This window comes from Mesoplodon bidens (assembly GCF_964165515.1).
Source record: "Mesoplodon bidens genome assembly, chromosome: 8".
Lineage (NCBI taxonomy): Eukaryota > Metazoa > Chordata > Mammalia > Artiodactyla > Ziphiidae > Mesoplodon > Mesoplodon bidens.
Window position 1 is genome coordinate 33,435,272 of NC_138165.1, and position 124,534 is coordinate 33,559,805.

Genomic DNA, 124,534 nt, shown 5'->3' on the forward strand with positions numbered 1-124,534 from the left:
AAACCCTAAAAGATATAAATCACTCCCAGAAGGAGAAAGGTCTGCCTGGACTGCAGAAATACTTAGAACAGGGCTGAGACCTGGGGGATCAGAGCATTGACTCCTGAAGAATTGACAGGAAGGGACAGAAAAGTGCACAGGAGCAGAGACAGCAGTTTGGGAAAGTATGGGCTCTGGGGTGGAGGCAGGGAACCTGGTGGTGGGGTGGCGGAGGCATCCCTTGGAGGCTTGGTGGTAAAGGAGGAGCAAGGATTAGAAATTAAGGAAAACTAAGAAACCAAAGAGGATCAGAACCAGAATGTATACCAACTGGCCTCTCCAAAAAGTGCTACAACAGGATAAGGCATTCTCGAACTAAGAATCCCAGCAAACCACTCAAATCTCTCACCTCTACACACAGAGAATCAAGGTGATAGAAAATAATTTTAAACATGGAACAACCCAGAGAACACAGTACTCGTGAGTCCATCCTTAGGATCTACTAGAGGGGAAGTTTCAGCCCGCCAGATATGAATTGGGAAACTAGAAAAAGGACTTATGGTGAGCACTGAATATATATAATATATATATTTAATGGTAGATCTAAGACTACAATAAAGGTGGAGAAAAGGTGAAAGAATAGTATGTAACTGTTACATATTTTGGTAAAATTTTAAAGTATAACTAAAGAAATGGGAGAAAAAAAAAGAAACATATTCACTGAATATCATATAGTAATAAAAGGGTATCATTTTCAGGTGACAAACTAAATAGTAGAAGTGTAACCACTAGAAAAAATACAAACTTTCCTAAACACCAAACTGAACACTCTGCTCACTCCAGCCCCCTCAAAAAAAGCAAAGAAACAGACCACATGGAGAAACATAGAAATTATAACAATAAGTATATACAGTAAATATAAAAAACAATGGGTTGAAACCAAACGTCTTAGTCATACCAATATATGAAAATGAGATTAATTTAACTATTAAAGAGATTTTGAAATTGACTCACAAAGTAGAACCCAATTCTGTGCTACATGCGATAGACACACGTGAAACAGAGATTCAGGAATGCTAAAAATAAAGGGATGGACAAAAATTTTTTCAGGCTAACAGAAAAGCAAGGTTGACAATCTTGATATTAAACAAGGCTTAAATCAGCCCCAAAAGTATTAAACGAGGCAAGGAAGGGCATGCTAAAATGATAAAGGTCAAATTTATAATGATGATAATATTTTTAAATACTCATGAACACCACAACAACCTTCATAAAACAGAAACTCCAGGAAATGCCAAAAGAAATGGTCAAAAACTCAGTAATAATAATGAGAGCTTACTGTATTATTCCCAGGCCAAGAAAACCAAGTGGACAAAGAACAAGGAATGATACCATTTTTCATATTATGTATGAATAAGGTAGATCCTGTGAATCTAGATTTAATTTTACTACCAATAATAATTTACATATTTTCTTCTCAAGTGCATATAGAACATTCACATAAATTGACCATATATCACATAGAAACCCTCAGTAATTTCCATAAAAGTATAAATAATTCAAACAATATTCTCTAATCAGAATACAATATAAATAGAAATTAATGACAAAAATTTTTAATGTCTTTTCCAGCTGAAAATGTAAAAACTCTCTACTAAAAATCTCTTTGGTAAAAAGGGAAATGCTAGGTTAAACTGCAGAATTTCTTTTTTAAAAGGTGATAATAAAAGTATAATAAATGAGATATAATTTAAGCTATGATCAGAGGGAAATTCATAGCCTTTAACAGTTGTATCAATAAAAATAAAATAATAAAAATTAATGAATTTAAATCCCAACCTGAAATTCTAGGAAAAACATGCAAACAGACATTGTAAACCATAAGAAAGCACAAGAAAGTAATAAAAGCAGAAATTATTAGAATTGATAAATGATAATGCTGGGCTTTGTGGGGGAAACCACTTGCTAACTTATTTAGGAATAGGATAGGAGGCATAAATGTATACAATAAGATATAACCACTGATAGAGAGGGAATTTAAATATTTAAGAGCCTATTTTGTACAACTCAGTGCCAATAATACAGAGATGAAATACAAATTTCCTAGTAAGTTTAATTGATCAAAATTGATCCCATTAAATATAGGTAGCTCAAATAGACTAATTTCCATTGGAAAAAATAGAAAAATTATCAAAAAACTACCCTATTGAACAGGCAATAGACCCAGATGGCTTCACAAGAGAATTCTACCAAACGCTCAAAGACCAGATAATTCTGATTATGCTTAAATTATTCCAGAACATAGAAAAAGAAAGAATACCTCCAAACTCTTTTTTATAAAGCAGGTAGAACATTGCTAATTAAATCTAACGAAGATTATACCAGAAAACCAGTTAATTACTCCTCACCTCACAAATGTAAGAAATTGTACTCCCCCAATCACAAGGCTTAGGGAGGAATAAGTATGGAAAGCCCTGAGGTCAGCTTCCCACAGGCACTAGGTGTCTACACTGCCCTACTTGCCCTGCTGGGGATACCTAAGCCCAGGGTTGAATTTGCAGGTACAGAGCCGGGGTATTGCATCATCCCAAAGAAATGGAAGGAGAAGCTTTAGAGCCTCTTGCAGACAGGCTAGGCTGCCTCCTTCCCCTGGGCAAAGCTATCATCCTACATGAGTTCAAAACATCTCCCTTTTCCCCATCCCTCAAGTCAGGGGTTTCCCACAGTTCCCTCTGTTTTTCTCTCCCTGTTCTTCTGGGGTGGATTGGGAGGTGGGGGTCAAAGAGTCAGTATTCCTGCTAGATTCACCCCTTAGGTGAAACTGGAACCTCAGCAGAGAAAGAAAATTTGACTGGTTTGACTAAAACTCAACATTCTTGAAAGGGAATGGTGGCGGATAAAGTTAAAAAGTTGTGTCAGAATTATGAAGGTTGGCAAATGACTTAATTTTGGCTTTAAACTAGATTTGGTAGACCTGTGAATGTTTTCCAGCGAAGGAAGATTTCAAAAGTTCTATAGAAAGATCAATCTAGTGATCATCACATAGGAGGCTATTGTAGTATCCTGGAGAGCCCTGCTACTCAAAGTATGACCCACAGGCCAACAGCATAGGCATCACCTGGGAACTTGTTAAAATGCAAACTCCCAGGCCCCACCCCAGACCTATGGAGTCAGATCTGGATTTTAATAAAATCCTCAGAGAATGTATGTGTACGTTAAAATGTGAGAAGCAATGCCCTAGACATCATAAAATAGCCCCTGAAAAAAAGAAGGGATGGATGCAAGAGAAACTGTGCTTCAAAGAAATAATAAAAATCAGAGAAGACAATAAGGTTTCAAGATTAGGTTGCAGGAGTATGTGAAAACTGGCCCAAGAAGCAAATTCATAATGGGTTTGACTGTAGTTAATGGCTTACAGCTGCATTGCTGCTAACTTTCAAAATAATTTAAATTGTTAAATCATAGTAATATTTCAATTTGGAAAAAAAAATCAATGGAAATGCTGCTATTACTACCTTAACTCTCGAAGATTTTACATGGCTTATGTTTTAAATGAAGCTATCCATCAGATTTTCCATTTTCTGTCTTACAATGTGGTAGATTTAGTCTTCCTCCAAATTCCCTTTGTCACTAACCCGGGCATTTCTCCAAGCCCAAAGATAGTAATGAAAATTATAGGCTCTTCCTACATACTTTTCTTTTTTAAGCAACTAGATCTGGGTTCCATATTAGCAAGCCTCAATCTTTCCCGATTTGCAGAGGCTTTTTTTTTTTTTAAACACAAGCAACTCCACAGTCCTGTCCAGAACAAAAAGCCTTCAAAAGAAGCTAAGCTCATTAGTGTGCAATTAAGGATGCTAATTTATATAGTTTATATAATTTCTTACCAGACTGACTTGAAGTATTATAAATATGATAGAATTATAGAAATGTGAAAGTATCTTAAACAGTCAAGTGTTGAAAAAACCAATCATTAATATAGAGTGTTGTCAATTTTGTTAATATGATATAAACAATATAGAACTAATAATAGAGAAATAGAAAGGTGAGCCCCTCTGTGTAACACAATGTATCAACACCACTCTAAAAAATGTTTTACCTTCAAGCTAGAGTCAAAATTAAGAAAATTTAGCTGATCTCAGTAACATACTGGTTCCTTCTCAAAAACAACACAAAACTTATCTACAGACATGTTGAGCAATTAAATCTATGCTTACACTTAAAACTGAATAGTAATAGAAAAGCTAAATAGTAATAGAAAAAAACAATTTTTCGAAGTATCTCTGCATTTTAAAAAAATGCCCCTCAGAAGACAGAAAAAGATGTCTTACAACCTAATAATTTTTAAATTAATTTTCCGTAATTACATATTCTCTTCCTTTGATCTCTTAATCTTTTAAAATTTCTACTCTTTTTCTCTGAGACTTGCCTTTCACTTCCACACTCATCTTACGCCTCCCTTATCTGCATCTGTTTTTTCTCATTCTATGGTCATGATCTACAACAAACACACTTTCATATAATCTCTCTAATTAAAACTTTATTACCAGGACTTCCCTAGTGGTGCAGTGGTTAAGAATCTGCCTGCCAATGCAGGGGACACGGGTTCGAACTCTGGTCCAGGAAGATCCCACATGCCGCGGAGCAACTAAGCCCGTGCGACACAACTACTGAGCCCGTGCGCCACAACTACTGAGGCCGCATGCCACAACTACTGAACCCCATGCGCCTAGAGCCCATGCTCTGCAACAAGAGAAGCCACTGCCCTCGCACCGTAATGAAAAGTAGCCCTCACTCACCACTAGAGAAAATCCCTCGCACAGCAACGAAGACCCAACGCAGCCAAAAATTAATTAATTAATAAAAATTTAAAGGTTCACACTAAAAAAATAAACTTTATTGCCTACATTTCAGTATCAAAAACTCAAAAATTGGTGCACGGGGAGTGTTCAGGGATTCTGCTGGTCTCTGTAATTCTTCTACGTAATTAGTTTTATTACATATCTAAACAATATAGGATACACGATCTTTTCTCCCTGAGCACTTGACATGCAGACTCTTTATTCATCCCTTGCTCACAAATTTTTCTCAAAAGTGTATATGTGCACATTCCTTGGGCTTCCCTGGTGGCGCAGTGGTTGAGAGTCCGCCTACCGATGCAGGGGACACGGGTTCGTGCCCCGGTCCAGGAAGATCCCACATGCCGCAGAGTGGCTGGGCCCGTGAGCCATGGCCACTGAGCCTGCGCGTCCAGAGCCTGTGCTCCGCAACGGGAGAGGCCAGAACAGTGAGAGGCCCGCGTACTGCAAAAAAAAAAAAAAAAAAAAAAAAAAAGTGTATATGTGCATATTCCTTTAGGATATACTGCTTCAGAGAAATTATGAAGACTGTGTATGGAATGTCTCACTTTCCTTTATGCTGATTGTTCAGAAGTTAAATTGCTTGTTGGACTGTGTTAATATCTTTGCTTCACAAAATTTTTTGCTTCCTGATATTGAAGAGATGGACACTATCAATTCAAACATTTCTTATTAGAACAACATTATTCTTACAGAATGGCAGAGACTATTCAGGGAATAGCTTTGAAAAAACAATTGTTACCAGAATACACCTTGCCCCTAGATTATGCAAAATAATTATTCATCATATAAAAATTTCAGTGGAATCCAGAAGTTTTAATTGGTCAAGGCAAAGGAAAAAAATAAATGAGGCAGCATTTCCTAGATAAGAGTCCTTGGACTTGCTTGCAGGATAATTAACTTTTAATTAAACAAAAGGCAAAAGAGGTACTATTGAAATCAAACTGGGTGAATAGGGAAAGGGATCTAAAATATACATTTATGCTGACATATATATGGTCTTGGAAAATGGGCCAATTATGAATGGGTCGTTTTGTATAGTCAGTGATGTAGATATTTCATAAATAAATAACTTTTTATCAGTCTCAGTGGAATGGACCTAGCTAGAAGGTCCATTTTCACTCTCTCCTTGTATCCCAAATGAAGCATTAATGTCTACAACTCTGTGCTTATAATAAAATATGCATGGGTTTAGCCCCATATTTGAACAATCTAAAACTTTCCCTGTAGGTTTAATTTCCTTAGCTCCCCATTTTAAAGACTTTTTTCAGTAAAGAGAATTATGGTGGTATGAATTGTCTTCATTTGGGTTGTTATTATTCACTTTTCCCACAAAAGTGCCTTGTGAGAATTCTCTGGTGCTTAGAGCTTCCTTAGAATACATAAGCATGCTCCTTTTTCTTCTGCCCTATATGCTTTTTAAGACGGAAGTAAAATTTGAAAAAATTTTATTCTAGCAAATGTAATATCCCTCCACATTCTTTTTAGCATTATAAAACAATTTGATTTAAATAAGCCACATATTAAAATCTTAAAGATCAGATATCTGCCTTCTAGTTAAACTATTCCATACAACAGAAAAAATAAATTCCCCCAATTTATTTTATGAAGATATGATAAGCAAAATTTTTAAATCCTGATAACACAGTTTTTATTTTATTTTATTTTATTGGAGTAAAATTGCTTTACAATGTTGTATTAGTTTCTGCTGTACAATGAAGTTAATCAGCTATATGTATACCTGTATCCCCTCCCTCTTGGACCTCCCTCCCACTCCACTATCCCACCCATCTAGGTCATCGCAGAGCACCAAGCTGAGCTCCCTGTACTAATACAGCAGGTTCCCACTAAATATCCATTTTACACATGGTAGTGTATCTACGTCAAACTTAATCTCCCAATTCGTCCCACCCTCCCCATCCTCCCCATGTCCACATGTCTGTTCTCTACATCTATGTCTCTATTCCTGCCCTACAAATAGGTTCATCTGTACCATTTTTCTACATTCCACACATATGCATTAATATACGATATTTGTTTTTCCCTTTCTGGCTCACTTCACTCTGTATGGCAGACTCCAGGTACATCGACATCTCTACAACTGACCCAATTTCATTCCTTTTTATGGCTGAGTAATATTCCATTGTATATATATACCATATCTTCTTTACCCATTCATCTATCATTGGAAATTTAGGTAGTTTCCATGTCCTGGCTATTGTAAATAGTGTTGCAATGAACATTGGGGTACATGTGTCTTTTTGGATTATGGTTATTTCAGGGTATATGCCAAGTAGTGGGATTGCTGGGTCATATGGTAGTGCTATTTTTAGTTTTTTAAGGAACTTCCATACTGTACTCCATAGTGGCTGTATCAATTTACATTCCCACCAACAGTGCAAAAGGGTTCCCTTTTCTCCACACCCTCTCCAGCATTTATTGTTTGTAGATTTTTTGATGATGGTCATTCTGACTGGTGTGAGGTAATACTTCATTGTAGTTTTGATTTGCATTTCTTTAATAATTAGTGATGCTGAGCATCTTTTCATGTGCCTCTTGGCCATCTGTATGTCTTTGGTGAAATGTTTATTTAGGTCTTCCCCCATTTTTTAATTGGGTTGTTTGTCTTTTGATATTGAGCTTCATGAGCTGCTTGTATATCTTGGAAATTAATCCTTTGTCAGTTGCTTCATTTGCAATTATTTTCTCCCATTCTGAGGGTTGTCTTTTTATCTTGTTTAAGTTTTTCTTTGCTGTGCAAAAGCTTTTAAGTTTAATGGGTCCCATTTGTTTATTTTTGTTTTTATTTTCATTACTCTAGGAGTTGGGTCAAAAAATATCTTACTGTGGTTTATGTCAAAGAGTGTTTTTGCTATGTGTTTCTCTAAGAGTTTTACAGTGTCTGGTCTTACATTTAGGTCTTTAATCCATTTGGAGTTTATTTTTGTATATGGTGTTAGGGAGTGTTCTAATTTCATTCTTTTACATGTAGCTGTCCAGTTTTCCCAGCACCACTTATTGAAGAGGCTGTCTTTTCTCCATTGTATGTTCTCGCCTTCTTTGTCATAAATTAGGTGACCATATGTGCATGGGTTTGTCTCTGGGCTTTCTATCCTGTACCACGGAACTATATTTCTGTTTTTGTGCCAGTACCATACTGTCTTCATTACTGTAGCTTTGTGGTATAGTTTGAAATTGGGCAGCCTGATTCCTCCAACTCCGTTTTTCTTTCTCAAGATTGCTTTGGCTATTTGGGGTCTTTTGTGTTTCCATACGAATTGTAAGATTTTTTGCTCTAATTCTGTGAAGGATGTCATTGGTCGTTTGATAGGGATTGCACTGAATCTGTAGATTGCTTTGGGTAGTATAGTCATTTTAACAATGTTGATTCTTCCAATCCAAGACTGTGGTCTATTTCTCCATCTGTTTATGTCATCTTTGATTTCCTTCATCAGTGTTTCATAGTTTTCTGAGTACAGATATTTTGCCTCCTTAGGTAGGTTTATTTCTAGGTATTTTATTCTTTTTGTTGTGATGGTAAATAGGATTGTTTCCTTAATTTCTCTTTCTTATTTTTTGTTATTAGTGTATAGGAATGCAAGAGATTTCTGTGCATTAATTTTGTATCCTGCAACCTTACCAAATTCATTGATTAGTTCTAATAGTTTTCTATTTTCTATTTTCATCTTTAGGATTCTCTATGTATAGTATCATCATCTGCAAACAGTGACAGTTTTACTTCTTCTTTTCTAGTTTGGATTCCTTTTCTTTCTTTCTTTTTTTAAATTTTTGGCTGCACTGGGTCTTCGTTGCTGAGCATGGGCTTTCTCTAGTTGCGGTGAGCAGGGCCTACTCTTCATTGTGATGTGCGGGCTTCTCATTACAGTGGCTCATCTTGTTGCAGAGCATGGGCTCTAGGCTTGCGGGCTTCAGTAGTTGTGGCTCGTGGGCTCTAAAGGCAGGCTCAGTAGTTGTGGGGCACAGGCTTAGTTACTCTGCGGCATGTGGGATCTTCCCAGACCAGGGCTCGAACCCGTGTCCCCTGCATTGGCAGGCGGATTCTTAACCACTGCACCACCAGGGAAGCCCTGATTCCTTTTATTTCTTTTTCTTCTCTGATTGCCACGGCTAGGACTTCCAAAACTATGTTGAACAAGAGTGGCAAGAGTGGACATCCTTGTCTCGTTCCTGATCTTAGTGGAAATGCTTTCAGTTTTTCACCATTGAGAATGATGTTTGCTGTGGGTTTGCTGTTATTGTTTCCCATTTTCTGGAGAGTTTTTAACATAACTGGGTGTTGAATCTTGTCAAAAGTTTTTCTGCATCTATTGAGATGATCATATGGTTTTTATTCCTTAATTTGTTAATATGGTGTATCACATTGATTGATTTGTGCATACTGAAGAATCCTTGCATTCCTGGGATAAATCCCACTTGATCATGGTGTATGATCTTTTTAATGTGTTGCTGGATTCTACTAGTATTTTGTTCAGGATTTTTGCTTCTGTGTTCATCAGTGATATTGGTCTGTAATTTTCTTTTTTTGTGATATCTTTGTCTGGTTTTGATATCAGGGTGACGGTGACCTCATAGAACGAATTTGGGAGTGTTCCTCCCTCTGCAATTTTTTGGAAGAGTTTGAGAAGGATCCGTGCTAGCTCTTTTCTAAATGTTTGATAGAATTCGCCTGTGAAGCCGTCTGGTCCTAGACTTTTGTTTGTTGGAAGATTTTTAATTACAGTTTCAATATCATTATGTGTGATAGGTCTGTTTATATTTTCTAATTCTTCCTGGTTCAGTCTTGAAAATCGTAACTTTCTAAGAATTTGTCCATTTCTTTTTGATTGTCCATTTTATTGGCATATAGTTGTTTGTAGTAATCTCTTATAATCCTTTTTATTTCTACAGTGTCAGTTGTGATTTCTCCTTTTTCATTTCTAATTTTATTGATTTGTGTCTTCTCCCTTTTTTTTTTCTTGATGAGTCTGGCTAAAGGTTTATCAATTTTGTTTATCTTCTCAAAGAACCAACTTTTATTTTTATTGATCTTTACTATTGTTTTCTTCATTTCTATTTCATTTATTTCTGTTCTGACCATTATGATTTCTTTCCTTCTACTGATTTTGGGTTTTCTTTGTTCTTCTTTTTCTAGTTGCTTTAAGTGTAAGGTTATATTGCTTATTTGAGATTTTTCTTGTTTTTTGAGGTGAGATTGAATTGCTATAAACTTCCCTCTTAGAACTGCTTTTGCTGCATCCCATAGGTTTTGGGTCATTGTGTTTTCATTGTCATTTGTTTCTATGTATTTTTTCTTCTTCTCTGATTTCTTCAGTGATCTCTTGGTTATTTAGTAGCACACTGTTTAGGCTTCATGTATTTGTGGTTTTTACCATTTTTTTTTCCTGTAATTGATTTCCAATCTCATAGTGTTGTGGTCAGAAAAGATGCTTAATAAGATTTCAATTTCCTTAAATTTTCCATGGCTTGATTTGTGACCCAAGATGTGATCTATCCTGAAGAATGATCTATGTGAACTTGAAAAGATAGTGTATTCTGCCACTGCAGGTGGAATGTCCTATAAATATCAATTAAATCTACCTGGTCTATTGTGTCATTTAAAGCTTGTGTTTCCTTATTTATTTTCTGTTTGGATGATCTGTCCATTGGTGTAAGTGGGGTGTTAAAGTCCCCTACTATTATTGTGTTCTCAATTTCCCCTTTTATGGTTGTTAGCATTTGCCTTATGTATTGAGGTGCTCCTATGCTGGATGCATAAACATTTATAATTGTTATATCTTCTTCTTGGATTGACCATTTGATCATTATGTAGTGTTCTTCCTTATCTCTTGTAATAGTTTTTATTTCAAAGTCTATTTTATCTTATATGAGTATTGCTACTCCAACTTTCTTTTGATTTCCATTTGCATGGAATATCTTTTTCCATCCCTTCACTTTCAGTCTGTATGTGTCCCTAGGTCTGAAGTAGGTCTCTTGTATACAGCATATATATGGGTCTTGTTTTTGTATCCATTCAGCCAGTCTGTGTCTTCTGGTGGCGCATTTAATCCATTTACATTCAAGGTTATTATCTACATGTATGTTACTATTACCATTTTCTTAATTGTTTTGGGTTTGTTTTTGCGGGTCTTTTTCTTCTCTTGTGTTTCCTGCCTAGAGAAGTTCCTTTAGCATTTGTTGTAAAGCTGGTTTGGTGGTGCTGAATTCTCTTAGCTTTTGCTTGCCTGTAAAGCTTTTGATTTCTCTGTCAAATCTGAATGAGATCTTTACTGGTTAATCTTGGTTGTAGGTTTTTCTCTTTCATCACTTTAAGCATATCCTGCCACTCCCTTCTGGCCTGCAGAGTTTCTGCTGAAAAATCCGCTGATAACCTTATCGAGATTCCTTTGTATGTTATTTTTTGCTTTTCCCTTGCTGCTTTTAATATTTTTTCTTGAATTTAATTTTTGTTAGTTTGATTAATATGTATCTTAATCAAAGGTGTGTTTCTCCTAGGGTTTCTCCTATATGGGATACTCCGCACTTCCTGGACTTGAGTGACTATTTCCTTCCTCATATTAGGGAAATTTTCCACTATAATCTCTTTGAATATTTTCTCAGATCCTTTCTTTAACTTCTTCTGGGACCCCTATAATTCAAGTGTTGGTGCATTTAGTGCTGTCCCAGAGGTCTCTGAGATTGTCTCCATTTCTTTTCATTCTTTTTTCTTTATTCTGCTCCTCGGCCGTTATTTCCACCATTCTGTCTTCCAGCTCACTTATTCATTCTTCTGCCTCAGTTATTCTGTTATTGATTCCTTCTAGTGTATTTTTCATTTCAGTTATAGTGTTGTTCATCTCTGTTTGTTTGTTCTTTAGTTCTTCTAGATCTTTGTTAAACATTTCTTGTATTTTCTCAATCCGTGCCTCCATTCTATTTCTGAGATTCTCGATCATCTTTATTATCATTACTCTGAATTCTTTCCCAGGTAGGTTGCCTATTTCCTCTTCCTTTATTTGTTCTTGTAGGTTTTTACCTTACTCCTTCATCTGTGACATATTCTTTTTGTCATCTCATTTTTTTTTTTTTTGATGGGTGGGATTGTGTTCCTGTCTTACTGGTGGTTTGACCTGAGGCTTCTAGGACTGGAGTTTGTAGGCTGTTGGGTAGAGCTGGGTCTTGCTGCCGAGATGAGGACCTCTGGGAGACCTCATTCCAATGAATATTCCCTGAGGTCTCAGGTTCTCTGTTAGTCCAGTGGTTCGGACTCAGAGCTCCTACTGGAGGAGCTCAGGCCTGACCCCTGGCTCATGAACCAAGATCCCACAAGCTGCATGGGGCAGCAAAAAAAAAAAAAGAAAAAGAAAAAAAGGAGCAGAACAATAACAAAGATTAAAAAATAAAATAAGATTAGAAAACTAACAGATATGTTAGAAAGAATAAAAAAATAAAAATACAGATGAAACAACAACCGGAAGGTAAAACAGAACCACAATAGTAAAAAAAAAAAGAGAGAGAGAAAAAAAGAAAAAAAACAGAAAAGGCCTTGGCTGTGGAGGGCAGGGCTTAGGCAGGGACTGGGTTCAGGTGGTGGTTGGGGCCTATGCTTAGGACCCACAGGGTCAGAAAAGGCCCTGGGGGATTGGGGCTTAGGCTCAACGCAGCAGGAGGGGCCCAGGAGTACCTCTGGCCTTGGAGGGCTGAGGACCAGGTCCAGGACCACAGCAGGCTCACTGGGCCCAAGTGGGCAGGAGAAAAGCTAAGCATGTTCTTCCTTGATCCTCCATCCTGGAGGGCCCCACCCCACTGGCCTCTCTTCTTCTTCCCCCCCTCCACTCCCTCCTATGTCCCTAGGACCCACACAGCCGGACGGGGCCCTGGAAGGCAGGGGACCAGACCTGGAAGCCCAACAGGCTTCCTGGGGCCGAGTGGGTGGGGACTTCCCCTGATCCCTTGGTCCTGGAGGTCCCCCCCCACCGTCAGCCTCTCCTCCTCCCCCTTCCTTCCTTCCTCCTATGCCCCTAGGACCCCTGCAGCTGGTGGGGGGGGCTCAGAGGGCTAAGGACCAGGCCCAGTAGCTCAGCAGTCTTCCCAGGGCCTAAGTGGGTGGGGGAAACACCCACCGTGCCTCCCCTGATCCTCCAGTCCTGGAGGCTCCCCCCCCCACCGTTTGCCTCTTCTCCTTTCCCCCCCCTCCTCCCTCCCTCCCATGCCCCTAAGGCCCATGAGGCCAGAGAGGGTCCCGGAGAACAGAGGACCAGGCCTGGGAGCCCAGCAGGCTTCCCAGGGCCCAACTGGGCAGGGGAAATGCTAGGCATGCTCCCCCCGATCCTCCAAGTCCCCGAGGGTCCCTCCAGGCATGGGAACCCCTCCCCACTCCCAGCCACCCCTCAAGGGTGGGTGCCGGTCCTGTCCAGCCTCCACTTCTCCTCCCCCCTCACTCCCCCCCACGTCCTACCCAGTCGCTCAGGGATTCCTCCCATCTCCTTGGGCACCAAGGTACCCCACCAGCGTCTGGCAAGAGCCCTAGTTGTGAGGAGACACAAACTCCGTGTCCTCCCCTGCCATCATCTAAATCCTGATAATATATGGGTTGATCGATGTCTCTTAAAATTTGGAGGCTAAATTATAAATGAAGTAATAACAAGTCAATTCAACAGTATGTTAGAAGCCTGATATGATGATAAAGTAGAATTTCTATTAGCAATAAAACTATTGTTCATAATTGGAATATGTAACATCACATATACAAATACAAGCAAAAGGTATATGACCTATAAAAAGTCAACTGGAAATTCCTACAGTTATTCCTGTGTAAAGAACTCTAAGTAAAATATGATTAAGATGAAATTAAATATGCTAAAGACTAAAAGAAACAAACAGAAAAAAGAAAATCCTGAAACCATTTTTATTAAAGTCCAGAATAATGTTGGAATACTTACTAGGACTATGATTATTTAAAATTTGTTTGGACTTTCTAACAATTGCAATAGTATAAAAAAGTAAAATATTTGCTATGAATGTTGGAAGAAACAAAATCATCTATACTTGCAGATGAGACTATTATGTAGCTAGAAAACCCAAGAAAGTCTATTGAAAAACATTAGAATTAATAAGAAAATTTGATAAGGGGCATACAAAATAAATATGCTACAATCAATAGTTTTACTTTTTTATCATTAATACAGATAGAAATGAAAATTAAATCAAAACATTCTCATAACAACAGAAGTGTGAAGTTCCTAGAAAGGTACAAGGGCTATATAAAGAAAACAATAATATATTACATCATATTATATCCATATTATAAACATTCCAAATTAATAAATACATGTAGCATAATTCCACAAACATTAAAATTTACTATGAAGCTACTATAATTAGGAAAGTAGTACTGGAATAAATTTGTGGAATAGAACAGAGAATCTACATTATATCCAAATACACCTGAGAACTTTATGTATGAATAAATTACTTAATTCAGCACTACTCAATTAGAAACCCACATAAAAAAATACAAATTTAGACTCTTATATTTTTTAAATTCCAGGTTAATTAAATATTTTTAATATAATGCTAAAAATATCAGAAGAAAACCCTTGATAAAAATCTTCATAAGCGGGGGCTTCCCTGGTGGCGCAGTGGTTGAGAGTTCGCCTGCTGATGCAGGGGACACGGGTTCATGCCCCGGTACGGGAAGATCCCACATGCCGCGGAGCAGCTAGGCCCGTGAGCCATGGCCGCTGAGCTTGCGTATCCAGAGCCTTGCTCCGCAACGGGAGAGGCCACAATAATCAGAGGCCTGCGTACCACAAAAAAAAAAAAAAAAAAAAAAAAAAAAACTTCATAAGCAAGACAGAAAACCAACCATCCATTAAAGAAAAAAGCTAGTTATATCTGGCTATATTACCATAAGCAGAATCTATGGGTAACCTATAGACTGTGGAAAATATATACAGCCAAAAGAGTTGATAAGAACTCAAAAATTGGCAAAGACAAAAGCTTTAAATTCATAGAAAAGGATATATAGACCAATCATTTGAAAAGATGTCAATAGCAATATTCTTGATTGTGGTAAAAAACACATAACATGAAATCTACTTCCTTAAAAATTTTTAAGTGTACAGTACGGTATTGCTAATTATATGCACACTGTTATACAGTAGATCTCTAGAACTTTTCATCTTGAATTACCAAAACGCTATACCTACTGAACAGAAACTCTCCATTTCTCCTCAGTAGAATTCATTTTTGTCATTCCATGTCAGTAAAATTTTTAAAAATTCAAAATAACAAAAACAGCATCATTTTTCAGTCTTCACATTCTCAATTTTAAAAAAAAGAAAAGAAAAAGGTAACCCCGGTGCTGTCAAGGATGCAGGGAAAACAACATTCTTTTACATCAATGCTGGGAGTCTAAGTTATCGCAAACATTTTAGAAAGAAATCAAGAATTATCTATTAAAATTAAAACTTCATGGGACTTCCCTGGTGGTCCAGTAGTTAAGAAACCACCTTCCAATGCAGGGGACACGGGTTTGATCCCTGGTCGGGGAACTAATATCCCACACACGGTGGGGTAACTAAGCCCGTGCACCTCAACTAGAGAGAAGCCTGCATGCTGCAACAAAAGATCTTGCATGCAGCAACGAAGATCCCTCAAAGAGCAACTAAGACCCGACTCAACCAAAAATAAAATTAAATAAATTTTATTAAAGTTTAAAAAAAAGTTTTAAACTTCACATAATTTTGACCCCCAAATTCTATTTTTTAAAATGTATCTGACAGAAAGAAAAAAAAAAGGCATTATTATGTAGTGGTATTTCTATAATGATTTTACTGAAGTATTATTTATGGTGATAAAAATTAAAACTGAAGATATTTATATGTCTATAAGCTATGAAATACATCTTGGTGACGTGTTTTTCTACTATTATTTTTCAGGCAAAGAAACATATATTTATATATGTTTATGTGTGCCAAGAACAATGCTGGAAAGATATACAGCATATATTAAGTTGATTACCTCAGGAGGTTGCGGGGGTAAGACTGGAGACACTGGAGTAGGGAGATGCTACTGTTTTTCCTTTATTTATCCTGGAAATCTTCCACTTGTTAAAAGAAGATGATAGAACTTCCCTGGTGGTGCAGTGGTTAAGAATCTGCCTGCCAGTGCAAGGGACACGGGTTCAATCCCTGGTCCGGGAAGATTCCATATGCCCTGGAGCAACTAAGCCTGTGTACCACAACTACTGAGCCTGCACTCTAGAGTCCATGAGCCACAACTACTGAGCCCGTGTACCACAACTACTGAAGCCCACGCACCCTACAGCCCGTGCTCCACAAGAGAAGCCACCACTCACCTCAACTAGAGAAAGCCCGTGTGCAGCACAAAGACGCAACACAGACAAAAATAAAATTAAACTTAAAAAAAAGTTAAATTTTTTAAACTTTTGAATTCAAGAGGAGTTTTTTAAACTCTTCTTGAATCTATATTCTCCCTTGGCATCCATGACAACAGTCTGAGCCTGTTTGCTTTCCTGGCTCATATTCCTTTCCTTGCCCCATGGAATGCTGGTTTTCCCTGAAGTTTCATAATTAGTCCATTAATGTCGGCAATCTCTTACCCACTTGGAGCTTCTACCATCACACACACACTGATGGGTCCCAACTCTGCATCTGTGGCCCAGATCTCTCTCCATATTCTACATTCTGACCTCCTGTGCCCTCCTGACCTCTCCACTTAGATGTCTCACAGATAGTTCATGATAAACACAGACTCTTTTACTTTGCTCTGGATCTATGCTTCCTCCTCTAACCCCTATACTTATAATGGTTCCTTAGACCATTCAAGAATCTGGAAGTTATCCTAGTGTCTTCCCTCCTTCTTGCCTTCCATATTCAATTGATCACTTGATCCTGAGAGTTTTGCCCTCTTAAAATTCCTCTATGCTTTTCTTCTTTTCCTTGGTTAGGCTCTTAAATTGAATTTCCTTGGAGAAATTCAACAGTAATTTTTAAACTATTCTCTGCCTTCCTAATTACCTTCTCCAACTACAAATCATCCAGTGTATCTTCCATAAGACCACCAAAGGGACTGTATTAGAATATGAAAGTGCAGTATCAAGTTAAACTTGTGTTTAGTGGCAAAATTAAGAGTTAGAAAATTCAGGAAAGAGAAAACTACATCCACTTTCCTCATCATGGACTCCCTCCAAAAGGATTAGGTTTCTAAGAAACAATGTCACCTGAAATACCTCGCTTGTGAACTCCACAGGAACTCTGACCAATAAATTTCCATCATTAATATTGGCTATGGAGACTTCCCTAGTGTCACAGTGGTTAAGAATCCGCCAGCCAATGCAGGGGACACGGGTTCGATCCCTGGTCCCAGAAGATCCCACATGCTGTGGAGCAACTAAGCCCGTGCGCTACAACTACTGAGCCTGTGCACCTAGAGCCCATGTTCCGCAACAAAAGAAGCCACCACAGTGAGAAGCCTGAGCAACACAACGAAGAGTAGCCCCTGCTCGCCACAACTAGAGAAAGCCCGCGGGCAGCAACGAAGACCCAACACGGCCAAAAATAAATTAATTAATTTTAAAAAAGAAAAAAGATTGGCTATGTGTAAGGACAAAGGAAATGGAGTATAGGACATTGTCTTTAGTAATTTACAAGAAATCATGCAGTTATGTTTCAGGGACTAGTCTCCACATTAATGCTCGGATTTGTGTCCTGATGAAGTGAGACAAAAAACAGGAAAATTAGAAAGTGATATAGAGAGGCAAGAACAGGCTCTAGGAATGAAATTGAAGGTCTACTATATAATTATAGGGTCCCAAAGATGCCCTTCAGGTAATTCCCCATCTAACTTTTTGCTTGTCTTGCTGGTATCACCCTTCTTTTCACTTCATTCAGGAGATTTTCATTGAGCATGTCTTCTGTGCCTTATCCTGAACACTGTAGGGTATCAAAGAGAAATATAAAACATAGTTCCTATCCTCAAGGAGCTTACAATCTAATTGAGGAGATAACACATACAAGGCAAACACACATGAAAATATACTAGGGCTTCCCTGGTGGCACAGTGGTTGAGAGTCTGCCTGCCGATGAAGGGGACGCAAGTTCGTGCCCCGGTCCGGGAAGATCCCACGTGCCGTGGAGCGGCTGGGCCCGTGAGCCATGGCCGCTGAGCCTGCGCATACGGAGCCTGTGCTCCGCAACGGGAGAGGCCACAACAATGAGAGGCCCGCGTACCACACACACACAAAATATATATATATATATATATATATATATATATATGTATATATATATATATATATATGTATATACTAAACGAGGAGTTACAAAATGGTAACAGAAAGTAGACAAGTGTAGTAAGGATGACAGAAGAAGAAGCTCGTATGTGGGGTCCACCAGCAAGGCATGGTGAAAGGGAAGTGGAACCTGCACTGGTGTCACAGCCGAGAGATTTTGTGATATGTACACATTTTTGTATGTAGCATATTTGAAGGGCATTTAGAAGGTCCCCCACCCCAGAGTGTGATGATATAGACCAGAAAAAGTACATCAAAAATGTACTTTAAGAGCAAATCATCTTGATGCGGCTCTGTAATTATGAATTTCGATTTTAAATGTCATGATAACTTCTCAACCATGAAGACTAACAACTTGGTCTAATTATTTGGTTTTCTGCCTAAGTATTGGTAAAAGTCACATAGAATTATTTCTTCTGCTCTTTGAATATCAGTCAGGGAGTGGTGGGTTTCATCTGAAGACCTTCCACACCACAAAGCCCTCCAGATACAGCTCAGCATTTTGTAGAGCAAATCTTAAAAGAAGTAAAATGCTACCCTCTAGTGGTCAATGTACAAAACTGATGAAAACTTTCATTGTCCCTTACTCATTATTCAATAGCAGCTGAGGCCTAGGCACAGAGCAGTATTCAGGTTTTAAAAGGGTTTGCAATTTAAAGGACTAGAGCACTTTGATGTGATACAAGTAAACCCTTCAAGAAATGAAATTCTGAATCAGACCGGATTAAAGTGTTTCAAAATGGGGCCCAACACTCTAATTACCATGACAGCATATAAGCAGATTTTTCCTGCAAGGAGTCCAAATTTGACTTAAAGTCCAATTATCTTAAATTCTGGTCCAATCCTTACCACATAGAGAACTATTTAGACTAACTATTCAATAGAAAATGTATCAGAACCTATCTCTTGTTGTTCCCAGCCAGATGTGTTCTTTCCCTGATCCGAATTCCAGTCAGACTTGATTCAACATCTATACATGTCTTGTGTCCTGCTGGCAAAGAATATTTTTAGTCTTTTTGTGCCCTCTAGGATGGGCATGGCACTTGGGGAGTACTTAATAAATGTTTGAATGAATGAGGAATGAATGAGGAATGAATGAGGAATGGACAGATGGATATGTGATAGAGGGTAGAACAATCACCCTTATTTAAGGAGAGAAAAAAATACGATTCATTGCACAAATACAAATACTGGTTCAGAGGCCACAGTGCACAGCTATTTTTTAAAAATCAGAAAGGCAAGAACAACTCCAAATCAAGCCTAGGATCACTACTGTACTCCGTTGACAGCAGAAATGGACACTGGCTCTGCCTGCTACTTCTGTAGGCCCTACAAGGATTATGCAGGTGCTTGAGCACAAAAGCAGAGGAGTAGAAAACTTGAGAAGGTTGCAACAGGTTCCTCACCCTACTACCCTTAGCTCAGGCACTGTTTCTGGTTCAGGTGCTCTGTGAATGATCGGTGATGTTGGTGGTTGTGATGCAATAACATGTAACATTATTAAAAGCCTGCCTGGTTCAGACTGTTTAAATGACCCCTGCTTGCCCTTGAAGGAGACAGCTGGGAAAGTGTGGAGTCTACAGCAGGCATTTAGACTTGGCTCCAGGCTTCTCCACACAAGACCCCACTCGTTCCCTCCACTGCGGGTTGTTTGAAGCTTCCTGCTCTTTGGCCCCATTCCTCTAAGCTCAACTCCCATTTTCTGGAAAGCTATAGATAACTTGACTTGGTCATAATACAACAGACTCCAGGGTAGTTTTTTTTATCTACCTCTGCCTTTCAGCACTACGGTGTGAATAAAAAACTCAGTGTTGTGCTCTGCTTGGGCAGTGTGACAACTAGACAACAGGCTTGCCTTTCAGCCAGGATTCCAGTTCCCTAGAGATCAGGAGGTATTGTAAGAGATAGGGCATAAGAGGCAAAAATGAACAAACTAAGGGAAAGTGTCCCCCCTCACACAGAACATATACAGATCAACACACACACACACACGTGCAATTTTAACTGCCAATCTCTCTTCTAAAGGGTGTTTGAGACCAGCGCCATTTTCTTACCATCTACTAATTCCTTGACTTCCTTTTACCACAATACACGGACCTCTCTCTTAAGGAACTCCGGTGATCTTCTTGGTGAATACCATGATCTTTTCTCAGTTCTTATTCTCTCTGGTGTCTCTCTTCAACATTGGACACTTCTGATATCTTTGATCACCCATTCCCAGAACAGTCTCATGATTTTCCTCCCAAGATAATCATTGGTTAGCAGGAGTCCAAACCACTTCCATTTTTTAATAGTCCAAACAATTTGGTATGTTTTAAATGTGTGCTGTTATTAAATTCAAAGTTTTAATACATACTCACAAAATACCGTGGTGTGATCTCACTTGGAGATCACATCACAAATCTAAACCTGAAGTCATGGTGACTGTGAAGGCCCACCATGAAAGGGCAGTGACAAGCATGTCCTGCTTTTCTATCTGGCTTCTGCCTCTCCTTCAGTAACTCTTCTTCCTCTTTTTTGCTGCAAGATTCAGTCCTCAGTCCCAATATCAATTCACTTACATTCTGTTGGCCTACTGCTCCTGCCTTCTAATGCCAATGATCATTTCCTACTAATGACTACACAATTGATTTCCCAAACCTAACCTCTCACCTAAGCCTGAATTCCAATACCTCCACAGTTGCCTGCAGGACATCTAAACCTTTCTATCTGCAAACTGAACACATCACCCTCCCTCTGAGTAGCAAACTAGCTTTCCTATTTCTCCTGTCTTAAATCTCATCTCAGCAAAAGCCAAGGGTTCCATATATGGCTACTTACCTGTCCTATTTGATGAGCAAATAGGATGCTGAGATAGAGAAATACAACTGAAGGAGCTTGAAGCAGAGAAATCCATCTGAAGGAAATTGGTAGATAAAGCTATTTATAATGTGATGGAAGGAAGTTGTTATATCATTCCAGAACAAGAAAGCCCAAAAAATAAAAGACAGAACTCTCAACTTTTATAAGGACACTGGGGCATAGGTTATGGGTAGAGAGGGAACTGTTAAGGTTGTCCAAACAGTTTAGGTATCTCTTAACAAAGTAGGAAGCTATCTCCTTCATGCCATAGATCCAAGTCCTATTCCTTAATTACACGCATGTCATGGTAATAAGCTGAAAAATATAATTTTAAAATTATATTTAACTTCTGTTTATTCCTCCATAAATTATTCATTCTGTGGATTTTTGTAGGCAATTTTTAATCCCAGTATTAAAATAATCTCTCAGGAAATCTCATTATAGTCTAAGGTCATCCAGCAGCACCATGTACAATCTGTCCTCCTCAAAGATGCACCAGAGTCAATCTTAAGCAAGTTATTGCAGCCACCTGAGTGTCTTCACTGAAGACACACTATGCATATTACCACAAGAAAGGAGATCATGTGATGTTGGCAACTTCCCTGTGAAAAAGACTTCTAAGATGAGAGATTATGATTTCTTTCTTTCTTTTTTTTTTTTTTTAGATGTAAACACTTTTAATAATGTATGGGAACATGCCTCATAAAATGTGTTAGTAAATGAGGGTTTTTTAAATTTTTATTAACTTTCAAAGGCCACTCACTGACACAATAAACAAGATTATCAGAGAAACTTTAGTACCATTCCTGAGCAGGTGAAAAATGCCTGGTATCAGCGCTATTTTAACATAGTAGGGAAAGTCCTAGCCTATATTGTTAGATATGAAAAACAAACTCAGAAGTATGTATCTGAAGAGAAAACAATTTTTCAAATCTACAGAATATATCTGTACATTGAAATCGCAAAGGCATCCACTATTAGACTTTAGCATGGTGTCCATATAAATAAAAAGCAATCAGGGGAAACAAAGGCCTAAAAACAGAATTGACTGAATGGACCACCACTTCAAGGATGAGCAGGCTTTTCAATATTGGAGAATCCCTATAAAGGGTCTAGGAAGCTGGATAGGTGGTGGGAAAACATCCTATGGGGTAGACCCTCAACCCCAGTCTTGCCCTTCCAGCCTCTAAACCCCGCCCTGGGCCTGGTCCCGCAGCCCCGCCCCTGGGTGTGGGCAGAGTCTTCGGCCCGTGGCCCCGTGTACAACACTGTTTCTAGCCTCTACCTCGTCCCTTTGGCCTGATCCTGTCCCCAGTTGCCGTGCTTAGCCGAGCCAAAGGCCCATCCACATCCACTCTGGAGGTAACTACATACAACTTGTGTGAAGTGGTGTAACCTGGCTGATGCTCGAAGCCCCGCCCCTACTCTCCGAGGCAGGGAACGGAAGTGACGCAAGCGGTTCAGTCTGTCCTTCTGGCACCGAGTCTGTGTCTCCCAGAGCGATTCCACTTTCGTGGGGGTCAATCCCATCCCGGCTTGGTGAGGCCCGCACGAACGAGAGGGTCCTGGGCTGGATGAGGGCGTCCAAGGACAAGTTTGTCCCAGGAGGCTTCAGGGGCCTCCTGGGGGCGGCCTGGCCTGCTCTGCTCGCGTGTGCTGGGGCCACGGGTTCTCCAGGTCCAGCTGTGACCTAGAGATTGCTCCTCTGATCGGCTGAACCGAGTTGGGAGATGCATCCAGAGAGCGTCCACCAGGCCTTTCCACCCGTTCTCTACCTCTGTTCAGAAGTCTTCAGAGTCAGGTTTGTTCATTTTTTTACGAACACGGCAGGATCACTACCTTCATGATAACCAGAAGGCACAGGGGCCTGAGCAACCTGGCTGAAACAGCGGATATTCATGTCCTCATGGACTAAAGGCAGAGGCTTCCGAACAGGGAAGCACGTGCCTGACAGAACCCGTAGACGCCTCTTGCCGCACCTACGACCTCGCTGAAGGCGGGGGCTCAGGTCCAGGCGAACGTGAGAGGAGGGGCCAGGCCTGCCCAAGGAGACCCCTCTGAAAGCCCGAGCCCAACCTGTCTTTAAATGCGCTCCGTACATCCCAGAGCACTCCCTTAACGCGGGCCTCACCAAGGACACGCTGGAACGCACGACAACCAAAGCGACTCCCTCCTTCTTGCTTTCTGAAGTTTGCATCAAACAGAAAAATGTGCTTCTTAGAGTCACAACGAGTATTACCTTGACCTACCCTAAATGAGGTAAGATAATCGTGATTGGATATCATCACTGGACCACAATTTCTGTCCTGAGCAAAGTAATAAGGATTGAAACTTCCCCTTTAGAAGAGCCACCCATTCTTACTGTCAGAACCTGGCTGTAGGTAGTGGACCCTCTCTGCTTAAAAAGCTGGAGTGGCCTAGGCTACTCAACCAATTTTAAGGATCTAGATTATTCAGATAACTGGAGATTCCTAACTTCACAGAAAACGCAGGAGCAGTGCATGAAATACCTGAGTATGGCAGGGCGTTGCATTTTGTAGGAAAGAAGGGGAAACTGAAACCCTTTGTACAGTCTCTTCCTCAGTGCACTGTACTTTCTCTTTTGTTGTAATAAGAAGGTCTGGCCCAGAGAAAAAAAGCATCCCAAATTTTGCCATTTCCTAAGACACCTGGCCTGAAATTCCATAGCCATCCAGGGCTACATCATCAAAAAACACAAGAACTTTAAGTATGAGCAAGATATAATTATGAAGGAGAATTTCCTTTTATATATAACAAATCAGTATGTATATGTTTCAGAACTAAAGATATTTTTAAATTATCCATTTTTAAATGCCCTGTACAAGTATTCCTGTAGGACAGGATTTTTAAATATAAACTGTTAATTCTATTTACAAACTAAATATAATAGTGTATTGAACAAATATGTTTAATATGCAGGAATGTGGACTGAAGTTCAATTTTTACTTTGGGACAACAGCGATTTTTCCAAGAGATTTATCAAGATTATAGAGAAGGCTATGTGGCTGGATTCCTCCAGCAAATGGTGGCCTACCTCTATAAAATTTCTATCACAGAGTTTTTTTGTCCTTATTCTAACCTGAACAAATTAATAACTCAATTTCCATCACAAATAAATCAGAAAGAAGCTTTGGTGAATTTACCTTGTAAGAGGAAAACTTGAAAAAAAAATAGCACAATATTACATAATGTGTAACAACATTCACCAGGAAAATTTTACAATTAATATAAACCAAATATATTTAGTAAAATAAGAGTTTATTATTTATCATTCAGCTATCAGTTCTAATTTTCTTTACTCTTCTAATTTTTTTCTATTTTTAATACACCTGTTCCTACAAACATGCCCAAGTCTCCATAAGCCAACGTGAGATGGTTGCTTGATGCTATCTTAAATTATAGTTTCATCTTCATCAGTCTCATCACATGCAAATATTTGCAAAGATACTGACCCTTCACATCTTTCCTCAATTTCCATAATTCCCTTACTCCCTGGTTTCCATTCCTACAACTCTTTTGAAACTTGCTCATGAAGACTGTTACTAATAATCTAACTCTCGAGTCCAGTAACATTTTCTCCATCTTCATCTCAGTCAATTTTAATCAATATTTGACGCCACTAATGTCTTCCTTTTCCTTGAAACTTATTTTTCAGCAGTTCTAATCTGGCTGATCCCCTGCATTTCTTTATGGTAGTTCCCTTTCATTCCCTACCTCTCCCACTCACTGAGAGCTTTTCTCTGGTTCTCACTTCTCCTCTCATATACAACCCCTAGTTCATACAACCCCATTTTGTATCTCTGCTCTCTCATTTTCCTAGGCTTAAACACTTGCAGAAATTTTCTCTTACTGCTCCCCTAAAATATGAGTTTACCTAATGGAGATTTAATAGAGCAAATGCTTTCTCCACAAAGATATCTTTGGACCTCTAAAAATTCAACACTGTTCTCAAATAAATTCTCTCCCTTTGTATTATTAATGGAAGTTAAACACACAGTTCTCCAAAATGACAGTTCCCCTCCCAGAATTGCTTAAGAAAATCAGCCCATATAGTCAGCTGAGATCTAAGGGATGTTTAATAACAGAAATATCAATGCATCTCTGTGCTCCTTTTGGATATTGACAGCAACTTTCATTTGGGGTCAGGGTAGATGCTTAAAACATTTTAGCAAGATGATCCTTTTTTCATTGGCCAGGACTGATGCAGACTCTGCCCACTTCTTCCCTAAATTCACCCACATAATACTGAACTAACACTGTGATAAAGCAGGAATATACAAAAGCGTACATCTAATAATTAAGATCCCAGCAAAGCTTTGGTGGTGTAACTTGAAGGGAAACCCAGTCATTTAACAAGATTAGAGAGAAAAAAGCAAATCATTGTCAACCACAGATCTATTCTTAGTTTCAGTTCTATGCCATCAACAGTCCTGAAACCCAGAAGCAAAGGTTACATGCCTGGCCCTACCTGAAAACTTCAGTGTAGTCCAGTCTTAATGCAATCTTGAATTCATCCAAAATTAGCAACAATGGTCCCCCTCTTAGATAGGCTTTATTGTCATTGTCATTTCCCCCTAAAGTCATTGCATTCACCCATTGTGTGTTTCATTTGGGAAGTCCTTGCCTGGGCCATGAATCTCTTTCCTCACTCCCAGTAGTTTTTTTTGTTTTGTTTTGTTTTTCTTCAAACCTTCAAGTGTTCACTTGAGTAACTTGAGTAACTTCATGCTCAGGATATGTACAACATGAAGGTGACTGCTGGATGAAGGATGGGTTCCAGGAATCCCGAAAGTTTGTGGGAGACCTTACCAAAGTTTAGTCCTAAAAGTCATGATGACCAAACATTTTATAGCTAAACAATTGGTGTTCCTACACCATAAGATCATCTTCTTGGTAGGTGACACTTGGACCAATATAAGTTATTATTTAATTCCATGAGCTCCTACAACTCATGCTTTCAGACTAGAACTTCTGGTTCCAGCTCATTTGTAGAGATTCACAATTTATGCTCTTGTGATGGTTAATTTACCTTTAGCATATTTCCATCAGAAAAAAAATGCTCTAAATCCACATTTTAAAATGACTCTATCATTGCAGCATTATTCACAATGCATAAAAGGTGGAAGCAACCCAAATGTTCATCAATGGATGAATGAATTAAAAAATGTGGTCTATACATACAATAGAATATTACTCAGCCTTAACAAGTATGAGAATTCTGACACATGCTGCAACATGGATGAAACTTTAGGACACTGTGTACAGTGAAATAAGCCAATCATGAAAAGAAGTTACTGTATGATTTTACAATACTTATATGACTTACCTGGAGTAGTCAAATTTATAGAGATATTAAGAGTGGTGGTTGCCAGGGGCTGGGGGAGAGGAGAATGGGGAGTTATTGTTTAAAGGGTAAGAGTTTCAGTTTTGTAAAATGAAAAATGTTCCAAAGATGAATGTTGGTGATGTTTGCAGAACAATATGAATGTGCTTAATACCACTGAACTGTACACTTTAAAATGGTAAAGATGGTAAATTTTATGTTATGTGTATTTTAACACAATGAAAAAATTGGGGGGGGAAATGACTCTGGTGCCATATCACTATCTAGGACAAGTGTGTATTTTTTCTTCCCCATGCAATGTTTTCTCATAATATAAAATACTCATCCTCTCAAACACCCCTATTCACACTGCATACATCCAGGTTCTGATTTCAAATATAATCATTCCAGTCATGGATTACAGTTAATTCTGAGTGGTACAGGTTGAAGAGTGACTTACCAAACCTTCAGATAACAAAAGACAAGCAACAGAGTTTTAAATAACCTAGGTGGTGATCACTTGCCCACCTGGTGTTTATATTTACTCACCTCACTGAGTAGCCATCTCTCTTTTGTCTAGTGAACTTCAGTCTCATTAATCCACTTAGCAGCAAATACGATCACAGCTGGCTCTGATCAGAAGGTGTTCCAACTTTAACAAGGGACTTTGGATTTGTACAGAGAAGTCTGAGTCCAGAGCCATGCTTTTAAGCCACTCCACTATATTGCCTGGATGAAACATAAAAACACTTTAAAAATTATAATTTATATTATCAGCAATATAGTCATATTAATTATTACAAAGATTTGAGTCATTAAATCTATTTAAAGAGAAAAATCTGAGATCATTAAGAGTAGTTTCATAAGGGCAAAAATGTGCATATCAAATTTAGAAAGCCCATAGAAACAAAAAACAGTAAATTAACTCCTTTAAAATAGGGAGAAAGGGATAATTTATAAAATCAACTTTGGAAATTTTTCCAGAACTAAAAGGAAAAGAAAATTATTAATAGTTGAAGATAATAAAGAAATTAAGAGACTTGCTAAACACATTGTGGAACATCCGCACCCAGGAATACTACTCAGCAATGAAAAGGAATGAACTATTGATACATACAACAACTTAGATGGATCCCAAGGGCTTTATGATGAGTGAAGCCAATCTCAAAAAGTCACATACTATTTGATTTCACTTATTCTCAAATTACAAAGTTATAGCTATTGAGATCAGGCTAACAGTTTCCAGGGACTAGGGATAGTAAGGGGTAAGGAGTGTGACTATAAAGGGAAGGAGATCTTTGTGTAGGTGGAATAGTTCTATATCTTGATTGTGATTGTGCTTACACAAATCTATGTATGTGATAAAATGGCATTTAACTATACATTTGTGCTTACACAAATCTATGTATGTGATAAAATGGCATTTAACATGGTATTAGATTCCTGTTTTGATATTGTAATATAGTTATGTAAGGTGTAACCATTGAGGGAATATGGATGAAGCATACAGAAGATTTCTCTCTACCATTTTTGCAATATACTGTGAATCTGTAATTACCTCAAAATAAAAAGTTTTAAAAAATGATAGATGTGCTCACTAAATTGAAGAGATCCGATACACATACATGAAGGAAGAAGTTGAAGAAAGTAACAATCAAGAAGAAATAGAGGGAAATTATGCTAAACCAAAGAAATACCTGTTTCTATTTTAAAAGGGCCAATCAGGCAAAATCAATGTAATGTAACCCACAGCTACAAATATATTTGATATTTACAGCTTTCAAGGATAATGAAAATTCCTATAGGCAGAAACTACAAACAATACACAAAGGGGAAAATAATTCAAGTTGATATTACACTTTCTTTTTATAATACTAAATTTCAGTAGTGACTAGAGCAAACTCTATGCAAATAGCTTTTAAAATTTGAAATTACTTTGAAACCTTATTTAAAATACAGATTCCTGGACCGTATTTTTGTAGATTCTGAGGCAGATGGCCCAAGAATCATTATTTGAATAATACTGTTCTACTGAGTTTTGCAGAGAAATGATTTATAGTGAAAAAAAAAAAAACCTGAAGCTAGTTAAACTTTTATTAGAAACCAGAAAAGCAAGGATCCTTTGACACTTCTTGGAAAAAAAAGTACTTGATACTTGAAAAACTACTATAACTGACTAAAAGAACAAATAAAAATTATAAAATCTCGAGAGGTTATATGAAATTTAAAAATTGGTAACATGTAATGCACCCATTAAAATTAGCATTAATATGTAATACTTGAAAAACTACTATAGCTGACTAAAAGAATAAAAATTATAAAATCTCAAGAGGTTATATGATATTTAAAAATTGGTAACATGTAATGCACCCATTAAAATTAGCATTAATATGTAATCAATAGTTTTTAACACAACTGTGTTACATAATTATAAAAATATTTCTTGGGAAAGAGAATACATGATATTAAGAAAAGAAATTCTTAATGTCAAAGAATTTGATCTAAATAAAATAATACATGTTTTTGTGGCTTTTTTTGGTGTTTTTATTTTACTTTTTTATTTATTTTATTTATTTTTTAACATCTTTATTGGAGTATTTACATTGTTGTGTTAGTTGCTGCTGTATAACAGTGAATCAGCTATATGTATACATATATCCTCATATGCCCTCCCTCTTGTGGCTCCCTCCCACCCTCCCTATCCCAGCCCTCTAGGTGGTCACAAAGCACTGAGCTGATCTCCCTGTGCTATGCGGCTGCTTCCCACTAGCTAGCTATTTTACATTTAGTAGTGTAATACGTGTTTTGAGGGAGGAAAAAGGGGAAAGAAAGAACTTTATGAGTCTCGTGTTATACAGGACAATTAAGAGTAATCTTATATTCTTGTCATTGGTTTAAAATTACATATATATATATTAGGCTGTTTATATATAAAAATTACACATTTATGTAATATGTAGAAAATATGTGTAAATTATACAGCTAACACAGTAGAACAGAAATGGGACAAATGCACATTCTACAAATACTTGTAGGAAAAAATAAGTAATAGGAAAAAGATAATTTTCAATGACACATAATGTACAGGTGAGAAGAAACAATAAGTATAAACCATAAATTATAAAATAAAATGGCAACAGGAATTCCCTAGTGGTCCAGCGGTTAGGACTCAGCGCTGTCACTGCCATGGCCTGGGTTTAATCCGTGGTCGGGGAACTAAGATCCTGCAAGCCACGTGGCATGGCCAATAAATAAATAAATAAATAAAATGGCAAAATAAAACCATAAATCATTTGCCATGGTAAATGTAAATGGCTTAAGAGGAAAATCGTCAGATTGGATCAAAAGGTAAAATTGAAGTCATTGTTAATTACAGGAAGCATACATATAAACAAATTGAGAAAGAAATGTTGGAAATTTCCCTGGGTTTCAAAGAGGTTCAGAAAGTTTCTTCAGTCAAAATAAATATTTAAAAGTCAGAGAAGCAGAGAAGTAAAAATATTAGAATCAAAGTGTCATGTATCATGGCCAAAAATATGAAATAAGAAAAAATTATATATCTATAAAAGTTATAATGCACAATAAAAATATAGTAATTGTGAACAATACATATAGCATAGAAATACATAAAATATAAATTATAAAGAAAGAAAAATTTACTTAAAATTTAACATAACTTTTAACAAGTAGATCAAGGAAATGAAACAATTTCAAGAAGAATTATAAGAATTACAAGAAGGGCTTCCCTGGTGGTGCAGTGGTTGAGAATCTGCCTGCCAATGCAAGGGGCACGGGTTCGAGTCCTGGTCCAGGAAGATCCCACATGCCGCGGAGCAACTAAGCCTGTGCATCACAACTACTGAGCCTGCGCTCTAGAGCCCGCGTGCCACAACTACTGAAGCCCACACGCCTAGAGCCCATGCTCGGCAACAAGAGAAGCCACCGCAATGACAAGCCTGCGCACTGCAACGAAGACTAGCCCCCGCTCATCGCAACTAGAGAAAGCCCGCATGCAGCAATGAAGACCCAATGCAGCCAAAAATAAATAAATAAAATAAATAAATTTATTTAAAAAAAAGAATTACAAGAAGAATTACAAAATATCAGTGATAGGCATAATTAAACTTGATATTATAAAGAGGATGCACACTTTTCCACAACATCCACAGAACAAATATTAAAGTGCCTCTATCAGTTTTAATAAAGTAGCATTTTTACTCATCCACCCCAAAGGGTTTATTCTTTTCATATCCATCATGAAACTCAGGATGTTTAGAAGTAATCAGTATTCTCCAATCCTTAAAAGACCTTAGCCCTAAAGATAGGAGTTATCCCCGATTTGGTTGCTGTCTCATAAGACTCTTAGAGACCACATGTAAATAAAAGTCACACCAGCCTCTTTACACACTTTACCTGACTATACTAGACTGAATAAAGGTCTCCAAATATGTCCCAATCCTAATACCCTGAAACTGTGAGTGTTACCATACATGGCAAAAAGTTCTATGCAGATGTGATAAAGTGTCTTGAGATGTAAAGATTATCCTGGATTATTCAGGTGGACCCTAAATATGATCACAAGTCTTTTTATAAGAGGAAGGCAGAAGGAAATTTTACCGCACAAGAGGAGAAAGCAATGGGAGCCTAGGGCAGAGATTGAAGTGGTATGGCCACAAGCCAAGGAATGCCAGCAGCCACTAGAGCTAGAAAAGTTAAGGAATAAATTCTCCCCTTTGGCCTCCAAAGGGAATGTGGCCCCGCTGACAGCTTGGTTTAAGTCCAGTGATACTGATTTCAGACTTCTGGCCTCCAGAATTGTGAATTAATAAATCTGTGCTGCTTTTCTACAAATGTTAGGACATTCAGACAAGTTTGACCAGGGAGATTCAAGCATTAAATTCAACCCTCTCTCCACATATATGAAATAAGAGGAGCTTAGTGATTTATCATACTCCGTATTTTATTGTACTGTCATTTTTTTGTATATTTAAGTTTGGTTAATACAATCTTGACAGCAGGGTGGAATGTAATTTAAATTTTAATATTTTCAGCTACAAAAACAGCAATGTATTATTTCTGCATATGGAAAGATACCAGTTCTCTGATTGACTGATATAGCAGAGGGGACCAATATATACCCTCAGGTTACTTTTTAAAAATAGAAGTGAAAGATCATCTCTCCATGTCACCGATATCATGACATAATAGTTGCTTTGAATTATTCACTAAATTTCTTGGTGCCAAAGATCCCATCAAGTTTTAGAATATATATTTAGATATTTAAAATGGGGCTACAGCACAGGAAATATAGCCAATATTTTATAATAATTTTAAACGGAGTATAATCTATAAAAATATTGAATCACTATGTTATACACCTGAAACTAGTATAATATTGTAAATCAACTATACTTTAGTAAAAAATAGAATTATTTAATTTTCAAAAAATATAAAAAATAAAAAATAAATCTGTGCCGTTTTAAGCCATCAAGTGTGTGTTTTAAGTCACCTGCCACAGGAAACAAATACACTGACCTACTCACCGGGTATCTACCTAGTTCCTCTCTATGAGATTCTCAATGTATCAGCAATGATACCATTATTTTCCTTGTCATCCAATCACCATGAATGTCTCTTCTTCTTATCTCTATATCCAAAGTTGGGGCAGTGGGGGCGGGGGGAGAAATAGAGTGAATTTTTATCTCATCCCCTTCTTTTTTGGTGAATAAATTAAATTTTTAAAAATCTCCACAATAGACAACTACATATCATTTAAAAGTGAAATCACCTCAGATTGTATTTTTGTCCTCTCCTGGTGAAACTGCCAGAAATGAAGAAAGTATCTTAGCAACCTAAAGAGAGTGGAGATAAAATAGATGCAAGAAAAGTACAGTGCTTAGCCAAGTCTTTAAAACAGTTTCTTACATCTCTTTCTTTTACCAAAACATTAGGCTGCTAATACACTTAACACTATAATTTTATTTTTCATTAATACTCTTGGTGGAAAAGTGACATGTTTAAGCGATGTAGAAGCCATAATAAAGCCATTTGCCCTAAGAACCAAGAAGCACACAATCTAATGTAGTACTTTTTTTTTTAATTTATTTACTTATTTATTTTTGGCTGTGTTGGGTCTTCATTGTTTCACACAGACTTTCTGTAGTTGTGGTGAGGGGGGGCTACTCTTCATTGCGGTGCGCAGGCTTCTCATTGTGTTGGCTCCTCTTGTTGCAGAGCTTGGGCTCTAGGTGCGCGGGCTTCAGTAGTTGTGGCTCGCGGGCTCTAGAGCACAGGCTCAGTAGTTGTGGTGCATGGGCTTAGTTGCTCCGTGGCATGTGGAAACTTCCTGGACCAGGGCTCGAACCCGTGTCCCCTGCATTGGCAGGCAGATTCTTAACCACTGTGCCACCAGAGAAGTCCCCTAATGTAGTACTTCTTTAAAGATTTCCCGCACCTTGATTTACTTGGGACTTAACTTTCAAAAGATTCAAGTTGGCGGCTTCAATAAAAAAGTGGATCCTGTATTTCCTTCAATACTCAACCAAAAGGGACATAAAACGAACATATTTTTGATGCCAGCATCCACTGTAAGAACTAATTTGGGTCAGCTCAGTGAATGTATCCATGCTTATATTTTTCTTCCTCAATTGTTGAAAGCACTTTCACTGCTCTAAAGTAAATAGGAAGTAAACACTGCGGATTAGTCACAGTCTAACCAGAAAAACAGAAACCACTTCCAATGTTCACAGAAGAAGGAATGGAAAATATACAGGTTCATGGAGAATGGTGAGGCTGAGAGTTTAACAGGGAACTATAAAATAACCCTGGCGATGGGCAATAGCAGAAAGCTTTATCTTTCTTAAGCTAGAGGGATAATGGGAAAATAGGCAATTCCTGGAACCAAGAGGCCAGGATGACCCTATGGAAAGTAGAAACTATGGTGGGTCTGGATGCAGTGGAGGCTGGAGCACTGAAGGAGAAAAAAACCACGAGAGAAGCCATCTGAGGCTGAGAAGAGGAGGGGGTGTTCTTGATTTCTTTCTCCTCCAAACCCACTCTTTACCCTGCCTTCCAATCTTCCACCATTGACTTAAGCCAGCCTCTCCCTGACTTAATCCTGCCAGATGTCAGCTAACACTGGAGCCTGGAAAAGTCACCTGGAGGGGATCATCTGCACCCTCGGAGTACATAGGAGAGGACTGAAGGACTGAACGTAGGGCAGTTGGGCCCAGGACCAGCACACCTCTGGTAAAATGATTTTATAATGTTAGATAATGTAAAATACCATGTAATTCAACCCTTTCATTTCACAGAGAGGAAATGAGGTCCAGGGAGATTAAATCATTTACCCAAAGGCAAGCTTTTAAGTCCCAGCACACAGCGTGCTTTTGTTAGGATCTACTATTTACCATGAAACTTTTTCTGTTTAATTGAAGCCACATGGTGATGTGCTTGGTAGCTGGGCCCATTTCCTATTCATCCCTAGTATCTGATTCAGCACCTGATGCACAGAAAACACTCAACAAAATATTTATCAAACTAATACAAATTAAAAGAGAAGACATAGCCCATTGGCTGATTTAAGGTAGTTTTAAATATTTTCAAATTAATATGAAATCCTGCACAATTAAACAAAAGAGACTGCCAAAGCTATACCTCTTAAATGTTTTAAAGCAGTGGTCCCCAACCTTTTTGGTACCAGGGACCAGTTTCATGGAAGACAATTTTTTCACGGACCAGGGTGGGGCTGGTGATTTGAGAGGCCACTTCTCAATGTACACTAAAATTCAATGAAGAAAAAAAGCATACACAAAGCAAGTACTTCAGAATAAAAAAAAATCAGACTTAAAATGAGCTGTCAATGTAATGTGCCATGTTAGAGAGGAATAATAATTAAAATATGCCTCAAAGGGTAAGTAAGATTTTTTTCTGTTAAAGAATAATACAAAGGAGGAGGTTTGGGGTAAACAATTCCATCAAAATGGCCAAATCAACATGCTTAACAGGAGTTTCCTGTTCTTGACATCTGAGCCTTATTATAATGCTCTATTTCCTGTATTTCCTTGCCTAAATAGAATCTTACTTCAGGCAACTTTTTGTCTGAACTTGTGTGTGTAAAAACCAGGGACTTTTATCAAATCATTTCTCAATGGCTACTTAATGTTAACAAAGCACTGAAATGGACTGATGCCCTGGGTTGTGCAATGGAGTGTCCCAGCCTATCAGTTAGCTGCACATAGCACAAACACAGCTCATCTGAGGCAAGGCTAAATGCAATTACAGAACTCAGGGGTAATACACAGAGCACTGTCTTTTTAGGCAATTCATCTCTGAAATGCTTATGAAATAATTGCTTAAAAAATAATAATAAGGTAAGAAACAAAGATACTACCTAATATGTAGGTCTCCCCAAATAAACACACGTTTAAAGGTTCATTTTTTAATAAGTTATCTGAAAACTGAAATACATTTTCATGAAGGGCAATAAATTCTGAGTGATGGTTAAGTTTTTATCATAGAGCTAAAGTTTGCAATGATGAATGGAAGAAATAACTGTGGCAAAATAGTAATTGAATAAAATGGTATAAAAATCAATGTTTTTTAATTAATTTTCATTGGAGTATAGTTGCTTTACAAAAAAATCAATGTTTTAAATTTATCCTGATTTAAATATAAAGAGAATTAAATTGAGAATGAGAAAATGTGGCTTTTAACCTTCGTTCTGGCACTACCTATGTGACCTTGAGCAATTGCCTGGAGATCATATTTGATAGACAGAAGAGAACATAAAATTTCTTTTAAATTCTCTTTTTTTTTTTTTTTTTTTTTGCAGTACGTGGGCCTCTCACTGTTGTGGCCTCTCCCGTTGCGGGGCACAGGCTCCGGACGCGCAGGCTCAGCAGCCATGGCTCACGGGCATAGCCGCTCCGCGGCATGTGGGATCTTCCCAGACGGGGGCACGAACCTGTGTCCCCTGCATCGGCAGGCAGACTCTCAACCACTGTGCCACCAGGGAAGCCCTAAATTCTTGAGAATTAGTTTTAGCTCTCTCCTTTCATAACTTGCTCAATAACTCATAAATACCAGAGAATGCTTTAAACTTTACTCAATTCCTTAGGTGAGTGACATTTTCTATATCCAGTTATTACAAGCTCAACAAAAATTTATTGAGGGTCTTTTGAACTGTGGGTACTGTGTCTGAACAAACTATGTTAAAAGATACTTCATAAAAGTCATCAATAAAATGCAAATTAAAATCAAATGAGGTTTCACTAATATCTACTAGGTTGTCTAATAGTTTAAAGCTGCCAATATCAAATATTGGGAAGGATGTAGAGCAACTGGAACACTCATACACTGCTGATGGGAGAGCAAAATTGTGCATCACTTATGAAGCTAAACATACATTTACCGTGTTACTCAAAAATACCAGTAAGTGTTCACCAAGTGAAAACGACTGTCCATACAAAGACTTGTACACGAATGGTCACAATAGCTTTCTTTATTCATAATAGCTGAAAACGGGAAACAACTCAAATATACAAGTAAATTGATAAATTATGCTGTATCAATTAGTGGAATACTATTGAACAATAAAAAGGAATGAACTAATGATACACTCATTGACATGAATGAATCTCAAAATCATTATCCTAAGTTAGCGAAGCCAGACACAAATGAATACATACTATATGATTTCATTTGCATGAAATTTTACAGTGGAAAATCTCATCTATAATGACAGAAAGCAGATTAGAAGTTGCCTGAGCTCAGGGCTGGAGGAGGATTGACTATAAAAATGTACAAGGGGGTTTCCCTGGTGGCACAGTGGTTGAGAGTCCGCCTGCCGATGCAGGGGACGCGGGTTCGTGTCCCAGTCCGGGAAGATCCCACATGCCGCAGAGCAGCTGGGCCCATGCGCCATGTCTGCTGAGCCTGCGCGTCCGGAGCCTGTGCTCCACAACGGGAGAGGCCACAACAGTGAAAGGCCCGCATACCGCAAAAAAAAAAAAAAAAAAAAAAAAAAATGTACAAGGAAACTCACTGGGGTGATGGGGATATTGTATATCCTGATTGGCAAGATGGTTACAAGGATGTATGATTTTTTCAAAACTCAGAGCATACACTTAAAATGAGGACTGCCAGATTGCCAGGAGCTTCTGAGGGAGTAAACAACCTTTGTGGTAAAGTTCTGAGACCATAAGAGTCTATTACCTAATTGTCATAGGGGCTATTGGAAATACTATTTGGTAACGAGGGAACATTTTCCTACTGAATAAATTTGAAGCAGAGAAGCAAGAAACAAAAATGAGGTTGTGTTTTAATTACAGTGTTTGCTACGCCAATGCAACTTTGAAACAAGCAAAGTAACACCATGAACCATCCCCTGGCCTCCAGTCACCTCCTCACTGGTTCCAATCAGATTGCCTAGAAAATGAAGCTTCCATCAGTTACGACTGAGACCAGAGTTGTTTTGCTAAAATGTAGATGCTGCTGTTCCTTTCTTTAAAATGTGTGTGGCTATTAAAAACTAAAATGGTAAAGAGAGGATCTTAAAAAGAGCATATGGAAACTGTGCACATGATTTAGACTGTAAGTAGCAGCTGACAGTGTTAAGAAGAGTTAGCCTTTTCTTGTTCTACTGTGCACAATAAGAAGGACCTAAGTTCTTCTGCGTGGAGACAGTAAAGATTCTGCATCACTACACCCAGACTGGAACCTAGCCTCTGGGAAGAAAGAGGAAGGAAGAATGGATTGAGACAATTGGTAGAGGGAAGAAACTTTTAAAAATAAAAAAAAAGAGGAAAAAAAGGAGAATTCCAAGATTCCTGAGGTAGACTCTATTAGGGCTGGTTGGTGACATGATGAGAAAAGTTTTTAAATATTTGTACCATCCTCTGGACCCCAAATGTAACTCTCTAGAGATGCTGTGTAGCCAAACTGACTACATAGAAGTCTAGATGATCAGATGTCCCCACAATATTGATCCCAGGACCCGGGCTTCCTACTTCTTTAAGGACTAGATCACTGGATCTTGCAAAATGAATTATGAATCATTTAACCACCAAAGACCATGTTTCTCTGACTGTTAATATTTTTATTATCACTGGAATCAGTGAAGGGGTTGCCTCTCTTGAATCTTATCAGCAGACACATCATACATAAAAAGATGTCAGTGGGGCTTCCCTGGTGGCGCAGTGGTTGAGAGTCTGCCTGCTGATGCAGGGGATGCGGGTTCGTGCCCCAGTCCAGGAAGATCCCACATGCCGCGGAGCAACTAGGCCCGTGAGCCACAACTATTGAGCCTGCGCATCCGGAGCCTGTGCTCCGCAACGGGAGAGGCCGCAACAGTGAGAGGCCTGTGTAACGCAAAAAAAAAAAAAAAAACCCAGAAACCTATCACAAATGGATTATGGCATAATAATAATTTCAGAGTTTGTTGCATTTTACATTTCATTTTTTAACATCATTTTTAATCCTACCTTTACCCATAAATATTTGGGAAGTTGATAAATGAGACTTACATAAAACAAGTATGTATAGTCACATAATGCTTAAAATAGAAAATTATTTCAAAAGGAATTTCTAAAAGGGAAATATATCTTCAACTAGGGTACAGAAAAATGGACAAATGACAAAAAAAATGTTGTTGTTTTTCCCTCTAGCTGAATCAGTGAAGAGTTATGGTGCCTGATAACCACTGGGTTAGGTTCCAATTCCTCCTCCAGTCAATGACCAGACCATTGGACTAGCTACTATGGCTTCCCTGCCAAGCACTGAGGAATATGGCTGAGGAAAACAGTTTGAGCTAAAGGTGGCCCTGAGCCATGGCCTGAACCATAACCAGTATACATGGAAACACTACACAGTTTTCAGTTTCCTCTGGAACCTGTAATTCCCCAAATCCATGATGCAAGGTAGGATTGGAGGTGGACCTTGATCATTAAAAGTAAGATAAGGTTGTGGTTATGGCAATTCCCCATATGGGAAATAAGACAGAAAAGAGCAAAAGTGTACATGATTTATTTTCATTTTCTCCATTTTATTTAATTTGGGGTGTATGTGTGTGTGTTTGGGGAAAGGGATGCATTAAACTTATCAGATTGCTCTTATTTTTCCCTAGAAGTCACCCATGGGGAAAATTTATAGACTTTTTTTTTTTTTTTGCGGTACGCGGGCCTCTCACCGTTGTGGCCTCTCCCGTTGCGGAGCACAGGCTCCGGACGCGCAGGCCCAGCGGCCATGGCTCACGGGCCCAGCCGCTCCACGGCACGTGGGATCCTCCCAGACCGGGGCACGAACCCGCCTCCCCTGCATCGGCAGGCGGACTCTCAACCACTGCGCCACCAGGGAAGCCCTATAGACTTTTTGATAGGACATACTCCATACCAAAAAAATTCTCTAATTTTTACATTAAATTTTAAAACACACACACACACACACACATATACACACACACAGTCTTATGTCTACTTACTCTGGTTGTTGCTACTATTCCACATTTCCAATCATTAAGTCCATGGGTTCTTCCCTTTAGATAATTTATTTTTTAATTGCAGTATGTTTTACATTATTAAATTACCATTTTTTCTGCCTTTGTAGTAGGGACACTTAAGGCCAGGACAGCATCATGCATACAAAGACTCAGTAAGGGCTTTGCTGTCCTGTGTTTCCCACCACATCTGGGTCAGGTCCCTGCAAAGCAAGGTCGTGAGAATGTGACCGCCTTCTGCATTGCTCTTTTTCTGGCCCTTAGGGAAATGCAGGTCCTTTTGGACATTAAGCTGAAGAAGGTAGTAGTATTTAGAACAAATATGCATAGATTCTTATCATTCTTGCCCCTACTATTTTAAAACTTCTTTTTATAATTGGGCTGAGTTCCTGACTGGCTATGTGGTAAGAGGACACTTTGTTTACACTGACATTTTTCTAGAAAACATCATACAGTCTCATATTAAGAAAGAGATAGGTTGTAATAGCTGTGAGAAAAAAAACACAGCTGAGGAAGGGAAAATTAAAGCAAAATGAACTAAAATTTAAAACAAATGCCTTTTTTTAAAAAAAGGTCCAAGTAAAAAATGCTTTGTTTCATTCTTGCTTTCACTCCATTTTCCCACATGACTTTTTTTTTTGCGGTAAACAGGCCTCTCACTGTTGTGGCCTCTCCCGTTGCGGAGCACAGGCTCCGGACGCGCAGGCTCAGCGGCCATGGCCCACGGGCCCAGCCGCTCCGCGGCATGTGGGATCTTCCCGGACTGGGGCACAAACCCGTGTCCCCTGCATCGGCAGGCGGACTCTCAACCACTGCGCCACGAGGGAAGCCCTCCCACATGACTTTTAATGTAGAGAAATCAGCCACTAATAAGAATGAAGCCACTTACTACAACATATGATTTTTAACTTTATGAAATATTCATAGTGTTTCATATTTTTAAAAAATATTTTACATCTCGACAAATTGAGTACCTTCTCTACTTTTTGTTTAGTAGTATAGACATGGTACCTCCACAGTTAACAGGAGGAAAGTATAAAGGTCAATATTACAAATTGAAAAATAATGAGAAATAATAATAAAACTAACTAAAACTGCTTTTCTCTAGCTCCAAACACCCTTTTTATTTTTTATATTATTTACCCCAATGATACATGTTTCCACCTTATTTTTCATATCAGGAATTGCCATAACCTCCCCTTATCTTATTTTTAATGATCAAGGTCCAACTCCAATCCTACCCTGCATCACAGAATTGGGAAATTACAAGTTCCAGAGGAAACTTAAAAATATGTAGTGTTGGGGGCTTCCCTGGTGGCGCAGTGGTTGAGAGTCCGCCTGCCGATGCAGGGGACACAGGTTCGTGCCCCGGTCTGGGAGGATCCCACATGCCGCGGAGCGGCTGGGCCCGTGAGCCATGGCTGTTGAGCCTGCGCGTCCGGAGCCTGTGCTCCGCAACGGGAGAGGCCACAACAGTGAGAGGCCCGCATACTGCAAAAAAAAAATAAATAAAATAAAAATATGTAGTGTTTCCATTTATACTGGTCATGGTTCAGGCCCACCTTTAGCTCAAACTGTTTTCCTCAGCCATATTCCCCAGTGTTTGGCAGGGAAGCCATAGTACTTAGTCCAATGGTCTGGCCACTGACTGGATAAGAGATTGGAACCTAACCCAAAGAAAACTCATCTCTAGGCTGGCAACTTCCCAGGACGAGGTACAGCTCAAAAGGCTGTGCTCAATGGAGGTGAAGGTATTTAGCTAAACCTGTCAAATTCACTTCCTCCAGAATTTGCCCAGGAAAATTGAGTGACTAGCTGGTCAGTTTCAAGAGAGGAATGGATAGATCCACAGAAAGAAGCCAAATTTCCATGAAATGAAGATCACTATGGCCATGACAAACACAGAAAGCAAACATTCAGGGCTATCTGGAACACTGCCAAGTTTCTAGTCCTAAATCCACTATGTAAATTCTTCTAATAACCACCTCTCCTCATTCCTAAGAAAGCTTAAGTAGGTTTCTGTTACTTGCAAGCAAAGAAGAACACCCAGCATCCTTCCTATCCTTCATCATTCCTCACACACTCTAACATGCAACATCCCTGCCCGTGGTCATACCCATGTTTAAACATCTCCAGTAGAAATTTACCACTCAAGTTATCCCAGTATATCTCTAGGTAATTAGATTATAAAGCCATTTCCTATATTGAGTAAATCTTTACTTCCCTGAATCTTATATTCTCCAGCTATTTAAAGCTTCATGAGACCATTCATCATTCTGATTACTCTCTTCTGAAAATGTCACAGCATATTTGTAAATTTCCCAAATCGTGGCTTCCATAGCTGAAAACATTTGTCCATGTGTGGTATGACCAACACAGATGGCCTGGACTACCACTTTTGTTGTTCTCTGTAATATGTTTCAAGTACTGTTGGTTAAAACTGTTTTCAATGACGTTGTTGAAACATTTTAAACTTATTGTTAACCAAAAGCACTAAAAACTCATTTTGAAATGAGTTTCAGATAACCTACATGTCCCCCCCATGGACCTATGTAGTTGGGTTTTAGATCCAAGATCAGGATATTAAATTTATGAGCTAAATTTTATCTTTGCTAGGTTAAATTTTATCAGTTTCCAGTCTTCCATCAAATGTCCCTGACCATCCACCCCAGCCTTTTATGATCACTTGATCCTCTATATTGCTGTAGCAAATGCATCTATTGCATTCATTTGGTGCATCATTTATACAATTTAGTCAAGTTATTTATCCTTTAGTGAAGGTTGACTTCAAAGTGCAGAGCTGATGTATCTTATTTTTGGAACCTAGAGAGCGCTATACTCAAAAACTTTATTTGTAACTAGTAATGATCGAAAAATGAATATTGTAAGCATACCCAGTGGGTCCTACACTGTTTTTCTGGTCAATGCCTGTGAGCTTACAGATATGTGACAGGAGTGGGCTTATACAATGGAGCCTTGTACATTCTTTCTCCTCATTATGGAGGATGAGTGGATAATCCTCTTGAAACATGAATGGATAATTTTTGCCTTCAACTGTTAGTATTTTGGATGTCCTTTGCATCTATTTAAAATATTTCTAGCAAACATTTGTAAAACAGCACCTGTCATAGATAGTTGAAAGGGTCATTTGGCTTGAGTCTTCAAGGTTTGAAAATTCTCAGAATTAGACATTAACTCTAAATGAAGTTATACATACAGCTACAGAGATACACTATAGAGGTTAAATTATGTCACTCACAATAAATTTTAAAATCATGTCCCATTAAAATGCCACTTCATTTTCATGAATTAGGAATAAATATATTAAATATTAATATATCCTATAATTATTGTATGAATCACAGAATGACAATGCACTGTATTTTGCAGTTAAAGACAAAGCATTAGTTTGTTAAATGGAAATATTTAAGATTACATCACAACTTTGTGTCACCCTGTTCCATAATTTCTTTATTTTTTCCAATATTCTGGTTGCACTAATAAATGGAGATGAGCCAGTACTTTCTCAGTTTCACAGAGGCCCTCAAGGCAAATGAGCATCATAATCTCGTTACTGAAGTATTCTCCTGATGGTCCTTATTTCTGGCCACATTAAACTTATTCTCACCTAACAACAAGGCTTTTTACAAGCTGATTCCTCTCAAGATTGTTTCTTCCATTTGGTACTTTTTTTTTTTTTTTTTTTGCGTTACTCGGGCCTCTCACTGTTGTGGCCTCTCCCAGTGCGGAGCACAGGCTCTGGACGCGCAGGCTCAGCGGCCATGGCTCACGGGCCTAGCCACTCCGCAGCATGTGGGATCTTCCCGGACCGGGGCACGAACCCGTGTCCCCTGCATCGGCAGGCGGACTCTCAACCACTGCGCCACCAGGGAAGCCCCATTTGGTACATTTTTAATGAGCAGCAGCAATTGTATGAATCACTGTGCTAGGTTCAGTGAAGAAAAAAAAACAACAACATCATCAACAGATCAAAATAAATGTGATCCTTTCCTTTCCCTCAAGGAGCTTACCATTTCCACTGATAAGTTCAAAATTACCAACAGCACAAAGTAAAGGACTAGGTATTGTATTTTAGGAATAAATAAAATTTCCTGAGACCAGAGAGAAGGAGACATAAATCAGATTAGGAGATTTGGGAAAAGTTGGCCGGATCCATATTTCTACACTATGGGCAATCCTGGCTCTAGTCATAAAGTTCCTTTTTGTCCCTTTGCTCCCACTTCCTGATTTTAACCCCACTTGCCATTCTTGGCGAGAAAGAATATTTCTGGTGCACATCATGCAGGAGAAGGCAATGCCCCAGCTGGGAGAGGATACAGAGTCACAGTTGTCGCTAACAATTCTGCTGCCAAAATTCTGCCCTACTCTTTGCTCCAGGACTGCAAGTTCTTGAGCTGATATAGTTGAGAGTACTATCTTGCAGGGTCCCTGATCTTCCTATCCACCCATTTGAGGGGTACACGATACCCTTTCTCTCAGTTTAATTCAACTGACATGGGGCTAAAATATTGCAAATGAAACTTCATGAAAACAAAAGGAGAAGAAATATCACCATAGGTGAATGAGCCCTTACTTATTTTAGTGTAACCTTCATAGATGACCTTGACTGGAAAAGCACTAAAGGGCACACACACCCAATTTCATTTTTTCAACTCTGTCAATGTGAGTGTGCTTCCTTTTCCAAAAATGTGAGCATATTTATTAATAAGTGATAAAAACTGGTACTCTTTGATTATAAATCTCAGCTTGCCCACGTTTGTCATGAATTACGTTATTCTCATTGCAGTGGACATGAAGGGACTGAGCTGTAACAGCCATTCACATCCAGCTTCTGGAGCTTGGGAAATGGTTCTGATTTTACAAGGTAAATATTGTGAGCTGCAAACATGAAGGATCAAATCTGAGTTTGAATTCCCAATAGAAAGATTTGTTTCCACATAACATTGTAAATCAACTATACTCCAATAAATTTTTTTTTAAAAAGATGCAAGAAAGACATCGTAAATTTAAAAAAGAGGAATATTTGTTTCCGTGGAGACTTAAAATTGCATTCTCTATCACAGATGCAGAGAGGACAGGCAGTAGAGCAGAAGAAGCTGAACATACACTCAAGTCAAAGTCAGAGCTGCTGTTTTGCTGGGTCAGTTTTCAGGATAATGATTAAAGACTAAGAATCTGTGTGATGAGTGAAGCAGACCCTGAAACAAGACATGGACAACCAGTACTTTCCAAGCACCTAAGGATCTAAGGAGAGGACCAACACAGGATACACAGAAGAAGACCCACATCGTATTGAAGAGAGCGTATTCCCAGCCATATTAGCCAAGGTTTCTTACCAGTTCATTAGTAAGGCAAAACTAAAAATATCAAAATCTAACAATTTATAGTTTATTTTATATGCATGTAATTGTAAACTGTATATATATATATTAATAGAGAGTTTACTTAAGCACAATAAATCCTCCTATCACTTCCACAAGGAATTCGGTTAAAGGACCACATTAGGTGTTGTAATAGTGAAATATCCAGATTGAATGAATCTTATCTGACTATCAGAATGATAGTCTTGGTACCCAGAGGTTGTGTATTAATGAGGATTAGGTTTGTCTATAAATGACAAATCCCAAATAAAAGTACTTTAAACACGATCAAAGTTTATTTCCATCTCACATCACCTGAACAATCCAGATCTGGCATAACCAGCAGGGACCCAGATCCTTTCTATCTTGTTACTCAGCCTTGTTTCCAACAGGCGGCTGGTTCAGGATAAAACTCCAGTTTCATCCATTGTGTCTCTGTACTCCAGCCGGCAGGAAGGAGCAAAAGAGAGGTAAAGGTATTACCCTTCTCTTGAAGAACTTATATTCTGCCTACATTCTTGATCCTAACTTAGCCACAACCAGCTGCAAGTAAAAAGGTGAATTTTATTCCTCTTTCTAAGTGGCCATGGTCCAGACAAAAATCAGAGACTCTGTCATGGTGGAAGAATAGAGATGGTTTCTGCTGCAGTAGCCAAAATTCCCTCTACCATATATAATTTTAGCCTAACAAATTATTTTTCTGTTTGGATATAGCAGCAGCAAACATTAATTGACAACATATTCTGTGCCAAGCAATTAACTAAAACCTTTAAAAATACTGTTATAGGCTGAATTCTGTCCTCCAATTAAGATATGTTGGAATCCTAACTCAAATACCTTAGAACGTGACCTTATTTGGAAATAAAGACCCTTATTGGGTCTTTATTTGGGTCTTTCCAGGTGTAGTCAAGTTAAGATGAGGTCATTAAAGTGGACCCTAATCCAATATGGTTAGTGTCCTTATAAAAAGGTGAACTTGGACACAGACCCACACAGAGGGAACAGTAAGTGAAGAGTCACAGAGAGAATACCATGTGAAGATGGAGTAATGAAGTGATGCATCTACCACCAGAAGCTAGGAAGAGGCAAGAAAGGACTCCCCTACATGTTTCAGAGGGAGCATGGCACTGATGATACCTTGATTTTGGACTTCTAGCCTCCAGAACTGTGAAAATAAATTTGTTATTTTAAGTCACCCAGTTTATGGTACTTTGTTACAGCAGCTGTAGGAAACTAACACTAATAGGTTATTTCATTTAATCCCACAACTACTCCTATGAAAGAAGCAGTTATTTTTCCTTTTTTACAAATAAGGAAATTAAGGCTCAAAAAGTTAAGCAACTAGCAAAGATCCCTTGAGCTTTGAATGACCCCTAGGTTTTTCTGATTTCAGTCCCTCAACTCCCAATCTGCTATACTAACTAAAGAATTAACAAAAATCCTTGTTTTTTAAAATCTTCCATCCCTTCTCAGCTTGGACACCACTGGAAAAAAAAAAACTATGAATTGCTATGCAAATATTTTGATATTATTATCCGCAGGTGCCTTTGTAGCATGATGTTGTAACTGATCCTCAAAAGTGGGACACTTTGGAGAACGAAAATGATGCGATTCATAATTACAGTGGAACAAGAATCCTAAACCAGGACTATCTTGGGCAAACCAGGTTTTACAGTTACACTAATTTTAACTCATTCCTGAGTGCCCCATCCACTCTGACTCCTAACCAAAAATATCATTATAGTGGCTTACAGAATTCTAATAATTAGGTTAGAAAACATCGAAGTACCTTAACTATGCAATAATAATAACATAGTACCACAAGAATATGATATTCCTGGATAATGAGTAATATAGAGATCATACAATATAGTTACAAGAATGATTTTGTAAGATGATAAATCCATTTTAAAAAGAACATACTTTGATTATTTAGTCAAAAGTATCTGAGCAGTCCTTCCAGACCTCTAAAGACTGAGGACCCCACCTTTGGAAAGTTAAAAAAAACAAAAAAGAAAGGTTTATCTTGTTTCAGACTCTGCATATTAAGGCTCTACTAATGCTAGTAGAATTAATAATCTAATACTGTGGATCATATCAAGCATTCATTTTTACAAAAAACAAAATTACTCCTCTTCTAGACTCCTTTCCAAACCTGAGGAAAAAGTAACTTCCCTGGGGATGTGGGTTGAAAATTGTTGTCTTTAGTCTCATCCAAACTTGAACCTTAATGTCAGAAAGAAGTCAGGTTAGCTATCAGGGAGAGCTTTGTAAATTCAGACTTCTGCCAAGATACAGCTTTACCCGATTATTTCTAAGAGAGCCAGGTGCTCTTAGAGTTCACCTAGTCTGGACTGTAACCAAATAATGAAGAAAAGTAATAATTCTACATAAGCATAGTATACTACTTACATAATTATACAATCTGATAAAAAGCTCAAATTTAGGCTAACACTCCTGAAAGTCTGGCTTCCATGGCCTTTATCTGGGGCTAAGACAGACTCAAAAAAAACTATTTACCTGCATGTGAACATGCACTTATCCTCTACTTCAAACACTGTATACTCTGAGTAAACTTCAAGGCTCTAAACGCTCACTGTGTTTACCTCTGCATGGAAAGATTTCCAGTGACTATGTGTTCTATTCTTTCTTCTTCATGTTTTTTCATTGAGAATAGAGTATTTTTGAAATTAAACAAATAATACTTTTTAAACTAGAAAAAAAAGATCTCTAAGAAAGATCATTAAAATAAGCATAAAGAAATTTTGGTTTCTGATCCAGCATATGAGAAGCTGGAATATGTCACTCTGTCTTAAAAAACCAAGTAAAGGGCTTCCCTGGTGGCGCAGTGGTTGAGAGTCCGCCTGCCGACGCAGGGGACACGGGTTCGTGCCCCGGTCTGGGAAGATCCCACATGCCGCAGAGCGGCTGGGCCCGTGAGCCATGACAGCTGAGCCTGCGCATCCGGAGCCCGTGCTCCGCAATGGGAGAGGCCACAACAGTGAGAGGCCCGTGTACCGCAAAAAAAAAAAAAAAAAAAAACCAAGTAAAAAGCTAGCCAAACTGAAAAATCAACAACTCTTCTGAGACCCTTCAGAGAAGTAAGGTCACAGGGCAAACCACTGCCCTCAAAATTAGAGAGACCAACAGACAAATACAAGGAATCACAAACCTCCAGGGGAACCAGCACCAGCTAGGGAAACCTGAGCTGTAACTGATGAATTTCTGGAGGCTTAACATTACAAGTCTGAGAGATAAAAAATCCAGGGGTACCTAGTCATCAGATGCCCCCGCACTTTTGTGAATTTTACTTCCAGGAGCTCAACCAAGTTCTCACAGTAAATACTGGAGAAAAATCTCCTCTTGCTTCCTGCAGGAGAAGGGGAAAGGAACCATTTTTAAACACTCCAGAGCATTCTGTACTTCTTAACAAAGTCTGCCCTCAGGATAAACTATTTAACTAGAGCCTAACCTGCTGGGGTTTTATCAGAGTTTAACTGACCTGGGGGAAGAAAATACACATCTCCAGCCTACTATAATTATCCTGTTCCAACTACGGGTGAGGAGAGTATTGAGAAACACGAGTGGAGTTCACAGTCCAGAGGTACAGGCTTACTAAAAGACTGAGACCTACTCATAGGACCATAGAATGCTTCCCCTCCCTCCTCTTCATCATCATGTTACTAAAGGTCTATTTACAGCAGTTCTTTTTACCCAGTACATCACGTCCGGCTATCAAAAAAAAAAAATTGTAAGACATACTAAAAGCTAAACAACAGTCTGAAGAGACAGAGTAAGCATTAGAACCAGACTCTGATATGGGAGGGATGCCAGAATTATCAGACCAGGAATTTTTAAACTACGATTAAGATGCTAACTATTCTAATAGATAAAGTAGACAGCATGCAAGAACAGATGGGCAGTGTAAGCAGACAGATGGAAATCTTAAGAAGGAACCAAAATAAAATGCTACAAGTAAAAAACACTGTAACAGAAATGAAGACTGCCTTAATGGGCTTATCTGTAGACCAGATATGGCTGAAGAAAGAATCTCTGAGCTTGAGGATATCTAAACAAAAACCTCTAAAACTGAAAAGAAAAAAAATAAAGACTGAAACAAAAAAAAAACCACCCCAGAACAGAATATCCAAAAACTGTGGGACAACTACAAAAGGTGTAACAGATGGACAGTAGAAATACCAGAAGAAGAAGAGAGAGGAATAGAAGAAATATTTGAGAAAACAATGACTGAAAATTTCCCCAAATTAATATCAGACACCAAACCACAGATCCAGGAAGTGCAGAAAACACCAAAGAGGATAAATACAAAAAAAATACTACACTTAAATATCATTTTCAAACTACAGAAAACCAAAGATAAAGAAAAAATTCTGGAAAAAATCAGGGGAAAAAACAAACACCTGACTTATAGAGGAACAAAGGTAAGAATTATATCCAACTTCTCCTCAGAGACAATATAGTCAAGACGAAAGTGAAGTGAAATCTTTAACGTGCTAAGAGAAGAAAACCTATCAACCTAGAATTCTGTACCCTGCAAAAGTATCCTTCAAAAGTGAAGGAGAAATAAAGACATTCTCAGACAAACAAAAGCTGACAGAATTTGTTACCAGAAAACCTGCCATGCAAAATTTTAAAATAAGTTATTTAGAGAGAAGGAAAATGATATGTCAGAAACTTGGATCTATATAAACAAGAGAGGAGCGTTGCGGAAGGAGTGAGTGAAGGTAAAATAAACTTTTATTCTTTTATTATTTTTTTTAATTTTAATTTTTTTTATTATTTATTTTTGGCTGCACTGGGTCTTTGTTGCTGTGCATGGGCGTTCTCTAGTTGCTGTGAGCAGGCGCTACTCTTTGTTGCAGTGCACGGGCTTCTCATTGCAGTGGCTTCTCTTGTTGTGGAGCACAGGCTCTAGGCATGTGGGCTTCAGTAGTTGCAGCAGACGGGCTCAGTAGTTGTGGCACGCGGGCCCTAGAGCGTGCAGGCTTCAGTAGTTGTGGTGCATGGGCTTAGTTGCTCCACAGCACGTGGGATCTTCCTGGACCAGGGATTGAACCCGTGTCCCCTGCATTGGCAGGCAGATTCTTAACCACTGCACCACCAGGGAAGTCCCTATTCTTTTATTCTTAATTGATCTAACAGATAACAGTTTGTTCAAAATAATAATAGCAACGATGTATTCAATCATATGTGCTTATGTGTGTACTATTAGAATGGTGAAAATGTAGAACACTGACAACACCAAACGCTGGCAGGAACTCTCATTCATTCATTGTACCATTCAATATAAAAGCCACTTTGAAAGACAGTTTGGTGGTTTCTTACAAAGGTAAACATAAGCTTACCATAGGATCCAGCAACTGTACTCCTTGGTATTTACCCAAAGGAGATGAAAACCTATGTCTACACAAAAACCCACACACCGATGTTTATAGCATCAATATTCAAAATTGCCAAAACTTGGAAGGAACCAAGATGTCCTTCAGTGGGTGAGCGGATAAATAAACTGTGGTATAGACAATGGAATATTATTTAGTGCTAAAAAGAAATGAGAGGGGCTTCCCTGGTGGCACAGTGGTTAAGAATCCACCTGCCAATGCAGCAGACCCGGGTTCAAGCCCTGGTCCAGGAAGATCCCACATGCCGCGAAGCAACTAAGCCCGTGCACCACAACTACTGAGTCTGCGCTCTAGAGCCCGTGAGCCACAACTACTGAAGCCCAGGAACCTAGAGCCTGTGCTTCGCAACAAGAGAAGCCACCGCAATGAGAAGCCCGCGCATCACTACAAAGAGTAGCCCCCGCTTGCTGCATCTAGAGAAAGCCCACGTGCAGCAACAAAGACCCAACACAGCCAAAAACAATAAAATAAAATAAATAAATTTATTTTTAAAAAAAGAAATGAGTTATCAAGCCATGAAAAAAAAAGGGAGGAAATTTACATACATATTACTAAGTGAAATAAGCCAATCTGAAAAGGCTACATGTTGTATGATCTCAACTATACAACATTCTAGAAAAAGGTAAACTCTGGAGACAGTAAAAATATTAGTGGTTGCCAGGGATTTAGGGGAGGGAGGACAGGGATAAATCAGCTGAGCACAGAGGATTTTTAAGGCAGTGAAACTATTCTGTATGATACTATAATGGTGGATACATATCATTATACATTTGTCTAAACCCATAGAATGTACAACACCAAGAGTAAACTCTAATGTAAACTACGAACTGTGGGTGATGATATGTCAATGTAGGTTCATCAGTTGTAACAAATATACAACTCTGGTGGGGAATGTTCTTCATAGGGGAGGCTATGGATGTTTGGAGACAAAGCATATACGGTAAATCTCTGTACTTTCTGCTCAGTGTTGCAGTGAACCTAAAACTATTCAAAATAAAATAAATTCAAAAATGCAAATTAATTAATAAAAACTAACCACCAAAAAAAATATTATAGAAATCCTATCTTAGTTTTCTATCATCATGCAACAAATAGACCCCAACTAGTGGTCTAAAACAACAGTAAACATTTTTGTGGAAGAGAAAGGAGCAAGCAGGTTGGTTGAGTGGCCCTGGCTCAGGTTGCATCTGGGATGTTGGCTGGGGCTTCAGTCAACTGAAGGGTTGAGTGGGGCTAAGCGATCATTTTTCAACATGACTTACTCACATGGCATTGGCAGAGGGTTCAGTTTCTTCTATGAGACCCTTGAATGTCCTCATGACATTGCAGCTGGCTTTTCCCAGAGTGAGTGATCTGAAAGAGAACAAAGCAGAAACCACAATGACTTTTATGACTTAGTATCAGAGATGACACATGTCACTTCCATCATATGCAGTTTATTAGAAACAGGTCACTGAGTCCAGCCCACACCCAGGGAAGGGAAATGAAACTCCACTTCTTGACGTGAGGAGTATCAAGAATTTGTAAACATGTTTTAAACCACCCAGAGAGCTCTATTCACAAAAAGGAATTCACCACTGTCACATACACAGACAAATATTTAATATATTGAAAAAATGTATAAAGTTATCACTGAAAGTAGAAATACAAAATTTATTAAAAATTCTCCGTTTTACTTTACTCTCTACTTTTAAAAATCAAATATATTTCTTTGGTAGATTAAAAAAAGGAAACTTTTACAAGCTCTATAAATTTACACCACAGGTGTTTTTGGTCAATATGGTGAAACTAATTGTTTTTAATCAATAAATCAACTTGGACAGAATTGATATCTTTGGAATATTTAGTCTACTTATCCATGAATTTGGTATTTCTCTCCATTTATTCAAGCCTTATTTAATGTCTTTTGATTGTTACAGTTTTCTCTGAAGAGTTTGCGTGTCTTTAGTTGAATTTATTCCTAAGTATTTGGTAATCTTTGACACTATTATAAATTAGCTTCTTTTTTCATTATTATATCTAGTTATTTGTTGCTGCTGTAAAAATTAATATATTTTCAGGCAAATCTTATATCTATTAAGCTCCCTAAATTCTCTTATTGCTTCTAATATTTTCCTTTAAAGTCTGTTGAATTTTTTCTTTTTAAACAATTTCATCATCCCAAAATGACAGCTTTATTTCTACGTTTCCAATCCTCATACCTATAAATTCTTTTCCTCTTCTTATAGCTTTAGGCTACGGACTCCAACATCATGTAAAATAAGGGTCATTATCATGTGCATTTTTGTTTCATTTCTTAGTTAAATGGAAATGCTTCCAAAATTTCCCCATTAATGAAGATATCTGCTATAGTTTATCAGTTTAAGGAAGTTGTCTTCTGTTTCTAATTTACAAAGAGGTTTTCTCCAATCATGAATTCAACATTATCAAATGTTTTATTCTGTATCTAGTAAAACAATTACATAGTTTTCTCTTGTAATCTGTTAATGTGGGAAATTATAGTTTTTTGGGGGTTAACCCATCCTTTCATACTTGGGGTATACTCAACTTGGTCATAATATTGTTAGCTTTTTCATACACTGTTAGTTTCAATCTACTAACATTTTATTAAGGATTTTGAATCTATATTTTTTAGTGAAAGGGCTATAATTTTCTTTCTTTTAATGTACTTGTATCAGGATTAATATTACTAATTTTAAATATTTCAAAACTGTAAACTTTGCATGAAAAAAATAGCACAATTTTAGAAGAAAGAAGCTGGAAGAAGATATGTACAAAATATGTAACTGACATACAGTTGGCCCCCCACATATATAAATAACTTACAGATCAATAAGAAAAAGACTAACAATCAAATCAAATGGGCAAAAGATAAAAAAAAAAGAAATTAACAAAGAGGATAACCAAAATATTTAATTATATTCATTAAACATTATAAAAAGATCCTCAACATCATTATAGATTAAGAAAATACAAATCTATACAATATTTATATACCATTTTAAAGCTCATGACAACGTCAAAACTTAAAAAGAAACTAAGTCCTGATGTTAACAGTGCAGAGCAGGAATTCCATCCCTGCTGGTGGAAATATAATTGGGGCTATCAATTTGTAGACCAGTTTGGAAATATTTAGTTAAGTTGAAAATATGCATGAACTACTTCCTCATAATTCTACTTCTAGAGAAACTGTCATTTAATATGCTCCAGAAGAGTACAAAATTAGAAACAATCTTAATGTCTTTCTGTAGGAGGATGGTTAACTGAACAGTGACACAGATAAAATGAATATACTGTGTATCTGCATGAATCTATATAATACATCTTGAAAACAGTACACTGGGTAAACAACAATAATGCTAGGAGGAAAATAGTGCAGTATGGGACCATCTTTGTAAATCTTGAAAATACTCAAATCATTGTTATATACCATTTATGGTTACAAATGAATGAATTAAAATATAAAGCATGAATACAAAAGATATACACCAACTTCATGAATTGGATGAGTCTAGCAATGTAGGGAAAGGAATTCGGAAGGGCAAAGGGGTTTCTGTTGTGACATTAACTGTTTATTTTCGCAATTTGAAGAAAATATGACAAAATATTAGTATTTGTTAGTTTGATAGTGGAGAGTATATGAAGTTTATAGTTCTCTTTAGGTTTTTCTATGTTTTTTAAATGCTTCATAATTTTAAATAAATCTTTATGAAAAAAGAACCACTTGAATTACTTGAGAAGCAGATGTTGTGCTATATTACCGCTCTAACTATCCTTGAAACTCTTCTCTACGTATTCTGTCTCTTTGTGATTGAATATTCTCTGGGCCTGCTTCCTCACCTGTAATGTAAGAGGGGTGAACAGATGGTCATTTCAGATTCTTTGTAGCTCAGATACTCTAAGTGCCTTTCCTTCCCCATCCGCTGACACCCCATCCCGCCACCTTTTTAAGGTTCGTTACCTGACTCCATCTTCCTTTCCTTTCTCCAAGTCTCCTTTTCTGAAAAGCACCCGGAAACATTTGACCAAAGCATGCTCAGTAATCAAATTTGCTAAAACTCGAGAAAAGCTTTTTAACAGTTCCACATTTTCATTTAACAGTCCTACATTTTCATCTCTCAGCTCTGACGGAAATCCGTGTAGGGAGCAGCAGGAGGAAGCAATAGAAAAGACGCTCCATGGGAACAGGTGTGCTAGTGCGTTCTTACCTGGACGTCAGACTCCGGCCAAGGAGCAGCTAATTTTGGGAATGGACTATAAGGCCAGCTTAACTCTGTACAATCTGAGCAAGTCAGCGTGGACGCAGCACATTGTACTTTGCAGCTGTTGGTTGGGTGGGAGGCGAGGGGAGAGAGGCCGCAGCTGAAGGTTTAAAAAAAAAAAAAAAAGGCAAGGTGCGGGGAAGGAGGGCTGCCCGAATCAGAAACACCCTGTAGCGTCTCCGCCTCAGGAGGAAGGCGTATTTCGCAACCTCCGAGGGAAATCTCCTCGGCCGCGGCGTCCAAGTGAGCTGAGGCGGCAGCCCGCGCAGCCCGCGCAGCCCGCGCAGCCCGCGCAGCCCGCGCAGCCCGCGCAGCCCGCGCAGGAGGTGGGCCCGAGGGCGCCCGCGAAGCCTTTCAACCCAACTCGCCCGCCGCGCGCTGACCCCGGGCTTGGAGGTCGCGGAGGAGGCTGTTCCGGCGAGTCGAGTATCCGCGCCCGCGAACATTCCGCCTGCCCAGGACCCGGGTGCAGCCATGGGCTACCAGGGGCAGCGGCCCGTCATCCCACCACAGGTAACGAGACTGGGGCTGGTTCTGAAGGCAGGTCATTCGTTCGTTCACCCTGCAACAGCGTTTAGCTACCTTCACCCGGCGTCTTGATGTAGCACCACAGAAGGTTCTCCAGGAGAAAAAAGAAATTTTGCCTTGATCTTTTTTTTTTTTCATAGCGGGCACTTTTCAATATAACCCCTTTAATTTCACAAAAATCACATCCTTTGCTCCCTAAGAGATCCTAAAGTACTAGGATTTCATGCAGTAGTCCACGAACTTGGTGCAGCTGTAATCAGGACATTTTAGGATGGAGTTTGTTCACAAGCTCTGTTTGAATTACTAGATATTGTTGTTACTCTATTATTATCCTCATTTTCTTATCGTTATTGGCATTACTTATTATTATTACTAATATCATGTTAGTCTCCTAAATTGCATATTTGTCTTACAATTTTCTGAATTTTTGAGCTAGTTAAATATTTTTTTAATTGCACTTTTATATACTAAAATAGAGCCATCTAGATGACAGAGAAACCCTCGTTTCTGAACATAAGCACAAAGGGAAAACTTGTCGTCAGTCTGCTGCTGTTTTTAATGTTGTCAACTCGATTATAGGATCTGGTATAATAGGTAAGTTTTTTTTTTTTAATTTTCAGTGAAAAGGCCAAATTTAAGACACTTATTATGTTGCTAGTATTCATAGGTTAATTTTAAAGGAAAAAATCTTAAATGATAAAATTGGTAATTGTATTTTCATAAAAGTCTTCCTTTTTTTCCAATGTAACAATGTGCACACATCGGTCTCTCTTATACTAAAAATGGGGTGGTGATTCACACTCTTTCCACATTTGAGAGCATCCTCCATGTGTGATAGATTAAGGTGGAGCTGCAGATGGGAGATTGCTGAATTTTTTTTTCATAGGCTGCATGGTCAAGTGATAATGTTACCTAATTTACTTTTTTCCCTGTTCCTGGAGTGGCCAACCGTTACTTGAATCACCTTTCTATAACCTTCTATAGGTGTAGAACTTCCAGATACTTGCAAATATTGGAGATACAAAAGTTTAATGTGAAAACATAACAATCGTGAAGAATCAAATCCACGTAATATTTCCTTACCCATTTATAGAGTGTTAAATTTTAAAGTACAAACTTATTATGATATATCAATTGTAAATATAATTTAATCAATAAATAGAAATGGTTTTTTAAATGATTTTTTAAAACAAAGGAGCCAAATAATCAGAAGTGAAAGAAATGAGCCTCTCATATTTTCCCAATTGGAAGTAAAGGAAAAGTTCTGAAAAAATTAAGTGTGTTGCATTATAATAATAAAGGCAGTTATTTTTTCAGTGCTTTTGTTATTTGAAACATCCAATTTAAGAAAAAGCAAGGACAAAACAAAATCCTCATTGAGAGGATTTCTCACTGAGAAATATTCTCATTGAGAATATTACTTTTTCCTGTAAAGTTATGACATTTTAGTCTCAGTCATCTGGATTGAGTTACTTTTCTTAACTTTCACAAGTTGATGTATTTCTTGATTTTACTTTCCATATACAGACAATTTTTTTTTCAAATGGTAAATAAACTGTAGGAACCTGAGGCAAAGTAGTAACAAGTAGGCGTAAAGACTTTTTTGAAATTCAGCCTCCATGTACCATAGAGGTGTAGGCCGAATTCCAGAGTTAATTCCTGATATGAACACTTTAAGCTGATTCATGTCAACTTAAAAAGTACTTCTTAATTAGGCTCAGCAGATTTTTGAAAGGGGAGAGTTTTCAGAGAATAAATATTCTGGGTGGAATTATTTTAAGTACATTTTATTTTAAATGTTTCATTGTCCATAATCTAAAATTGCCCATTTCCAGAAAAGATTCATAAGAAATAACATTACATACTCCTTTCAGCTTTATAAAAAATACTTTTGCCTTCTCATTTTCCTACAGAGTTGCCCATCTTGACCCCAGGGTTGGTCTTTCCTCATATCTCATAACCCTTCTATCCTCTTGTTATCATCTCTGCTTTCCTGGCCAGCACATAAGGAGAGCTCTGGGTCATTACTCTCCACATATTCTGGGTCATATGTCCCCCTCACCCTGAAGGGAACATTATTTGTGTGAACTGTCATCTGTTTTTCATTTGATGCTTTCTTATTCTTATTTTTCCACCTCATAAACTTGCTCACTTGACATGCCCTTAACTTACAACATTTTATTCTGAAATAGGTGTTAATATGCTAACATTTAATTTTAGTATTCATATACACTGTTTACAACTATGTCATATAAATATGTCAATTTACTTAGCCTATTATATACAGAAATTGGGGGAAAACTTCTGTTTCCATATGTTTTATTAATTTGATGGGTGGACATTTTATGTTTTTTCCAGGATTGCCTTATTCAATGAAGCAAGCTGGCTTTCCTCTCGGAATATTGCTTTTATTCTGGGTTTCATATGTTACAGGTAAACTGCTATGTAATTGCTTATTCCTGCAACTTAAATTGTGCAATGACTGTTTTACACAAACACACACACATGCCCTGTAATTGAATTTCCTAATTAAAAAGTACATCAAATAATCCTAAAGAATTTAAACATTTGTGTCTGAGGAGATTTACTTTCCTTGCTAATCCTCTGAACAGATTAGAAAAGCATTATATATTACCAAGCCTAAATCCTTTTCATGTGCCTTTTCACTTTATGCCAAACGTGGTAGATAGAGGAGTCACTTTAAAGACTGATTAAGGCCAAGACCGTGCTCTGAAAATGCAGACATCAGGGATTCCTTTCCCACAAAAACCTCGGGCAGGTGCACACAGATGAACAACCTTTTTGAGCTCTGTTTGTGCAGGTGGCACCAAGAGCCCCGGTGCTCAACCAGCAGGGGTCCCCACACCCTCCCCACCTCACCCCGCCTGCCCAGCCTCCTGCCTGCCACTGTCTTCAAGGGCAGCAATAAGGTGCTTCTGTATCGCTTCTTCTGTTCTGCTTCCTGCTTTCCGTGTAACATGTTCATTCACACCCATTCCCCCGTCTAAGTGCAGGCTTTACAACTCCTAATCATCTTCTCTTCCTGTTGTTCTCACCCCTGCCCTGTCGCCCCACCAGTTCACCTCAAGGCAAACACAAGGTCTTTCCTCTACCTTAGTATCACTGTGGAAGAGGCAGCAATCACAAACAGACACCCACTGCAGTGGTTGCTGCTAGGGGGCTGCTATGTGTGATCACCCAGATGCCCTTTACCAAGTAGTACAAAACACCTCAGCTGTCCCCTGCTCCAGAGTGGCGACCTGGGCCTTAGCAGTATCACCTTCCTGTGAGGTTATGAACCCCAGCCACCTTTTCCCCAAAGACTGACTAACGGGAACCCCAGAGCTGTCCTCCTTGCCTCCGGGAGGGACCAATGTGCGGGGCAGTTGGAGCTCCAGAGCGCCACCACTGCAGGGCTTGGGCTGCAGCTGCTCTCCCGGAGATCGAGTCCTCGTGAGCTGTTCCCCTGCCCTATCTTTTCACTCCCTGTCTCCTAAGAGCACTCCCTCAAATCTCTTGCCCAAGAATCTCTGTCTCAGCTCTACTTCTAGAGACTCTGACTAAGATGCCATCCCTCATAAAATCTCAGGCTTCCAAAACCAGCCTGTAACTCAGCTGTTTTTCCTCAGGCTGAGGACGAAAGTAAAGCATGCAGCAGATATCAAAGTCAGAGCTGCAGAGGCCCTCAACTCCCTTCCTCCCTGCTTTCTTCTCAACACCCACCACTCCCTAAACCTAAGATGCTTTTAGCTTCTACAGCTCTTAATTTGTAGCTTAAGACCCATAATTTAGTAATGTGGAATCTGTGACTTTGTGCTTATTCAGAGTTGTTGGTGTTTAAAAAGTGTATTTTATTTATGAGCACATTTATCACACTCAAAAACCCTATTCAAGGATTTACCCTTGTCGTTTTTAATTTCCTGTCTTCCAGTCAATCAGTACTGACAAATAATTAATTTCCTCCCAGGCATAATAACCATGGCTTGTTTAAGTGCGTTATGAACACGTACACACATTGTAAACCAGTAGACAGAAAGCATTTAAAAATATATATCACCTAAGGATTCAATCAATAATTGAGGAGAATGAATAGTTTCTTAAAGCCAAGTCACGTTATACATACATAGATTATAATGTGAATAACTCTCTCTTGCTATACGTAAACCTACAGCAATGTCTGTGAGCAGTCCTTTGCAAAGTCATATGTTGCAACTAATCAGCAGAAATTAGTTACTCAGTAATTTGGCTGCATGATGAAAATCCTTAAATAATTTTGATAAATTAAGGATGACCACACAGACACAAAAAATAATTATAGACTGTGATTCATTTTGTTCCTTAATTAGGATTTTAAGAGCAAAATCTACAAGTAGGGTTATAATATTGAATTGTTCTTTAAATTGACACTGTAATTATACAGTTGTTTGTCTCTACAATTATTCTTTTGTCTTTTTAAGGCCTTTGTCTTTTTAATGAGTTATGTCCAGTTCAACAAGTAGTGTTTCTAAGTTCTGTTTTCATGTTTGTGAAATGTTGGAGAACAAGAAAGAATTGTAAATATTTACAACAAATGATTTTATTTTAATTTACTTTAAGGTTCTCATATTTGTTGATTAGAGTAAAATAATTTTTATTGTCCAAGTATACATAGTGATGTAAAAGAAAATTTTCCTGTTAAATAACGTACACTCATTCATGGATTATCTAAAATTTGCATACAGTACATTTAAAAGGAGATCAAAATGTTATAGTGATATTTGAGATTCCTAAAATTTTTGAGAGCTTTATCTATAGCCCGTATAGCATTTGTTATTGACTAAATTCTTAGCAAATTGTTACTTTTAAGTAGTACATTTTTAACTGTTGTACAATTCAGCAGTCTCATCCCAAGCATACAGTTCTTCACCAAAACTTTACAACATCTGTGAAATTGGTTACCCCCTGTTACTCCAGTCCTCACTGATTCTCTTCCTTGGCCAATAAGTTGCTATTTAGTTTTCCTGCCTTTAGCATCTGTCTTTTGCTTTCTGATCCGTCCTCCATATTACTGCAAAAGTTATCTTCATGAAACCTCAGCCTGATCTGATATTCCCCCAGTCAAAACGTTCCAAGACTCTATAATGACAACAGAAAAAAAATTATTGCATTTAAATTCTTTCATGGTTCGGCCACAGTCTGCATTTCTGGTCTTATCTCCCACTAATATGACCTCTCTTTCACCCTGTCACTGACACTGCCCTGCTTGGGACTTATGTTTTAGCCATTCTGGACTATTCCATTACCCACATATAGAATATACCTTCACACTGACTTCCCATGTATAGTCCCCCTGCTTGACATTTTTTTTTTCTTCTCTACCGGGTGAAATCCTGTTTATCCTTCAAGGCACTACTCAACTCTTTTGTGAAGCTTTTCCTAGTTTTAAACAAAGGATGTAGGATGAATTACTATGTCATTTGTGCTTGCAGAATATTTTAAAATATATTTATTAAGTCATTTATCGCATTACGTTTGAATCAGATATATAGACACCTAGCAATCCTGCTTTATTGATCACTGATTCATTCAACAGATATTTACTGACACTGCTGCCATTATAACAATGATAGCTATAGCAATTATAGCATTATTCCTGCCCACATGAAGCTCACAATGTAGTATGTTAGGCAGAAAAAAACACACATAATTATAATACTTCATGAAAAATACCATAATACAAATATGTGCATGACAATAGGGATACTGGCATTTAACCCAGCTTTAAAGGAGCAGACATGTTTTGGGGAGGAAAAGACAGCTTCACTGACTGTTTATGAAAAAATGTGAGTGAGCAAAGAAAATGGAAGGGTACTCTAAGCAGATGGTAATGTGGAAGTGCAAAAGAGAACTATGTAAGTGATTCAGCCTGGCTAAAGTATAGGGTTGATGTTGGTAAGTGGAAAGAGGTGAAGTTAGAGAGGTTTGCAGAGACATTTATGAAGGCTCCCATGTAATGATAATCATTACCATTTCCTGAAGACTGGGTAGATGCTAAGCATAATGCAGCCACTATACTTAATCCTTCTGACTCCATAAAGTAGGTATTCATGTTCTACTTTTTATGGAGGAGGAAATTGAGACCAGTAGGTTAACATGATTTGCCCAAGGTCTGCAGTTACTGGCAACAGAGTTGAGATTTTGGTTAAATGCATGGATTCTGGGGCTAGACTACCAGGGTCTGAGTCCTGTCTCTCCTTTACTCTGTGAAATTTAGCCATTTACTTAAGCTTCTGTGCCTCACTTTTCTCATCCATCAAATGGAGGATCATAATGGCACCTACTTAGGGCTGTTGTGATGATTAAACATGTTAATATATATAAAGCATTTAGAAAAAGGTCTGGCAGACAAAGTGGTGTGAAGTATTTGCTAGTGTTTTTGTGGTTGTTATCATCGTTACCATCATTATCATCAGACTCCAAATACAATGTTTTTCCACCACAACACGCAGCCTATAGAAGATAACTAAAAATAGCACGAATTCTCATTCATTTAGCCTCCATAGCATGCCAGGCATTGTGGTAGGCATTTAAACATCATCATCCTCATAGACTTTTCAAGGTTGGGGTATTGCCTTACTTTACAGATGAAACTCAGAGTCCTTCATCCCAGATCCCACAGCTAATAAACAGTTTTTTTCTGAAAAAAAATATGAAAAAATGTTGTTTTTTTATCCAAAGGCATCAAAGGATTCCCCTGGAGGATATTAAGCAGAAAACACGGTCAGATTTATGCTGTGGTCAGATTCATCTGGTAGAGGGGGGAGGTCAAGAAAGTCTTAGTTGGGAGGGGATGGTGGATGAGAGAACTAATAGGAGTTTTTGCAGTAATCCGAGCAAGAAATGATAAAGTCCCAAGCCCTAGAATAAAACAGGTTAGAGACTAGAAGTGAGGAGATATAGTTGAATAATATATGATGCAGTAGTTAATGGACTTAGTGACCAAAGGAAAATAGAAGGTGATGGATAATGAGACGTCTAGTGTGATTCTCAAGTTTCTCTTGATATTATTCACAGTTTGGAGAAATATGAATGCAGAAGCAGGTTCCAGAACAAATATATAAATTATTATTTGGACATCTAAAATCAAGATACCTATGAGGTCTTCAAGGTAAAATGTTTATTAGGCAGCTAGATGTAGAAATCTGGAGTTTTGGAAGAATCTGGGCTGGAGGTACAAATTTGGGAGTTACTAACATCTTTATGAAAATTGAAAGCATGACCATGAATAGGATCACATTAGGACATCTTGAAGAGTAAGGAAAAAGCCCAAGAATCCAAGGTTTGAAGAGAGTTAAAGAAACGTGAAAAACTAAATGGCCCAAAAGATAAGAGGAAATCCAAGAGAAAGTGATGTCAGAAAGGCCAAGGGAGGATGGTTGAGAAACAAGGGAATGGTAAACAGGGATAAAATGCTACTGAAAAAGCAAATATGATTAATATTTAGGAGATCAATTGGATTTATCAACTTGGAGCTCATTGATGAACTTGTTAAAAGAAGTTTCAATGAACTGGGGGTGGGGAATCAAGGTGGAAACAACATTGCAATGATTTGTATTTTCTTCTTTGTATTCTAGTACATTTCCAAATAACTAGATAAAAAGTTCACCTGTGATGGAAGCATGAGCAAGAAAAAAGAAAAAGCAAAAATCACACCCTCTGTGTAGCTGTGTACCCAATACAACTGCAGTGTCATTCACTAGGTGTTCAAAAAACATTGGGTTAAATGAAAGAGACTTTTAATTATATATTTTCTGTATATTTTTGTCTTCAATTTCAACACTAAAAGTGGAACTTGGGAATTCTCTGGCATTCCAGTGGTTAGGACTCCGAGCTCTTACTGCCAAGGGCACGGTTCAATCCCTGGTCAGGGTACTAAGATCCCACAAGCCACACGATGTGGCCAAATAAATAAATAAGTAAACAAAAAGAAAATTGGCCATCTCTGTTTTTTTTCAAAAAAAGTGGAACTTAAATCTCTAAAATGTAAATTTCACAAAAAAATTCTTAGAGTGCTCTCTTAACTATAATAATAATATAGTAAAGTAAACCATAATAACTACAAAGTTACTAGTTGTACTTTGTTATAAAACAAATGATCTGATTCTCCTAAATCTATTTTTTGTTCTGAATGCTTCCAGCACGTTTTATTCTCAGTCTTCACACATTGAATGCCTATGAGATATTGGATTACCTACATTCTGTTGCTTGGACAATTGAGCCACATCCTGTTAATAGTCATCACACTGGTTAGGTTAAGAAAGTAAAATGGAAAACTGAAGCTTTAACTCTAGTCTGCATACCCTCATTTGTCCAGTTCATTGCATGGATATATGAAGTCTATTTGCATCTCGATTGAAAAATATATAACTGGAAACAGTACAGTTTTATGAAAAGAAAGTAAGACTTGCCATGCTAATTTACTGTAGCATTAAACTCTTCTTTAAAGTTCTTTTTTTCTTTAAGTCAAAACACTAAAAAAAAAAAATTGTATTAAATGTAATCTGACATTTGTTTAATGGTTATTTTTACCACAGACTTTTCCCTTGTTTTATTGATAAAAGGAGGGGCCCTCTCTGGGACAGACACTTACCAGTCTTTGGTCAATAAAACTTTTGGCTTTCCAGGATATCTCCTACTCTCTGTTCTACAGTTTTTGTATCCTTTCATAGGTAAGGATGAATGTGAAATTGAATATTGTAAATATTTTCATAAATGGCCATTTCTGAATAAAATAGTTTTAAAGTCATTAAAGAATACTAGTAGTTGAAATATTTTCCACATTAAGTGTTTATCTTTAGCCATTTTTCCCTTGTTTTCTGTTCCTTTTGGTCAGTTTTCTGAGTATTTCATTGAAATAAAGTGAGCATGATTCTGAGTTAATGCTTGTGATTCCCTAGTTTGATGAAAAATAGAATGATAGATTTCTTCTAAGGCTAAAATTTTTTTGAAAACCTAAGGATTTGTGGAAGTCATATCCAAGGCCAACATGCTATTTAACGTTTGCACCCAGCACTTGTTAAATAAGCAAAATGTTAACGTTCATCAGTGGCCAAATTGACTTCATTTTCAAAATAAGTAATACAGAAGCTATTGTTCAAACTAGTTTCTTATGTCTCTACAGAAAGCTAAGAATATATTTCTCCAAAATCTTACTTTTTCAAATAAGGTGATATTTTGGAGCCTTGACAGTTTTCTATTATTGTTCCTCACTTTGAGCAAAATATGTGTTCCTAAAGAGTATTTGGAAACTGAACTTTAATAACAAAACAAATTGCGTTTTAAATGACTACCAAAACTCACTATTATTTAAAGATGTTCTGGAAAGAATCAATTTGTGAAGTGAAAATCTTTTTGTAATACAAACTGATATTCTCCCACAAATCTGCTGTCTAGTTATTTTTAAAGTTGTACATATTTGTAATCACAATATATATTTGAAAGTAGACTATGCCAGTATTTGGGAAGTGATAACTGATTACTTTCAAAATATTCAAGATGAAATATGTGATGTCTTGTTGGTGACTGTATTGTTTTAATTATGTGTTTAGCTATGATAAGTTACAACATAATAACTGGAGATACTTTGAGCAAAGTTTTCCAAAGAATCCCTGGAGGTAAGTCAGTCTATTTATTTTATATAGGTTTTCATAGTTAATGTGATTCATAATAATTTAAAAATAAAATATTTGCAAGTGGAGGAATTGGATGACTTCAAATATCCAGTAATATTCATGATCCAATCTGATCCTAAAGTATTAATCTCCTTTTATATATAGTTTAGTTCTAATTTAGCTGTTTAAAAATTATTATTTATATAATTAAAATACTTTATATTTTAAATATCTTATGTATCACTAACTCTCTGTAGTATCATTTTTTCATGTAGTGTTTATGCTACATCATTTCTTAAATAAGCAAGCTAATCTTTGTCCCCATTATTTGTATTAAGGTATAATTTAATATAGTAAAATTAACCCTTTTAAATGTATAGTCCTATGAGTTTTGACACATGCATATAGTCATATAACCACAGCCACAATCAAAATACAGAACCATTCCATTATCCCCCCAGATTTTCCTCATTCCCCTTTGTAGTCAAACTTTCTCTCATCTCCAGCCTTAGAGAACCACTGATCTGATTTCTCTTCCTACTTTTGCTTTTCCCAGAAGGTCAAATAAATGGCATCTTATAGGAGCTAGCCTTTTGGGTCTGGCCTCTTTCACTTAGTATAGTACATTTGAGATTCTCCATGTTTTGGGGTTTATTAGTAATGTGTTCCTTTTTTTAATTGCTGAGGATTATTTCATTATATGGATATAAACATTTTATCTATCATCCAGTTGAGGGACATTCGGGTTGTTGCCTGTTTGGCTTGATTCTGAAAAAGCCGCTGTGAACATTTTAAGCAGACCTTTTCAGCATGTGCCACAACGCCACTCCCTGTTCATCCTTTCACCATATCATGGTTATTTGAATAATTCAGAGATCGTGAGTCTTTTTGCTTTGAAGAGTTCCTCGTCCAAGCCACATAATCCCCATTTCATAGTCACCTAACTTTATAGTTGTTATTATCCTTCAAATTGATACAAAAACCCCTTTTCTCTTAGTGTGTGGATCGCCCATCCTAGAAACATGCCAACAAAATAAAACAAAATGTAAAACTGGAAATTGTGCCTATTCCTCTCACAGGGTTTAGTGGAAACTGAAACCAGGGAGATTTGAGCATCAAATCACTGACCCACTACTTGCTAGCTGTGTGACCTTGAGAAGGTTAATGCCCTCGCTGAGTTCTAGCCCCTCGTCTCTAAATTATGAATTAGAGTATCACCTGCTTCATAGAATTATGGTGTGAAACGAGAGACAACGCAGACAGTGCCTAGCATATAGGAGGTGTACCCAGCACTGTTAGCTATTATCTGTAGGTGCTGTCGTAGCCCCCAACCTCCAAATCCTGTTTTCATAAACTGAGATTAGGTGAGTGGATAGAATGTTAAGGAAAATGAGAAGAATATAATACCATATATACAATATGATCTAAATTATGTAAATTTTCTATTTCCATAAATAAGGAAAAAAAACATATATTCACATATAAACTGTGGTTATCTTTTAATTGTGAGATTCATGGGAATTTTTTGTTTCCTTTGCTATTTTTTCAGTTTTTCAAAGGAGCATTATTAATTTAGAAAAAATTTTCTTTTTTCTTATTTAAGAAGTAATACATATGTATGAGGAAAATGTTAGAAAACATAGCATAGTCTCTTTCTCTTGGGACAACCAAGTAGGCATAATCCTACCAACACTTGCTTCCTTCTTTCCTTTTCTCCTTCCTTTTCAATCTATACTTCCAGAATTTTAAGGATACATGTAACTTCAGACATCCGTATAAATAAGATAACACTATATTAGTAGAGCAAACAGTTTGAAAGGGTAAATAGACCAGATATACAAATAATTTAATTCATATTATGTTCACCAAAAATATGTAAATAGTTGAGTTCAAGGGTTTTGGAACTTGACTTTCCTGTTTTATTGTTTTGACTCACAACGTTATGATGATTGTTTAGTTATGACTGAGTTAAACAAAAACCCACGATTAATATTTCCATTCTGGTATATACGTGTGTGTGTTTGTGTGTGCGTGTATAACTTATGCCATTTCGAAATTCCCACCTTGGAACTTCCTTGTACATTAGTTTATTAGCCATATAAGAAAACTAGTCTTACTTTTCAGAGTAATAGCTCTCTTTTTTGTTTTTGGTGTTTTTTTTTTACCTCATTCACTTACTTATTTGACAGACTTGGCTTCTACAGATTTTAGATTTTGCGGAAATTAATGCACAAAGACTTGGTACCACTGAGGACATTTCAAAAGTATAATCATATGATCTCTGAAGGAATTCAATATGAGCTAAAAATTTAAACAATAGTGTCTTCATTGGAATAGATACATAGCTCCTAAAGTGAATACTGTGATTAGCACAGCTTTAAATATATATATATATATATATATATATATATATATATATATATAAATCCTTGTAAGTATGTTTTATTTTATGTTTACAAATTTGGTTTGTATTTGATCACACACACACAAACACGCACACACACACACACACACACTCTATTATTTCCTTGTTTTGATAGCCAAGAGTCTGCAGTGAATACCAGGTTTCAGCAGCTTCCCTATGACAACTTCCCTATCCAAAAAGTTGCTTTGTCTGTTTTCCTTCAGGGAAATCACTTCTTTCTCAATAGAAGGGTAAAAATATAGTGAATATTTTTATCAAAACCTTGAGGTTTGAAATTTTAAGTTGTACTGATCAAGTCTCTCTGGAATACAGAAGTTAGGGAAAAAAAGCCACAGAACATACCATGTCCCCATGTTGCTTACTTTATGAATGAAGGGTTTTGCCATTAGAGGGTTTAGGACAAGGAGTGACATAATGTCTTTAGCCTTTGGAAAGGATCTCTGTAGTTTCTAGGTTAAAAATATACACCAAGGGGGCTTCCCTGGTGGGGCAGTTGTTGAGAGTCCACCTGCCGATGCAGGGGACACGGGTTCGTGCCCTGGTCCGGGAAGATCCCACATGCCGCGGAACGGCTGGGCCCGTGAGCCATGGCCACTAAGCATGTGCGTCCAGAGCCTGTGCTCCACAACAGGAGAGGCCACAACAGTGAGAGGCCCACGTATGGCAAAAATATATATATATATATATATATCTATATCTATCTATCTATCTATCTATTTATATATATATATATACACACTAAGGGGACAAAGGAAGGAAGAAGCAGGAAAACTGATGCAGAGGCTACTAAAATAATATGAATGCAAAATATTATAATTTGAATTATAGGTTCATCCTTAAGTTATTTTGTATTTACATTTTTTGTGGATTATTTCTGTTTTTACATGGTTCTATGGAATTTATTTATTCAAAATTGTCATTTATGTAGCGCTTTGTATTAATTAAGTCATTTTTTAAATTAAATATTTGACTACTTGTGTCACTGGTGTTACTCATAAACACTTTATAATATTTATTGTGTTTTAGTTGATCCTGAAAACTTGCTTATTGGTCACCATTTCATTATTGTGCTTTCCACTGTTGCCTTTACTCTGCCTTTGTCCTTGTATCGAGATATAGCGAAACTTGGAAAGGTAATTTTTACATTTTAAATAGGCAAAGAAATGCACTTTGTTACCTGAATTAATTTTGTCAAACTACTATCTCTATGGCCAAGTTCTTGATTACAGTATTCATCTTTAGTTTCTTTTAGTTTACTTATAATTGTATTGGAGTAAACTATGTTTGATATTTTATCTTATTTGGGGGAACTGATGGTTAAATACTTAATGACTATGAAATAAATAGGTCCTTCCTTTTCTTTTTTTAAGGTAGATACTCTGACACGGACAGCACACTTTAATTTTAGAAAATATAAAGAACTCTATTTAAACCAAGTCTATTTACTGAAAAATCTAGTCTATTTTCTATCATTCTTTGTAGATAGTCATTTAAACAATTTAAAATTATATTAACTTTAATGAAGTAAGAATGAATCACTTCATTGGCTTAAAATGTTTTTGTAAGTTACAACATCTATTGTGCCCATTTTTTATCCAGTGAATTTAAATGTCAATATTTGATTAATTGTTGAGAATTTGGCCAATATTTATGATTCTTATTGCTAAAGAGAAATGGTGATTTATTTCTAATGAAACCAACCAAGTATGTATTCAACTCACCACATATGCTTATCTGCATGCATTAGCCTTTATCTGGCTGCATTTTATTTCCTTACTCTCATGAAGTGTTTGTATTTTACCCAGAATATTATTGGTGTTGCATCCTCATTATGCCAAGCATTCTGATGAAAAAAAATTTTTTTAAGTTATTCATCTGTTTTTACATTCTATTTTGAAAAATCCAACAGTTAATTAATTTTACTTTTCACTGTGATGTTTCGTGTGTATCCACAGTGATGAAGCCCCTTCTTCCAGGTAGAGCTGAGAATGGGGATGATATTCCAGAGTTTTCTGACCATGCTCCTTCCTTCCATAGCAGGCATCCAGAAATAAACTAAAGTGTATTAAAAGGGACTTTTTTGGTGAATTTTCTGAAATGTCTGAACTGTTTTCCATTCCACATGCTCAATGTAGGCATAAATGCTTTCTTCTGAGAGCAAAAGGCAAGGCATTTATGAAAAGAAAACTAATATTCTATCATATTACTAATACTTGAACATTTTGACCCTAAGTGTCCCTTAAAAATGTCATATTGATGTATTTAAATAAATCTCCCATGAGCAAAGCAGAGTAGTTAGAAACACTGATCTGGAGTCAGGCTAAGCATCTGAGTTCCCCGTTGGCCACTTTCTAGTTATGTGACCGGATTCTTTTCCAATATCTGAGTGGATCAGAGGACTTATAATAGAACCTTCTCTCTAGTTAAAAACTAACAACCTAGGAAACAAGATTAATGACAATCAAATGAAATAAAAGCAATTTTATATTATCAGACAAAAATTTCTAAATTGTGCTTATCCATTTAAAAAATTAAGAGTAGAACACAGATTTAATGTTAAGAGTGCAAAGGACACATATACACACAGACCAGTTTATATTGTAACCAGTTAAAATAGTGACAGAAGAGAGAGGAAGTAGCAGAGAAGACTCTAGAAACACAGACCAAAGGACAAAACCACAGAGGAAAACTAGACTTAATAGAGCTAGAAAGCAGCAAGGAAAAAGCAGAGGCATCCGAAAATGCGTGTGAGTGGGTGGGGGGACGTTGTGTAGGAAGGGGCAGGGTAGGATAACGACAGAAGCAAGAAGCAATTATAGATAGAAAAAAGCACAAGTCAACACTAAAATAAAACCTGAAGAAAAATGAAAACATAATTTCCCTTTATGAAATAGTCATATTTGGTACTTGTTCTATTTGGGGGGAAAAGAACTAAGACTATGATCTGATAAAAATTTACCTGCCTTAGATTATCAATACCAATCTGTAAGAATAAACTACTAAAGAATTGTACTTTAAAAATTGTACATAAGTTTACTCAAGTAAAAAGCGAATCACCTAATATTTTCAATAAAATTGTCTCTCTTCTAAACTGACCATATATCTTTACATTTTCTTTTTCAGATCTCTCTTATTTCTACAGTTTTAACAACTCTGATTCTTGGAATTGTAATGGCAAGGGTAGTTTCATTGGGTCCACACATGTAAGTTTTGTTGCTTCATTGGTTGATATTTGATTTATACCCATCATTCAGATGTTCATATGATATAAATGCAGAAACATAAAGTTATATGGTACCAGAAGCATCATTTATCTTCAGTATTTGACAAAATGAGAGAAAATGATTACATTTAAGTAGTAGCTGATGAGATTAAACTGAGTTTGCTTATTATTTTAATGGCCTGCCTAAAGAATTAAAATAAGGAAGGGATTTTGAATAGTGAGAAATAGGAACAAAGTAGAGAAGTGGTAGATGGCAGAAGGGGGAGAAATGGTACATGGTAGAAATTTCTGTATCTATCTCACAGATGGATTTGTTCTTAACAAAGTTTTCACCAGTCTAGGTTGAAATGAGAAGAATAAAGAATATAGTGGATGTTTTTCTCTATTTAATGAAATGTGGTCACCTTGAAAACCACCCTTTATTCTCTACTAAGATTATATTCTTTAATTGTGTTAAAATGCTTTGTCATTTGTGAACTAATAGTGATAGTTGGTAATGATATTTATTTGTTTTTTAGATTATTATTTGGCCAAGTAAAATGTTGGGAACTTGGCATTGATTCCACAAATTTTAAAAATGTTACTTATCCGTGAAATTCAAAGTAGAGAGTCTACTGATCTAAACCACACAGTTCTTATGCTTTGATTATAGAATAGATTTATCAGATAAGGACTGGGTAGTTTGTATCCACAGTCCCAAGAGAATGCCTTAATGAAACTAGCTTAAAATAGCTTTAAACACAAAATTGGGTTCCCACAATGCACAATAACTATTTGTTGAATAAATTAATAAATAATACATTATGGAGTTTCCATGACACCTCAAATATTTTCTTTATCCTACATAAGACAAATAAAATTAATTTAAGACAATCTCTAACATAGTGCAAGTAACATGCTGGGTCTTCAGTTGTTATCTGTGAGGAAAAAAAGAAACCTGGTGAATAGCTATAATTGATAATGCCAGCCCCAAGGTAACTTATTTTTTTCCTACTGAACATTGTTCTGCAAAATCACTTCATCTTCCACTATATATGACTTATGTCAGGCTTCTTAATTGACCAGGAAAATACCAAAAATTATGCCTTAAACTTATTTGAAAGGAAGTATGAAATATCTAGACTAACTACATTTCATATGGTCTTTTCTTTAAAACAAAAACTTTTTTTAAGGATTTCAATAAAAGGAGATAGCATAAATATCTGTAATGTTTATATTAATGTTCTCTTCAAATAATGTAATCCCAGTTCATAGTTGTATTAGTCAGTTTGGCCTGCTGGAACAAAATACTACAGACTGGGTGACATGAACAACAGATATTTATTTTCTCCTAGTTCTGGAGGCTGGCAGCTTGGTTGGTTTCTGGTGAGGGATTTCTTCCTGACTTGCGGATGCCTGCCTTCCTGCTGTGTCCTCATGTGGCAGACAGAGGGAGAGAGAGCAAGCTCTCTGGTGTCTCCTCTTATAAAGACACTAATCCCATTAAGAGTGTCCTACCCTCATGACCTCTTCTAAACCTAATTATCTCCCAAAGTCCTCATCCTCACATACCATCACGAATTTGGGTTAGGGCTTCAACATATGAATTTTGTGGGGAGCACAATTCAGTCCATAGTGATATTGTTTTTGAAATGTACCTGGTTCACTTCAATATGGCCACTTATTCCTTCATCTAGTAAACACTTATTGAGTACCTATGGCTTCTAACTATTTTGCTGTGCAGCACTTGCTGCACATTGTTCACGATCAACTATGGATGAGGGATTTATTTTAAAAACAAAAAGAAAAAGAAATGACAATGCAGTATTAGGAGTGCAAAATAGAAGCATAAATGAGGGGCAGTGTCAGCACCGAAGAAGAGAGTTCTTGATAGTCTGAATTAAGGAAGGCTTCCTAGAGGAAGAGAAATATGATCTGGACGTTTAGAAAGAGGAATCTGAATTTTTCCAGATAGATAAGGGTGTAAAAGGCATTACAGGCCTGGGAAAGGTAAGCTTAAAAGCACAAAAGCACATATTAAATTCTACTAGATGTATTTAACATCTATAATATTGGTACTGTATTCGGCTCTGGTTTTCAAAAGCTGAATTCACAGCAACGAAAGGCTAATAAGTGTATTGAACAAAATACAATAATAATTTTTGCTTAAAATTTTTACTTTTATAAGCCAGAACTATTTTAATTGAAGCCTTTATCACGTAGAGAATAAATCAAGTTATAATAAAAAGTGTTATAGATTTGGTAAATAGAGTACTATGAGGGAATATTGAGGGAAAAAAAAGCAAGTAGCTAAAAGTTGGAAGTAAATAAATAAGCCATTAGTTGAGCCCAAGCAGAACAGTTTAAAGCAATGATTTTCAACTCTGGCTTCACATTAGAATTACCTGAGTAGCTTTAAAAAATGCTGATGCCAGGGCTTCCCTGGTGGCGCAGTGGTTGAGATTCCGTCTGCTGATGCAGGGGACACAGGTTCATGCCCCAGTCCGGGAAGATCCCACATGCCGCGGAGTGGCTGGGCCCGTGAGCCGTGGCTGCTGAGCCTACGCGTCTGGAGCCTGTGCTCCGCAATGGGAGAGGCCACAACAGTGGAGGCCCGCGTACTGCAAAAAAAAAAAAAAAAAAAAAAAATGCTGATGCCAGGGCCCTACTTGCAGAGATTCTGAAGGAATTGATGTAGGGGTCAGGCAACTGGATTTATTACTTAATGGTTTTGAGTTTGTGAACAAGGATCTAGAGCCTCTTGGTTTGAAGACATTAAAATCATGAGTACACATTTTAACTGACACATTTCTAAAAATAGGCCAAAGATTTTGTTATTTTAGTTACTGTTGTGTCGTTATTTTTCATGATTCATCCTTCAGTTATTTTTTTCAGTGTCTTCTATATACAAAATGTGTGTGAGATACTATTGTGAACACAAAGAGAAAGTATCTCTACTCTGAGGGGTGCACAGTTTAGTGGGGAAGATAAGATGATACAAATGACTGTCATATAGGCAGTGTATCTTGATACAAAGGAAAGAGGAAGGAGAAGCCACTTCCTGGTGGTGCTAAATGAGTTGATTTTTATGGCCAAGAGCTATTTATTTCTGTTATAAACAAAATGTGACCTGTATCTTTTTAACCTTCCTCTAGTGCTGATAATCATATTTTATCTGAGTCTTTGAAATTTTTCTAATAACAGGGATTATTTAGTTAACTCTTTCAATATTTAAATGTTTAGGAAGTGTGTTTTTTAGTACTGTGCTGCCTTTTATTTCTGTTTGAATACTACTGCAAACAACTTCTGTTTGTCCAGATTTACAATCAGGCTAATCAAATTCCATGTTTAGGGGCTGGCATAGTAGCTAGTCAGGCAGGCTTTCTCTGAAAATATGACAGCCACGAATGCTTATAATCCATAAAACATGAGAAATTCAATACTCCATGTGTGTTTTTCCTCATTTTTTTGTTCAGATGAATGATCAGAAACCTTGTACTTTTTCATAGGACTTTTAAAGTGGTATTTGAAAAAGATCTTTAAACCCAGTATCAGAAAAGAGGAAGGTCTGCAATGGCGACTGGTATTGACCTTGTTACTATGGAAACACCTTTGTAGTGGTTGTGTTTTAAAAATAAAACATGCAATTCAATTTCCTTTTCCATAACTCATAGGGCCATAAACTCTTCTTTTTGATATGATTTCAAATATCTCACAGTCCAATGACTTTCATTTCTTTTTGGAAATAATGCTCAGTTTTATTGTGTTTTCTAACCTTTTGCTTTCTAAAAACTGAGGTGGCAAGGCAATCTAATTGCTTTCCAGAAAGTGTGCTAGTATCAAAATGCAATAACACATTTCTCCCATTTTTTTCAAACTACAATCAGAGGCATTATCACTGTGAAAACCTTCATTCTGTGCCTCATTAATATTCAATTCTTTACATTCAGGATGGAAATGATAGCATGCAGTCCAAATTTATAACTAGTCTCCCTTCATATAACATCTCTTTTACAGCATTTTAATCAATAGTATAGTGTTCCAAACATAATTTCAAAAAATGTATCTACACTTTTAACAGGTATTTATGCATGTAAAATGTGCCTTTTCCAAGGATCTCAGTACCTACTAGTTTTGATACCCCTTATTCATTCTAACCCTGAAATTCCACAATTATAGGTATATATAAAGAGGAACTAGAGGGGATTAAGGAAGGATCAGAAAAAAATGGGTAAAGACAAAGGAATAGTGCATATTTGAAAAGCGAATGATTAGTTCTGGCAAATACCAGCCACTGATTTTTTTTTTGATGATGCATAAATTATTGCCTTTTTTGTTGCAGATGACAACAGCCATAGAACCATAACTGGTTGAGGCAAGAGAGAATTTATTGACACACACAGCTATAAAGTTCAAGGCTGTTTCTGTTATTAGGTTTGGTTGGATTTAGGAGCTCAGTCAACAAAATCATAGTTTTTCTTTTTTTATCCTTTGGCTTCATATCCTATTTTGGATCTATTCAAGTCCAAGTCCAAGTCCATAAAAATAGAAAGAGCTTTCTCTTTTATTTTACCTCAAACCTCACTTCCAGTATTAGTTCTGATTGGCTGTAGTGAGGACCCATGGCGATCATGCCTTGTATTGAATTGCTTATGTTTATGTTACATGCCTACCTTTGAAGCTAAAGATGGGATCAGCTCAACTAAAGCACATAGACTCTGAGCAGAGGAAAAGGTATCCCAAAGGAAATCAAGGCAATGATGATGCCACAGGAAGAGGGAGTAGACTTTGCGTGGTGTAAACTACAGATGTCCACTTGAGGTGACAGGAGGTTACTGGTGACCTTCAGGCATTTCAATCAAATGATATAGGTGGAAAGTAGCTTAGACAGAATTAAGATCTAAGTGAATTTGACCAAAAAAAAAAACCAAACCCTTTTGTTTTTTAAGAGCCTCAATGAATGAAAATCTCAGGACAAAACAGTGGCTTAAGGCAATAAGAAGTCTAAAAGATACCATTTTTACCATGGGAGATATGGAACATGTTATAGATCAAGGCAGAAGATGGAGTGAAAGTCCCCCAGGAGATCTTGAAAAGTTGGAATTCATGATATAGGGTGCTCCTTGGAGAGGACTGAAGTCATGAGATAATAAAAATGATCTTAGGACATTAAAAATTTCATACAAAAACAATCTCTGGCAAAGAAAATGTTCCTAAGGTTGCCTCCATGCTAACAAAATTTGCCCACTCATTTGCTAAAATACCATTTGACTCTGTTCTGTAGCACTGCTAGAGCTAGTGTTAAGTTTTCCCAGACCAATTGCTGACATGAAGCAACAAATAGAACCATCATGTGACTTGAGTCTGCGTGAAAATAGAAAAAAACAGCTGTAAGACAATATGTTCTCCGAGAAGATCAGTCCAGTCCCTGTGTTAGTGGAGCTGAAAGAGCAGCCTGGGTTGCTCAGTGTTAAGGACTCATCCCACTCATCATCAATTTTTTTTTTTTTTTTTTTTTTTTTTTTTTGTGGTACGCGGGCCTCTCACTGTTGTGGCCTCTCCCGTTGTGGAGCACAGGCTCCGGACGCACAGGCTCAGTGGCCATGGCTCACGGGCCCAGCCACTCCGCGGCATGTGGGATCTTCCCGGACTGGGGCACGAACCCTTGTTCCCTGCATCGGCAGGCGGACTTTCAACCACTGCGCCACCAGGGAAGCTCATCAATTGTATTTTATAAATGGCTGCCTTAGTGAAATGTGCCACCTGTGTGTTATTTCCGATTAGAAGCCAGACTGGTCTGTGGTACAGATTAACAACCAAAGAGCAAAAATCGAGTCACCTGTTCTTTCAGCTATTAAGCATTTATTAAATGTCTGGCTTATGCCAGTCACTCTTCTAGGTATTGAGGCTGCCAAGATGAGGAAAGCACAGTCCATGACCTCAGATATTTATAGTTTGTGAATGGGGAAAATAGACAGTTAATCTCAATATAATATTTAATAGAGTTATGGCAAAACACAATGGAAACAGGAAGGGCCTTTAGCACAACCTGGGCAGGCAGGTAATATTTCAAGATAAGACAGTATGTGATCTGCTGTTTTTAAAACAATGTACTGGGATTAGCTGGGTCAAAAAAGGAGAAGGGGGCTTCCCTGGTGGCGCAGTGATTGAGAGTCTGCCTGCCGATGCAGGGGACACAGGTTCATGCCCCGGTTAGGGAGGATCCCGCATGCTGTGGAGCGGCTGGGCCCGTGAGCCATGGCCACTGAGCCTGCGCGTCTGGAGCCTATGCTCCGCAACGGGAGAGGACACAACAGTGAGAGGCCCGTGTACTGCAAAAAAAAAAAGGAGAGGAGGGAGGAGTGGGAAGCTACTGTTGGCAGAAATGAGTGAGGCCCAGAGGTGTGGGGTGTATAATGACCTAAAGATTTAACGTTAACAGGAGGTACTTGGAGAAGAAGGACACTGCCACTGGTTGGGGGAACTATCAAAGAAAATAAAAGTGCAGCCCTTGAGAATTTTCTCAAAAACTCTATCTTGCTTTTATGTTTCTCCTCAAATATATATTTTATCATAGTTTTAACAATAGTCATGTCTCCATATTATCTCTTTTGAAAAACTGCCGAATATGGTGCTTTCCTAATCTACTGACCTCTGCTCTCATCGCCACCACCTATACAGCTTCTGTGTTAGGGAAGTAACTAGAATGTTGGTGATTCTGAGTTGAAAGTTCAGCTAGAGTGAACAAAGCAATGATCGTAGAGAGGTTGGTAGAGACCAACATGGAAGGAAAGCTTTACATGTAGTGCCAAGAAAGTTGGATTTGTTCTTTAGTTGATAGGACATTGAAAGTTCTTCAGCAGGACAGTAACCACAGCGAGTCTTCATTTTGGACTTCTCGCACCACAGAGGTGAGGATAGATGGGGGTTAAAGGCCTGGGAGGAGGCTATCTGGAGGCAAGCATCCAGGCAAAAGACAACTGGAACAGTATAAAGGCAAGGTTGGCAGAAAAGAAAAGGAAAAAGAGGAGGGTGTTGCCAAGGTTTCCAGCTTGGACAACCAGAATTGTAGATGGTCCAGAACTCACCACCAAAAGGAGAAAATGAAAAAGTCTGTTCATCCAGTAAGCATTTACTAAATGCTTGGGAACATCGAGGAAAAACCCCAGCTTCTTTTAAGTTGTTAACAAGGCTAAAAAAGGAAGCAGGTCTGGAAAAAAAATAAGTTTTTAATTTTAACATCAGTTTTGAGTAACCCTTGGGGTGCAGAGAGAGGAAAAAGGAGTTTTGGAAATGCAAATTTGGAGTTTAAGGAGAGTCTGATATGAACAGGATTGTACAGGGACAGCATATAATAATAAGGTGGGGAATTCCCTGCCGGTCCAGTGATTGGGACTCTGCGCTTGTACTATTGGTGGGGAGGGAGGGAGGCACGGGTTCGATCCCTGGTCAGGGAACTGGGATCCCATATGCCGCATGGCACAGCCAATAATAATAATGTGAAGAGAGGTACGACCCAAGTAGAACCCCAATGGTAAATACAATTGACCCTTGAACAGCATGCATTTGAACTGCTCAGGTCCATTTATTTGGGAATTTTTTAAATACTGCAGTACTACACAATCACAATTGGTTGAATCCACGAATGCGAAGCTCAGATAGGGAGGGTCAACTATAGGTTATACTTGGATTTTCGACTGCTCTGAGGGTCAGTGCCCCTAAGCCCTGCATTGTTCAAGGGTCAACTACCATCATCTGGAGCTCACATCTGAAATTACATTTACTTTAATATAAACCTTGAGCACTTGTGTTTAAGAACAAAAGGATCCATTTTGATGTTTATGATGATACCCAGGAAGAATGTTCCTGAACAGCTGTATGTGTTCCTGTGGACCACAGCTGTCTATAGAACAGACTCAGAAGAAAAGTGAGCTGGGAGCGAGGAAATGGCAGAGAGCTGTCAGCCAATGCGGAGCTAGGGAAGTGGGCAGATATGCTTATGTCACTAATAGCTTGTGGTGTGACAGGAAATGTGGAACCTTTGTGTGCCAGCCAGAGCACTTAACTCCCAGATGTATCTGGTTGAAGAGGTTAATATGTAAGGCTCTCTTAACAAAAATGCAGGCTCTGCTGAGATTGTATGATTTGGAAGGTGCCTGTGTTTAGCTGAAAAGAGTTTGCTCAGGTACAACAGACACATGGGGTGTCCGATCCTCCTGATCAGAGGTCAGATGTTCTGGTGATCAGAAACAATCGCTATGCAGCTTGTTTTCTCCAGTTTGTGAAGACTGGAGATGTAGTTGGTGGGACTTGCTTCCTACTTGCTTATTACTACAAATCTACTGTTATAAAGATAAGGAAAAGTATGTCTTTCAAAATAGGATGCAAAACCTGAATCCAAGAACCCAAACTGAGATGATTGTGCAAAATGAATTTAAGCCCCGAAAACCTCCCCACACATAAGGAAAAGGCTTCTAAAAATTTTATAACTAAGCATGTCTGGATTTTTCAGAGTAAGAGAAGCAATCATTCTTGTAAAATTATTTGCAAACTGCTACAAGCCAATCTGTATTTCTGTCAGTATTAAAATATGTTAAAACACTGGAAGCATTGCTTCTTAAATGATCTGAACCTTATAATAAACCTTCATTATGTTGCCATGATTTATTTGAAGTTTTGTAAGACATTTTAAAAGATCCTGCCTCTTCCCAATATTGCTTTCATTTGGATTTATTTTTCTCAAAAGAATATTCACATATTTTTACAACATCAAATATTACAAATTGCTTTTAATGAAATAGAGCTGCCTCCTACCAAATCCTTTCCTATTTCAGCTGTATCTTTTGGCATTTACATTTTTACTTCTAGGTAATGTGCTTGTAACTGTTATTTCTGGATTCTCACTGTTGTCATATAGTAGATGAGGATTTAGCTCTTTCTAATTATTTTTCTTCTTCTTCCATATCATAATATGTAAAGACTTAAACAAGTTTCAAAGTTAGTTATATTTCCCTTCCGTTACATTTTTTCTAGAATTGAGACTTGCTTTTGGTTTTGTTTTTAACCATGTTTAGTTGGATGTTCAGTTTAGCTTTAAAAAATATTTTTTGATTTTTTCAAAGCAGTTTTAGGTTCACAGCAAAGTTGAGAGAGCGGTACAGAGATTTCCCACAAGTGCCCTGCCCCACACATGCATAGGCTCCCCCATTATCAACATCCCCTACTAGAGTGGTACATTGGTGACAGTTGATGAATCTAGGTTAGTCCATCATAATCACCCAAAGTCCATAGTTTACATTAGAGTTCACTCTTGGTATTGTACATTCTGTGGGTTTGGACAAATGTGTAATGACATGTATCTATAACTATATTATCATACAGTGTATTTTCACTGCCCTAAAAATCCTATGTGTTTCCTCTATTCATCCCTTCTCCCCCACCCCTAACCACTGGTAACTACTGATCTTTTTACTGTCTCCACAGTTTTGCCTTTTCCAGAATGAAATACAGTTGAAATCATATAGTATGTAGCCTTTTCAGAATGGCTTCTTGCACTGAGTAATATGCATTTAAGGTTCCTGTTTTTTCATGGCTTCATAGCTCATCTCCTTTTAGTACTGAGTAATATTCTATCATCTGGATGTGCCAGAGTTTATTTACCCATTCACCTTCTGAAGGCCATCTTGGTGGCCTCCGAGTTTTGGTAATTATGAAGAAAGCTGCTATAAACATCGGTGTGGCAGGTTTTTGTGTGGATCATATGTTTTCAGATTCTTTGGGTAAACACCAAGCAATGTGATTGCTGGATCCTATGATAAGAGTATGTTTAGTTTTATAAGAAACCATCAAACTGTCTTCCAAAGTAGCTGTACCAATTTACATTTCCACTAGCAAAGAATGAGGGTTCGTATTGCTCCACATCCTCACCAACATTTGGAGTTGTCAGTGTTCTAGATTTTGGCCAGTCTAATGGCTGTACTTTTTTCTTTCTTTCTTTCAAGGTGTGTAGTGGTATCTCAGTGTTGTTTTCATTTGCACTCCCCTGGTGACATATGGTTTGGAGCATCTTTTCATATACCTGTTTACTCAAAGGATCTGTTCTTTGGTGAGGGGTCTATTAGGGCGTCAGTGGATCTTTGGCCATTTTTAAATTGAGTTGTTTGTGTTCTTATTGTTGAGTCTGAAGTGTTCTTTGTATATTTTGGAGATAATGAGTCCTTTGTGAAATGTGTCTTTTAAAAATATTTTCTCCTAGTTTAGCTTTTGACTTTGATTATTTTTGTTACTCCTTTTCCAAATGCTCGAACATATAAGATAATCTACCAATCTTGTTATTTTTCCTAGAGAGGAGTCTCAGAGCCTTTGTCCTCTTGCTCCTTTCTGATAGAGTGATTTCTCAGTTTGCTGCCCCATTGTCTTTCTAGGACTTCCTTTCACCTCTTTTTTTGTGTTAGACACCCTACTTCGAGTTTCTCATATCTTTCTTTTTTTCTTTGTTGTCTCCTTTTGCTGGAGCATCCTGAGTAGCTTTCTGGTGTGTCTGAGTCCTTTACACACGGGGGTTTAGCAAAGTGAGTTAGCTCTTTCACATCTTTAGCTCCCTCTATGTCGTTGTAACTTAACACCAAGAATAACCCTTAATCTATGTACATGTGTGTATAGATAGAATCTTAAAAATGTAAAAGGTTAATTTTATACTTTTTTTCCTTTCAAGTCTAAGATGTAATCCAAGTGGTGATTAAATAATCAGGCAATTTGCCTCTCTATCCATTTTAGATGTCCAATATCCTAAGGTTTAATGAGTGCCCTCTTTTATTCAAACATTGAATTATCTTCCACTGGTGGTAGTCTCCACACCACTGTAGCAAAATTTATATCAGCACAGAGAAGCTACAGCTTAGCTGGGGAACTGATAGCTGGGCTAAGCTGTACCCTGGAGTGAGGTGAGCAGCTCCACGTGCCCTGAGATTACCCAAGGGGTTTTCTGCAGCTGGAAACTGCACTAATTTGGCAGACCCAGCTGTGCAGAAAACTGTATGGGGTATGGTGGGTGGGATGGAATACCGAACATTTATCTGTCAATATCTAAAGCATAAATGAATCCTTTCATCTTTCTCACCATAATCAAAACCAAACGGCTGCCCGTTTGGTTGCATTTGTATCATATGTTATCAAGATTTATCGTTTGCTTATTTAAAATAAGATAGCTTGCCTTTCTCAAGGTCCCTTCATTCTCTAAAAGAATATGAATACCATGATGAACACTGCATTTCATGAACTTGCAGGTCCTTACACCCAGACTAAGACATGTATTGTTACTTTAGTGATAACATGAGGAAAGGGAAAAAGAGCAGAAGAAGGTCCCACCTAACACTGATTGTCCACTATATACCACACCCTCTCATTCATTTTCTCATAACCTTTGTGTCAGATATACAAAATACAATTAATATCGTCTCTGTTCTACAGCAGAAAACACTAAGACCAGTGTCATTAAGTAGTCTGCCCAAAGTCACCCTGCTAGTATATCATAAAGTTAAAATTTAAATCCTGCAGCGCCAGATGGAGGCACACGCGGTCACTGTGCGCGAGTGGCTGTCCTCCTGGATGCAGGGGGACCCCGCCAGCCCCTCCCGCCCAGCAGATCACGCCAACCCCAGAGGAGACACAGAGCGACACAGTCAGAGCAGGGCCATGAGAGAGGGCTTTGACATGGTGACCGCCGAGCATCCCCACCCCGAGTGTTTGTAACTGCCCAGAGGAATGTTCTCTTCTCTGTGTTATTTATTTGACTGTGTGCTCTATATTTGTCTCCGAGATGAAAGTTAAGTTTTGCGTTTACCGTTACAAGGAGTAAAATAACAAAACGAGAGTCGAGAATTGATAATAGTCATTTGCAGATCACAACCAGCTTTTCCCACGAAGTGACCAAATCTTAAAAGCTTAATTTAGGTCTCAGTGAGCCATTTTTGAATGTATCTGAAGGGTTATTTGCAGAAGGAGGTATCTTAGGCATGACCATAGACGCTGCTCTCGGACGGTCGCTGGTGGAGACGTTGCACGGCTGGGTCCGATTTCTCACTTTCCTGTCTGATTCAGAAAGAGCTTTACTTCCCTGCAGGAGTGAGACTTCATTTGCACCTTTGGTTTTTATTTTATTTTATTTTGTTTTCAATAGCCATCTCTCCGTAGAATGTGTATATAAATACCGGAAATCATAAACTAATCTTTAAAAAGTTTATGCTCATATTATTTAAGAATGACCCGAATTGTCTTTTTATTAATTGCCTTTTGAAAATCTGCAGTTAGGAAGTAATGTACATGTAGGATTTAGGAATGTCAGTCAGAAAATTATATTTTAAGAAATGTAATTATTTTATTTACCTTCTAAAGCCAAATATTCTTAGGCAGAAGTTCTTTGTTATTTTAGTTTCACTTTCTTTTGAGGGTCTTTCCTTGTCATGAGTGCACAACGCCCACCTGTTTGACCCGTGGCCCTGCATGGCCTTACTCACCTTGGCCAACCCCCGAGCAGGCCTGATGGCCACCAGGACGCCCACACAGACACCACGGTCAGCACACGCTGACCTGATGCGGGAGGCGTGGGGCAAAGCCAGAAGAGAGGAGGGGAGGGGAAGCGAGGAGGAGGGGCAGGGCCAGGGCTCCCACAGGCTCCAAACCAGGGAGCAGGGCTCCCCCAGGCCTCACACTTCTTGGCCCTTGTGTGGCAATGTCCACCAGCGCCTGTGTGGACATCAAGAGATATGCTGGCCTCTGTGTGGTGACAGCCTTCAGAAGGGTGAGAAGGCCCTTGACCCTCTCATCTGGAGAGCAGCAAAAGGGGCAGGTCAGCATGAGAGGGTCTTCCGAGGCTTATTTGAAATCAGACACCCCAGGTGTGTGAGGTCCCACCTAGAGTGACTGTGAGACTCGAGGTTTGTAAGCTTGCCCCTAGTTTGCTAAGATGATCTAAAATAATGTTTACTGTTCCAAGTTAGAGAAGAGAGAGAGAGAGAACGGGTCTGTGCGGCCCCCTGTGCAGGTCGGCTGGTCTGAAGATGAAGTCTTTCATGTTATTAATCAGGCCAGACATGCTCGTGTCACCGCATCACCTGGGTCTCTTTTGTGCAGAAAACAGCACGGTGTTTTTAATCTGCTTGTGTTCTCTCACAGTATGCTGTTAGAAGGTTAATTGATAAGATTAAAGTAGCCTTAATCACAAAGATGTTTAGTGTTTAAAAAAATTCCCCAGCAAGTATTGGAACTTCTAAAATACGTATATCATTCGTACAGGGTTAATCTTGGAAATTATACTTGAAAACTTTATTCTACTCTTTATTTTAAGTTGGAAATTGTTTTTGACAAAATTGTTTTGTAGCATTGGAAAATAAAAATGGTAATTTATGTTCTTAAAAAAAATTTTTTTTAATCCAAATCTGCCTGACCCCAAAGCTCATTATCTTTTTCCATTTCAGCTCGCTGTATTCCATATGTTTTTCCTTAGTCGAGAGAAAGTTCCTTCACAGTGGAAATTAAGTTCATTATTGTTCTAGTTGTCCCTTATTGACAATATTAATCACAGTTTTATCTATAGCCAGCAAATAATCACATTAAATGAAAGAAGCAAGTAGGAGCCAAATGGGGATAAAGAGCTGGTTTATGCATTACTAGGTAACATTAACAGTTGCTGAAGAGATGCTATCGACTGCAGTGGACTAACTTCAAAACTGTTGGCTTCCATTGCAAACTCTAGACACACACCAGTAAATGTGGTTGGTTTCAGTTCTCAGGGAAATGAACTTTGACAGGCACCAACAGAAGAATGCAAAACAAAAAGAAACCAGAGAGTAGTTCTTATTTTGGGGTTTCTTCAGAAGAAAATTAGACTCTCTTTGTACAAAAGAAATACTCCTGAAGAGTTGTATGTTAATATGTTTGATTTTGAAAAATCATTTGAAAACCATTTCCTGTTACAGGTTATGTATTGTGAATTATTCTTTAAAATTAAAAAAAAGGAAAGTGCTCATCCTATAATTTAATCACTTTGTAATAACAGATTAGTCTTTACTTGGTTCATATTTAATAATATTTCAATATGACTACTATGTACTGTGTTTTCCCCCATGTCTGTATTGATAATGACAATTTTGATTTGTTTCTCCCAGTTTATTTTTTTGCTTTCTTCGTCTTCTTTTTCTTTTCTTCTTGTTTTTTTCTTTCTCAAATTCTCTAGTAGCCATGGTTCTTTATAAGTTAACAAAGTATTCTTCTTGTCTACTGTTACACTCATCTCCTCCATTCTTCTACTTGCCTCTCAGGAAGTTCAGTTGGTAAATAGTAGCTGAAACTTACAGCATAAGCTACACTGCAGGAAAAATAAACCCTCTTTAAGTAATTTCTTTAACTCTTCTAGACCATTAGAAGTTAATTAGGTTTTCTGCAACAAAAGTTACCTATACCTCTCCAACACAGTAGCAATGGGCCTATGTTGTGGATCTATGTTGTAGCAATGGATCTATGTTGTCCAACACAGTAGCAACCAGCCACGTGTGACTATTTTTTTTATTTTATGATTTTTTATTGAAGTATAGTTAATTGACAATGTTGTGTTAGTTGCAAATGTTAATTTACAGTGTCGTTTACAGCAAAGTAATTCAGTTATACATATAAATGTATATATCTAAATATATATGTAGTCTCTTTCAGATTCTTTTCCATTATAGGTTATTACAATTATAGGTTATTACAAGATATTGAGTATAGTTCCCTGTGCTATACAGTAGGTCGTTGTTTTTTACCTATTTTATATATAGTAATGTGTATATATGTTAATCCCAAACTCCTAATTTATCTCCCCCCACATGTGACTATTTAAATTAGATAAAATTAAATAGAATTAAAAATTAATTAACTCTAGCCATAATTTTAAATGCTCAGTAGCCACATATGTATAGTGGTCACCATATTGCACAGCACAGATGTAGAACATTTCCATCAGCACAGAAAACAATTGTAGGGGAGCAAAATTTGCCATGCCAAAATGTGTCTCTTTGGCAGGTGGATTATCTCGAGCTGAAAACAATCAAGACCCAAAAGACTCAGGAAGTACCTTTGACCTTCTTCCTCACTGCCTAAAAGAATTCAGATAGAGGGACGTTCCTGGAATAGAGCAATCACCAGAGATACCTGCAAAGAATATGTGCTAGGTGTGGTGGAGAAACTTGGCAAGGGCTAGAGATCAGGGTCCGCTGAATGTCCCATGTCTCCACATGGCCCCCAGCAGACATTTCTTTACCAAACATTTACTTTTCCATCTTCATGTGAATTGCCTTCCTCCCCTTTGAAGTCCCAAACTACTACCCCCAACATCCTTGTTTGTCTTTAGCTAAAGAGATGGTATTTAAGGTGAGGGCTTTGGTCATTTTGGCGAGTTACTCAGTTCCCCTGGGTCTCTCCCATGTATACGTGTCATTAAACTTCTGTTTGATTTTCTCCTGTTAATTTGTCTCATGTCAATTTAACTCTTAGAGCAGCCAGAAGAACCTAGAATAGCAAAAAATGTCTTCCTCCCCAACACACTACTGTATGCTGCTATTCTAGATTATCATACAGAATAAAAAATATTTGACCTCTTTGTTTTGTCTTTTTCTCTGCAGCATTTCCAGTGGTCATAACATTGATTGCCACATTGGTAGTGTTCAGCAAATATTTGTTGAAAATTGAATGATTTGAATGACTTTCCAGCAGGAAGAATATAATTTCAGTTGTAGACTATTTATGGAAATTTAAGCTTAAAAATTAAGTTCAAATCCAAAAAGGTTTCATGTAGAAAATATTGTATAATTATATAAAGTTCAGAAAGCTTTAAATTGGGCTAAATCTTTTTGAAATAATTTTCTATATTTGTTTCCAGTCTTTATCAACAATAGACTATCATATTTAAAAGTCAATTTACTTCTCTTTCCATAGCAGTAACTATAATTCTTAAGTTGGATTCATTTTTCTTTTCCCAGATATAACTATTATTCTTAAGTTGGTTTGAATCATTCCTGTTCATGCTTCTATACTTATACTATGCATTTATGTATTAGTATTGATTAGTATGTTTGTAAAATATACATAAGTAATCACTATGGTAAAAAAATATCCATTCTCTAATATAACTCACTATTTTTCCCTCAATATCGTATTCAGTATATTTCCATTTTGATAAAATTAACACTGGGTGACTCTTTTTAATTGCTCTACAACATACAATCTGATGGTTTAGAAATTTAGAAATGTAATTGTTTGCTTATAAGCTTTGAGTGCCTTAAACTTTACTAGATACTGCCAAGATCTTCTCCAAACTGTTTTATAGTTTACAGTTCCCTCCATAATAATTGTATCTTGTTCTAGCAACTTCTCAACATTGCTATTATTGAATTAGGTGTAAAATTTTTTTTAATGTATTTCATTTGAGTTTTTCGAATTATGAAGGAGGGTGAGCAACATACAGCATATTTGTTGGCCATTCTCATTTCCTTTTCTGTCAGTTACCTGTTGTCTATTGTTCATTGGAATATCTTTTTATTATGATATGCAGTAGCATTTAATATACACTGGATAATAACCCTTTCTTGGTTATATGTAAGACACATTTCATCTCCCAATTTTTAGCTTTCTTTATTTTTTAACTTTGAATATGAATTATTTTATTATACAGACATTTTATATTAATATTTACCTTCCATTGATTTTATCAGGTTTATCAATTTTTACCTTTATGGTTTTTGCCTTTATAGGTTGGTTTGTTTGTTTGTTTTTGCGGTACGCGGGCCTCTCACTGTTGTGGCCTCTCCCGTTGCGGAGCACAGGCTCCGGACGCGCAGGCTCAGCGGCCATGGCTCACGGGCCCAGCCGCTCCGCGGCATGTGGGATCTTCCCGGACCGGGGCACGAACCCGCGTCCCCTGCATCGGCAGGCGGACTCTCAACCACTGCGCCACCAGGGAAGCCCGCCTTTATAGGTTTAAAACAATCTCTCCATCGATATTATGTTTTATTCTTTGAAATTAAATATTAATTTGGAGAGAATTGACATCTACATGATATTGAGTCTTCCCATTCATAAATATGGACATGGTATATCTCTCCATTTGTTTGTCTTTCAATAAAATTATGTCATGCCATTAATATTATGCATATCTTTAAAAATATTTAGTGTTTTTGTTGTCACTGCCATTTAAAAAGCATTTTAACTGGTTCTTTTTTGTATACATCAACCCTACTAATTTTTGTATATTGAGCTTGTATCCAGTGAAGTTGCTGAATGCTCTTATTAATTCCAATAGCTTGTCAGTAGATTCCCCTGAATTTTCTGTGTATGTAATTATATTGTGTCCAAATAATTTATCACTTTCCAATGATTACATATCTTATCACTGTCTTATTTTATTGCATTAGCTAAGAGTTCCAATAGTCTATTCTGAAAGCAGTGATAGTGAACATCCTCATCTAGTTTCTGCCCTTAATTGTAATATTTCTAACTTTTCACTTTTAAATATGTCACTTGCTATAGGTTTTGGTGTATATTCCTTATTAGGTTAAGGAAGTTCTACTTTAATAATAGCGTGCTTAGCAAGCTTGTCAAAATAAATACTGGATTGTACGCTTTTCTGCCTATTCTGAAATCGTCAGTCATAAGCTTTTTTCTCCATTAATCTGTTAATGTGATGACTTATACTAATAGATTTTTCTATTACTGAACTACTCTTGCACTTATTGGAAAAAACTCTTCTTAGACATGACTATTTTCTTAAACATTGCTTGATTGCATTTGATAATATTTCATTTTCTATTTCAGCATCTATATTCTAAAGTCAGAGCAGTCTGTAACTTCATTTTCTCATCCACATTGAGTATCAAGGTTTCATAAAATATACCAAGAAACTTTCTCTTTTCGTTTTTCTCTGGAACCATTTTTCTGGAACTCAATCCCAGGCTAATTTATAAAAGGTTGGAAAACCATATTCAATGTCTCTTTCCTTCTCTTTATCTAGATTTGGACACACATTTTTTCCTATCTGTAACATGTTTTTGGTATTTTCCATCTTATAAAATCAGCATCATTAAGCTGAACACAGAAAATCCAAAATCATCATAGGTACTATTTCACACTCCATCTTATCTAGGAATAGCAAGGAACCATATGGACCAGGAAAAACCTTTCCAACTTAAATGAAAGAAGAAAAATAAAAATAAAACTCCTACCTTTTCATTACTAATATAAGAGTTAAAAAGTAGGGCACCACCACAATCTGTACTGAAAGGAAAAATAAATATTATTCACCTGGAAATACCCTACCAGGGAAAGTAGATCATTTAAAACATATTAGAAAGTTAAAAATCTTCAAGCTTCTACAATTGTTAGTGCTGCCTTTTCTCAAAAAAATGTTTAAGGACTGTGGACGGAATTTGTATTTTTCCACATTAACATTGGAATTTGACAGGCATGCTGCTGTTGGTAATGTTCACTGCAATGAGTCGTGGAAGCAGCAGGTGGCAGCAGCTCCCACTCAACAAACTATGGATTTCTGAGCAGCAAGGACTGTAACAGCAGGAGGCCTCCCTTGCATGCTCCTTAGTTCTTTTGTGTCTGTAATGCTCATTTCAAATATGGAAAGAAGTAATATAATGCATAAATCCCACTAACTCACAAAACAGATGAGACATTTCTGCGTCTACACTGAGAATGAATAACAAACTTAGGAAATAGATGGATTTATACCTAGTACCTTTATGCTTTCTAGGACCCTTCTTCCCTGTCCCCCTCTTCTATCTTATGCCTTTTTTGGATCTCACTGAAGCCTTTCTTTTTCAGGGAAGCTGGCCATACTTTTGGACATTTGCTACCTTCTATTAAATGACACTGTATAATAATAACAATGTTAATACATAAGCTGATAATACTAGTGACCATTTATTGAATGCTTACTGTATGCTAGGCTCTCTTCCAAAGTTTTTTTTTTTTTTTTTTTTTTTTGCGGTACGCGGCCCTCTCACTGTTGTGGCCTCTCCCGTTGCGGAGCACAGGCTCCGGACGCGCAGGCTCAGCGGCCATGGCTCACGGGCCCAGCCGCTCTGCGGCATGTGGGATCTTCCTGGACCGGGGCACGAACCTGTGTCCCCTGCATCAGCAGGCGGACTCTCAACCACTGCGTCACCAGGGAAGCCCTCTTCCAAAGTTTTACATATTTTTCTTATTTAATTTACACAATAACTCAGTGAATTTGGTACTATTGTTATTATCCTCATTTTATAGATATCAAAACTGAAGCACAGAAAGGTTAAGTACTTTGCCTAAGGTCACATAGCTAATAAGTGGATGGGGCCAGAAGTTCACACAGGCTGTCTGACCTTGGAGCCTGTGCTCTTCACTGTTACTCAGGGATTTAAACAGGGAGACCAATCCCTGCCTATAGACAGGTTGTCAAATATTTTAATTCCACTAGGAAAGAGACTTATTCAAGCTATTTAAAGTACATATATTTCTAGGGCTTCCCTGGTGGCGCAGTGGTTGGGAGTCCGCCTGCCGATGCAGGGAACACGGGTTCGTGCCCCCGTCCGGGAAGATCCCACATGCCGCAGAGTGGCTAGGCCTCTGAGCCATGGCCGCTGAGCCTGCGCGTCCGGAGCCTGTGCTCCGCAACGGGAGAGGCCACAACAGTGAGAGGCCCGCGTACCGCCAAAAAAAAAAAAAAAAAAAGGCGGCATTGATTAACTGAGGAAGAACTTTGCATTATTAATGTTTGAATCTCCCTCAACAAGTATCTCAAATGATGATGCATAGCAAATGTTTGTTGTTAAATTGATAAGTAGATAAAGTCACAGAGTTAAGTGGTCCATTCTAAATATGTAAAACTAGAGTCTCTCCAAGTCATGGGCATGCATTTTCAAGGACTGAGGTTAACAGTAACATTGGTATTCTTGGGAAATTTATTTACAATTTAAAAAGATGAATGGGAGCCCCTTATTAATTTCTGACTTAAAGATGTTCAATTTATAGTGTGACATCATTTCTTGTTTTCTTTTATGTTTATGCTTGCATTTGTTTAATTCATCAAATTAACTGATTTCTCTTCTAGACCAAAAACAGAAGATGCCTGGATATTTGCAAAGCCCAATGCTATTCAGGCTGTTGGTGTAATGTCGTTTGGTGAGTAGGTGGTTTCCAAGGCCCTTTCTCAATATGGAGTCTTCTGTACCATGAAAAAGCGCTGTGGGGCTTCCCTGGTGGCACAGTGGTTAAGAATCCGCTTGCCAATGCAAGGGACACGGGTTTGACCCCTGGCCTGGGAAGATCCCACATGCCGTGGAGCAACTAAGCCCGTGCACTACAACTACTGAGCCTGAGCTCTAGAGCCCGCAAGCCACAACTACTGAAGCCTGCGCACCTAGAGCCCGTGCTCCACAATGAGAAGCCACAACAGTGAGAAGCCCGCGCACTGCAACGAAGAGTAGCCCCCACTCACCACAACTAAAGAAAGCTTGTGCACAGCAACAAAGACCCAACACAGCCAAAAATAAATAAATAAATAATTTATTTATTTTTTAAAAAGTGCTGTGTGTCTGGAGAGCAGATGTCCTAAGTTTTAGACTTCCCATTAGCAGCATATGATCCAGTTTGTGCCAACATAAAATTAGGCTCAAACTTTTCTCACTCATCACCAGTATTTGCTTCAATTTGGACAAGTCTCTTCCTCATGCAGAAAACTCATTTAAGTCTTCTTGTTTCTTAACTTGAAAATCTAGCAAGTGTTATGGACTTCTTCAAAACCTTGCACACAAAGTATTGTGAATTGGCCATCTAAAGTTACTCTGTTATATCCCAGATGGGAAAGGAAGCCCTGGACTGAAAATATGGTGTTGTTTAGATTTCCTTTAAGATTGGAAAGGCCACTGGGAAATGGGAGAGAAAGTTGGCTAGGCCTGGTATATATCAAGAGTGACATGAGGAGAATATAAGCCTAATGTGAATGAAATTTCTCATTCCTACATCTGTTAGAAAGATTATTTCTGACGTATTTAGTAAATTAGTATATTTGAACTTCAGTTCGTTAGTATTTCAAAGTAGCATAGATCTCTGAATTTTCAGAAGGAAAGGGAGAACTATGGTGCTTGCTTTAATAATGCTTTTTTTTTCTTGTATTGCAGCATTTATTTGCCACCATAACTGCTTCTTAGTTTATGGTTCTTTGGAAGAACCCACAGTAGCTAAGTGGTCTCGCATCATCCATGTGTCCACCTTGATTTCTGTATTTATCAGTATTCTCTTTGCTACATGTGGATACATGACATTTACTGGCTACACCCAAGGTAAAATGAAAAATTCAGTATTAGCATATTTTGGGGTTCATATGGAGTGGTGCTATCATTTCTCATTTTAACTACAATTATACCCAATGTTCTACTTCAGAGTAGAACCTTTTCTCTCCTCTACCTTCCTGCCTCTCCTAATGTTCCTAATTTTCTCCTTTTTAAACTGCTAAGCTTCTTCTGTAGTCCATTCTCCCTCCTTCCATGGTGTCACTTCAAAGCACATGAGTTCCATCTTCCCTCTCTACTAGTCCACTGCAGTTTCACTTTCGAGGACACCAATATCCTCCCACTCTTCAAAGCTAACAGTCATCTTGGTTGTGATTTTCATGGACCTCTCTGAATCACTTAACAGTTCTGTACATTCTTTCCTCCCGCAGAGAAAAGAGCACTACCATACCGTCATTCACTCCCTTAATATTTTTTTCTCTCTGAGTGATTCATCTTTACTTTCTCCTACCTCTTCTCCCTCTCTCCCCACAACCCCCATTAACTGGCTCAAGCAAGTTGGCTTTTTTTCTCTCAACAAATTCTTGGAGATATTTATTGTTTTAACTCTAGTCCAGGACTTTCTTTTCATCTCCAGCCTCTTGCCTGCAGGACATTTCTACTTAGTTGTTTCACTCTTGCCTTAATCACAAAATACATCTTTCCCACAAAACCAGGCCTTTCCCTCCTCACCCCAACTCTCATCCCAGGACCCCACACTGAACTCACTTCTCTTTTCTTCTGTTCATCCAGGCCCAACAAATGAATGGTCATCTCTTCTACATCCTTGACCCTTACATTCACTCATCTCTGTAGCGTGAGAGTTAGGGTATTCTGACAGCCTGCTAAATACTTTGATTCATGCATTTCACAGCTTTTGCAGGTCTGTTATCTCATTTGACCTTCAGACAACCCTAGGAAGGTAAGTGGAATAACTAGTTTTACCCCCTGCCTAGAACACAAAGAGGCGGAGTAACTTGCCCAAGCTGGCTGCTGACAAAGTAAAAAACACATCGCCTAACTTTCAGTCCCATTTTCTTTCCATTCCATCTTGTCGTCTACCCCATTTTGGATACATATGGCCCATTAAAAACTGTCTCTTAGCCTCTAGTTCTGCTTAGCTTACTTTTCAGATGACACTGAAGTACTCTTGGGTGGGTGGTACATTGTTCCAAATGCAGGTTACAGGTGACTATGATTATAGGGAGAGATTTCTCAAGAAATAAAGAAGATGGCTTCATAAAAGAGTGATGAATAACATAATCCCAGTGCCATCAAAAATATAATACCTGTGTGTGCCATTAGATTGCAGTAATGAAGTGACCTTGAAAATCTTGATAAAAATTGTTTCAAAACATTGCCATGTATCACTATTGCTACATAGTTTGCAAAGACAAATAGCCTGTAGGCTCCAGTCTGCACAGGACCTTGGTTTTAAATGCCTTTTCTATAAGACATAAATCCTTTTTCTTAGTCACACCTTCCTGGTGTTTTTATCATTAGTAATTGTGCAGATATAATTAAGTCTTTATATAACAAAGCTGACAGGTTGGTTTTGCTTTTGGTTGTCTGTTTTTGTTTTTTTTTTCTTTCTTTTCTAGCTATAATTCCCTAAAATACACTTAGACTCAAGCTAGAATAAGCTGAGGTTGTTTCTTCAGGCCATTTTGCCTTAGGCAAATCTAGTCTTGTTTGTGCACACTGGATGCTTCTTTTCCCTTTCCTTACATAAACTCCAGCTTGTGAGGCAGTGAGAACTCTACATTGTTCTTGAATTTCCCAGTGACTTTTGAAAAGGTGCAGGGCCTGTTTTTTAGTGGAGGTTAGTGAACAGGGAGCTTTGGTCCTTTTTTCTCAGAGTGTTGGAACCCTTTCAATCAACCTTGGATGAACCTCTGCCACTACTGCTTTGTGGTTTAATCTCCTTCTGCCCAAAAGGAACACTAAAAAGTAATGTACATTTACTCCAATTAACAGGGGGAGGGGAAAAGAGTCACTTAAAGTAAGTCTTGGGAAGAGGCAGGTCATTTAGTCTTTTAATGAAGAAAAAAGTACAGAAGTATTATTATTTTGTTCTCTTTGTAAACAGTGTGGTAGTGTGTGACTTTTATCTAATTTTCTATTCAGTCTCATCGAAAAATGTGACCAACATTTTAAAATGTAAGCATGTTATATTTAGGAAATAAACAGTCTCAAATCTTTTTTGTTTCCATATTGGGAAACTTTTTGCTGACATGATCTGTGCCCTCATTATATCCCTGCATTTCCTCACAGGTGTCTAAGAAAATACAGTCTCTAAATAAGAATTGGTTCAATGTATATATGGTCCATCGTTTAGTTTGGAACTAATTAAATATAATACTCTGCCTGGGAAATAACCATATTTTCACAGTTTTGAATCAGTGCATTTACCTCGGGCTCATCAGATACTGTGGAAGATAACGTATGTTTGGATTTCCTTGCTGTGGCCCTGAGTTTGTGATTAAACTCTATAGCGTGATATACAGGAAATTCAGCTCCCTACATGTACTAGTCTACTGTTCCTTTCAGGATTGTCCTTGATCTAAGAATAACATTTCAAAAGGAAATTTGTTTATTTTAAGACTTTTTTTTTTTTTTTTTTTTAATGAAGTCACTTACTTACCAGAAACAAAGACCAGAAGCAAGTTTATAAAACCAGTGCACAAGAATTTAGGGAGTTGATTCTGGTGTAAAAAGACAATGGATAAAAGTATTTTTCAGAACTTGGTACAAATATAAGGCTAATCTTCTAAAAACAAACACTGAGAGTAAGAAAAAAAACTATTAGTGATGAATTTGCTTTCAAGTGGAACATGTGCTGCTTTTAATACCCATCAGTAATTATATAGTTTTTGAATGCAAAATTTATGTTTAGATTGGCAGTCTATTCTATTAAATTAAATGACATTTATGTAGCTTCACTTATATAATAAATACCCAATATCTCATTTATTAGATATTTATGTCAAATACCCAGTATCTATTAAATAAATCTATTTTATATTATTCTCTAGGAGACTTATTTGAAAATTATTGCAGAAATGATGACTTGGTAACATTTGGAAGGTTTTGTTATGGAGTCACTGTCATTTTGACGTACCCGATTGAATGCTTTGTGACTAGAGAGGTAAGCACAACTTCTTTCCGACACTTTACCTAGGTCATCTCTCTACTGCATTAATTTGGGGCGATTTATAAATCATTTGATTTTGCAAATTCCCAAGTGCATGACAAGTAATATAATGTATAAAATTCTCTCTTTTAACCAGTTTAAAGATAAATTTATATTCAAATGTTTACAAGATATTTTTTCAAAAGTTGGATTTGAAAATCATGTTTGATAGTTTAGTTTATATTAACGTAAGTATAAATATTAATACAACTGCATTCCAAAGTGAATGCCAGCCTTTAATAGAGTCAAACCAAGATTTTATTTTACTCATTCTTACAAAGAAATTAAGTACTAAGGTTTAAAACATGTTTTACAAAATTGTTTTTTGGCTAAAATGTTTTATAAGTCAACATGTATTAAAGGCACCACAGGACAGCTTTGATGAATTTTATTAGTTTTAAAAAACTAAAATATTTTATTTTTCATGAAAACCCAAAAGTCAATTTAAACCATTAGTTTTACAGATATATTTAATTTATATATTTATAAATTTATAAATGTTTATTTTATATAAATGTAAAATAAACCTTTATTCATTCATAAGTTTATAAATATGCTTATTATGATAAATATATTTATCTATTTATACTTATATACCATATAAAATAATAGAGAGTATATTATTTACTTTTATCTCTATATTGATATATTTCACTTATAAAGTCAACTCCAAGTTATGTTATATAGCCCACGTGAATTTGTAGAGGAAGATTAGGTAAGAGAGAACTAATTCTTTTTGTGTAAAATTGGATAATGTGGCTTGTCAGGAATCCCTTAAACAGTAAGCTAAAAATCCACTGTACCATTTAGCAGAAAAACATGATCCTACTTCATAGTGGTTCTTTCAGGAATCACACTGAAAAGGCTTAGTCTTAGGATCTATTCCTAGAGGCTGTTTACACAGTGCACCATGTCAATGGGTCTAATGTGTGAAGCAAAATGCCTACAGAGCTTCAAATACACTAACTAATGGGCAGGCTTCTAGAGGCACACCAGTGCTTACCTTATGCTAATTCTGCGGATAGGGAACTGCACAAGGAAAAGGAATGAGGACATGTTCAGCACTATGTATATCCTTTGCAGTTATCACTTGTCCTCACTTACAAATGTATAACTCATAGGCCAGCTCTCCTCAAATATAGGGAGCAGTAGACTGAACTTGATGAATATTTTTTAAATTGAAGAGCCTTTAAAATTTTTGCCAACTATTGTTGGATGCCGGAAATGGTTTTATTTTAGTTTCTGCCCAGTACTTTAGGTTCAAATCTGATCTCTAGATCAGCAACAATAAATGGTGCATTCTCATGTGGTTTCTGGTGAACTGCTCGTGGTCTGTCAGAGTCACTCCACCTGTATAGCTTATGTCTTCAGTACTTGGAACTTGTGTTTCCTTTCTAGCTGCCATGACAGGAAGACAGAACTGAACAGAGATCTCTGCCATGATAGCAAATACTAGGCAGAGGAACTTTGTATATACCTCACCCATTCACTTCCTTTTTCTTTCTCTCCTTTCTGCACACACACACACACACATACACACACACACACAAATATATACAGTTAGCCTAAATATAATCAAAGCTGTTTCTATTCACAGGTAAAGTAGCCAGCCAAGTACAAGGGTGCCACAAAGCCAGTCTGTGCCTAATAAATACTCTCACTAGCCTGCCCCACTCAGTGATCTTCATCTATAAGAATGAACTTCAAATTAGATAATATTTGCAGGGACATTACCAATTGTAAAACTATAAATGAGTAAGAGTGATTAGTATCCCCATTTAATTATTAACAGAGTTATGGCAGTATCCAGTCAATGGGGGGCTGTTACTCAACTAGGAATGCTACTTATCACAGTCATTAAGGTCCCCCAGCATCTGACCCTCTCCCACCATTTCCAATACTTGTCTCATGGTTCTTTTGCATAAAGCTACCACCCTATTCAGGCTGTCTCCTCCTTGTCCCCCATAGGTATCTTTACTGTTCTTACCTCTTTGCTCTTTTTCACACTGTTGCCTTGGTCTATAATTCTGTTCTAAATCCCACCCATGTTTCAAGTCCTACCTCAAGCCAAGGTAGGACAAGCACATTTCAGGAATACTGTAAAGCCAATTACTCTCAGGGAATCAGATCTAGATAACTAAATCACTGTCTAGTTCTGAATTGTATTTGATCTTTTTAATCTGTCAAAAATTGATCACTATTTGTTTCATTAGATTGGTTGGATCTCTCCAATTAGGATGTTAATTTCTGAGAATAGGAATCATCTCCTAGACATTTTCTCTTAGCAAGTCATAACAAACTGTGGGACACAGTAAATTAGTAACTGTTGATCGATTTCCTGATCTGAGTATCAATGGAAAATGGTAATCAACTCTTTTCCATTTTTGTTGAGGAAAGGCAAGATAAAATAGACTTGGCTTGTATCAAATAGGATTTAGATTATATGAAATTAATTTCCTGTTAGTAAAGGATATTGCACACCCATTATTATTAAAGGATATTGTGCTAACCCCTTCCTTAGAGGTCATTCAAATAATCTAAATAGCATCTGTAGTTTGTGTAAGTGGTAACCTTGTTGGACTCAAGGAGGAAGGATAAGGTAACTTCCCAAGGTCTCTCTTACACTTGAGAAATATATTTATTCACACATTAGTATGCCATGTTCTGAGTCTGGAATGTAATCCACTGCCTGTCTAATAGTTCAACAAAGAATACTTGTTATTGATATGTGTGTGTGTGTCTATGTGTAAATACTTTGGAAACGATAGAACATTCATTCATATGGCTTTGGCTTAAGATTTGATTGATTGCCTAATTCGTAGTATTTTATACAGTCCTAACTACTATAATATAAAATACTCTCTTAATAAGTCCTGCACAACTCTGAGACTCCCTCTCTAAATAATCTGTTTATATTTGGCAGGTAATTGCCAATGTGTTTTTTGGTGGGACTCTTTCGTCAGTTCTCCACATTATCATAACAGTGGTTATCATTACTGTGGCCACACTTGTGTCATTGCTGATCGATTGCCTTGGAATAGTTTTAGAGCTCAATGTAAGTACATTTAAAGATTCTAAGAATCCCTTTTAAAATAATGTTTACATTTAACATGAGATGTGTTTCCCCTTAACAAAGGTGTCACTTTCTAAAGTGGAATGAAAATGTGTTTGTTATATTATAGTAAATATTTATAAAGATGATATTGTGTACTTTATAGGACTATATTTTTAGAGCAGTGGTTCTCCAGTGGGGGAAATATTGCCCTTCCCTCTCCACCTGCAGGGGACATTTAGCAATGTCTAGAGACATTTTTAGTTGCCACAACTGGGTAGACTGGTGCTAGTGGTATCTAGTGGGTAGAGGACAGGAATGTGGCTAACCATCCCACAATGTGCAGGGTAACCCCTACTACAAAGAATTATCCAATCCAAAATGTCAATAGTGCTGAAATTAAGGTATTGGTTTAAAGGACATTTTTCATATTCTATTTTCTGTAGAACATACATATTACTAAAAATAACAATAAATTAAATGGATCTGGAAAGTCCTATGCAGAGTGAAGATAGGTCTAGAGAGATTAATTAAAATATGTAATGAAGAGACTTATATCCACACCCCGCATTAACTTACCCTGGTGCAAGTTCTTCTTTTTTTCTTTGAAGTATTTTTTTCTGCCTCTAGACTTTCCTTTGTAATCTCTACTGCTGCTTCCCAAATCTAGGTCCTCATCATATCACATCTGAATTAGTACTGGCGTTTTGCTTCAACTAGCATATATTTAAGCTCTGCTTCCAATTTATCACCATCCTGCTTAAAAGTCTCCACTTTCCTACCAACAAGCATAAAATCTGTTGCCTTTATGATCTGAACCCAAATCTTCTATGGAAAGTTTTTTACCGTTAACTTCCCAGAATCTGCCCTCAGCTCTAGTCGATCTTTTTTTTTTTTTTGCATTAAGCGGGCCTCTCACTGTTGTGGCCTCTCCCGTTGCGGAGCACAGGCTCCGGACGCGCAGGCTCAGCGGCCATGGCTCATGGGCCCAGCCGCTCCGCGGCATGTGGGATCTTCCCGGACCAGGGCACGAACCCATGTCCCCTGCATCGGCAGGCAGACTCTCAACCACTGCGCCACCAGGGAAGCCCTAGTCGATCTTATTTTTGACCTATGAGTAAGCCATATTAATTCTTCATTTTATCCTTTGGCTTATGTTTATTCTTTCCCGTAATTATTATTTTCCTTTCCTTTCTGTGCAAATATTACAAAGATTTAAAATTTAGTGCATTTTCTAACTTGTTTATTTGTTGATCAGATATATATTGAATAATTACAGTTGACCCTTGAACAACATGGGTTTGAACTGCACAGGTCCACTTGTGTACAGATTTTTTTCAATAAATATGTACTACATGAACCTCAGTTGGTTGAATCTGCAGATATGGAGGAATCAAGTATGTGGAGGGCTGACTATAAGTTATACACGGATTTTCAACTGCTCAGAAACCCCTTAACCCTTACATTATTCAAGGGTCAAGTATACTGTATTCCACACAACAGAGATACAAGGATGGGAGGAAATCAGAAAGGACCCATGCTATCGTGGAGCTTACAATCTCACAAATAAAAGTTCAGCTGCTATATAGGCAATGAAGAGAAGAAAGAGGTATAAGTAGACTCCTAAAAGACATTTTTGAGAAAAGATTGACAGAATTTGGTAACCAATTCAACTGGGAGGACAGGGGGATAGAGGGACACATCAAGAATGACTTCTTGGGATCCAGCAATTCCTCTTCTGGGTATTTATCCAAAGAAAAACAAAAACACTAATTTGAAAATATATATGCACCCTGAAGTACATGGCAGCATTATTTACAGTAGCCAAGATATAGAAACAACCTAAATGTCCATCAATAGATGAATGAATAAAGAAGATGTGGTATGTATATACAATGGAATACTACTTGGGCAAAACAAAATGAAATCATAGTTGGATCCAGAAAGTATTATGCTAAGTGAAATAAGTCACACAGAAAAAGACAAATACTGTATTGTCTTACTTATATGTGGAATCTAAGAAAGATTTTTAAAAAATGAAAACAGGCTCATAGATATGGAGAACAAATGAGTGGTTGCCAGAGGGGAGGGGGTAGGGGGTGAAATAGGTCAAGGAGATTAAGAGATACAAACTTCCAGTTATAGAAGAAATAAGCCATGTATATGTAATATACTGCATAAGGAATATGGTCTATAGTACTGTAATAACTTTGTACGGGGACAGATGATTTACTAAACTCATTCTGGTGATCATTTTATAATGTATGTAAATGTCAATTCACTATGTAGTGCACCTAAAACTAACATCGTGTGTCAACTATATGTCAGTTTTTAAAAGTGACCAAAAAAAAAAAAAAAGAATGACTCCTTGGTTCTACTTTGTGGAAGTAGGATAATGATGGCATTTGGTGAAACATGAATAGAAGTGAATCTACCACTTTAGAGTCTTTCATCTTCCCCTTCTACAGTCCTAATGAAATTTCTACTCAGAACCACACCACTTAGCATTTTTCAATCATGCCCCCACAGGGAGGGCAAGCTTTTCAGATGGAATCCCAAGTTATCATTTGCTCACTCCACTGAGAGTTAAGGGGAAGGGGAAGGGGAAGGTATTATTGTCAGTGCCCGAGACCCTGTTCCCTCCAGGTGCCATTTGGATTTGAAGGTCCAGGCAAAGGTAGTGGAAGATTCAGTCAGGAACACACTATTGGGAATTTTCCTGCATCAGAGTATATGGAAAGTAGGGAGTAGGCAGCTCCCCCAAAACCGCATGGGACTAGGGAAACATCTATTCCACTAACAATGGAAAGAAGGCTCATAGGAGAGATGGACCATTATCAAAAGTAACTTTTACCTACGTCCTAATTTTACATAGGCCAAAGGCTAGTAGGTTCACTCAAAATCATTTCATGTTCCAACCTTGGTCTACATAAAGGGATGAGTGCTACCTAAATGTGCTAACTTGATTTATGTATTATCTTGTATCAGGTATTGTTTGGACTGTCCATAAGCTTGCCTTGCCTACCTATGTGCAAGTTCTTTGGAGACAAGAATGGTACTTAGCTGCCTCCTCCATCTTCCACAGTATATAGCACAGTGCTAAGAACACAGTGCTCCAATTACTCCATGGGCGATTGCCCTTGGGAGCACAGTTGAGGAACTATTTCTACAAATGCCCCTGGACGTAAGAGACATTCTTAGTGTAGCACCAGGAAATTAAGTGTTACAAGAAATTGTTGGGGTTGACAGTAATGGTAACCCTCTAATTATGCTGAGGACATGATCGGCATGACTCCCAGCTCTGTTATTTCTTATTTTGTGAAATGTCTCATTTGAGTTCGCATGTTTGTTTGTTTGTTAGACTATTGTAGGATTGTCATATGAGAGAAAATGTCTTTATCAAGTGCCTTGCCACTCACTCTTTTGATAGCCTAAGAATGTTTTGTTCCCTTTAAGTTAAGCAAGCATGCACATATTGCTTATTTTTCAGGAATGATATATTTTTATAAATTTGACCATTACTTTCTGTTAACTGTGACTCTCCCTCACACTCACACAATAAAATTATAAGCACATAATCACATTAAATATTCCCTGTTATGCTTATGTTGACATTTTTTGTGGTTAAGACAGAATTCTGGTGTTGTAGTCAAAGAATAATACCTGGTGAATATCTGTTATTAAGTCAAGATCTGAGCTGGCTTGGAGGACTATTTTTAAAAATTTAAAACATGATTCTAGATCCTTAGATTTTTTAAAAACCTGGTTATATAAACATTCATAAAAAACAGAGTGTTAAATTGTCATGATCTGATAACTCAATTACACTAGTTTTAAAGCACTTTGTAGGAATTCATAAAATCTAAGATCTCCATTCTCTTCCAGACCACTTGAGTGCATATTTTTCCAGTCAAAAAAAGTCTTTTGGTTAGCACAATATCATAGTCAGGTCTTTGTTCAACTCCGTTTTGTGTGGGCATTTGTCATGTTTCATAAAGCCAGATCAAGCATCATTTCTGTCAGTAATGCAAGCCAGGTCACGCAACACTTTAGAAGTAGCTAAAGCATGTGGTGTTCCCCTTCTGAACAACAGTGTGAGCTAACATGTAGGGAGTATTTACTCTGTGCCAAGTGTTTTGCATGCATTATCCTCTTAATCTGTATTAATTGTATAGATGAAGAAACTGAGGCACAGAGTGATTGGAGTGATTAAATAGGTCACACTAGTTTTTTTTTTTAATTAAAGTATAGTTGATTTATAATAGATTACTTTCAGGTGTACAACATAGTGATTCAAAATTTCTATAGCTTATATTCCATTTAAAGTTAATATAATAGCTATATTTTCCTATGCTGTACAATATATCCTTGTAGCTTATCTATCTATCTTGATATCTCTTCATCCCCTTCCCCTATGCTGCCCTTTCCACCTTCACCTCTCCCCACTGGTAACCACTAGTTTGTTCTCTATATCTGTGAGTCTGTTTCTTTATTGTTATAGTCACTACTCTGTTTTATTTTTTACATTCCACATATAAGTGGCAACATACAGTATTTGTCTTTCTCTGATTTATTTCACTAAGCATAATACTCTCTAGGTCCATCCATGTTATTGCAAAATGCAGAATTTCATTCTTTTTTATGGCTGAGTAATATTTCTGTGTGTGTGTGTATGTGTATGGATACCACACCTTCTTTATCCATTCATCTGTTAATGAACACTTAAATAGGTCACACTAGTTTTAAGTGGTAGAATCAAGAACAAGTAGAGGGCTTCCCTGGTGGCGCAGTTGTTAAGAATCTGCCTGCCAATGCAGGAGACACGGGTTCAATCTCTGGCCCAGGAAGATCCCACATGCTGCAGAGCAACTAAGCCCGTGCGCCACAACTACTGAGCCTGTGCTCTAGAGCCCGCGAGCCGCAACTACTGAGCCCGTGTGCCACAACTGCTGAGCCCATGTGCCACAACTACGGAAGCCCACGGGCCTAGAACCCCTGCTCTGCAACAAGAGAAGCCACGATGGGAAACCCACGCACCACAACAAAGAGTAGCCCCCCACTCGCCACAACTAGAGAAAGCCCGCGCACAGCAACAAAGACCTAATACAGCCAAAAATAAAAACAAATAAATAAATTTATTTTTAAAAAAAAGAATAAGTGGAATATGGACCTTTACAAATGAGATGTGTAATAGAATCAGACCTTCAGTTTGCAAAGTTAGGGGAATGCTGTTACTTAGTATAACTAAAATAATACAGAATAAATTATTCAGGGTTATATTAGTTATTTAATAAAAAGCAAAACCCCATTTAGAACTTAGCTTCCCTTTTATTTTATTGTTTTCATGGCAGCAGACAACGACATATTTTCCAAGGCAAATGCACCCTCAATTTTAAAGGATTCATTTTAGAAACAAATAAAATAAATGTAGGTTCCATTCTTGGTAATAAGAATCCAGCATCTTGGCACTGACATTGCTCTTAGAGAGAAGAGGCATCTGCAGTAATTGGGTCCTATGGGTTTCTACGTGCAGCAGAACAAAGAGAAGAGATGAAGCAGCTGGTGCTTGTGGTCGGAGTAACCAGCCCAACAAGCACTGTGTGCAGCTTACAGTGGAAGGAGGACAGCAAACCAGTTACCCACAAGAGCCCACATACAGAGTGAGGGAGCCATAGTCCAAGCTGCCAAAGACCTCTGAGCTAGAGTTTCTTTTTAAGGTATCGGAACATATTTCACAAGTCCAAATTGATTACAAAGTAGAAATTTTCAATATGTATAAGCATTCTTTTTTTTTTTTTTTTTTTTTTGTGGTACGTGGGCCTCTCACTCTTGTGGCCCCTCCCGTTGCGGAGCACAGGCTCCGGACGCGCAGGCTCAGCGGCCATGGCTCACGGGCCTAGCCGCTCCGCGGCATGTGGGATCTTCCCGGACCAGGGCACGAACCCGTGTCCCCCACATCCGCAGGCGGACTCCCAACCACTGCGCCACCAGGGAAGCCCTATAAGCATTCTTTTATTTAGTTTTCAGCTTCTTTGCATCAAATGAGAGGTTTCTATTCAGGTAGGAGAATTCAGATACTTTTCCAATCTGTATTGCCAGTAAAGATCTTCAACACTTTGTTATTTCCCTCTTGCAAACTGCAAAATGCGCTGGCATCTGTGGTGTTATTATCAAAGGATAGTGCTTCCCCCCACCCTTTATAATTAAAGCTATATTTTCTTGTCTCCTTGATAAACTGTTATGGTATTTATGTCCTGTCAAGAAATTTCAAAAATTATCCCAAAGCCAGTGGTGTAACCTCAGGCAAGGCTATATTAGATAGATCAAATTAGCTGGACTCATTTATAGGGAATAGAGCAGATGGAACTGTTCTATCATTTTACTGATGATCTTAGGTCCTAACAACAATCTCTAGCGAGATGGAGCTCTCAAATATTAGGAAAGTAACCGCTATCAAGACAAGATACTCAACTGGACTTCTTCCAGTACAAACATCAGCTATACAGTTTTCCCACTACTTTCTCAACCCTTAAAAATTATGGCATAAACAGAACACCCATTACTTTGCACTGCCCAGCAAGTTAGGTTTGGAAGAGTCTGAAAATGCTGACTGATGACAGCTTCTTAGCAGCAGCTGGTGGCAGTATTCATCCTGATAGCACTTTCACACTCCACAGTTCCAGATGAAGTAGCTTCACATGTTTGTTCCTACGAAGAGAAGAGACTCTCTTTCTCTCTCCACACACACACACACGTACATATATAATTGTTTTCAAAAATTATTTCATAGAAATCAAAGGATAATTATTATAAGCACAGATTGAGTTCTACAGTATTTTTTATAACTTGAAAAACATTGTCAGTTTCAAGTGACATGATGGAGCCTAAGGAATCCATAATTCATTTAACTCTGGCCATATGAAAACTAATCCTTTATATGCTGTGTACCTTTTAGGTAATCATTTGTATTCATGTGCTATGAATAGCAAAATTATATTGTCCATATATTTTAAATTAGAATATGGTACCTCTTAGAATTTTTTCATTCTTATATCTCTGACTGCAGAAATATTTTCCATGAAGTGTGGTCCCTTCTATTCTTCCCCAGATTTTTAGATGCTGCCTGGCTACTCTGACTTCATAATTTGTCCCCCTCAATTGATATTTCTCCAGACTTTTGCTGTTTTTGTAAAAATAAAAAGTTACATTTTTTTTTTTTTTTTTGCGGTACGCGGGCCTCTCAGTGTTGTGGCCTGTCCCGTTGCGGAGCACAGACTCCGGACGCGCAGGCTCAGCGGCCATGGCTCACGGGCCCAGCCGCTCCACGGGACGTGGGATCCTCCCGGACCGGGGCATGAACCCGTGTCCCCTGCATCGGCAGATGGGCTCTCAACCACTGCGCCACCAGGGAAGCCCTGAAATGAAGAGTATAAGGAAATATGATGTGACTGAAAATATGGGAACTTTTAAGAGTTTGCCAGGAGTCAGTCTTACCATCTGCTTTATTTTATATTATTTTCTAATTATTATTTAAGCCTGATATACTATTATATTATTTTGCTTTTCTCATTTATAAATATACCATCAGTAAGGGAAAAACCTATTCCTAAGTCTTTCTTGGAATTATTTTTCTTTCCTCTGTTTGATTTAACTGAACCTATCAAACTTTTAACATGCATGATGACAAATACATTTTGTAAATGTTTTTTAAAACTGTCCAAGGAACGCTCCATTCGATAACATTATCTTATTTTTTGTTTTGAATACGCAGGGTGTGCTCTGTGCAGCTCCCCTAATTTTTATCATCCCATCAGCATGTTATCTGAAACTGTCTGAAGAACCGAGGACACACTCAGATAAGATTATGTCCTGTGTCATGCTTCCCATTGGTGCTGTGGTGATGGCTGTTGGATTTGTCATGGCTGTCACCAATCCTCAAGACTGCACCCACGGGCAGGAAATGTTCTACTGCTTTCCCGACAATTCCTCCCTCACAAACATCTCAATTTCTCATTTTCAACTGACAACGCAACTTTCAATTTTAAACGTCAGCATCTTTCAGTGAGTTGAGTGCTTTAAAAAATAGGTATTTTTCATAGACTTCTAAACTGCACAGTAACATTCACACGTTTTAGTCTCTATTATAAAATTATTACTTTGGCATTTATCAAGACTTGGTTTTTCTTTACTCTTCAGTCCAGTACAAAAGATAAAAAGGGGGGCTTCCCTGGTGGCGCAGTGGTTGAGAGTCCGCCTGCGGATGCAGGGGACACAGGTTCGTGCCCCGGTCTGGGAGGATCCCACATGCCACGGAGCGGCTGGGCCCCTGAGCCATGGCCGTTGAGCCTGTGCGTCCGGAGCCTGTGCTCCGCATGGAAAAAAAAGATAAAAAGGAGGGAATTCCCTGGCGGTCCAGTGGTTAGGACTCCATGCTTTCACTGCCGAGGACCCTAGTTGGGGAACTAAGATCCCGCAAGCCACACAGTGTGGAAAAAAAAAAAAAAAAAAGATAAAAAGGAAAAGAAAGTTGAATGTATTTTATCCTAAACTGGGACAAAATAATGTTTTGTTCTAATGACTGGGCTGCGCTAATCTTAAATGCAGGAGAAGCAGTGAAGCCTGTGGCGTCTGCTGCCACCCTCCCAAAGCAGTATTCTCTTATTTAATATGTGAGCCAATATACTGTGCTGTAAAATGAGTAGATGATTGTGGGTTGCAATTTTGTGTAGGTGGCCTTTATGAGAAAAATACGGTTTTTGTCTTAAAAGGAGGACTCAGAGGGAAGGAAAACTCAAGACTATTAAAGAGACTAGATATCCCAAGAGCAAAGTGAAGCTGTCCATTATGATTTCAGCAGCATCCCTTGTTTAGAGGAAAGTGAATCCCTGGAGAAATGAGTAAAGTCCTTCACATGTTACAAAGCGTGACTAATAGACTGGGTATACAGAGCAAGGTGTGTGAGGAAGCAAAATTACCTGGCAGTTTTGATCCTGTGGGAATATGATGGTGGTGCCATAAAATGAATTATAAAATGGGGGAAAACCACAAGTTGTTCTGAGGCACAAGCTTAAAGAGATCAGTTCTGCATCAGCTTTGGACCCGTTGAATGTGAAGTGCTGGCAGGAATAAACAACTGGAAGCTGAACTTTCAGACTAGAGCCTTGAGAGAAGAATCAGGGCACAGAAGAGGCAGTCTCACTGCTCCAGGGGGTCCTCAGAGAGATTCTTGGGTGCTCTCGTTGACTAGATTCTCCAGAAGCAGACAGTAAGAAGGAATTTGGCATTCGGGGTATTTATTAGGGATTATAACTAGTGGGACAGAGGGGGAAAGCAGGATCAGCTGGGCAAAATGGAACTGCAGTGCAGGCTGGCAAAGCCTCAGCCAAGTCCATAAGGAGTCTGGAGCATACGTGACCCATCAGAGTTGTCTCACTTCAAATGAAATAGCCATGTTTTAATACTGCTACTTCCATCAGTCCTTGAATGTGGGCAGCTCTTTGCAGCTGAGCAAACCCTAAAGGGACTGAGAGCTAGAGGTGATCTGCTGGTGGCTGGGACACAAATGCTTCCTTGTGCGGGGTCTGGGAGGCACAGCTGTGTTTGCCACAGCTGGCCTCAGTTTTTAATGAGAATTTTTTTATATCTCTTAAGGAGGATTTCATGTTTTCATATCTATGACAATCTTTTAAAAGTAACAAGAAAATTTGGGCCCATCTGGATGACTACCTTAAATCAAGTATCACCCACGATTTCATTTCTCACCTTTTCATCTGTATTTCAGTCAAGTTGACAATCCATAGTACTGCTTTGTTGTCGAATAGTGAGAAAATATCACAAGCAGAGAATGCACACCTGACGTATCTGTAAAAATCACAGGCCAAAAAAAAAATATTCCCACAGGAAGTGTAAAAGGGATAGTTTCACAGCAGTTTGAATACAGAAGTGGTGAAAGCTGAGTTGTCATGTAACTAATAATAAGAAAGGCCTCTTGAAAGCAAAGGAAGCTGCCCCTTAGCCGGCAGGGCCGTGCTCAGGCTTTGCGTGGTAGCATTCACTTCAACAAAACATCATCCAGGCCACTAAATTAATTTAAATTCTATTGGCTGTATAGCTTTTCTGTATTTCATTTGTAGAGTTGTTTTTTTATAGTTGGTTAAGAATCATAAGGTGATTTGTGTCCATATTTAGATCAATACATGTTTTGGTAAAATGCTTATAAAAATACTTTCATTCCATACTGAGGGAATGTAAGAAATTTTTGCAGCAGTCCATCTCTACATTACTCAGGACTGAGAAACACTGACCTACATAGTTGTTAGATAAAGTCATGAGAGAGGAGATTTCCAAGGGTGTACAAAGAAAAGTACGTCAAGGATAACGTAATTTAGTACTTAACCTTCTATTATCTTGTACTCTTGCTATTGCTACAGATACATTAACCTTGACTCAAGTAGGTGAAAAGCTCCGCTAAGAACTGAGTGCTGCGTTAATGCCTAATAAATATTTGTTCTGGTTTTGTGTGTATGTTTTCCAAATCAACTGCAGAACAAGACTACCTTGGGCCCAGTTATTAGCTGCAAGGATTACCACTTTCAAATTATGATAGAATAAATGTTACGAACACATCTATTTCACAGGAATACTTATGTTTATTTTGCCAACGTGCAGAACTTTGAGAACCACCCCCATCGATGTTCTGCCTCAATTTAATGAGATTTCCACTGAAACTCATTCCCTCCCTGCTACTTATTGCCTGTAACAAGACAACTTGAATATTTAATCCGGTTTTTGAAGTTGTCACTACATTTGACCTTATAAAGTGCTTCTTAATTTTAAAGAGGAGGGGAGGGAATAGTATATTTATACACAAATGCAAACATCTAGCAATACATTTCCTTTAAGGATATAGATTGGACGGCATCTGTATAACTTACAAATCGGGTCCTTATGCATGTCACTTATAATTGGTTCTTTAACCTCAACCCTAACTTGAACCGTCTTCAAATATCAGAACAGGTAGACTGCTTTGCCTCTGACCAACCCCAATGGTGTCAAGCAATAATTGTTGCCTCTTGTCTTTCCTAAAAGAACTCTGAAATCCAGGTTATCTAACTAGGAAAATCCCAACTAGTCCTTTGCTGGAGTCATACTGCACACATCTACTTAATTAGATGAGAGATAAAAAGATAAATTTATTGGATAGCAGCAGGCCTCCTTCTGGTTGATCTGTGGCAGTCTTCTCAGGGAAGTGGTGCTAGTCCATTTTTTAGTGTAGCTGGCCGCTGACAGGACCAGGCGTTGTCAGGTATTCTCAAGCATGGACCAACCAATGACCATGAGGTAAGGTACCCATAAATGCTTAACTGACCTTGATGGAGGTAATAATTAGCTACACCAATCAGATAACCTCCTTGAAGAATTTGTAATTATTCTAAAAAGAGTATAAAGGATTTGCCCGGATTACAGAGTAGACACGCAGAGTGGACAAGAGGCACCATGACCTAGAGAACTGGGAGACAAAGAAAACAGTACAGTCATTCTCTAGAGCAGTGGTTCACAAACTTCAACATGTGTCAGAATCATTGGCGGGCTTGTCAAAACACAGATTGCTGGGGCCCACATGCAGAGTTTCTGGTTCGGTGTTCTGGGTGAAGCCTGAGAATTTGCATTTGTTCAAAGTTCCCAGGTGATGCGGTTGCTGTTGAGTCAAAGATCACGTTTGAATAAGGATGGAGGTTGGACATAATAGAGATGCCAGATGGGGCCATGTGTTTAGAGGCTGGGCAGGGCGTAGAATGCCAGGTTGGAGGTCAGGAAGAAACTGAGAGTGGAGACAAGAGGGAGAGCTGTTGTCAGAGAGTAACTGTACTTATCCTTCATCTCTTTGAAAAATCCTTTGGAGAAGCTTACAGAGGGGAGAGGAGAGACCAAGACAGCGAGATTAGGGAAGAGTAATGACAAGGGAGGGGAGGAGAGTTAACAAAGAAGAAAACAGAGATTATGGTCTAAAGTCAACACAGCTGCAGTGGTTAAGCTACAAACCTGGTTTGGAACCTACAGGCATTCAGGGAAGATTGTGTGAGCTTCATAGCTCTTATTATGAGAAGGAAGAAAATATACCAGTTCCTCAAAAGTACAGCAAGTTTTCCTAGGACTAAACTCAATAAAATGTCTTACTTGGAAAAAAAATCTTATTTGGAACATGAGTAAAATTGGGTCATACTCATAATAACATCATGCTGATAAAGAATTCATGTGGCTATCTTTATAGGACATTTCAATAGTCATTTTCTAATATTTGCTCATTGAAAATGAAGATTATGAATAAATTTAGCTTTGGAATTTTTATTATATTGTTCACTTATAGCAATATGCTAAATGTCTCATTTAAAAAAAAAAGGCACATACAGATTTAATCTGTCCTTCGTTCCTAACACCTACCTGATTCTGGTCCTTACCAACTCACACCCAGACTAATGCCACAGCCTCTTACCTGAGCATTCTGCCTTCAGGCTCTCCTCCCTTCAAGATGATTTGTGCATCACTCCAAGAATCATCTTATTAAACTGATGCTTTGATAACACCAAATGCTTGCTCAGAAGCTTTTCATGAATCTCTTGTGCTTATAGGATAAAGTACAAACTCCGTGACCTGTATTCAAAGTTTTTATAGAATGGCCTCAACTTTTATATCTCACCTCATCTCCCATGACTGCAGGAAGGAACCCTTTTTTCTAATGTAACTAAAGCATTGTTTCACTAAAATTGCTTTCTGCCCCTTTTGCCATTGCCCTTGAATTCTTGCCATCCTCTCATCTGAAATATCCAAACCTTCCTTTCCCACCCTCATCAAATTCTGTCAATCCTCCAATCCCTGACAACTCTAGCTGCAGGTTAACGTTCCTCCTTTGGAATTCTGTAATTCTTATGTTATATGAAGAAACCATGTCCCGCCAACCAGACTAAAAGTTCCTTGAGGACAGTGTGTTTTAAAGCCTCTTTTTACTCTTAATAGTCCATGGCATGGTACCTTGAATGTACTAAACACTTAAGTATTTGAAGTGAGATTGGTAGTATAGAAGGGAAAATGGCTGATTGTACCTATAGCCATACATATTCTTTTAATTGGATTTTTCCATCCATAATGATTGTCATTCAGTAAAGTAGCAAGTTAATGTGATACAGTCATTCATCCAACAAGGTGGTTTAGATAATTAAGTTGAGTTTCTCGTTTTGCTTTATTAAGCATCAACCCTTCAGAGAATTTATTTAGAATATTCTTTTTTTTTTACATATAAGCACATACGTTTATTATTAATTTTAATATTAAAGACACATAATTTACAAATAATAATAGAGTATTCAGTACTGTATCATAAGTTCTTTATAGCCAATTGAATATTACAGGGTGCTTTGGTTGACTGTTGCCGAACTCTCATATCTGTAAGCAACCTATGATTGTAGTTCAACCATGATTTGACAAATGGAGTTCCATTCCAATTCACTCGTTTCCCAATAAATTTATTGTCACTAAATCTGAAATGTGATCTACTATTAAACTATTTTTATCCTCATATAAACTATACTCATTAAATTGAAATTTCTTTCAATTTTAGCACTACATATTTCAGAACCTCATCACCTGTCAGTGAAGAGACTGACTATTGTGTTGAATTGCATAATAGTTTTCAAATACTGGAAGAATATTTCCTTAATGTTCTGTGCTATTCATAATGTGATGGCCACAGACACACCACACTTCTGGTTTAATCTGCATTTTTTACATTTTTCTCAATTATTTTATGTTTAGACTATTTGGAATATTGTTAAAAGGTCTCTTCAAGTGCATACCAATCAGCACATAGTTTTTCACTTGTTTTGACTGCTAAATAAAAATTTACTTGTCTCTTTTTTTTTTTTTTTTTTTTTTTTGCGGTACGCGGGCCTCTCACCGCTGTGGCCTCTCCCGTGCGTTGCAGAGCACAGGCTCCAGACGCGCCGCTCCGCAGCCTGTGGGATGTGGGATGTGGGATCCTCCCCCACAGGGGCACGAACCCGTGTCCTCTAACATCGGCAGGCAGACTCTCAACCACTGCACCACCAGGGAAGCCCTTGTCTTTTTCTTAATTACAAGTTCTTTGAGACCTAAGACCATGTCGTATTTAGTTTTATTTTTTGCCAGTGTATGCTCATATATCTTAGTAATTTGAGATGCTTGGATAAACATTTAATGGCTTGAATTTACATAATTCAGATGTATTTAACTAAAATTTATAAGTTACCAGGAAAACCTACCTTAATTCCTTCATTTAATATTATTCCTAAAGAAATAGTCAAAACTTTAACGCAAAATATGTTTATGGTTCAGATACAATTATCACCTTGTTTAATCTCATCTGACTGCTCAGTAATTTGATAGAGCACAAAAAAGAAAAGGTAGTTTAGGAACGTGCAGGCAACAATTTAAGAAAAACACCCCAGACAACAAATGAGTTTGCAGTTTAAAATTTGAAAGACTGAAAAATTTTATTTCCAAGGCACAGTGTATTATCTTTTAATGTTGTGTTGCCGGAGGACAACAAGGCCAGTTCCAGAAAAATAAATCCGGTCCAGGCTTCTTACAGTCACATCTCTCTCAGAACAGTATTGTTCTTTAATTCTTTAGGTTCTGGGAGAAAAAAATAGTAAAGCGTCTTCTAAGACAGAGGAAAAATTATTGTACCCCAGAATGGCAGCCTTTGGGTGACTTCTGACTTTTCCTACACCACTTTGCATTCTTATAAAGTCCTAAAAAGAATTTTCTAAGTTACGCCTTTTAACTGTTGTTTCTCCATGTGCAAGACATAGACAAACTGGAAGTTGAGTGATATGACCTTGGGTTTTATGTGCTTATGTTTCAAAGCGTTTCAAAATGAATTTAGATTTGTTTAAAAAGCTGTAAGAATAGACAGGGAAGGAAATCAACATTAAATATTTAGAAAAATAGGGCTTAGAAAAACTTTGGGTTTTGTAGAAGTGGCTAGTTGATTGCACAAACACAGCAGGAGATGCTCCCTCTTCTAGAAGACAATCTGACCCTTCAAAATAGACATTTTAAACAAGAGATTAAGAAATTTTAAAATATTAGCTTGAGGTAGAAATTTGTCTCAGAAACAAATGCTTTTAAACGTGTAACCTAAATGCCAGCTGAGGACTCCTCACCCCCAAGTGAATTGGTTAAACTTGATCTTAAACCCCATTCCACACTCAGGAGCCTACTCCATAATTCTGGTAAATTAGCCTGGCTTACATTCTCACGCTTTTCTATGCCACCATAAAGCAGGGTTCTTTTGCTCTGTACCTGAAAAACTCCACAATACTCCAGATGCAAAACACACAGTCCCTGCACACAGTTCCATAAAAATCTATTCACATCATGCATTGTGTATTTTTTGTGTTGTTGTACCTTTTGAAGATTTAGAGTGCTTAGGAGGAAGGGTCACACCCTGGGGCATGGCCTTCGACCAATCTTTAGGCTTCACCTCCTAAACATCTCTACTCTTCATTTTTCATCTCCTTCAGATTAACAAGCAAATATTTCCCTGTGACTTTCTCAGCGAGGTCCCAGAACCTCCAGGCCTCTAGAAGACCCCTATTCCACTTTACCCCATACCTTGTCATTGTATTTTTTTGACACAAATGCCATTCTCTTCCTAAGAAGAATTCAGGTGGAAGCTGTCAGCACATCCATATTTTTCCATTTCCTGACATATAGGTACTCTGTCATTTATATTCTGAATTGCACTTCTGGACTTTACTCTCCGTAAAAAGAGAAACAAGGGACTTCCCTGACGGTCTAGTAGTTAAGACTCAGTGCTCCCAATGCAGGGGACACGGGTTCTGTCCCTGGTCGGTGAAGTAAGATCCTGCATGCTGCATGGCGCAGCTAAAAAAAAAGAGAGAAACAAGAAGACTTCTGCTTGCATAAAGTTAAAACTCGGTTCATGGCATTAAATAGGAGTGGTTCTGGGCTTCCCTGGTGGTGCAGTGGTTGAGAGTCCACCTGCCGATGCAGGGGACACGGGTTCGTGCCCCGGTCCGGGAAGATCCCACATGCTGCGGAGTGGCTGGGCCAGTGAGCCATGGCCGCTGAGCCTGCGCGTCCAGAGCCTGTGCTCCGTAAAGGGAGAGGCCACAGCAGTGAGAGGCCCGTGTACCGCAAAAAAAAAAAAAAAAAAAAAAAATAGGAGCGGTTCCATCCAAATGGATAACACAAGGTTGACCAGCTCCCGCTGTGGTTTCCCAGCAGTGAACCCTCATGGCTTAAAGTTGTGCTCCCACAAGCCCCTCTTGTGTATCTCCAGCCATTGTAGTTTCTCACCTCAACATCTATACTATTCTCCAAACAACCGCTGTGTGTCTGCCTACTTCCTTTGCAAGCCAGATAAAACTGGCGTTTCAGAATTAGATTACTGCAGGCCCAGCTGTAGTAGGTGGATAATCATCTGCTTTATAAGTGAGGAGAATATGAAAAGTCCCTCTACTCATTTTCTCAAATATCTTATGTAAATGATGCCATGGTATCTGACATATTGTTGATTGCTCTGCATTATTTAAAATAGAGACATCACTTAACACGGGGGCATTAATTAGGGGATCCAGACTGACAATTAGAAAGTGTAACTCTGAGAGGATGAGAATGCTGCTTCCCCACTTCTCTCCGTCTCCCTAAATTCTAGTAGCACTTAAGATTTTGCCCAAATGCCTCCTCCTCTGAAAGTTCCCCCCAGCCATTTCCAGCAGACCATAACTTTTCTTTTCTTTTTTTTAAAATAATGAATGTGGGGAATTCCCTGGCAGTCCAGCGGTTAAGACGCGGCACTGTCACTGCTGTGGACCTGGGTTCGATCCCTTTTCGGGGAACTAAGATCCCACAAGCTGCATGGCACAGCCAAAAAAATAAATACATAAATAAAATAAAATAATGAGTTTTTATTTCTCTCATAATTTAAAAAATGTAAACATTCTGTAATTCAGCCACAGCCTTTACTTCCAGATGACTTCTTCACTGGGCCTCAATTCCTTTTAAATAACAGACTCTTGTTCCAGAAGGCAGTTAGCTTTTCATCATGTTTTCTGTCTAGACAACATCCAAAGACAAATCCCAAAGGGGCAAGTATATGTACCCAGTAGTCACGCACAGTCTGAAGTAAGTTCATCATGAATGCTGGGGCCTTGATGCCAACAACAACCCCACGACCAAGGGCAGCGGTAAGCCCAGCCACCAGCCAGACCATGACTTTTCTTCTGCAAGACAACGGGTATATGTCTGACAAGTAATAGAAGGAACAATCTAGTGTAAATAAGAACTTTCTAACAATTAGAGGTAACGGATGTCAGCATGGGCTACCCTGGAACTTAGTGAGCATTCTGGGCCTGGAACAACTTAGAAGCTGGACAAACAATTGCCCACAGCGTGGTAGGGGCAGTTCACATGCTGGATAAAAATTGAACTTGATCTTTAAGGTCTCCCCAAATGCTGAGCTTCTAGGTACAACTTTGTGTCCTCTAATAAAGTAAAATACAGAGTTGTTATGGAATTCCTTCATCACTTATTTTTGCACACCTTTTTTTTCTAAATAAATATTAAACAGCTTAAAACCAGTGGTCCTTCATATTTTTTTTCAGTGCTTAGACTGCCTTGCACAGTATTAGTGGTCAGAAAAATTTATGGATTGAACCAGAAAGCTGGTTTTGAAGGGAGGTTAAGAAAGGGAAGGGAAAACAACCTTGAGAGAATAAAGCAGATATGAAGCAGCATCACCAAGCACCAAATGTCTAGGGATTAGGTCCCACTGAAGAATAAGAGCTCACAGGGAGTTAGAGGGATCCTTCAACAGTTTCCTTTGTTCTACCATCGGGTCTGTGCAGGAGTTATTGCTGCCACTGCTGACCAGCATGTGAGACCAGTTCTCATTCTCTTCTTGTCATCATCCTTGATTTTCTACTTACGGGAAAGATATTTGCAGGAAACACTAAAAGAATTGTTTAATAATTGTGTCAGATAGATCCATAAAGTCTTTAATTTCCCTCTTTGATTGGAGGAAATTCTCTAAAAACAGAATAGAACCCAATTACAGACAAGATAAAGACAAATGCATCAAACCCATGATTGGGTTCACAAATGTGCAGCATCTATTGGTGATTAAGAGCTGGGAGATGGCTATAGTGCCTTACCCTGAAAAGTAGGGTCTGTGGACCAGCAGCATTGGTATCACCCCGGGAGCTCTTTAAAAATGCAGAATCTCAGGCTCCACCCCAAACCTAATGAACCAGAATCTGCGTTATAATAAGAGCCCCAAGTTGTTCGTGTTCAAGTTTGAAAAGCACCAGTGTGCAGGTGGCTGTGTCTTTTGGGAAGGAGGCTTATCAGAATCAGCTAGGAATCTTAGTTAAATAGGAAACCACCTCCTGGAGAGTCTATTATGCCTATGTTAGGGCTTCTGTTACTGATGAGAATGTGTGATAACATATTTCTGGGAATTGGGGTAGGAAAAATAACTGTAAATCACTCATTTATGGCAATAACAGTTAAGTCCATTTCTGTTTATTGTGTTTTTTTCGGGAACAATCATACATTTAAAAAATGATTTTTTCCAACATTGTCTAAAATTGAACACACTAGCCATATATTTTCGTTAGCTCATAATGGCAATTTTTTTGTAACTGTAGTAGAAACAATGTTACAAATTAGGAAAACTTAAGACATCCTGTTGATTTCTAGTTTGTATGTAAAGAGCCCTAATGAATATCAGAAAGTTTTTAGCATAGAAATGTGCTTTCAGTTTATGATTATATCTATCATAAACAAATGGGGGGTGGAGAGTAGAAAGAAGTAGGAATATCTTGGCAATAAATGTTTAAAGCCTGAGCATAGTATTTATATTTGAATGCATAAAGAGGACAACCTAATAGATTAATGGGTGGAAGTCACCAACAATACTCTTTCTGTTGCTTCTAGATTAAGTAGTTGATTAAACAAAATATTCACTGTCATAGACATGCTCTTTAATTAGACTGAAAAGCAGCCTAAAATACATTTTACTTTAATGAAGATGAACATGTAATTACTTTGTTAACATTAAAAACTTAATGAAAGGAGTATGCTCTATTTAGAACTGAGCAATAACTGAGTCATACAATTTAATTTAAATTCAGTGAGGGTCTGGTATCCAGAGAAGGGAGAGTATTCCTCATTCTAATGTCAAGAACTCTTGACTATGAGGGTGAGCCACAAGAAGTCGTATCTAGGTGAGGGAGACTGGGTTTCCTCAGCCACAGGTGTGACAGGGCTTGAGATCTTAGTCCAAAGTTAGAAGGATGAATCTCAACTTTGTCCTATTCTCATAAACAAGTGATTTAACCTTTCTGATCCTCACTTTCCTCACCTGTAAAATGAAGAAATCATAATATCCTAGGTTTCTATGAGAGCTTGTCCTGTATTTATTGATAATTTGAATTACTATGTACTGTATTACACATACTTATTTTCTCCCATTGGGGTTTTTGCTTTTTTTCTTGATGAATTAATGATATCATGCCTTTATGAATAATGTACTAAGTAACTTAAAAAATTTTTTGGTATTTATCTTTTAATTTTGTTATTGATCATTTTACCTGATGAAACTTTTTTATTTTATATAGTCAAATATATATATTTTAAGATTTTTCAATAGTTTTCGTAAAAGTTGTTTTTCCGCTTAAGGGTACAGATGGTCCCCAACTTACACTGGTTCTGACTTACAATTTCTTGATTTATGATTATGCAAAAGCAATATGGATTCAGTAGAAACTGTACTTTGAATTGTGAACTGTGATCTTTTCTCAGGCTAGACATGTGGTACGATCCTCTCTGGTGCTGCTGGGAGTGGCAGCAGCTCCAAGTCAGCCATGAGACCAGGAGAACAATGATACACTTAAAAGCATTCTGTACCCATACAAGCATTCTGTTTTTCACTTTCAGTGCAGTATTCAGTAAATTACATGAGATATTCAACACTTTATTATAAAATAGGCTTTGTGTTAGATGATTTTGCCCAACTGGAGGCTAATGTTAATGTTCTGAGCGTGTTGAAGGTAGGCTAGACTCAGCTATGATGTTCAGTGATGTATTAAATGCATTTCAAATTATACTATTTTCAACTTCTGATGGGTTTATCAGAAGATGGGTTTAACCCCATCATAAGTTGAGGAAGATCTGTAGATAATACTTTACACCAGTATTCTAGTTTTGAATTAATTACAGTTCACTCATGTCTTTTATTTTTATTATAAAATTATAAAGTGCACATTGTAAATTAAAATGGAATAACATAGCACGAAGGGAAAACTAAAATCATCACACTGTTAATATTTTGGTTCACTACCATCCAGCCATTTTTCTATGTTATATTTTCTCCAAAGTTGGGACAATGCTATTGTGACATAATAAGAAATATATATTTGGTCTCGGCCTCCAGTTTTTGACACAGAGCTCCTAAAACTGTAATTTCCTAAGTGATAGGGTGCTAAGAGCATCTTTTGTCCTAATACTTGGTCTTTGACTCAGATTCCTGACACCAGAGTTTTTAAGACCCTTGGAATCTTTAGAAAGATGAGTGTCTTTTTGTATGCTAATGAGAAGACTGGGGGCTAGGGGCCCCTAGATAACTTCAGGTTGGGGGTTGGTCACCAGAAAGACCAAACGTTCAAAAGGTTGAACTTTTATTGACACCTTCAACCTGTGGGAAGGGGAGAGGGACTGGAGTAGAGTTAATCACCAACAGTCAATGATTTAATCAACCTTTTTAAAAAAATTTATTTATTTATTTATTTATTTTTTGGCTGTGTTGGGTCTTTGTTGCTGCACACCGCTGTTGCGGCGAGCGGGGCTACTCTTTGCTGTGATGCGTGAGCTTCTCATTGCAGTGGCTTCTCTTGCTGTGGAGCCTGGGCTCTAGGCGCATGGGCTTCAGTAGCTGTGGCCCATGGGCTTAGTTGCTCCGTGGCATGTGGGGTTCTTCCCTGACCAGGGCTCGAGCCCGTGTGCCCTACATTGGCAGGTGGACTCTTAACTACTGCACCACCAGGGAAGTCCCTCAAACATTCTTAAAACACAACAATTTGACTGTACATCCCCACAGTGATATGCTTTGAAAAAAAAGGAACATTAATAAAACCCCACACTATTTTGTATTTTATTGATGGTTATTTGTCATAGTGGAAGCATTGTTATTCCAAGGCTATTACATGGATATTGTGGCTCGATACAAATGAGAAATTATAACGATGCCCTTAAAAATCAGAATTTTGGACATAGGATGCAGATATAACATCAATAAAATTCTGTAAAATTCCTGCAGTCCTAAAATTGAATTGAAAATATCTGTGTGAATTCAAAAAGTATTTTATCTTAAAAGAATTAACTTATTTTCTAGCTCTGACCACTGCAAAGGGCTAGAAAGAATGACCAGTGCATAACATTTTGAGCACAGCAATACCAAAACTGTGTTCTCCAAGTACCTTCCCAATAAAAGGAACCAAGGCTCTTTGAAGAAATGGCTCAATGCAGAAGTGGAACAGAAAATGTGCAAAATAAAAATGGATGGCCAAAAACAAAGAAGCAGAACTATCAAAAAAATAAGGAAGGGCTTCCCTGGTGGCGCAGTGGTTGAGAGTCCGCCTGCCAACGCAGGGAACACGGGTTCGAGCCCCGGTCCAGGAAGATCCCACATGCCGTGGAGCGGCTGGGCCTGTGAGCCGTGGCTGCTGAGTCTGCACGTCCGGAGCCTGTGCTCCGCAATGGGAGAGGCCACAACAGTGAGAGGCCCGAGTCCCGCAAAAAATAAATAAATAAATAAAAATAAAAACAAGGAAGTCAGCTTGCAGAGGTTTGCTTCCACTGGTCAAAGACAGGATGATATGAGCATCAATCAGGATAATAATAGCAGTGGTTTAAAATAACTCCTTTATTATTACAAAATATTGGCTATATTCCCTGTTTTGTACAATATACCCTTGTAGCTTACTTTATACATAATAGTTTGTACATCTTTGGGAACTAGTTTTTTTGAGTATTAAGAAAAAAATGTATGAGCTCATAATCTTTTGGTCTTTGTGAAAGAAATTTTATCTGTACCCAACTTTAAGAATTGTTAGTATAAGATAATAGAGTTAGCTCCTAGAACTCAAATAATATTTATTAGTAATACTTTATTTTCCTGTTTGCAAAAATAAAATGGAAGTGAAAATATTATCAAGTAATTTTTTCTTAGCTTTCTATTATTTTTTTAATGTGACAAATGTAGTTGGCTAGAATACAGACAAAGCAAGCTTATCCTCTAATCATGTAGAAGACTTATCATTATTATTTGCTGTGAATTTTTTTTTCATAAATATAGTTTGCCAGTATGCAAATGTGACTAAAAGACATACAGTTTCCAGATGGGACACTCAAATTAAGGCACGAATAAAAAGTCTCTCCTCAATGGGTGCCCTCAGACACTTGCTTTGGACAAATTTCTGGGTAATCACAAGGCAGGATACTCCCCCCAAGACCACACATGGAAGATCACCGTCTTTTTCTTTTTTCACTTTTCTTCCCAGTAATACTCAACCCTGGTGATGTCCACAGGAACACAGCACCCTCAGGATGCATAACTTACACAACTCATTTAGGATCACAGAATCATAAAAACATTTGAGAAGGCTCTGAGTCTCTATTACAGTGTGAGAAAATTTCAGAATACAAATAATATAGTGTTGAGGTAATTTGCAAGTACACAGTCTCACATTCCTCAATAAACTTGGCACGGGTTTAAAGATTTAAACAATCTGTTCTTGGATGGCTTCACTTTTATTCCCCTTAGAGGCAGCTGGCCCCTCCTTTGGCCTTGACCCAGGGTCACTGTCCTTTCTTGCTAGACTTACCATCATCCCAGGCCTCTTCTGAGATTTACTTCTACTGCTCTCCTAGACCCTTAGGGAATCAGGCTCCTTTCCAGTCTGGGGCCCAAGTGAAGCTTTCTGCACTCACATGAAAAATGTTCTGGTAGGGCTTCCCTGGTGGCGCAGTGGTTGAGAATCCACCTGCCGATGCAGGGGACACGGGTTCATGCCCCGGTCTGGGAAGATCCCACATGCCGCGGAGCGGCTGGGCCCGTGAGCCATGGCCGCTGATCCTGCGCGTCCAGAGCCTGTGCTCCGCAACAGGAGAGGCCACAACAGTGAGAGGCCCGCGTACTGCAGGAAAAAGAAAAAAAAAAAAAAAAAAAAAAAAACTGTTCTGGTAGCTCCAAATGTGAGCTGAGAATTTTCTGCCCAACCTTCCTCTGGAGTCTGGGCAATGACAGTTTCCCTGAGTTAAGCATCCTCCCATAATCAATATGTTCTGAGTTTCCTCTTAATTGTTTAACTTTTTTTTCTCTCTCCTTCCTATGCTTCCAAATTTTAAAGAACTTGTATTATTCACTTCTGATCACATACACCTAAGGCTTCCCCACCACCACCCTCCACGCCAAATTCTAATGGCAGTTTCTATGAAAATGCCCAGGCTCTAAATGCATCCCTGGACTTGTGAACTCTACCTCCCAGTTGAATGCTTTGGCCCATCAAAACATGGAGAATCATATTTCCCAACTTAAATGCAGACTTATGGCAGACTTATGGCTGTCGCCACATGTAGCACACATCCCTAGGGATCATTCAGATTCCCCTGGATCCTCTCTCCAAGAACTGACCTTGAGCTGTTGGAGCCCCTTCTGCCCTTGTTCTTTGTACAGAGAAGCAGAAGTTCCTGAAAGTGACTGCATTCCTGAGAAAACCTATAGTCAAGTACTGACTTGTGTGGGAGTTTGACAGACCATTCTTTGCCTCAGAGTGGGACAAATCTATTATGTAATTTATGATCCAGAGTACCCTGTGGAATCTGAGACTCAGAAATCATGGGCAATTTCTCTCTCGCTTGTCTTGTTCCCCCTTTTCAGTCCTGCTTCCTCCATTTCCTTACCTGCTTCTCCTGGGAGCACTTCCTTAATAAATGTCAAATATTAATACATGAATCCTCATCTCAAGGTCAGCGTCTAGAGAGTTCAAACTGAGTCCATGCCATAAACATGCCAACATTTAATTACAAACAATCCCCCGAATTCTGTAAAACTGGTCATCCCGGGATTACCAAAATTTGAGAGGAAAAATTTGTACCTCCTTTCTAGTCCCACCCCTCCAAATCTAGGGAATAAATTATCCCCTCCTAGGGAATTCCCAGGCGGTCCAGTGGTTAGGATGCCACACTTTCATTGCTGAGGGCATGGGTTCAATCCCTGGTGGGGAACTAAGATCCTGCAAGCCGTGTGGCACAACCAAAAAAAAAAAAGAAAAGAAAAAAACAATTATCCCCTGCTAATTTTTTATATTGTATTAATTTCTTGGGTATTGGCTTTTTAAAAATCTATTGTCCAATTTCCATATTCTTAAGAATCAAAGTTTACCTATGTGGGGTTTTTTTTTAGTAAAAGTTAAACAGAAAAGGGATGGATTTAGTTTATCCATATAGTAACCTGAATACAATCTCTTGCCCCATATCTTTGCTCCCAAATATTTTGGATTATTTTCCTTTATAACACATGGTTCAGAAATGTGATCAGCTCCAGAAACCATTTCAAACAACTGATCTGGTTTATAAGTCAAACCCTAACACATTTCCAATTTATTATATAATATTTAAACCATGTAACCATACATATAAAAGTTCATAATTTGAATTTTTTCACTTAATATCATATCTTTACTTTTTTATGTTACAAATACATTTTTAAATGCCTGAAAATCATATCAATGAACATACATTTTTATGGTGGATAAATTCACCTTAATTTTATTTTTCCCAATTTTTCTCAATTATGAATATAATACAATATAAACATTTTTTAAACTGTGTGTAAAAAATCTGGAAGGAAATACATCAAAATATTATATTTATGTTAGGATGTTTTTCTTTTTTTCTGCTTCTCTATATTTTTGAGATAATTATCATGGGAATATTTTATTTTCATAATGATAAATGTTAAATACAAATGGACAATAAAATCAAAGAAAATAGAAATGTTTAAAAAAGCAAAACTTCCTAAAATATGTAAGCTCACATAATTTTTATAGATTTTTAAAGACATCTGCTACACATTAACTCATGAAGAAAAAGTTCTAGATCATGGTTGTTTGCATTGAAAATCACAAGCTATGCTTCCTCCACCTAGAAGATTGCTTAACATTAGAGCACAATTCATATTTGCTAAATAAATTATATTTTATGGTAAAAAGATAGATTTTATTTAACTTTGTGTTCATTAACTGATGAAGCAAGATATTTTATGAGTATCACTATTATATGAGGCAGGGTTTTTGGTGCTTATACAACATGTAGAGATTCAGAATTCATATTCACATGTTAAAACCCTTAATCAAAAAAAGAACATCTACTTACATAAGCAGGTTGAACATTAAGCAAGATGCAAGAATTTAATATTTGTCTTCCCTAAATGCAAAGTAATGATTTGTGTTTGAGATGTACACTTATTGGTAATCTGGCTATCATTTTATATATTTAGTCACTGCTTTTAATATCACAGTTCTAAGGAAAGCTTTTAGTCTAGAAAGTGCTTTATATACTGTTGAGTACCTTCAACTTCCATTTCAGACTCCTCATATTTCAGATGTGAACTTGTCTTAATCAGTTGGAAAGAATGTAGAGATTTAGGGAGCTAATTTAAGAAATAGAGCACTTCTACTGAGAAAAGAGTTTTCTCATATCAACACTAGATTAAAAAATGACTTAGTTTGATATAAGAATTTCAGTCATTTATAGGAGAGTTTCCACAATGATTTTTCCCTTAAATTTGTTTCAAATAAATTAAATGTGACATCTCTATATCAACACTCAAAAGGCATTAAAGCATCTAAAATAGTAAAATATCACCAAACTTTAGCTCCCACTCAATTTTCACTCAATAATCACTGTCATAGCATTTCTTTTTTCCATCTGGTCTGTCTGCCAAGATCAAAACCATAGCAAGACTGGGCATAATTCTTAGTAACAGAAATTAGACATCAGATAAAGCTTTGTAGAACAAACAACCAAAAAAAAAAAAGAAAAGAAAAGAAAAAGAAAAAGATGATTAACATGACAGCTAGGCTACCATAGCAAGAGGCTCTGGATAGTCTGTCTCAGGGGGTCTGAACAACAGAATAACTGTCAGTGTGTAGTGGACCCATCTGGATTCAGGCTGAACTGTGTCATTTCTTGAAGACCTTTCCAATAGCATGAGCTTGTGGTTATTCATGGAGGAAACTCTTTTGTGTCATCTACAAAATTTGATCTCTACGGCTTTAGCTTTATGGAAAAAGTGAGACAAACTTATTTTCCAGGCAATGATTTAAGAAGGAAAAATATTTATGAAGTACTAGATCGTGATGTCTTGCAATTCAAGGTACAATAAAATGTTTTCTTCACCTAAGAGGTATTTTCATCGATTCTTATAAAAATATATAAATAGCTATATACACGTGTACATTAATGAAGTATCTGAAGGGTTAGTATTTTAAGAGCACATGTAATGTATTAATGATGTCTTGCATGAACTCAAAGCAAGAAAAGTCAGTGTGAACGACCTTTGAATTGAAAAAAAGGCAGGCTGAAACGTCCTCAGTAATTATTTTGGCTGAATAAAGTCTGAAGCAATGAAAGAAGTTTCAAAGTTCTTTTACAGAACCCATTGGGCTCAATATAATTCATAAGCAGTGACGTCTTGGGAAGAATCATGGCAACTTATTTAGATTAAAATATAACAACTAGTAAAACATTATTCTAGTTGTAGTCATCATGCAGAGCCCACCCTCTCCAACTTTGTGAAGCAATTAGAAACAAAACCAAAAACTTTTCTGTAGTTATTCTAGTAATTTTGATCAGCTATAACTAGTGTATAAGAACATCAATTTTTGTCTAAGATATTTTGTCATGCCCTTTATTTATCAGCTAGTAAATATTCCATATATTTACATATCAATTAATCTTCTTCCTTAGTTCTCAGAAATGTGAATGCCAAAGACAGCACCAAGCTTTTCACACTGTCCCTTATTTGTTAATCACACATATGACACACCTAAGATATTTTGCTAGAGAAGGGCAGCACTTAGGTTGGAATCCTGGCATGGCTCATTGCCACAGGGATGAAAT

At 37.8% G+C, this 124,534-nt stretch overlaps 1 protein-coding gene across 1 annotated transcript; it reads left to right on the top strand.

Annotated features, from left to right (window-relative positions):
* The first annotated feature begins 54,241 nt into the window (after nucleotides 1-54,241).
* Nucleotides 54,242-105,558, top strand: SLC38A11 (solute carrier family 38 member 11). Its single transcript, XM_081242181.1, has 12 exons — nucleotides 54,242-54,407; nucleotides 54,899-55,016; nucleotides 56,781-56,855; nucleotides 62,996-63,130; nucleotides 64,010-64,075; nucleotides 67,524-67,630; nucleotides 69,621-69,700; nucleotides 89,825-89,895; nucleotides 90,894-91,055; nucleotides 94,079-94,191; nucleotides 97,160-97,291; nucleotides 105,060-105,558. The coding sequence occupies exons 1-12, from the start codon at nucleotides 54,369-54,371 to the stop codon at nucleotides 105,351-105,353; spliced, it is 1,392 nt and encodes a 463-aa protein (XP_081098307.1). The 5' UTR covers nucleotides 54,242-54,368; the 3' UTR covers nucleotides 105,354-105,558.
* Nucleotides 105,559-124,534: the final 18,976 nt, after the last annotated feature.

Coding starts and splice junctions, on each gene's coding strand:
- SLC38A11 (XM_081242181.1), top strand. CDS start 54,369: ATGGGCTACCAGGGGCAGCGGCCCGTCATCCCACCACAG. Junction 56,856..62,995: donor CTGGGTTTCATATGTTACAG/GTAAACTGCTAT, acceptor TTTTTACCACAG/ACTTTTCCCTTGTTTTATTG. Junction 94,192..97,159: donor AATGCTTTGTGACTAGAGAG/GTAAGCACAACT, acceptor TATATTTGGCAG/GTAATTGCCAATGTGTTTTT.